At 34.6% G+C, this 144,179-nt stretch overlaps 1 protein-coding gene and 1 non-coding gene across 2 annotated transcripts; both read left to right on the plus strand.

The window, feature by feature from the left end:
- The first annotated feature begins 14,158 nt into the window (after window positions 1-14,158).
- Window positions 14,159-14,270, plus strand: LOC114086658 (U6 spliceosomal RNA). The gene has a single exon (XR_003581658.2). It is a non-coding gene; the product is annotated as a U6 spliceosomal RNA (small nuclear RNA).
- Window positions 14,271-23,458: 9,188 nt separating this feature from the next.
- On the plus strand, window positions 23,459-79,375 carry Slco4c1 (solute carrier organic anion transporter family member 4C1). Its single transcript, XM_027927859.2, has 13 exons — window positions 23,459-23,798; window positions 27,334-27,597; window positions 53,297-53,479; window positions 55,743-55,839; window positions 58,252-58,373; window positions 60,010-60,128; window positions 61,504-61,648; window positions 62,201-62,396; window positions 68,604-68,757; window positions 71,436-71,626; window positions 75,500-75,564; window positions 77,413-77,550; window positions 78,971-79,375. The coding sequence occupies exons 1-13, from the start codon at window positions 23,459-23,461 to the stop codon at window positions 79,129-79,131; spliced, it is 2,175 nt and encodes a 724-aa protein (XP_027783660.1). The 3' UTR covers window positions 79,132-79,375.
- The last annotated feature ends 64,804 nt before the right edge of the window (window positions 79,376-144,179 follow it).

Genomic DNA, 144,179 nt, shown 5'->3' on the forward strand with positions numbered 1-144,179 from the left:
AGACTGGAAACTGACCAAAGACAGATAACAAATAGATAAATTTATTCAAGAAAATGTGAAACTTGACAAGAATAGTGGAAGTCTGTGTGATTTTATTCAAGGGGTGATTCCATGCTACCTCCAGATTATGTTGTAGAATTTCAACCTAAGCAGAGCAGGAGTTCAATGAAGACTAACATCTCTTCTATCTTACTGGTAGATTAATTGAAGATCACAGAAAAAATAATAATTTTCAGAGGCATTGTCAAAAGCAGTTGTGAGCCAGATACCATTGTACAGTCCTGTAATCCCAGCGGCTTTGGGGGCTGGGGCAGGAAGATTCCAAGTTCAAAGTCAGACTCAGCAATTTAGCAAGGCCCTAAGCAATTTAGTGAAATCCTGTCTCTAAATAAAACATAAAATGATCTGGGGATGTAGCTCAGTCGATAAGTGCCCCTGAGCTCAATCCCTGCTACAATAAATAAATAAACAAACAAACAAACAAACAAACAGGAAGAAAAGAAAAGAAAAAAACAGCAAAGCAGTTGTGATCTCAGGGAAGGATAATATTAGAAATAATCTAAAGTTGCAGTTATGGTTGGGGCCAGCAACAAAACAATACATCCTCCAGAAAATTAAAAGGAGTTTCTAGAGAATGAGGTAGTTAAAGAGGGTCTTACTAATATGCTTTCTCTGGTTGTTTGGGAGTCTGCTCTAATATACAAGGCTCATTAGAAAACAAAAGCCTTCCTGAACACGAAGCCTCGTGGCTGCAGACAGGTAATTACTGTCACAGATTTATAAACTTATAAACTCCCTGAACTTTGAAAGCACTCCCAATCCACACACAGATCCATCAGCAAAGTGTGGAAACATTAGTGCCTCCAGAGGTAAAAGCACAATATTCCATCAATCACTGACTGATCATTAAGCTATACTAAGGAGAATCTTTAGAAAGGGAGGCTTAAAAATAAAGACAAGTGTGGTCATCAGACGCCACACAGTGCAAAGCATACAGAGTCCAAAGGTTTAAGGCAAATTCCTAAACAAATAGCAACAATAAAAGAGTGGGGGAATCAGAATCCAGATTTGCTACAGTGTATTTTCTATTATTTCATTTTTAATTTTAGGCAGCTTTTCTTTAGCATTTTATTAGAGGGAATGTTAGCATACAAAAAATGTACAGATTATAATGTTTTTATATGCCTTTGTGTCACTTGCCAAAATCAATTTGTGACCAATCCTGCCCTATCTACATTTGCATCTGTTCTCCCACATTATCATATCATATATCCTACATAAATGTTTTTTCATATATATCTAATATGGAGAGGATTCACTTTTTGGTGTAAGCACATTCAGCAACTTTAAAAAAGTAATGATGACTTAATATATTCTAATACTCAGTTAATGTTCAAATTTAAAATGATTTTTATAGGATTATTGGTTTTCCTTTTTGTGCTATTCATTTTTTATTGGTGCATTATAGTTATACATAATGGTGGGGTTTGTTGTTACATATTCATACATGCATACAATATAACAATATAATTTGGTCAATCTCATTCCCCATGTCATTTCATTTTTAAGCAGAAAGAAAAACTGCCATTCAAGACATTTATTTCCAAAAAAGCTATTATGTGAATAGATTCAGAGGCTAGGAATGAAAGCAAAATAATGACATTTTCAAAAACAAGGACTGGAATAACTTACTGCATCAGACAAATCTTATGAGAAATACTGATGGGAGTTCTTTAATTTGAAAGCAAGTGACAGTAGGCAGTAACTTTAGTTCACTTGAAGAAAGAGAATAATGGTAAATTTGTAATTATATAGATAGTTATTAAAGACAGTGGCCATGTTTTGGACATGCTTTAGTGTTTTCCCCAATTATTCATGTACTGGAGGCTTGATACTCAATAACGTGAAGTGGCAGGTGATAGAATCTTCAGGAGGTATGACCTAGTGAGAGGTTGATCAGTCACTGTGGGTGCTGCCCTCAGAAGGGAATGCTGATCTTTTGAGGTAAGTTCTTTCCAGAGCAAGTTCTTATAAAACCCTGATTCCTAAATCTCTCTGACTTTTTATTACAAGATGTGCCCCATCTACCATGAAGTCCTCTTTAAAAGCTGAGCTAATATTGACATCACTTCCTTGAGCCACTAAAGCCATGAGCTAAATAAAACCTCTTTACTTTTTGAAGTTTGCTGACCTCAAGAATTTTGCTAGAGTAATAAAAAACTGATTGAGAAAATATCTTAATAGATTAAAAGACAGGAGAAATCTGCTTTTCCCACACCAGATGTGGTATGCAAACCAGAAGAGTTGCAGACAAGGATTTAGTCTGGCACCCAGCTAGCCCTGACTCTTATGCATACTTGCATTCCTAGTCCAAATACTTTACTCTGGATGCCTTCGTATCAGAGGCCTTAGTACCAGAGGTCCAAAGGCCTCTCTCAGGTGCCTCTGCTGAAATTGCATTATCAGAAGATATTTTTTTCTTGAAGATATTTTTCTCTCTTCCAGCTCAGTATTCAGAACTTTACTGATCCTTTCTATATCTTCTTTACCTTCATCCAATCCATAACATGGCAGGGATCTTGGAGCAGTGAGACAATTCCCAAATCTGCACTGATCTAACCTGATCCTTTGAAGATGAGAACATCCACCACTTTCTCCTCTTTAGCTTATACTATCATAGTAATTGATTCAAATCTTGACAGTTACTTCAATTTAACTTGTCTCAACTGATCAGCCCAACTCCTAGAAGTTCAACTCTCTCCACAGAACTTGACAAGTATTTTCTTCTCTTACTGTCATCCACTCATGAGAAACTGAATTGATTCTCATCCTTTACATTAATAAGTACATATGTTCAAATGGAGTTTTCAAATACTCAGTCTGATTAGAGAATAAACACAGTAAATAATTCAATATTCTGCAATCCACAGGACAATTATGTCATGCACCACGAACAAAAACTGAAGTTCAAATGGAACTACAAATGTCCAAGGAACAAACAGGAATCAGAATTTGGTGGTCAATTCAAGATGTCTTTTTTTTTTTTTTTTTTGGAGGGGGACACCAGGGATTGAACTCTGGAGCACTCAACCACTGAGCCAAATTCCCAGCCCTATTTTGTATTTTATTTATATACAGGGTCTCACTGAGTTGCTTAGTCTCTTGCTTTTGCTGAGGCTGGTTTTGAACTCATAATCTTCTTGCCACAGCTTCCCCAGCTGCTGGGATTTCAGCCCTGAGCCACCATGTCCAACAAGATGTCATTATATTAACTACAACTTAATCTCCACATATCTGAATTAAGAGGGGAAGGAGAGGGTTCTAACTGGAAAAGAGTAGGTATGAGAATGGGCAGCAGTCTACTACAGGGTTCCTAAATCCTCTCACCTTCTCTTAAGCATTATGAATGTCCTTGGTATATCAGTCTAAGACAAGAATTTGTGAACTGTGACTCTTAGAACAGCTGCTAAACACAAACTGGCTATTCTATAAACTAATTGACCCAGCTGGGAGCTAAGGCAGGAGTCAATTTTGTATAAATGCAATTTCACTAAAGATAAATAGATTGTATATGATCATAGAACAAAAATGTCCGAGAGGAACAATGTAAAATGGGATTAATTTTCCTCACAAGCAGAATGTGTTGAGTAGACAGCTTTGGGTGAGCATAAAGACTCACAGAAATAAGTACGCAGTTTCCTTCTATCTTCCTGCCCTGCCATCCCAAATATTTCACTCCCTTGTCATGGCCTAAAGATAAACACTCCAGCCAGTGTGTTCTCATACCCGGCAGAAAAAAAAGGGAGAAAAGAGAAGAGCCAAAGACAAACATGAGAAATAAATCACCTGACATGTGGGAGGCACTGGGTTAGATCCTCAGCATCACATAAAAATAAATAAAATGAAGTTAAAAAAAAAAAAAAAACAACCACCCAATGACTTTGTTTACCTGCTTAAACTTGTAATCCAGAACAGTCAATTGAACATCCCGTTATAAGGATACTGAGGAGGTATCTTTTAAGTGCACACATTGCCATCATAAATATTGAGGTTAGCAGGATCAAATGATGGTTCCACTCCCAGTTTTCCAAGGAATCTCTAAACTGCTTTCCATATTGGCTGCACCAATTTGCAGTCCCACTGTACCTTTTTCCCCACATCCTCACCAACACTTACTGTTGTTTTTTATTCATAATAGCTGCCATTCTGACTGGAGTGACATGAAATCTTAGAGTAGTTTTGATTTGTATTTCTCTAATTGCTAGAGATGGTGAACATTTTTTCATATATTTGTTTTTTCATCATATATTGTCTTCTGAGAAGTGTCTGTTCAGGTCCTTGGCCCATGTATTGATTGGGTTATTTATTTATTTATTTTTGGTGTTTAGCTTCTTGAGTTCTTTATATATCCTAGAAATTAGTGCTCTATTTGATGCGTGAGGGGTAAAGATTTGCTCCCAAGAAGTAGGCTGTCTATTCACCTCAGAGACACAGCCACATCAAAGTTTATAGGAGCACAATTCACAATAGCTAAACTATGGAACCAACCTAGATGCCCTTCATTAGATGAATGGATAACAAAAAAAATATGGTATATATACACAATGGAATATTACTCAGCAATAAAAGAGAATAAAATCATGGCATTTGCAAGTAAATGAATAGAGTTGCAGAAGATAATGCTAAGTGAAGTTAGCCAATCCTAAAAAACCAAATGCCGAATGTTTTCTCTGATAGTGGGGTAGGGAGGGGGAACAAGGGAGAAATAGATGACATCTAGATAGTGTAGAGGCTTGAGAAACTTGATATTTTAATTTGGCTTCCCCAATTGTAAAGGATCAATAACTCAAGTGAGTACAATTTTGATTAATCAAATAAAGAATATTTTTAAACGTTGAATTAATTCAGGTCCATATTGACTATGAATTTTCTCCATAAATATCAATAGCAGAATCTATTATAATAGTTCTCATGTAAAAAAGTTCAGGATCAGCTGGGTGTGGTTGTGTACTCCTGTAATCCCAGAGGCTCAGGAGGCTGAGACAGGAGGATCCAAAGTTCAAAGCCAGCCTCAGCAAGGCGAGGCGCTAAGCAGCCCAGTGAGACCCTGTCTCTAAATAAAATACAAAATAGGGACAGGGATGTGGCTCAGTGGTTGAGTGCTCCTGAGTTCAATTTCTGGTGCCAAACAAGCAAAAAAAAATGTTCAGGATCTATGAATATTAATATCTAAATTTCAATCAAGTTTACAGTTTTGGGAGTCCCTATATAGTCAGGATACTAAAAATAACAATTCATTTTCCAAAATTTAAAACATAAAAATCTTTAAAAATTAAGTCCACACAAAGTAACCATTTATTCACCAGTTTAAGAAATTATAGTTTACTGACACTCTTTCTCCCCAGATCAGAATTACCTGCTGCTTTGAATTTGTTGAGAATACTGTCTGGTTTATGGCTTTAAATTTTTACCACATACGTCTGTACCCCCAAGTAGCGTGTGGAATGTTACATATTCTTAAATATTTCATAGGTGATATCAGAGCAGTTGTATTTTGGGAATTTTCCAGTGAACATTTCTTTAAGTATAGCTCTAGTTTATTAATTTTGAGTACTGTATAGTATTCCATTTTGTAAATTTATCATATTTTGTTTTATGCATTTTTTGTTGTACTTTTAAATGGTTTAAAAAATTCTTGATGTAGCAAATAATCATGCTATAATTTTCTTCTGTAACACTTTTTATAGTGAAACTCTTTCATGGGTGAAAACCAGAAGACAGAAAGAGAGTCAGGGACAAATACAGTTATATATACAGGCATTCCTACCTGTGTTGTAAAACATGCATCTCTTGAGTGTTACCAGCTATTGCCAAAGTGTTATTCAAAACTAAGTTATCAAGTTATCTCCATTGGCAGTACATAATTGATCCAATTGCTTCATTTTGAAGCAGGGTTGCAGTTTCCAATGATATAGATATAATTATCTCTGATTATTTGTAAAGTTGAGAGCCTTTTTTAAAAACTTCTCATTTCTTAAGCTTCTATTTCTGTGAGTTATCTAAACTGTTCATACTCTCTCTTTTATTGGGTCATGCTTCTTTTTTTAAATGACCCGAAATCTTTATGAGCTTATGTACTGCATGCAGTCTCCGTGGAATGTGTATTTTGATTAAGAAAATGTACCAGTTATAACATAAAGCAAAAATATAAATTTTATGGTTCATATTTTATGAATGAATATGATCTAAGAAATCCTTCCTTACCTTTGTGCATGCTTTGCATTATTTCTCTTATTTATCTGTGTGGATGAAAAAATTAGATAATCACTGCTTAAAGATATTTCTAATGTATAATTTAAAGTGGTAAATATCTTCTAGGCATTATATTCATTTATAAATATTAATATGTTTTGTTTTAAGTATCACTCAGCTCACAACATTTACAAAAATCTCTTGTAAATTTATTTTACTTATGAGTTATTTGGACATTTGTTGCTTAACTTTCAAATATCTTAAAATTTTCTTGACTTGTAATATAGATTTCTAATATAAATTCATGATAGTCAGAGAATATATTTTGTTACCATTTCAATCTTTTGAAATGTGTTGGGTCATGTTTTCTGACATAGGATAAAGTGAAACTCAGTGAATGTTTCACAGGCAATTGAAAAGAATGTGTGCTATATAGTCATTGGATGTAGTGTTTCATAAATATCAATTAGAGTAAGTTGACTGTCAGTGTTGATCAAATCTTCAATAACCTTACTGTTTCATAAATTAATTTTTAAATATATCAAAGTCCTCAACTGCAGTTATGGATTTGTTTATTTCTCCCAATATTCCTGTAAATTTTGGCTTTCTGGATTTCTAAGTGGTGATCGATGCATACACGTTGAAATTATTATTTTTTAAAGAACTATCACTTTTGTAATTATGAAAAAGATCCTTACAACTAATAATAATCCTTGTTAAGAAGTCAGCTTTTTCTATTATTAGTACTGATGAGCTTTATCATTAGTATAGCACCCCAACCCTTACCCATGTTTTCACCTTCTACTGTTTTAGTTGCCTGTAACAAATCATGGTTTGTAAATATTCAGAAATAAATAATACATGAATTTGAAATTGTGTGCTGTTTTGAGTAGCACAATACACTTTTCTACCATCATATTCTGTTCCACATGAAATATCCCTTTTACCCATCCATGCTATATTCACTACCTGCCTGTTAGTCACTTAAGATATATCTCAATTATCAGAGTGATGGTCATGTGTTGTAATGCTTGAGTTTTAGTAACTCTTATTTTACTTAATAATGGCCCCAAAGCACAAGAGTAGCAACACGGGCAGTTTTATTCCAGCATAATATTGTAATTGTTCTATTTTATTTTTAGATATCATTATTAATCTCTTAATGATATTTATGAAACACTACATCCAATGACTATATAGCACACATTCTTTTCAATTGTCTGTGAAACATTCACCGAAATTTTGGTACTGTCTGATTTCATACATCTTACAAGAGTTCCCCTGTGGATAAGGTGGCACTACTATGGTATTATATAGTGTTTTAATCAGACTTTTTGCTGTTGTGTCTAAAAAACCCAATCAAAACAATTATAGAGGAGGAAAAGTTTATTTGGGCACTCATGGTTTCAGAGGTCTTGGTCCATAGGCAGCGGGCTCTGTTTCTCAGGGCTTGAGGTTAGACTGAACATCATGGCAGAAGAGTGTGGTGGAGGGAAGCAGCTCAGATGATGATCAGGTACCAGAAAGAGAGACATCTCCACTTGCCAGATACAAATATGTACCCTGAAGACATAGCCCAACACCCCACCTTCACCAGCCACACCCTACCTGCCTTCAGTTGCCACTCATTTAATCCCAACAGGTGATTAATTCAGTGATTGGGCTAAGGCTTTCATAACCCAATTATTTCTCCTCTTAATCTTTTTGCATTGTCTCATACATGAGCTTTTGGGAGACGCCTCACATCTCAAATATAACATATAGCATATATTTTCTTAAACATTTTGAGATAACTGTATCTTAATTGAGTTATGCTTCTCCTTCTACTCTGAAAATCTCTTTTAACTAATTTTTTTTCATTTAAATTCAAAGTAATTTATGTGGTAACCTTTAAATTTACCATCTTGGTTTTGTGTGTTGTTTGTTTGTTTGTCCATTTAATTGTGTTTTTATTTTTGTGGTTACTGGGCATGGAATCCAGGTATTGTGCATGCAAAGCAAGTGTTCTACCACTGAGCTACACCCTTGTTATATTTTTATTTCTGTTTGCTTCTCATCTATATCTTTTTAATGGTATATCTTTTATGTTTGTTTTGTTTTTTAGTTGTTAATCTTGGGATTTCAACACAACTCTTGACATATTAGTTTTCTTTGAATTAATTTTGCACAACTAATATATCTCAGAACTTAACAATGAAACATTTCCATTTATCCTTTGGCATCTCATTTTACATCATCCCCACAAGGTACTGTTATTCTATCTGCTTTTAACAACCACTTGTTTTTGAAGAAAACTCATCATTAAACATGTCTTCTACATGTACCTGCAGATTTACCATTTCAGAATCTCTTCATTCTGTGAGAGATGCGTTTTTAGCTTGGTTTTTTTCCCCCCTTCTATGTGAAAAACAACCTATAATGTTTCTTACAGTGCAGGTGTATTGGTGAAGAATGTCCTTAAATTTCGTTTATACAAACTTGCCTTAGCATTTCCTTTCTTTTTAAAGATTATTTGCACTGGATGTAGAATTCAAAGGAGTAAGCTTCGAAGAAAACCTCTTCATTTTCTTATTGCTTGCATTATTTCTGAAGAAAGTTTAAGGAAATTTTTCTTATTCCATTTTATGATTTTATTCTTTCATTTGAAAGAAATGATTTTATTTATTTATTGTTTTCAGGAATTTCAATATGATGACCTAATTGTGGTTTAATTTTGTTCAGTTTTTGAACTTGGGTCTGTCTACGGGTTATTTTTCCTATTTGTAGATACTCTCAGTTTTTTTATGTGTATAATCATATGTCTGTTAATAATGAGTGTTTAATTTATTTCTTTACAATTTTTGTACCTTTTATTATATTACTAATATATTTTAATGGAATCAGTGATAATGGGGATTCATACTCTGCTTTTGAATATAAAACAAAGTCCTATACAGCTTTCCCCCTAAATCTTATTGCTATAGGTTTTAGGTAGAAATCTATCAGTTCTTGAAACTGCCTTAATCTTTTTAATTTTTTTAAAGTGTTTTTTACTTTAAATATGTGTTAATTATTATTAGAATTTGTAACAACTATTGAGATAAACATTCTATATTTCTCTTTCAATCTATCAATGTGAGCCATATTGATGTTTTTAAAAATTAAGATATTCTTATAATTCTGGAATAAATCCTACTTGGCCATAAAAAAGTTTAATATATTGACAACTTGGCTTACTCATTTTTTTGGAGAATTTTGCATATATACTTTTTTTAAATTAAAAAACTAAAATTTCATTTTATGAATTTTGTGTTTTCTTAACATACTTTGTGCTTAAACATGACTTTGCTTGAAAACTCAATCCATTGAATTTATTTTTACCAGATGCATAATTCTGAATTCATTTGAAATGACAAACATAAAACTGTCTAGTAGCTTTTATTCCATACTCACAAAGATTTACATTTTCTCTTCTAATTGTGGATTTTTTTTTTAATTTTTATATAACAGCAGAATGCATTACAACTCTTATTACATATATAGAGCTCAATTTTTCATTTGTCTGGTTGTATACATAGTATACTCACACCAATTTGTGTCCTCATACATGTACATTGGATAATAATGATCATCCCATTCAACCATCATTAATTACCCCATGCCCCCTCCCTTTCCCTCTCACCCCTCTGCCCTATCTAGAGTTCGTGTATTCCTCCCACGCTTCCCCCTATCCCACTATGAATCAGCTTCCTTATATCAAAGAAAACATTTGGCATTTGTTTTTTGGGGATTAGCTAACTTCACTTAGCATTATCTTCTATAACTCCATACCAACAACCATAAGTGTTGATGAAGATGTGGGGAAAAAGGTACACTCAGAGACTGCTGGTGGGATTGCAAATTGGTGCAGCCAATATGGAAAGCAGTATGGAGATTTCTTAGAAAATTGGGAATGGAACCACCATTTGACCCAGCAATCCCTCTCCTCGGTCTATACCCAAAAGATTTAAAAACAGAATACTATAGGGACACAATCACATCAATGTTTATAGCAGCCCAATTCACAATAGCTAAATTATGGAACCAACCTAGATGTCCTTCAATAGATGAATGGATAAAAAAATGTGGCATATATACACAATGGAATATTACTCAGCAATAAAAGAGGATAAAATCATGGCATATATACTTTTAAGTAGAATTGTTCTATAACTTTTATTTTCAGGAAGTAACATTTTTTTTTTTGTTTTGATATCAAGGCTGCATTTACCAAATGAAATAATTCTTCCATGGAGCTGGGTCATGACTCAATGGTAGAGCGCTCACCTTGCACATGGAAGGCCCTGGATTTGATCCTCAGCACCACATATAAATGAATAAAATAAACTTATTGTGTCCAACTACAAAAAAATTCTTCCATCATAAAATTTATTAAAAGAATAAATCATCTGACACAAACACTTCTGTTGCTTTTTAATTAAAAATATTTCTGACATTGATTCTTGGCCCATTAGACTATACATACTACTGATCATTCTTCCTCCTGATTTAACTCAGCATTTTTCATAAGCCACAGTCTGTTTATCTCCTGCTGGACATACTCGTGTCTTCATATACATTGTTTTGTCATTCCAAATAAATGTTATGCTCCTGAGGGAAGGGACACTATTTTATTGTTTCGAATATTCTTTCCTGCTGTGCTTTCTACACGATTGTACATAATATACAAAATAAGTTTGTTCTACAGAATGGTGGCAAATATTTATTTTTTCTTTCATTTTGCATCCAATATTCTATAATTTTTATTGATTGAGCAAAGCTAACATTATTTTGTTTTTCTATAAATGCACTTAATAAAACAGTTTTGCTTCTAAAATCATTGGAAGTAGCAGGGAACATTTTTTAAAGGAAAAAAATTATAAGACAACCCAGGAAAACAGGACATATTTATTCCAGAAACTGATGTTGTAAAATGCCTATAGCAGGGACTGGGGCTATAGCTCAGTGGTAGAGTGCTTGCCGAGCACATGTGAGAACCTGGGTTTGATCCTCAACACCACATAAAGATAAATAAATAAAATAAAGGTATTGCGTCCATCTGCAACTACAAATTTTCTTTTTCTTTAAAAAATAAATGCCTGGGCTGGGGATGTGGCTCAAGCGGTAGCACGCTCCCCTGGCATGTGTGTGGCCCGGGTTTGATCCTCAGCACCACATACAAAGATGTTGTGTCAGCCGAAAACTAAAAAATAAATATTAAAAAAAAAAATTCTCTCTCTCTCTCTCTCTCTTTCTTAAAAAAAAAAATGCCTATGGCAAGTATTACCAAATTCATTTATTCTTCCTTGCCTCTAAGACAAAAAGAAAATGTATTATGTATTGAATTACTTCATTCCTATAAACTGATACAAGGAAGTCTATCAGTCCATACTTACAGTTTTTAAATGTGAATTTTATGTAAAGGCATTGCACAAAATACTAAGTATTATTAGCAGGTATGAAGAAACTGTAGGAATGTTTTTAATATATTATTGGGGTTGGCAGAAAAATGGCCACCCAAAGATGTTCCTGTTCTAATACCCAGAGCTATAAATCAGGTATGTTATAGGACAAAGTAGAAGTAAGATAACAGATGGAATTAAAGTTCGAATCACCTGACCCTTAAAACTGGGAAAGTGTCCTGCATTATCCAGGTTGAATGTAATCACAAGGGTTTTTAAATGTCAGAGAGGAACCAGAGAGCCAATGTCAGTGACAGGATGTGAGAAAGACTACCTTGAATATTTTTGGGTTTTTTTTACATGTACAAATTTTTTATTCTAATTTGTTGTATATGACAGCAGACTACATTACAATTCATATTACACATATGGAGCACAATTTTTCATATCTCTGGTTGTATATAAAGTATATTCACACCACTCATCTCTTCATACGTGAACTTAGGGTAATGATATCCATCTCATTCCACTGTCTTTTCTACCCCCATGCCTCTTCCCTTCCTCTCCCATCTCTTTGCCCTATCTAGAGTTCCTCTAATCCTCCCATGCTCCCCCTCCCAACCCCACAATGAATCAGCCTGAAATGAATCAGTCTAGAAATACCATCACATGAAATCCATTTTGCATTCTCCAGAACCATAAGATCACAATTTTCTTTAAGTGACTATTTTTTGGTCATTTGTGAAAAAAGCAATAGGGAACTAGTGTAGCTATCATACTGGTTTCCCAAAACTTGTAGGAGTGGCACTGTCCCAAAGATAATATTCATCCAATATTCTATTCACATCTCCCACTTACATTTTTTTTGGTCTCCTTTAAATTTTGCTGTTACTAATTCTGTTCAGTGAAATGTGAACAGAAATGAAATGGATCACTTCTGAGATTCTCTTTTGGGCTACTGTGTCTATAATGGTTCAGATAGTACATCTGCAGGATGGTAGATCCTCAGTTAACCTGGGCTTCTGAGTGAATGTATATCATATAGCAAACATCCCCCAAATGCTTGTTAAACATGTATGGAGCTAGAAATAAAGTCTTTAATATGTTAACATGCCACAATTTGAAGAGTGACTTTTTTATTGCAATATGTCTTGACATAGTTTATACTAAAAATACATTTACCAAATTATAGCTCTGTGTAGATATTTCTATAAGGCACAAATTTTTTTCTTATTCGTAGAGTTCTGGTTTGACACTAGAGCTTTAAAATTTTATACCTCATAATTAATATTACCCTTCAACCCTTGTATTCCATCTGCCCTCTGGCACACAGATTTGCAATTCTAAATTGTGGTTAGTGACTGCAGTGAAGAATGTGTATCTCATTTAAAAGTCATCTTTTTAAAAAATACAAGATAGTAAAAAACCAGAGTAAGATGTAACTATACATTAAAAATCTTGTTTTGTTTTGCCTAGAGTTAGCCCCAGTTCCTCCTGTAAGTGCCAGGGCGAGAATACATCAATGCCCGGGGAGAGGCCAATATTTTTCTCAAAGTGTTTTGAGGCTCTCATATGCACAAACAAACACTTCTTTGACACTTCACATTTGCCTGCCAAGTAACAAAAGTTATGATCTTATTTTAGCCTAAAGGTTTTTAAAGCAAGTTGTTGCTTGTTGGGTCAAGTCAATTTGTAGAACTCTAGTGTGGATCTGTTATATGAATGAACCAGAGATGACCCCTGGGTTGTTTATTTATTCCTGGTAGTCTGCAACTCCTGAGCTTAACTCTTTACGCTTACTAGTGCCAAATTCAAATTTTTACACTTCCGGTGTTTCCAAGATAGCCCAGATAAACAGATTCTTATACATTTATAGCCTATGTGCTTTCCATATTATGGGGAATTGCTCAACAGGCATTAACCACAGATCAGATAAGCCCTACACACTGCTGCCTCCTTTTGCAGCTATCTGATCCTGATTCTTGGCTGGAGTGCTCGGAACATCAAGTAGTCATGAAAGTCTCCTCCGTGTTCCTCTTTTCCCCTCTGAGTTCTCTTGCCCTCCTTCCTTTCTGGATACTGCCTACCCAAGAGCTGTAGCCTCTACATGGTATGCTGTGAGAGACTTTCTTCACATGCAATCCTGTTCAAGTGTTTCCCAAATAAAGCTAATTTCATATATTTATCCTTGAGCAGTTCTGAAATCCCTCAATGTAACTATAAAGAATCTTTTGGAATTCTGATATTTTCTGTTATTATTGGGCTACTGATTGTTTTGAGAGTACCTCCAAGTAACTAAGAGAATTTGCTAGTTCAGTGTTATTGCTTGTTATCATCCATTTGGAGTGTGATGATAATAACGCCACCCTGTCGAAGGAAAAAAACAGTTTTACTTGAACAGAATTACATGTTAAAGAGTATTATGTTCATAAATTTATTTGAAAATAGATTCCAACGTTTTGTAAAAAATTCTGGCTTAAAACAATTTCATTAGCAAAAATGTAAGTACTGTGCTCACTTAGGCAGCACATATAGAGAAAATTAGCATGGCCCCTGTGCAGGGATGACACTCAAATTCGTGAAGCATTCCATATTTTTAGATTGACTTGGTGATTTATTGCAATCTGGCCATAACATGATCATTTTTGTTTCACACACACACACACACATATATATATACATATATATATTTATATATATAAATCTACTATCATACAGGACCTTTTGTCACATTATAATTCAATGATTAAGACAATAGATTTTTGTCTCTGAAAAAAATAAGATTTGAATTTCAGTTTTGTCACTTAATTGTATGCCTTTCGGCAAGTTATATAACATTTTTAAAATATCTTTATTTTATTTATGTATCTTTATGTGGTGCTGAGGGTCGAGCCCAGTGCCTCACACATGCTAGGCAAGTGCTCTACCACTGAGCCATAATTCCAGCCTCTAGTTACAAACATTTTAAAGCCACTCTCCTCATTGTCAAAATAGGCGTAATTGTACAGAATAATGTATCTAGGTTACTAAGTAACCAAGACAGTATGTAACTCAGTAATTTTTTATCAAATAACAAATTAATCCAGAATGTAGTGGCTTAATACAGTGAATACTTATCATACCAGTTTCTGTGGGCCTGGAATCTGGATGAAGTTTACCTGGGTTCTGTGGCTTAGCATCTCAAGGGGCTGGAATCAGTGTTGGCTGCAGTCATCTCCATGTTTCTGCTTCTGATTCTGAGCTCACTACTATAGTTGTAGTAGTATTCAGTTCCTAAAGGACTGTTGGACCAAGGGCCTCAGCCCCTCCTGGAAATTGACCAGAGACCACTTACAGTTCCTGGCTATGCAGACTTCTTTATAGGTCAGCTCCTCTGCAAGTTACTTCATTAGAGGCAGAATGAGAGACTTGGTGATTTATTGCAATCTGACTGTTGTGGAGTGACTGTTGTTGACAGCCTACTCTCAGAACAAACATTCCATTACTTTTGTTAAGCTAAATTACAACTTCATTCATATGCCACCAGCATTTTAACCAATATTTTTTCTTCCATTTCAGGATCTCATCTAGGACATGACAGTGTCTTCTGTTGTCATAGCTCTTTATCCTCTTTGATCTGGGATTGTTCCTCAGGTTTTTATTTTATCTCATAATCTACAAACTTTTATGACTAGTAGTCACTTTGTAAATTACTCTTCAATTTGGATTTGCTTTACATTTTTTTCATGAATAGATTGAGATTTTGCATTATAAGAATGCAGGAGTGATTAGCCCTTTCCATTGCATCCCGTAGGGTACTTGATGTCAATATGTATTACTAATATTATTTAACTTTGATAATGTAACCAAGGTCATATCTACCAAATTTCACTTTAGTATGTTTGCTATTTTTTTGTCATCTCACAACTTTTGCCATATTTGATTTGTAAGAAACAAGTTAATAGTTCTAGCCAGCACTTACAAAAGAAGGGAATGACCAAGAGTTATGAGAACCACAAGGTTGGGGTCATTGGAAGTCCTTGCAGAAGCTGCCTATCACACCAAGTAAGATTGGGAAGGTTAACATACTAATTGTACCCATAAAGAATTTAGCATGTTACTGTCAATATAAATGACAGGTATCATGATGGTTATTATAATGTTTACAATTTTGTGGATTACTTTCAGATTGATTCATTACATTCAATAAGTGTTTGTCATGCTAGGAGTAGGATTTCATAAATAAATGTTTATCATGCTAAAATTAGAAATACAAACCTATTTTGGTTTTGGAAAGATGATAATACAGGGGAGCAAAATATCTGTGAATTGTGACAAAAGATATAAGGAAAGTAAACAGGACAAGGTGATATAATATAGAGAATATGTTTCTCTCTCTCTCTCTCTCTGTGTGTGTGTGTGTGTGTGTGTGTGTGTGTGTGTGTGTGACTATTTCAATCAAACCAGAGAAAGCCTCCTTAAGATGACATTTATGCTGAGATTGAATTTGAGAAAATGTCAGCTTTACAAGATCCTAAAGAACAATATTCTGGGTAGAGAGAATAGCAAGTTTAAAGGATTCGAGGCTGAGAAGATTTGTCGTATTGATGGAAAAAGAAAGAGATCCTAATGATAAATGTATTGAGCAAGGAGTAAAAGCAGTATGCCATAGGGACTGAGATATAACCAAGGGCTAAAATATACAAGACCCTGTAGGTCATGAAATGGCATTTTATTGTATTCTGAGTATAATTGGAAACTTTTAAAGGGTTTTATGAAAGATATTTGTTTTTCAAACCTTACATCTCAAATTTTGTGCTAATTGTAAAATTACCAAAAAAAAATTATAGGAGTAGCAATATTATTAAATATACTCCTTTAAAGATATTTTTGTAGTTGTAGATGGACAAGGATGCCTTCATTTTATTTCTTTATTTTATTTTATTTTGCTTTATTTTTTGCTGTGCTGAGGATAGAACCCAATGCCTCACACATGCTAGGCAAGCATTCTACCACTAAGCTTAAGCCCTAGCCCAGTACATATACTCTTTACTCAGACTTTTCAATGACTTATGTTTTGCCATATTCACAACTTCATATTCTTTAAAATTATATTGAGAGTCAGTAGGAGAATATGAGTATTCTCTTATATGATTATAGTGTAATTACTGTTATGGTTTTGTTATGGGTGTCCCCCAAAAGCTCCTGTTAAGGCAGGAATATTCAGAGGTAAAGTGATTAGATTAGAGAGTTGTGACTTAATCATTTCATCCTATTTTGAATACACTGACTGAGAAGTCAAATACTCACAATAGCTTCCATTTTTGTTTTCCTAATCTTTATACTAATATTGTCATACTTTTCACCTTCCCATATCTTATGAACCCCACATTGTTATTTTTCTTTAAACACTAACTTATTTTTTACAGAGATCAAAATAATAAGAAAATTTTATATATCATCATTTTTTTTTTCTTTTTCTGAAGGGCTTCTTTCAACATTTCTTATATGCAGGTGTCTGGGTGATGGATTTATTTATTTATTTGTTTGTTTATTTATTTATGATTTTTATGCCTGAAAACTTTATTTCACCTTTATTTGGCCCTGTGTGACTACTGGCTCATCTCTCTGACCCTTCAGATGATTCTTTCCTGTCACTAGAATAGTTTCTTCTCACCTATGTGCTATGCACACTTTGCTGCGTAGAGCATACTCTGCACCTCTCCTCCATGTGGCTTTTCCCTCTCTGGTACTATGCTCTATGTATTCTAACCACAGGTCTCCTCAGACATCAGATCTGTCTCCTTGGCTGCATACTTGACAGAGCTGTGTCCTTTCCCACCTCCCACCCTCCCCTCAGTCACGTGAAAACATTCTCAAGATATAAACTGCTTGCCTTCCTTCTTGTCTCTTAAGGGTTACTTTTTATCAGCATCTTATATCCAGTGTGTTCTTTTTCTTCTTTTACATATTTCAGGCTAAATCTGGTCCCTGTTACTTCATTTCTGATGGAAGCAAAGTCCTTCCATTGGCTATACATTTTTTTAAATATTTATTTCTTTTAGTTATACACAATGCCTTTATTTTTATTTATTTATTTTTATGTGGTGCTGAGGATCGAACCCAGGGCCTCACACGCACCAGGCAAGTGCTCTATGCTGAGCCACAACCCCAGCCCTGGCTATACATTTTTTAAAATTTCTTCTTATTAGATAAACATGACAGTAGAGTGTGTTGGCTATACTTTTGATATCAATATCAAATTTTTTAAAAAAATTTGTCTTGATTTCACTTTGCCTTAGAAGAGCTTAGGTTCTGTAATCCTTTGGTCTAGTAAATTCTCATGTGTTCTGATAAAATGGAATACAGAGATCTTTTGTAACAGGGGTTCACTTGATGCTTTGACTATATACATTGTGGCCTTGAAACTTAAAGTTTTTTTTTTTTTTTTCTTTTTCCCCAAACTTCTCCCTGATCTTCTTTTCCCTGATCTTCTCTGATCTTCTTTTCCCTAAACTTCTCCTCCCTGATCTTCTCCTTCCTGATCTCTCCTCCTTAATCTCCTTTTCTCTGAATCTCCTCTCTAAAAGTACCTGTTGCTCCTGGGCAAAATCACAGCATTTGGGACAGGAGTCCCCTGTGTTTCTTCCTTGCTAGCAAAGCAATAAACTTTTTTCCTTTTTCTCAAAACCATGTACTTCTTATTGGGTTGGAATTAGGGTTAAAGACCAAGCTTTTGGCAACATTTCTACCTAACCTCAGAGAATAGATGTTTGATTCTGTGCATTTTCTGGTGTTCACTGAAGCCATTCTCTGTTCTCATACTTCTTTTGTGAGATCTGATATCTTCATGCTTGTACTTTAAGAGTATGCTCTAAGAATTTCCACAGCTAATTGTTAATTATTAAGTAGAAATATAAAGGGTTTTATTTTATTTTATTTTGTTGTTGTTTTTGTTTTGTTTTGTTTTTAGAAAAAGAAAAAAAAAGTGTATTGCTTTGTTAGCAAAGGAGAAACACAGGGGACTCCTGTCCCAGAGGCTATGATTCTGCCCATCAGCAGGAACATGAGGCTTTTAAAGAAGTGATTCAAAGGCTGCTTTCCACATGTTCTCTGTTGGAGTTGTAATTCACTTGTTAATTTGGGAGAGTCATTTCTGAGATCTTCTGGTATCATCCCCAAAGTCTGGATTACTTCATTCCTGTGGTGGGTGGGTTTTCAAGGACAGATACATCTGCCTAAAATGGGGAAGAAAGGTAATCATTTCCCCCCTGACATCAGGAAGTGGGAGAGATTAGGTAGAGCAGGGAGAGAGGAAGAGAAAGAAACATGTCCATTTAAAAATAAGTTGCAGAGACAGAGCAGCAAGGGCTGTATTCAAAGCCTAAAGGGCATGGTTACATTTCCTCACTGTCAATTTCTACATTCCATTTCTAGGGAAAAATGGGCGATGATATCTCCAAGATGCTTCCTACTGAAACAGGGCAAAGTTGGGGAAGTAACCCAAAGTCCTTATTTTCTATCAGGTGGAGTCTGGACATTTAAGGGTTTTGAGTATTAGAGCAGTCCAGAGGTCCACAGTGACAGGTGGCAGGTGAGTAGACAAGGCAGACCTAGGGCAGGGGATTATGAAGGTGGCTAGTGTTGCAGCGACTTTCCTGAGTTTAATTTCCTTTTTCTCAAAGTTGACTATGATGGAGCAACCTGTACCATTCAGGGAACGAAATGTAAATTAAAAAAAAAAAAAAAAAGTTTGTCCACTACCTTGAACACAGTTCACTAGAGTTCTTACTTTTATTTGTGTTTTGTTTTGCTTTTAAATAATACCTTTCTAGCTCCCTCAACCTCACACTATTTCCAACTCCCAGTAAATTAAGAAAAGATTCATATGAAAGAATATATGAAAATCCCTTAGTCACCTCTCTCTCTTTACTTATAATTGGTCTCATTTTTGGTTCTGAGTGCATTGAGCTTGTGGGTACATTTGACTTTAAAATTCCTGGAGGTAGGCTTCTGGAACAAATGGTATCTTAATGTTCTTTGTGGTTCTACAAATCTAAATTTTAACAACTTTTATCATTGTACTAGTTCCTTTTGCTAAGAGAAAAGTAATGACTAAATTAAATTACAGAACTATCAAGGGCTGAAGTTTGGCTGTTTTTCTAATCAATGATGATGACATTTTGTCATGATTATGCTATTGTGATTACATATCTTCCATATCTTCCTAGCATATTGAAGGTTCTATTAGGCATCGAAATCAGATGTTGAGTAGCAAAAAAATACATTTTAGGTATAATATCCTCATTATTAATTTACAATGAATTCTTTTAGTTAAAAACACCTCTTGGTATGTATAAATTCACTATGTTTTTTTTGCAATAATATTATATTTGTATCATAAGTATACTTTAGGAAGCTCAATGGTGTTTTGAGTAAATTGTAATAATATATCAATAAAAAGTTTAAATTGACATTGTATATTAATTTTTACATTGTAGGGAATTTTTTGTATCAACAAGGTTAGCTTTCTTAAGAGATTATTGCATTAACTGTTGACACAAGTACTTTTCAAAAATTGTGATCTGTCATGTTTATACTATATATCTCAATAATTTATGATTGGTATAAAAGGAAAGTATAGCTGCATTTCATTTCAAAATCAATATGTTTATGTGCAATTGTATTTCAAAACAGCATTAAAATACATAATTTAGCCTTAAATTTTTGTTATTTTTCATTATATATTCTGTGAAACATTTAAATGGGAAAAATAAAGAATACTAAATTATTTAGATGGATTTATTGCTTTGAATTAGTTAAAGAAGATCCTCTGTATTAGTAAAATGTTTACACTGGGATTTTTAAGGCTTCATTAATATCAGTATTTGGTCATGTTTGTATTGAGGTACTGTCAAGATCCTCAAGGTTAGTATTCTATGAGCCTTTTAGTATTATAATGCTAAAAAAAATTTACATTTGGTCTGCCACTGGAAGGGAATTAATAGAGTACACAGAAGGGGAAATTATAGTACTCAAAATAGGCATATCAGTACATTTTTTTATCCAGTAGACCAATCAACCTGAAAAGCCAAAATGTAATCATAAAGGCTCTCAATCATGGAATCAGAGAAAAGGGAGTTAGGTGACTAATGTCAATGGCTTCTCTCATTATGCCGCTTTACCTTAGTTAATTCAATTACTGATAGGGAAGATGTATTGCACAATGCAGAGAATAGAAGAGATATCTGCTTATATGTACAGTGTTGTAGCTTACTATAAAATTTAGACACTGTTTTCGCCCCCATTCTCTCTCCCTTAAAATATAGCAAATGAGATCTACTTCAAAAATATAGCAATTTGTCAAGTACATTTACATTTCTCATTAGAGACATATTTATCATAAATTAATCAATATATTAACTTAAAATGTGACAATTTTCCACTGAATTATCAGATGTGAAAACTGGCAAGTGTTTGAAAATCTTTGTTGTAAACTTGAGTCCCTTTACTTCTATCATTGCAGCATCAAGAATGTAAGGTAATAGGAAAGTGGTGTTGGTAATACTTTCAGTAAGAGCAAGAGGTGCTTAGTATGAAGCAATAGAACTTTTGCCAGTGTTTCAACAAAATCCTACACTCTAACACTGTAAAAGTGATTTCTTGGTAGTGTGAATTTAAGTGTATGATGATTTTAATACTCTGATTTTGATTGGATAGTTTGGATTTGTTAATTAAAAGCTGCAGAATAGTCTTAAGCTATATTTTCAGGTCCACATTTCCTCAAATAAAACTATGAATGAATTATTTATATTCTATAGCTAAAATGGTGATCTCTCCTTATACTTATAGATGCCAAATTTAAATTCATTTCTGTCAAAAGGAAGGCTAAGCAGGCAGAGTGGTGAGTGCCAAAGTTCCAGATATTTGGGAGGGGAGGCAAGATTATCACAAATTCATGGCCAGCCTGGGCCAGATCCTGTCTTAAAATAAAAATAAAAACAGGTTAGGGATATAGCTCAGGGTAGAATGCCCTGGGTTCAATCCCGGTACAATGAAAAAAAGAAAACAGAAAAAAAAAAAAAAAAGATGGAGTGGGGAAATTAAGAGGGTTACATACTACATTTCATTTGGACACCTCCAAAATTGAAGTATTCAATGCAGCATAAGTTTCCCAAACCTCACAAATATAGGTGAAATATGAGTTCTGATATCTCAGAATGTGATAATTCTGACTGTGGTTATTTAAAAACAGAAAATAATAATGTCCAGGCTGAGAGAACTGAGAACAAATCCTTAACAAGTGGCAGAACACTTATTGCTGTGAGAGTTACTGATCCTTGCTGGTATATGATTTCTTCAATGTGTAAAATGTAGGTAATAATAGTTATGATCATGCAAAGATTAATAATGTGGCATATAGTAGACATTTAAAAATGTTAGTTTTTATTGCTACTCCTTCCCCATATTCTAGGCTAGACTTTTTTTTTTTTTTTTTTTAACTGTTAGGAAACAGGGAACAGAATGTCTTTTCAAAGTAAATGTATATTTTATAACTCAATCCCTCAACTCAGAAACTACAATATAAGTAATTGATAGAAATATTTTACAAATCATTTATCATATTATGTATCTCCCACTATGTATTATTATTTACTGGCTCTCTCCTATTGGGATGTTAAGTACATAAGGGTCTGAATACTTCTCAGTTTTTTTTAATACTTTATTTTACTTATTTATTTTTATGTGGTGCTGAGGATCAAACTCAGGGCCTCACACGTGCTAGGCGAGTGCTTTACCGCTGAGACACAACCCCAGCCCTATTTCTCAGGTTTTGTTTGCTGGTATACCCTAAGAGTGTCTACAACCTAGGATTTTTTTTTTTTTTTTTTATTTTAGTGATTAAAGAATGAACAAATTGCAACTCCTATCACACATAGTGTTAAGGTCTTTAAAGTTTCTGCTTATAATTTCATGGGTAAAAATTATATACAGGATTATTTGATACATGATAATTATTCACACGATTATCAGCATTGTTGATCTTAGACATGCAACATACTGTCCAGAGAAGGTTAAATATAAGTTTTCAGTTTCATGATGTCTACTCTTTGAGTTTGGAGGAAATAAAAACTAAGAAGTGGTTATGTTGCCAATAAAGTGGTTGTTATGGGAAGCTAGTATGCTTTCTGAGGAAGATGACAGGTAAAAGTTGTATCACGATGTTCATGGAATCCAAAATTATACGTGTGGCTGTTTGATTCTTGGAGTCCAGGATTCTTGCTTTGGTAAGTAGCAAAGGAAGAAAACCGCAATATATTTTCTTGAAAGATCTCCTGATGCAACTCTGTTTACAGCTTTCATATCAGCACCCAGGGGGAGTTTTTGGCCACAGACTCCCAGAACCCCTATTTGTTCCCTGTCCCTGGGCTCCAAGAAAGAACCCCAAGGGCCTGGGACTGAGGGTAGGGCGGCTCGCACTTCTCACCTGGAGCGGGCGGGCTCGCGTGCCTACGCTGCTGTTTCCTATAAGCCCTATCCTGACACCAGAGGTGACAGGTATGGCGCAGCCTAGCGCCACCCACTTATCATGCAGTCTGGTGACTGCCTTCCAAGCTCCAGGCAGCGGTGAGCTTCTGGGGGAGGGTCCGGATGACTGTGGCGGCGAGACTGCCAGAGGTGGGAGGGCCGGGAGGTGGGACGCTTTTCCGCACGGGGGCGCTGTCACCTGTCCAGGGGAGGAGCCAGAAAGGAACCTAGCGTTTTGCTGCTCCGAGGCACTGGAGTCGGGAGAACAGTTCACGACAATGAAGGGAACCAAAGGCATTGAGAACCCGGCTTTCATTCCCTCCAGCCCAGACACCCCGCACCGCTTGTCTGCGTCGCCCTCCCAGGTGGAAGTCTCTGCTTTATCCTCCGACACCCAGAGGGAGAGTTCTCAGCCACAGGAGTCTCCGGAGTCCCACAAGTCATGGGGACCTCCTCTGCCTTCATCAACTGCCCCGGCTTCCGAAGAGCGCCCCGGACCACAGTCGGAGTTTGAGGAGGGGCCTTGCGGATGGAGCAACTTGCATCCCCAGTGTCTCCAGCGCTGCAACACGCCACAAGGGTTTCTGATTCACTACTGCCTGTTGGCCCTCACTCAAGGTAAAGTCAAGAGTTCTCTCAAGGGGGCGTCAGCCGGGTGGAGAGCTAGCGAGGCGCGGCGAGGTTTCAGGGAGAAGGGGGCAGGTGCAGGGATCCCCGCGCCGCTGACGCGCTGTGCGAGGCGAGGTGGGCTTGGAATTTGTTGGAACCATCACCCACGACAGCCTACCAGGTTCAGCCTTCCACGTTTTAGCTTCTTCTTTATTGCAACATATAAAAACTTGCTATACAAGCTTTTACTATTTTGTGCTTTTCCTTGGTTAAGCTGATTGGATTCCTCCAGGAAAGATTAGAAGAACCTCTGGGAATGGTATAGCCCCGGGGGGTAATCCATTCTACTTTTAAAAGCCTATTTTTTCAGAGTTCTTTATTAAAGGGATTATTTTCCATTATTTCTCCATCTGGATTAATAAATTTGTAAATGAAAATAGGTCCCTTCGGAAAGGAAATAAATTTAAAATCTGTAGTATAGATTAGATATAAGCATTCACATTTTGTGAGTATATTTAGATAGGGGCTTTGGACACCATTGCATTCCAGTGAGTACATTAGCAAAGGCTTCAGGCCTTGTGGAAGGGTGAAGCTTTCCTAGCCATTCAGGCTCAGGAATTATCCAGGATCTGTTTTGTTCCAGGAATTTCATTTTGGTTTTCTTGGGAGTTACAGATTAAGTCCAGATTTAGGTCCTCAGGAATATGCAATCTCAACGAGTTTAGAAGAGAAGAGAGAGAGAGATGGCGGAAGGTGAATGACTTCCTTGAAAGAAAGCATAGTGAAGGTGAGAGGAGTAGGTGTAGCTTATAATGCAAGGAATGAACTAAGTGGGACATTATCCTAAGGTGACTCCTGGGGAGCAGTGTATGGGTGTGTAAAGTGGAGTAGACTGAAGGACACATTGAAGCTTAGTTTCTTGTCCTCCCCTCAGGTCTCCTTCTCAACTTACTTGTCAAGAGTCAGTGATTGTGAAATGTCTTAGTGTCAAAGGAATGTAAAATTCAAAAACTCGAAATTTACCTTGTTTTTTTTTCCTTAAAATTTATTGTGAAATTTCTAAATTATTTTAGAATGTCATTTAAACTTAATATATAATCTTGTTTTAAATTATTATAAAATATAATTGGTGCACTTAGAAAAATGTTTGTTTTAGCCTGAAACTTCATGTACCGAGAAATCACCAATTTAAGAAGCATAATCTGGGATGAATGTGATCCAATAAATTAATTCATGTTTCAGTTTAAGTTTCAATGACAGAAAACATCATTGCCATAATCCTTGGGAAGACCATTTCCATCATATATTAATAGATGTTTAATTGGGAAGGAAAGCAAAATTTGAAGAAATTATTTAACTCTGCATTTCTCAAAGACAAACAGGATTTCTCTTAGCACTTAACTTCCTAATGTGCTTCCTATCTCCATGCATTTACAATAGCAAGAAATGTGTGTGTTATTTCATGGAAGTGTTTTTAAAAGCAGTGTTCTTGGAATTTGTATAGCATAGAGTTCACTTAGGGATTCATAGGATTAAAGTGTAGTCCTTCCAGAGGAAATTCCAATTTATTTTCAAAGAGAAGTTGTTCCCTAATGATTTCTAATGACAGATATTTAATCAGTATGAGAGGTGTGGGAAGTTGATTTTTAGGTGGGGGGATTTTCAAATTATCAGATATTTTCTTTTTTTTTTTTTTATTGGTTGTTCAAAACATTGCAAAGCTCATGACATATCATCTTTCATACATTTGACTCAATTGGGTTATGAACTCCCATTTTTACCCCAAATACAAATTGCAGAATCACATCAGTTACACACTCACATTTTTACATAATGGCATATTAGTGACTGTTGTATTCTGCTACCTTTCCTATCCCCTACTATCCCCCCCTCCCCTCCCTTCCCATCTTCCCTCTCTACCTCATCTGCTGTTGTTCAGTTCTCTCCCTTGTCCCCCCCCCTTTCCCCTCACAACCTCTTATATGTAATTTTGTGTAACATTGAGGGTCTCCTACCATTTCCATATGCTTTCCCTTCTCTCTCCCTTTCTCTCCCCCCACTCATCTCTGTTTAATGTTAATCTTTTCCTCATGCTCTTCCTCCCTGTTCTGTTCTTAGTTGCTCTCTTCATATCAAAGAAGACATTTGGCATTTGTTTTTTAAGGATTGGCTAGCTTCCCTTAACATAATCTGCTCTAATGCCATCCATTTCCCTGCAAATTCTATGATTTTGTCATTTTTTAGTGCTGCGTAATACTCCATTGTGTATAGATGCCACATTTTTTTTTTTTTTTATCCATTCATCTATTGAAGGGCATCTAGGTTGGTTCCACAGTCTAGCTATTGTGAATTGTGCCACTATGATCATTGATGTGGCAGTATCCCTATAGTAAGCTCTTTTAAGATCCTCAGGGAATAGTCCAAGAAGGGCGATAGCTGGGTCAAATGGTGGATCCATTCCCAGCTTTCCCAGGAATCTCCATACTGCTTTCCAAATTGTCCTTTCCTAGGTACTTCAGATATTTTATCTTGAAATCTCAGAAATTGTTAAAGTCTTATTAAACTGGCATAAGAGTAAAAACCATATTAACACATTTGAAAGCTGCAATTTCAATTTTCTTGAAATAATTTTTAATTAAAGTCTTGATACAGCAACATTTAAAGAGATGTTAAAGATTTTGCCATGTGTAAACTCATTGTATTAATTAATAATGAAAACAGTTCTTGATACTTAACTAAAATACATAACTAGTTAAAATTTGAACAGGCGCTTTTAATTTTCAATTTATGCTAATGTTTAAACTCTTGTAAATTTCATCTATACCTGGGCAGGACACTTAAATCAGTCAAAGTTGGGTTTTCCAATCTTTGTTTATCTTGTAGTCCTTCATTATATTTATAATAAGCAGAGGAAATTCTTTTTTTCTTTTTCTACATTGCATATGATTTAGAATGCTAGTGGTTGAAATAAAACTCAACTCATTTTTTTTTTCGCTATAACCTTTTAAATGATATATTCAATATCCATATAAGTTTTAGAAAAAAATAAAAAGAGGTTTGAGAGCTTAATTTCCTCTTCTTAAAACTCAAGGTGAGCTGTTGTGATAGATAAGTATGTTAGGTCTCAGGAAGCAATTGAGCATTACTTTAAGGCCTTTAGGGTCACTTGTACACTCTGTACTCTTAGGTCTTTTTAAGTACAGAACACTTGACAACTGGCAAACCGACTTCATGGGACTCTATCAGTCTGACTTTTATTTATCACTTAAAGGAAAATGAATTAAGGCCAATTAACTGCAGTTTAGTATGTGGCAAGCATCAGTTTTGTTGGGCACCTGAAAATTCGCAAGTATACAATTTAAAAGGCAAACTGATTTTCGAGGAAGTATGTTCAGGTTGCCTATCTTTGAAACTTTGAGAACTTTAAAATTGACACTTTTAAAAACAACAAAAAAGCCAAACTTTTTAGTAGATTGTGTTAATAATCATATCCTATGTAGTAAACTTAGCGTAATCCATTTAAATTTCCTTTTCTCTTTTTTAGGTGTTGTTGTAAATGGCCTAGTAAATATCAGCATATCCACTATTGAGAAGCGCTATGAGATGAAGAGTTCCCTGACTGGCCTGATATCATCAAGCTACGATATTGCCTTCTGTTTATTGTCATTATTTGTATCATTCTTTGGTGAAAGAGGACACAAGCCCAGATGGCTTGCATTTGCATCCTTTATGATAGGACTGGGGGCACTTGTATTTTCCTTGCCACAGTTTTTTAGTGGTCGATATCAACTGGGGTCCATTTATGAAGGTAAGTTTCTGTTGTGTTTTTGTTTGTTTTGATTTCAGAAAGTAGTACAACACCAGATCATTGACTCTTGTAATTTACTTCTACGGAGGGGAAAAGGTTAAATCTTTTCCAGAGCTTACTGCATACTTCATCATGTGAATTTGTATAAGGTAGAAAATTACAGAGACAGACTGTACATTACTTGTCATTTCAGTAGTTCTCTGAGTTTTTAATCCTTTGATTCTCATTACCTATATACATGCAATCCTCCTCAAAACAAGTGTTCTGTTTGTCTGCAGGTGTTGTGATCTCACTGGGGTTCTGTAATCTCTAGTTTTTCCTTCTCTGCTGTTATATGCAGTGCTTACAGCTCTGTGCCTGGAACATGTTGATTCCTGATTTGAGACAAAGAGAGGTAACATTAACAAGAGCAGGACTTTTCCTAAGAACTGAAACTAGCTCTTTGTTCTCCAGTTTAGAGACATAACTTCCGGGCAACCTACAGGGTTGCTTCAGTTAGGTGATATACATTCTTCACAGGCACAGAAAGGAAATTTAATTATTTCAATTTTTTTTCCCAAAGAATCATTTTTTTTAATGGAAAAACAATTATGGTAGAACTGGAGGAATGTGCTAATGAAAGTTCAAGTTAGCATTTTTATGTCCTTTCTGGGACATTTAATAGCAAACATTAAAATTATGAGGAATAAAATCAGATGGTTACAAATTTAGAGACCTTCAGGGATTAGGTAAGTGAGGACAAGTCTCAGAATACAAGGAGAATTGGAAACTGCTGAACTATAGGTGTTATTTTTGAAAGTTAAAATATTTATATTTGCTTGTTAGAATTAAAAAATTAAAAATGTTAATTGCTCCCAAGACACATTTCCCAATTATGATAACAAATAGCAACATGTTCTCAATAACAAAGTATAAAATATGCTATGATTTAAAAAGTGCACTTAATAGGTAAGTAGACTTCATTTTAAAGTAAAAATAGAATATACAAGCAGATGAATAGGGAGTGTTTTAAAATGAATAAGAAAGATAAGGAGAATGTGTTATCAGTGGAAAAAGATTCTAGTCATTATCTAAGATGGGACCAAATTTCATTAGGCAAATTTGACATAATTTCACTGGGGGCAGTTTCAGGAACTAGGCCCGCATTGTAGCATGGGCTGTAGTATAACACCTTTCAAAATCTCAATGGTAAGGAGATATCTAAAGCTTGATCTGCCACACAGGAACACATGGTACTGATTGCATGATAGCAAAGTGTTTTTGTGTTTATGGCATTTAGGTGGTTACCTCTGTGTTGCCTCTAGGTCTTTACTCTTCTAGTTAATCAGCTCCCTTCTAGTTCTTAAAATAAACTTTGCACAAGTCTCTGATTTTCTAAACTAAACATAAAAACTTCTTCCCATAGAAAGCTTGATCTGTCTTCAGCAGTCTCAGTATTGTCTCTTGCCACACACACTGGAATTACAGCCAATCTGGACAATTTATGTTTCCTGAAGGGAAATGGCAACAAGTTAAGGTGTGGGGTGGGGGTGGGGTGGGGTTGGGAGATGAAGCTAAGAAGATTACTGAAGCCAGATCATAAATTTTTAGTACATTATTGTGTACTAATCAGGTTTTCACCAAATTCTTGTTGACCACGTCGGCATTTTTCATTATCATAGTAGGTCAGATTTAATAGATCATTGAAATAGAAAAACTCAGGTTGGCCTTATGTTGTTCTGCCATCATACAACACATTTGTTGGTATGGGCTGTACATGGTGCTGAGATAACAGCAGTAAAACAGTTCCATGCCATCTGGATTTTATGTACTAGTGGGAAGAAATATACAATGAATAAGCAAGGTAACTGGAGACTGAAGTTAGAGACAGAGAGGACACACGGTATGAAGTCATAGTGTACAAACAGGTAAATGGGTGGGCAGAGAAGGCTATTGTAATAATAACTGGATAAGGAGGGCCAGCTTGAAAAATGCTTTCCATATTGGAGAAAAGCTCTAAGACTGGCTGATTTTAGGAATTGTCAGTTTGGGCTGACCTGAGAGCAGCAGGGAAGAATGTAGCATGAGATGAACTTGAAGAGGCAGATAGATACCAGGGTGGCGTTTAAATTTTTCTTGAAATGGTGAGGTTTACACAGGGAAGCACATTGATCTTCTTTGAAATCACTTTGAGAGTTTTTTCTGCAGTTCTGGTGACAGAAACAGTGGGGGCCAGGGGTGGTAGTGGTAGAGATCTACTGGATGACTGACAGTATATTTTAGAGGAAAAGGATTTATTATGAAGGAGGAATGAATACTGACTCCTTTATATTTGGCGTGACCAACTGGGACAAAATAGCAGAATGTTGAAGACTAGGGACAACAGAGTGGGGAGTGGAAATAAAGAATCTGGGTTTGGCCAACTGGGGATATAGCTCAGTTGGTAGAGTGCTTGCCTTGCATGCACAAGGCCCTCTGTTCAATCCCTAGCATTGCACAAAAACAAAATAAAAAGAATTTGGGTCTGGACTTGTTAAGTATGAACTGTATATTATATATCCAGTGTTGTAATACATTTTCTCAACATATTAATCTAAATATGCAAGTTATTCATTAGGCTTAGTTCCTAGAAGTGCAAACATTGAATCTGAAGGGCTTCTTCATTCTAATTTTTGATAGATGATGTTTGGGAAGGGATGTCAGTTCCTTTTTTCAACTATCAATATATGAATATGCCTATCTGCTATTTTTTTTTTTTTTCTGGTATCAGAGAGGGATTGAACTCAGAGGCACTCAACCACTAAGTCACATCTCCAGCCCCATTTTGTATTTTATTTAGACACAGGGTCTCAATGAGTTGCCTAGTGCCTTGCTGTTGCTGAGGGTGGCTTTGAATTTTCGATCCTCCTGTCTCAGCCTCCCCAGGTGCTGGGATTACAGGCTTGCACCACTGCACCCACTTTAATTTTTTTTCTTGAAGTTTCTCCTTAACACAAATATTATCATGGTGGGTGTGTATGTGTGTGTTTGTAGGTGTAGGTGTAGGTGTTTACACTATAGTAGATATAGAATTCAGGACTAAGATTACATTGCACATCTAAAAGAACCCAGATATTTAGAAATGGAAGGAATATTAAAAATAATAAATCTCTTTTTTTTTACAATGTAGAAATGTAGGACATATTTTAGGACTTTCATGAAAAAGTTACTTCATAGTGATTTTATGCCTGGTTAATACCAGATAAAACTAATTCTAGTACTTATGTTTTTTGTTTTTCGTTTTTCTCTCCAGCACTGTAGATGGAACCCAGAGGCTTGCACATACTAGACAAGCACTCTAATTATGTTTTGTTTAATATTTTTCAAATTTTTGTACTTATTACTATTGTTGGTTATTAGCTATATTGAATGAACTCAATATTTTCATGAATTTAAATAATTTAGTGTCTAAATTCAAGTATGATGGTCTACATTTTTTTAAAGCATCATAACTTGTCTTCTCAAGTAAATTAATATACTTTCGCAACTATGGGAAGCTGTAACCAAAAATCTGAATTATTTTTGTAACTGTAAGGAGAGTAGAGTAGAAAACTGGGTACTTAAGTGTGAAGAGGAAAACAAGTGAATTGAAAGCTTCCTGTAAATGAATTAGAAGGAAGGGAATGTACAACCTTTTTAAGTAGCATAACAAAACATAATTACCTATAATATAAAAAAGAGCATACTATTAAGAAATAAATTTTTCAATTGAAATCATATATGTAGTTTAATTAGAAACAAACCCTGAGGAAATTAACATATGCTTGTGTGCATTTTTTTGTAGCTAATGTTTTTTTGAACTTGAGGGAAATAAAAGTCAGGGTTCGCTTTGGACAAGATGATCTCTATAAGAGGAGATTAAAGTAATGCACTGTAGTTAGAGGAAGAAAACAAAGTATGAAATTTGATAAGCATGTATAATTTCTACAGGTGTGAAAATAACAAAAGGAGGTTAAGAGTTAGCAAAAGGTAGAAAGGTGTATTTGAAAACAGCTTCAATGTTTTATTGTTTTGTAAAAAAATAAAGTGGGTTTGGGGGAAAGTTTTTTAAGGGAAGCTTTTATGGAGACATAAGGGTTAGAGATAATTGTCTAACTTTGAGTCGAGATGATAAAATTTATCAAAGGGAAGTTTTGGTTGTTATTGGATACAAAAAGAGGAAGTATTAAAATTAAAAGGAACAAATATTTCTAGGGCTAACTTTTGTACATGTTAACCTGAAAATAAGTAGTGTCAAAACATTTTCACATGTCATATTTGATGCTTTTTTAAAAAAATCTTTTTACTTCCAATGGGTATTGACATTCACTTTTAAAATAACAGTATTATAATTTTTACATATTTAACATGCAATAAATAAATCTTTGTTACATAACATTTTTTTTCATCGAAGTACACTTTAATTCCTTTTGGATCAGTGTTTTTATAATGCTAAGAAAAATAATCTTTTTTGTCTCTTTGCAACTCAGGGAGGGAGGTCATTTTTCAATAGCAAGGAATTGGTGAAAAGTGATTACTAAACCCAACAAAGTACTTCTTCTTGATCATTTTTTTTTCCTAAGTTGTATTGTTTCTATTTTCCATCCCCTCCCTTCTCTCCCTGCAAAATGTAAGCTTCAATGATAAAAGTTTCAATTTGTTACAGAAGTAAAATGCTAAATCGTTATAACTGGCATTTTTTGAGAGAGTTCTGTATAAAGGACTTTGGTTATGCTGAATAACTACTTCAAAAGTTGTGCTAGAAAAATTTTTATTCAAGTGAGACTCAGAATTGAACTTAATTTCTACATACTTTCTCTTTTGTCTTGTATTCTCAAAAGTTTTTTTTTTTTTTTTTTTTTTTTTTCCTATTTGTTTATATTTAAATACGGAATGCCTGCCCAGATTGGAGAAGACCTAGAGCAAAGAACCTTAGAATTTCTCAACCACTAATTCAATACAGGATGCTTTAATTTTGGTTGGTCTTGGAGTATTCTTCCCTCTTTTACTATTTCTTCCTTTATGGAAATCACTTTTATTTTTCTTATATTTCAATTGTATTATAATGAAAATGAATAAAGGAAAAAGGAGAAGTGATTTCTTAATAAAACAAATCATTCAAATTTAACTTTAATACATAAAATAAAAGGATTAAAGTAACTTTTTTAGAGATAGTTGATGTTCAGGATGCAGCTACCATGATTTTTCATAGAAGAGCATCTCCAGTCTTCCCCTAACTTCTCAGATGATCTGAATTACCCTAGATGATTTCTATGCATGCTTAATGCTGCCTTTTGGAGATCCTGATTCAGTAAGTCTATAGTAAGACTCAGGACTTGATCTTAAAAAAAAAAATACCCAGTTTATCTTAGTTCAATGTGGGAAATACATTCCAATTTAGGTCTGAATATTTTATGACACTTTCAATTGTAGACACAGAGAGAAAGGTTTCTTTTCATCTCAAGATTATTGCTTTATATCTTCCTTTAAAATAGGAGTTTCATAACCATCATGAAATACTAGGTGCTCTAACATTGCCAGTTTTGTTGAAATTCAAATGACCAAACTTCTGAAGGAGAAGAAGCCTGCAGAGAAAAATAAGTCTGACATGTCATTGAGATGTTAATATAAACTCAGAACTACTTCTGCTCATAAACTATAATTTGCTGGCAGGTAGAGGTTTAAAAAATGCATGGCCTTCAACAAGAGAAAAAAGTTCCAGTGTTTCCCAAGCTATGATGTGCACAGTAGTTTCTAGAAATATTAAATGTGTGTTGAAAATATGTTCCATGGTTGAAGAGTTTGGGAAGAAAAGAAAGTTATTCAGGTGTCTTTGCTGCATCACTGTATAATGCAGTTTGCTATGTAGAGTTCAGAACTTACTGAGCAAGGGACTCTATTACAATGATTGCCCCCTGTGTCCTGCTTTCTATCCCTCATTGTTAACTTTCCTCTTCCAGGTGTTTCAGTGAACATGCTTTGGGAAAATCTGCTCTATGCTGTTTTAGGTCAAGTATGTGTTTGTGAAAGTTGCCCTGTTGAATTTAGAATCTTCTTCACAGCCAGCATCTAGAACAGCATGTGAGGTAGAGTAGGTGTTCAAGAAATGTTTGTTGAGATGGGTGTGGTGGTGCATACCTCCCAGTGACTCGGGAGGCTGAGGCAGGAGGATCTCAGTGAGACCCTGTCTCTAAATAAAAATAAAAATAAAATACAAAAATGGTCTGGGATGTGGCCAAGTGGTCTAGTTCCTTGAGTTCAATCTCTGGTAACCCCCCCCCCCGCCCCCCAAAAAAGAAAATGTTTGTTGAGTTATCAAATATAAAATAAATGAATGGATCCCTTCGATGGAGACATATTAGGAGCTTAATGACTTGCTCTTCCACAGAAGACAAGAATATACTTAATACAAATATATATTCTTGTATATAAGAATATACAAGAAGAATACAATGTCAGGGAAAGACAGTTTTGATAGCGGCCCACATTTTCTAAAACTTGGCCAAAGAATAATGGGACATTTCTTTGTTTTCTCTCTCTGACTGTCTGTCTGTCTCTCTCTCTCACCATTGAATTACAATTTGTGTTTAGTGATCAAAGAGGCAAGAATTAGTGGCTAAAAATGACCATTATTGGTGAGATTTGGGATCTGAAAAATTTGCAATGTGTAAAAAAACCTAAAATTAGAAGCATATTTTGAAAGAGCAAAGCACTTTGATTTTCTGCTTTTGGTTTTTGTCATAATTACTTGCTAAAAAATTGATTTCTCTAAAGGTGCTTATAAGGTAATGCAAAAATGTGGGATTTTTGATGGCCCATAATTATCTTCACATATAAACTAAAACTTTCTGACAGAATATTTAAATGGGCCATAGGCATAGTTGTGTCAGTTAGAAAAAATGTATAGGAGAATGATGAAGCATTTTTTTTTTTTTTGTAGCTTCCTCAGAAAGATTGGTAAAAATGTGGTTTGTGGCAAAAAAAAAAAAATAAGGAAATTCTATTTTCTTAGTCATTGTTCTTAAAAAATACACAAATTAGCCATTGCAAGTTTTAATGTATTTTTTCTATTTTATTTTAATGCTAGTATTACACATTATATTTAATGAAAATAAACAATATAGCACTTATATTAGGGTCAGGTAGAAATGAGTTTGTGTGATAGAACTATGTGATCCTGCCTTATAGAAATTAGACATATGTTTTGTTAAGGACATGCCCATTGTCTGGAAAGTTCTCAGTAAATTGTAGCAATGAATAATAATGATGATCCTGATAATTACATTTTTTTGTTTCCTTTTCAGTAACTATCAGTGGTAGTTTCAAAGTAATATAAATAAGCAAATCTTTCCATAGAGTATATTTGTTTTTTTGTAGGTGCCACTTGGTCTTGATATATTTTCAAAGTCTAGCCAAACACTTTCAAAGTAAGCCAGGAGAAAGGATTTTAATTATATTTATTTCCAGGATTTTATTCTTATGAGATACGAAGCTATAAATATCTTTTTTAAATTTTATTTTTATTTTTTATTTTAATCATGATACATACCTTGTAAAATACTCAGAAGATAGCTGGGCTTGGTGGCGCATGCCTGTAATCCCAGCAGCTCAGGAGGCTGAGGCAGGATGATGGCTACTTTAAAGCCAGGCTCAGCAATTTTAGGGAGGCCCTAAGCAACTCAGTGACATCTGTCTCTAAATAAAATACAAAAAGGGCTGGGGATGTGGCTCAGCGCTTAAGTGCCCCTGAGTTCAATCCCTGGTACAAAAAAAAAAAAAAAGAAAGAAAGAAAAAAAAAAACTCAGAAAATAGAAAAACACAAACAAAAATATAGTAAGAAAGGGAATAAGTGTTTCTCAGATAATACAACCTGGATTACCCACTGTTAACACTGTTCCTTTTTAAAATGCATACATGTATACATGTATTTTCGCTAATAGTCACAATGAAATTTAATTGCATAATAATTAACAAACATGCATACCCTCACATCCACACAGTTTAATATTTATGCATATTAAAATATCTTTACATCACATTTACACATACATTTAAAATTTGTTTTTAAGGAAGCAAGTTAGAACCTATGGAAATCTACTTTTTTGTTTCTAGTATGTTAGACATCATTTTGTATTAAGATGGAGATAAGGTTCTTCATGCTTTTATATTATTTCATTTTTAGATACTTTATTTAGTTGAATCTACTTTTTTTAAGTACATTCTGTATTTGTGGTTAAAGATGTTCTATGGGTCATTGATGATAATTTGAATAATATTAAGAAGTAGAAAGAGAAAAAATCTATACATTGTTATTCTTTTCTCAGGAAAAACTACTTGGGGATTAGGTTAATATAATATTTAGCAAATTGTTAGCATTTTTATTCCTATAAGCATTTTGTTTTGCTTTTTAAGTATTCTTGAATATTTACATTTAACACTTTTTATTAATAGTATGTGATAAACATGATACATACTTGATTAAACATTTTATGTTTAAAGATTTTTTTTTTCCATTTTGTAATTGAACAGTATGCAGCCTTTTAGAGTTTGACTTTTCTGTTCAGAATAATTCTCTGAATATTTATTGGGTTGCTGTGTTTATCAAGTGTTCATTCTTTTCTATTTTTGATTAGTGTTATAGGGCATGGATATTCCATGCTTTGTCTAACCACTTGTTATCTGAACCGTTTCCAGATTTTAGTTATTACAAATAAAGTCATGGACATTTGTGTACAAACTTTTGTATGAACATAGTTTTCATTTTTCTGGAATAGAAAACCAGAAGTAAAATTGCTGGGTTGTATGATAGTTATGTGCTTAGTTTTTTGGAAAATTGCCAAACTGATTTCCAGAATGGCTGTACCATTTTATGTTTCTCTCAGCAACATGTGTGAGTGGTCAGGTTTATCTGCATCCTTGCCGCCCTTTTTTGGTGTTGTCATTATTTTGTTTTTATTTTAGCTGTTTTGATAGGTGTATACTGAAATCTCTTGTGTTTTAATTTACATTTTCCTAGTGGCTAAGGATACTGAGCATTTTTTGCCTGTGTGAATTTGCCATCTGTATATGCTTCTTGGTGAAATATCTGTTCATATTTTTTTTCCATTTTCTAACAAGATTTTTCTTCTTCTTTTTTTCCTGTTTAGTTTTGAGTGTTATGTATGTATTCTAAGTACTAGATCTTTGCAAATATTTTCATCAATTTTATGGCCTGTCATTTAATTCCCATAAAAGGGTCTTTCACAGAGCAGAGTTTTAATTCTGAATACATCCTCTTTATCTATTTTTCCTTTTATGGGTTATGCTTTGTTGTCAAGCCCAAGAGCCATTTGCCTAGCCCTAGATTCCAAAGATTATGTCCTACTGCTTTAAAATTTTTTTTTCCTAGTCTATTTTACTTTTATGTTAATTCTATGAAACATTTTGAGCTAATTTGTATAGAAGATGTGAGGTTTAGATCAAGTTTCATTTTTTTGGCCTATAGGTGTCTCAATTGCTCCAGTACCATATTTAAAATATGAAATTCTTCTAATGTTGAATTGATTTTGTAGTTTTTTTAAAAATTTTTATTGTTGGTTGTTCAAAACATTACATAGTTCTTGATATATCATATTTCACACTTTGATTCAAGTGGGTTATGAGCTCCCATTTTTACCCCGTATACAGATTGCAGAATCACATCAGTTACACATCCATTGATTTACATATTGCCATACTAGTGTCTGTTGTATTCTGCTGCCTTTCCTATCCTCTACTATCCCCCCTCCCCTCCTCTCCCCTCCCCCTTCTCTCTCTACCCCCTCTACTGTCATTCATTTCTCCCCCTTGTATTATTTTTCCCTTTCCCCTCACTTCCTCTTGTATGTAATTTTGTATAAACCTGAGGGTGATTTTGTAGTTTTACAAAAAATCAGTTGGGCCTATTTCTATGAATCTATTTCTAGGATCTCTATATGCCGTTCTGTTGATCTGTGTTCCACCAGTATCACAGTCTTTATTGACGTGGCCATATAATAATTCTCAAAATGAATTTGTTCTTCTAAATTTATTCATGTTTTTCAAAGTTATTTCACTACTTAATTTTTTTTATTTCCAGGCAAATTTTAAAATAATATTGAGCATATCATGTTTTCTGCAAACTGGAAATTTTATTTCTTCCTTTACATTCTGTATACCATTAATTTTATTTTTTTTCTTCATTAAACACAATAGAACTTCCAGTATTATTTTGAATAAGGGTTGCAAAATTGGACATTCTTACCTTGTTCTTTATCTTAGGGGGAAAAACTTTTCACTTTTGCTGCACTTCTTTTAATAAATGAATTTTATCAAGCTGATATAATTACATTCTATTATTTTTCCCCAGAGAATTGTTAATCACAAATCATTGTTGAATTTTACAAATTCTTTGGCATCAACTGATATGAGCACATGATTATTACTTTTTTATCTTCGGAGGTAATGGAGTACATTTTTTTTTGTGTGTGTATGTGTGTGTGAAATTTTGGATTATCGAGGCAGTCCTGCATTCCAGAATAAACCTCATTTTTCAATGGTTTATACTTCTGACATTAGTTCATTTTATTTGGTGATATTTTGTTAAGAATTTTTGTATTTGCACTCGTAAATTATATTAGTATGTCTTTTTAGTCCTGTCATTATTTGATTTTTTTTCGGGGAATTACTGGCTTCATATGATGAATTGAGAAGTGTCATTTATATTTGGGAATAAATTATCTAGAATTAACTTTAATTATTCTGTATATGTTTGTTAGAATTCCCCAAGTGAAACCATTTGGGCCATCAATTTCAGTTTTGGAAGTTTTTCAATTAAAATTACAATCCCCTCTGACATAAATTTTCAGTTTCCCTAATGGTTATGGGGATATTCAAATATAGCTCTTCCTAGCATCCCCTTTTTTGGCTGTAGTGTCTATTGTGAATCCATTGGGTTTTTTCTTTCTCATCCTGGTATTGATAATATTTGTCTACTCAGTTTTATTCTTTGTCAGTCTCTTCTTAGATGTACTCAATTTAATTCAGTTTTTCAAAGAACAAATTTAGTTTTCATTACTATTTTCAATTCATTGATTTGCTATTTTTTTTTTTTCTTCTACTTGTTTTAGGCTCCCCCGCCACACACACACACACTTTTTTTTCCTTGAAACTTGTTTAGGTGGCTGATATGGAAGCTTTGACTATCAATTTGAGAATTTTCCTTTTTTCTAATACACACATTTATTTTAATTTATTTTTTGTACTGGGGATGGAACCCAGGGGCACGTTAACACTCAGCTCAGGCCTCATCACTTTTTATTTTTTATTTTGAGACAGTATTTTGCTAAGTTGCTTAGGATGTTATAAGTTGCTGAGACTGGCCTTGAATTTGCTATCTCCTGCCTCAGCCTCCCAAGTCTCTGGGATTGCAAGTGTGCACAACTGTACTTGCCTTAACGTGTGCATTCTATTACTATGAATATTCCTCTAAGCATTGCTTTAGCTTTTTCTTATCATTGTGATGTATTACATTTTCATTTTCATCCTATTTAATGTACTTAATGGTGTATACTCCCTCTTTGGTTCATGGATTATTTGAAAGTTTGTTGTTTAATAGTTTTCAAAATTTGGAGATTTTTCTATCTTCTTTGAATTGGTATTTGTTGAAGTCAGAAAGCATATTACCTAAGATAATAGTTCTTTTAATTTTAGTGAGGTTTGCCTTATGGTCCAAAGTATGGTTTATCTTGCTGTGTGTTCTCTAGGCACTACATGAGAAAATGTATTCTGTCTTTGTTTGGTGGAATATTTTATAAATGTCAATTAGATGCTTTTGGTAATTGAAGTCGTTAAGTCATCCTATATCCTTGCTAATTTTCCAAATAGTTGTTCTATGAATTGTTTTTAGAGGTGTTGAAATAATTAATAAGTATAATGATTAATAAGTATATAATAATAATTAATTAGTATATTATATTAGTATATATACTGATATAATATTATATTATATAATGAATATTATAATTACAATATATCTTTATTAATATCAGTATTAATATAAACTAATTAATATTAACATTAATAAGGTTATTAATATTAATTTTATTAATAATATGAAAGTTATTATTATAATATATAATATATGATATAATATTATATTAGTATATTATATTAATATATAACATAATAATAATTAATAAGTATGCAATATAATTAATAAGTATAATAATTAATAAGTATAATTGTGGGTTTTGCTTTTTATCCTTTTATTTCATCTGTTTACGCTTCATGTTTTATAGCTCTTTTGTTGGTGAATATGTATTCAGGATTCGTATGTCTTCCTGGTAGATTGACTGTTTTCTCATTCAGTTTTTCTGTATGTCTGGTAAATTTCTTTGCTTTGAAGTCAGTTTTGTTCTAATATTAATATAGCTATTCTGAATTTATTTTGATTAATGTTTTAATAACATTTGGATAAATTTGAACCACCCCTTGAAGTGAAATTCTTGGAGATAGCACCTGTTTGGGTTATTTTTTTCTGCTACCCTGCCAAAGTCTGCCTTTCAATTATATTCAGACCAGTTAGGTGCAATATAAGTATTAACATTTAAGTCTACACTTTTATATTTCACTTTGTAAACACAAAGTGTGTGGTTCCTGTCTTCTTTATTTATCTATTTTATGCTTCCTGCCTTCCTGTGGGATACTTGAACAATTTTTAGAATTCTATTTTGTTTATCTATGTTTTAAGTACCTTTCTTTGTTTAGCTTCTTGAGTGTTTGCTCTAGGTATGGATTCTATGTACATAAGTTATCATAGCCTTACTTGACATTATTCAGCTCAGGACCTTATTTAAAACTTCTGCATTAGCTGTGCTCCCTAATGGCCTGGAGGTGGAGGTGGGTGAGCCCAGATTACAAAGAAGTCAAGGTTCTACTGTTAGCCTCAAGTAGTACCCAAGATGGAAACAGCCTCCTTGTTGTTGTCGAGTAGTAGTGGCAGTTCTGGATCTCCACCAGAACATCAATGACTCCATTCTGTCTGAGAGGGAGATGAGTGACTCCCTATACTTGTCCTCATGATGTCTTTGACACCACAGAGGAGACATATGGCCTAATTCCCATTGGGCTCTTCTGAAAGTCCTGGCTTCACTAGCCTTCCTCTTACATCACCTAATTAGAAAGGGAAAGGAGTGCCTTATTGATACATGAAGAAGGAAATGCAGGCTACTGCTGAAGACTCACTGGCCAGGGTGGGGCTTATTACCTCTCAGTGGAGATCAAACCCTATATCTGTTCTCAGCTTTCTGGCACCAGCCTGGAGGGGTGATCTGGGCACCTTGTTGTAGCTTCTTTTTGTGTATTGCCGGTGTGGGTGTGCATGCAACTATAGCTTTTTTGCTGTGGTATTTGACTAGAGTGGTTATTGTCCAGAGATTTCTTCCATGGCAGGCTATGCCTTTCCTTATCTTTTGTTAGAATAATCAGGTATTTTTGTGGCCTTTTTTTTTTTTTCCTGTCTTCACCTTTTGACATTTAGCTCCAACAGTGGCATAGATAAGGCAAAAATAAAACCTCAGGAACTCACTATAGTGTTGTTTCTTGAGTAACCAATTATCACAAGCTGGTCTGTCTTCTCTTCAGCTTCAGTCACATATAAACACATAAACACACACACAAACACACACACATGCACACACATATACCGACACAAGTGCATATTGTTCTGGACTTTTAGTTGTACTTAGAGAAGGAATAAAGAAAAACACATCTATGCCCTCTTTTCAGAGAAATCCTCTCTGTCTGTTCTATTTATCATTGCATTGCTAGCATTCTGCATAATTTTGGGGAAAATATCCTCACTCAGAATATACTTGTTGAGTGGCTAAGTGAGGGACATTTGACCTATAGTCTAGATAGATTTGGTTATGTGTTAGTAACAAATAACACCAAGATCTCAAGAGCTTACAGAAGTCTTGTGGATCTTGCATTAACCGTGTTTTTTACAAGTCAGCCACAGCTAATCTCTAAGCCATCTTCTGAAGATTCAGGTAAATTGAGCAGCCACTATTTACATTCTGCAGGTTGTGGGGGAAAAAAGATGACTAAACAGTTTCAGGTTGTCGAAGCAATTGTCTTGGTTTGAAGTACTTTCCTGGCACTCACCTGTCGGTGGGTAAAGCAACTCATATTTTAAATGCTAGCTAGGTGAAGGAATCCTAATGCCTGTGGGGCAGCAGAGTCTAATCTTTTTCCGAGACGAACAGAAAACAACTTTTGGATAATAATGCAGCCTATCACATAATAAAATTTTAAGGGTGAATAATATGATGTTTAAGTTTATTGCAAAATTACATAACAACAAGTAAGGAAATGAAATTGGGGCAAAAGATTAAAAAAAAAGATGGATCATGGATTGATAGTTGATGAAGTTGATGGCTGGCTTCAAGGGAGTTCATTATATTCTTCTCCATTGTATTTGTTTTAGTCTTTATACAGTAAAAAAAAAAAATTAGTACATATGGAGACTGAGGAGTAAAACAAAGAATTTTATGAAAAAATTGATAATATCTGAACAATTATATTGTAGTCTAACAGATCAGAAAAAATTTCTGTAAAGTGCAAGGTAGTAAATATTTTTGGTTTACAATGATGCGGTCTCATTGCAATTTACTGTTTTATGGTATGAAAGCAGACATAGCAACCCAGAAATAAATGGGCACAGTTGTGTTTCAATTAATTCTTATTTACAAAAGATTCAGTGAGCTGGAATAGATCCATGGGTCATAGTTTGCATTCTCTGGTCTAAGTGCCTGCTGTTTTTTGGAGCTGTGCAGTGCTACTTTCCTATGTTAGAAAACAAATATAGTGTCTCTGGAGTATGCCATCTGCCTAAAATTTAAACTATCTTTATGAAACAATGAGTTCAGTGGGACCAGAAAGTAGATTGGTCTCTTGTTCATTGCTATATTTCCCATGCATTAGGATAGTATATAAAGTAGGTGCTAAATAAATATATTAAAATGAATGAATAATTCTTGGTTCAAAAAATACTTAGATACCCTTTAGATAAAAACTGTGAACTTTTCATTATTAGAGAAAATCCATAATTTCTCTTGAAACCTTTTGCTTCCCCCTCCACTAGACTGGAAGAAAGAGTAATCGCTTTGTTTATTTTCTATCTAATATAGTAAGTATAGCTATAAATGGAATAAAGTAGGTATCAATATTTGATCACTCTAAAATAAATTGTAGTTGATATTTTAAAAGAAGACAGTTATGTATTGCTAAAAAATGGAATGGGTTTTCAGATTTTGACACCTTTCATGAATGCATCAGTGAATGTTCACAGGAAAGCTACATAGTTCAAGAAGGTTATTGAGCAAATTGATGAGATAATAATGGCCATTGGACATAAAACTCTTGGATTTTACTCTCTTCATCCTTGTTTCTTTATCTCATGTAACAAAACAATGGACATTTTTAGCATTTTCCCATTGTATGCTACCACTTTCTTTATTCCAGGTTGGATTTGGTGTACACTTCAACTACTGTCTCTCACGTATCTTTAACCCACTTTTCTCCTAGCTATATTCCTTTAGCAATACACATTAAAAAGAAAAGAGAACATCCTTTTTGACTCTTTTTTATTTACAATTAGCATTCTGTTTCCTTCTGGTAGTTGAAAGAAGAAGAAAAACCAGAGTCACTGTTTTGTAGAAATTGTGAATTCAGGGTGTTATGAGTATTCCTCCAGTAAACGGCTTCATCATTCTTCTCTGGGTCTTTTTTTTTTTTTTCTTTACCATCTTTGGCTACATTTGAGGAGAGCACATGGAGATTATCAGTCTTGAATGCCAAGGAGGAGTCCTTTCAGACTGTTTCCTGCCTGTATAGAGTTGGGAACTCAGGGTCATGTAAACACTTATCAATCATAATTTCTCTTAGATGTTGGGGGTAATTTGGGCACTACAATTTTTTAAGAAAACATTTCTTACTTAACTGATTTCTAATATCAATGCCACACTTACTGGGGGGTTTTGTTTGGTTGGTCTCTTAATCATATTCCTTTTAGATTTAGTATATGCCTTAACTTTTTTGTGGGAAGGGAGGATGGTGGTACTAGAGATTGAATCCAGGGGCAATACCACTTTGCCACTGAGATGCATTCCCAGTCCTTTTAATTTTTTATTTTGAGACAGGTTCTTGCTAAGTTTTTTAGAGGCTTGCTAAGTTCTGAGACTGGCCTCAAACTTGTAATCCTCCTGCCTTAACTGGTATCTCAGGTGTGTGCTGTTGTGCCCAGATAGTTCACCTTTCTTATCTTTCCGAACATCATATCTTTCTCTAGAGTTTAGTAATCCTGTCAGTCTCACTGAAAGCATATTTTTACTTTGACCCATATTTTCCAATTAAAATTATTTTCTTGGTTTCACTTTAATACTTTCAGTCCTATAGGTAATGAGTAGGACCATCTTTGATCTTTTATAGGATCAAGATGAGAGAAGCAGTTGGTCTTCTCTACTCCTAAGTCTTAGTCTTTCTATTTCCTTTCATTTTTACCTAGAATATTTGGCAAAGATCCAATGTCTACCACAAATTTTGTTGTTGCTTGTTATTTGTTATAGGATGGGGTCAGAAAAGAAATGTACCACAAGTTTGTGTAGAATGTTAAAATATATAACTCGTAAAAGGGTTCCAGCACACCAGATTTCACCATTTTCCAGCACATTATCCCATATATTATGGAGAACAGGTATTTGTTGATTAAAGGAATGGAGGAAAGAAGAAATAAAGGAGTGTTTCAAAAACGTAAGGAACAAAGTTAAATCACATATTTATTGAAAGAAGTCCAAGGATACTTAATATTACTAAAATGCTTGTGGAGTCACTAGGAATAATATGTGGAGGATTTTTATTTTGAATAAGTAGGAAAATTATCTATATCAATGCCACTTTATTTTTGTAGATGATATTTCCTATCATTTCAATGTTATTATCAATCTAGTCAGTTTTCCAAGTTGAATTTCATACAAACAATACAACTGTAACAGAAGTATTTTAGAGTTTTCTGATGTTTTATGGACTTGGTGTTACTAAAATATTATGTAACAATATGATTGGACATTTCTAAATTTTTGTTTTATGGGTGTAATTAAGTGCTATAATATTGTGATCTGAAACACCATAAAATACTATTGCTTTTGTTTTTGCTAAATGCACCTATATTCACGATATATTTTTTTGTGATAAATCTCTAGTTCAAAATGAAGTTTATTCTCTAGATCTAATGTATCACTTTAATTTCATTAGTACATTGTTTAGTTTATGATTTCTACATATTTGTTTTCAGTTTGATCTGTTGTATTCTGACAATTTCAATTTTATTTTGCATTTCTGTATAATTTTAAAAATGTTACTGTAGTATTTAGATCATATAAATTCTGAAAATTTCAGGCGTTAATTTATATATTATAAACTACCACTGCTACTATACAAACTTAGTTTTTTGGGAGTATAGGAGTCATAGTTTGTTCATCTTTCCAGTAACTGAAATAGCTGTGGCTCATATTAGCTATTCTGTAAGTGTTTAATAATTAGAATTAGCACCCAGGGCTTTTTTGCTATGAAATCCAAATTAATCTTATATTTTCATAGTAACCCTTCCTTTTCAAAAATTAATTTAAGACCTATAGAATGGACCTTGTAATGCATATTCTTCTTTTGCTCATTCAGAGCCTGGAGAGAGAGAAACTAAATGACCACACTATGCGTTAGAGGCAAAGTTGGTCCAATTATTCAAATATAAATATAATAATTCTAAGTCCTATGAACAAAAACCTGATCTAAATCTACATAATGGAGTTTCACAACCCTCTGTCAGATTCCCAAGTCTAAGTCAGTCCATGGACTCAGAATTCATTATTCATGGGAAAACAGATCTGTTTGGAGGACTTTACAACAGGGCCAGGAGTATGTAATATGTCTGTTCTAAATCCGTCTTGGATGGGCTAGAAGCCTTACAGCAGAATGTTGACAGGGAAGGGAAGTACTGATCCACCAGCTGGCAGAATTTGTGAACTAAGAGCTGTTATGGTTAGAAGGGCTAAGTACCAGTCCCCAAATAAGATGTTTAGCCTGAAGTAGTACTTTATCCTTAAGGGAATTAAAGAGTTTTGTGACACCATCAAAGATCTGAAACAGTGGTAGAGAGCTCGCCTAGCATGTGCAAGACGCTGGGTTCCATCCTCAGCACCACATAAAAACCAACAAACAAATAAATAAATAAATAAAATGAAGGTTTAAAAAAAAAAAAAAAGATCTGAAAGACTTAGAAGTAGTTATTCCTAACAATATTCCCCTTTTTTTTCTACACAATTTTCTAGTGCAAATGAAAGGTAAAGTAATGGAGCATGACATAGATCATTGTAAACATAGTCTGGTGGTGACACTAACCACAGTTGGTGCTATCTCTGAAGGAAACCAAAACAGTTTTAGATACTTAATATGTAGCTATTTACATTATAGATGTTTTCTTTGACTACTGCAAAGAATATTAGGGTGGCTCACTTTCACTCAAAGAGTTAGATTATATTATTATTATCTTATCTCAGTACTATAAGAATCATCTTGATCTCTGTCTGGAGAAGTGGTTCTCAACTGGGGCAATTTTCCATGTCAGGAAACATTTTTGATTATTATAGCTGAGAAGGAGGATGCTTCTGGCATTTGGTAGGAAGAGACCAGAGACATTCATAAACCCCATACCACAGGAGAATTCTCCACCACAAAGAATAAGGTGGTCTCAAATGGCAGTAGTGCTAAGGCTATAACTATGGTCTAGAGGTACCATGATCATTTTATCATTCCACAGAACACCATGCTGGGTTTTACATTGATGGAATGAAGTTTGTTAGGTATGAAGAAATGAAAAGTATTTTAGATGCCTTAGAAAAACATATGCATGCCAGAGGAAAGGAGATAAACCACAAATCCTTTAGAGGCCTACCATAGCAGTAGTAGTTTGGCAGCCTGGGCCATGTCATATTACCTGTTGTGCTTCTTGCACATAAGGAAACATAGTACTTGGTCCACCTTTTGGAGTATTGGAGGCATCCATGACCTCGTTTGTGCACATACATCTGCCCATTTACTAGATAATGCATGAAGCTGCCAAAGTTTAGTTGGAAGTGAAGCAAAAGCAAGTTCTGCACCAGGTACAGGCAGTGTTTATAGCAGAGAGGATGTAGGAAGCTTCTGGAGAGTCTCCATAGGGAAATCATAGGGATATCAAGATTTTATAGTAAGACTATAGTGTCTCCTGCCTACAACTGTTCTTCATTTGAAAAGCAGATCTTGAATTCTGCCTAGATACTAGTAGGTCAGACTTAAATATGCTTACCTTCACCATGTGACCTGTACTTCCCATTATGAAGTATGTGCTTTCTGTCAAACAAAGCATAAAATTAGATGCACAACATAGCATTCATTGTTAAATGAAATGACAGAAGTAGTTATGGAAATCATAAGCATCTATGTGAGCAAGCAGCTCACATAAAACTATCCTATTTGCTTTTAGTGTCTTGCATTTCCCATTTGAAAATGGAGAAAGGTCATCATTACAGAAATTAACCAAGCCTTACTACGAAAACTTAGGTGTCCTCACTGTAAAGACCTCACAGAGATTTCCCCATGACTGGCAGGCAGAGGAGGAAGTGTAGCTTGCTTTACAGAGTTTGCAAGCTTTCTGGCACCCAACAAAAGTAGCTGTGAATAACAGCCCAGTCATGTTCTACAAAGCAATGATAAACACAAATTCACTTAGATAAAGGGAAAGAAGGCCTTACCTTTAAGATTATTTTAGTAATTTACAAATAATTGAAAACTATAACTTAAAAAATCTGGCTTTCACATAGTGACTGCTACTGCTCACCAAGCAGTGCTTATAAGCTCCCTTGGGCACCAAAAGTACCCATAAATTTCATACTAACTTCAGAAGATTTCTCTGTCTTTGTAAAACCCCCAATCTTTCCTTTCTTCCTTGGACATACCAGAGGCTACCCTGGCCTGTGCATGTGTGTCATGCAAGAAAAAGGAAGGGGTGTGTGTATGTGCTTGATAGTTACTTAAATAACTTGAGATGGAAATTGAAAACATTTCTATAATAATTTCTATCAAGATAAAATGACAAACATTTTTGAGATAATTATTAACAGTCAATCTGCTTATCTAAAATACAGAACCTTAGGCTAACTGGATATTAAAAGAACAACAAAAAAATGCTGAAAAAAAAGGGCAAGAAATATAATACCGTCTATTCAAACTCTTAGGTCATGGATTCATTCATCTGTACTCATTGATTGTTTCGATGCACGCTATATCCCTTATTAGTTTCTAGGAGGGAGCACACAAATTACTCATTCACCATTGTCAACTCTGAAATCATTTAGAAGTGCTTCTAATGTGTGACATACTGTGTACTGCTGATATTATCTGCAAAGTATCTCAAGCCCCAGTGCCTATGGTTTGGAGTCTCTTCAAAGTCTTGACTATGCTGTATCTTGGGGATGACTCATTAGGTCATATTTCCTTGGTACCCAGTTATGAAAAATTAATTTACATTCATATTTTTAGATTTTACTATCATTTCCTAAATCTTATATTTGCATATTTTGTTCCACAGCTTTAGTTCTCTTTCTCAGATACTTCAATTATATGTATACATGATCCCCATTGGCTAGCTTATGTATTAATTTTTTAATCACTCTTTTAATTACTTTTCTCATTTCTATTCAGTGTGTCCATTGCTCTATTTTCTTAGTCCCTTTACATTGGATCTCTTTACATTGTATCTTCATTTCTATGGAGTTTTATTTTTTTTTTCTTTTAGATTTCCTGCCAATGCATATTTCATCTTTTTTTAAAAAAATTTGTTTCTGCTTCGCTTTCTTCTTTCACATAAACAATTGCTTTGTTTCAATATGAAATTTATGTTTAAACATTTTCCTTTGCTCCATGAAAATATTTTGGGGCTAATGCCCTAACATTAATTTAATTTAGTTTTAATTCTTCTATTTATTTTTCTTCTCAGATGTTTCTTTCTAATGAATTGGTCATTACATTTGCAAAGTTTTGAAATGGCTAACGGAACGTAGAAAGACATTTCTTTTGGCCTAATGTTAATTTAATATAATTATGCTGCTGGTTTTTCTTATAACATCTTTCTAAGAGGCTGCAGTAGCTGTTTTTTGAAAATTATTTCATTGACTCAGTTCCTGTTAGGCCCCCAGAGATGGTGAGTAATCAGGCTGTCATCCCAGGCAGGTGGGCTGTGCTGGTAAAGGCTACCTGCTTTTCAATTCCCACAAAGAGGGCAGAGCTGCCTGTGAGAGTCTTTGTGTAAACTCCTCCCACTCACACTCCTTAAAGAATCAAAACTGCTTTGCTGCTCCCTGGCTCATTTCCTGTTACAGACAAAGGATATGAGTTTAGACTTGGGAGTATTGCTGATCCTCACCTGCAGGAAGAACATTTTCCTTTCTGCTGTTTTAGATGCCACCAGACATCTTTGTCCTGTGGAAGAAGGACCCTTCCCTGAGCCCAGTGCTCAAGAGGGCCCCACACCTTGCAAACATTGACATTCAAAGATCTTTTATTTTTCAAATTTTATAAGAAAGGTTTGAAAGACTGGTAACAGGGTTAGTGAAAAAGGCTGTAAAGGAGATGCAGAAATGAGCTGAGCTCCCCAGGAAGGAAGGTGCTCTTGTGACTGGGGGGGAGGGGGTGACCAAATATAACAATCCAGCAGGTTTTTCTACCCTGTAGGGCCTTGTCTGGGAAATAGAGAGTGGGGACAGGGGAAGAAAATTACACTTTCCTGGAAGAGAGAAAGTGAGGCCGCAGGAAAGTTTGCCAGCTCAATCTACCTGATGCAGGTAATTAAAGTGAGTGAGTTCTCTGTAAAACTTTGCCTCTTCAATCCAACCTGGGAGACTCAGGCAGCTCCTAGAAATTCTCTCAGAAAAGGGACTGGGGGAGTGGAATTCCACTGCCCTGACGCAGCATCCATCCTTCCCTACCCCTGGCTACAGGATGGGCCAAAGGGAAAGAGATTTCTTCAGCTTCCAGGTGTTTAGGGCAAATGCTTGGGAACAAGGCTGTGGGTTTCTGGGTCTATGTGGGATTAAGGGTTGGGCTGAGCTTGATATTTAACTTATAAATATTCTGACATATGGTATATGGATTTTGTTCTTTTGCTGCAGACTCTGCAAATATTATAGGAAGGACCTGCCACTGGATTCTCTATTAAGTGAAATTCTAATCTGTGATTTTAATGGCAACCCTATTCGGAATTCATAAACAACATAGGGGCTCCACCTTGTGGTGTGTTGTCAAATAACATGCCTTTTTTTTTTTGTTTGTTTCAATTTAGATTTTTAAAAATTTACATAGTACTTTACATAAGTATGGGGGACAGTGTTATAATTCACATGCAAACAGTGTGTCATGATAAAGTCAGTACATTAGTATTTCTATGTTCTGTTAGCCATTTCAAAATTTTGCGATTAGTATTTCTATGCTCTTCCACATTTGTCATTTCTTTTTATTTGGAGCCTTTAAACTCCTTTCTTGAGGGTCTTTATAATCTTTATAGTAGGTTGTTGTCGTAAACTAATAATCTTCCTAATGTAACCGAAAGCTTAGTTCTTGGTCCTGATGTCAATCCAATGAGAACACAGCTTTGAGAAAAAGGAAAAGGAAGTTTATTGCTTTGGTATCAAAGGAGAAACACACGGGGACACCTGTCGCAGAGGCTGTGATTCTTCTGCAGGAACTGAGGTGATTCAAAGGCTACATTCCAAGTGTTCTCTGTTGGAGCTGTGATTGACTTGTTAATTTGGGTGATAGTCATTTCTGAGATCTTCTGGTTCCATCCTCAGTCTGGTTTACTTTGTTCCTTGGGTAGGTGTGTGGTCAAGGGCAGGTAAATCTGCCTAAGATGGGGAAGAAGAGTAATCCTATTTCTCCTGAGGTTAGGAAGGAAGAGAGACTGAAGAGGGGCAGAGAAAAAAAAAAGAGAGAGAAAGAAAAATGCCCATGTAAAAAAAATAAGTTGCAGTGGAAGAGCAGTAAAGGCTATATTCAAAACATAAAGTGGTCCTTTGTTATACTACTGCTCTGTGAAACACCAGAATTGGTTCTTCTATCTACCTGTATTTCGGTAGCTATTATCCAATTCCTCCCTATTAAGCAATGTTGAGAGTGTTTTCAAAACTGATTTTCCATTGAAAGTCAAAATCGTAGGTTCAAATAGTTTCCTCAACAGTATACAAAGAGTAGTTGAATCCATTTTATAAAATGATATTATAACAGTCCAATTTAATAAAGTATTTTGTATTTGCTTCTGAAGTTCTTCAGGTCCACATTCAACTCTGAATGGAGGATTCCTTGGAAGATTGACTGTACTCTAGCAATTTTTTTTTTTTTCAAACAAGATTTATTCTATGAGGTTTAAGATGTTTAAGGTTTAAAACACTTGTTTTTGTCTTTATATCTGAAAGAGTTTGAGTATAAAGTTTGTGCATCATGTTATCTTTTATTTAATACATTTTTGGCATTCCTTCGTTCTTTTGTTGGATTAAGTACACACTTACTGGGTTTTTATTTGTTTTGATATAGTGGCACTTTACCACTGAGCCACATACCCAATCCTTTTTATTTTGTGACAGGTCTCACTGAGTTCTTGAGGCTAGCCTGAGGCTAGCCTCAGCCTTCCAAATTTCTGGGATTTTTAGGCATACACCATCATGCCTGCCAAACATACTGATTTTTATCTCCCTCTGCATAAATAACTTTAACTTTGTGTCTTGTTTTTCAAAATGCTATTTCTTTACCTTCTAAAATCCAGTGAATTTGCAAGGGAATATCTTGGTTTCAAAAATCCTGCATCACATTTCACTCAGACATTCTATGTCTTTTTAAATTATAGATTAGTCTTCATTTATTTCAGGGAAGTTTCCTTATTTTACCCTGGAAGATGTATACATGTATATGTATGTGTATGTATATATATATATATATATATATATATATATATATATATATTTCTAGATGATTAGGTATTTCTTTGCATTTTTTGAATCCTTATATATAATATTCTCTCACATTTATAAATTGTGGTATTTTAATTTTTCTTTAATATTCTTCATGTTTGCATCTTCTCTCCTTATAATTCTCTTAATCTTTATTTCCTTTTGATCATTCCAGTGTGATCCTCATTTCTGATTGTTTTATTTTCATGTCTTTTCTCAATTTTATCAGCCCATATATATTCTTTCCATATCAGCATGCTTCCATGAATTTGTAAGCTCTGTTTGAATTCTCAACATTAAGAGGTGATTTTCATTATTACTTTTTAAGTATCATAATGTGATTTTATTTTATTTTTATTTTTTTTAAAAATTTATTTATTATTCTAAATTGTTATACATGAGAGCAGAATACATTTTGATTCATAGTACACAAATGGAGCACAATTTTTCTTTTCTCTGGTTGTACACAAACTAGACTTCATATATGTACCTAGGGTAATGATGTCCATTTCATTCCACCATCTTTCCTTCCCCATCCCCCCTTCCTTCCCTTTCCTACCCTTTGCACTATTCAAAGTTCCTCCATTCCTCCCATGTTCTCTCTCCCTACCCCCCTTATGGATCAACATCCATTTATCAGAGAAAACATTCAGTCTTTGGTTTTTTTTGGAATTGGCTTATTTCACTTAGCATGATATTCTCTAGTTCCATTCATTTACCTGCAGATGCCACGATTTTATTCTCTTTTAATGATGAGTTATATTTCATTGTGTATATATGCCACAGTTTCTTTATCCATTCATCTACTGAAGGGCATCTATGTAGGTTCCACAATTTAGCTATTATAAATTGTGCTGCTATAAACATTGATGTGGCTGCATCATTGTAGTATGATGTTTTAAAATCCTTTTGATATAAACCGACGCGTAGGATAGCTGGGTCAAAGAAACAAATAACCAAGTAACCAAAAAAACAAATAACCCAGTCAATAAATGGGCTAAGGAACTGAAAAGACACTTCTCAGAAGAAGATACATGATCAGGCAGCAAATATAGGAAAAAATGTTCAACATCTCTAACAATTAGATAAATGGAAATCAAAACTGCTCAAAATTTCATCTTGCTCCAGTCAAAATATCAGTTATTAAGAATACAAGCAACAATAAATGTTGGTGAGGATGTTGGATAAAAGGCACACTTTTACATTTCTGGTAGGACTTCAAATTGGTGCAACCAATCTGGAAAGCAGTATGGAGGTTCATGATGTGATAATTTAGAAACTATATTCTTATGATATTTTTATGGAGAATTCTGTCATACAATTTGCTTTTCTTTTTTTGGTTGTTATTTATCTTTCAGTGAGGTGAATTAGCTCTTTGTAAGATGTTTGCAGTAGGTTTCATTACTTAACAGAAACTTTCATTTGGGGCTGTAAAATGGGTTGCAACCAGCAGAGAGACTGATACCATCCAACTTTAGAAAGTAAAAATATAATCAAAGTGAAGTGATTGAAAAAAAAAGTAAGGACTATGCTAAGCAAAAATCATTTGTATGCTAGATATTTACTTGATGAATTTCTGTAAATTCACTTTTTTTTTTTTTTTTTACTAAAGATACTTGCTCAACAACAAGGAATAGCACCAGTTGTACCTCATCCAACTCTTCGCTTTCTAACTACTTGTATGTCTTCATCTTGGGGCAACTGTTGCTGGGGACTGGAGGGACCCCTCTCTACACCCTGGGAACAGCCTTTATTGATGATTCTGTGCCCACTCACAAGTCTTCTCTCTATATAGGTAAGTTTAACCTCTAATATAATCATCCCCTGATCATTTTGTCCTATTGTTTACTTTATGAGTATTCTTGATCTTTGTCAAAAGGCAAAGAAACGGTTCTCATTTTATAACTAAAGCATAACAGGCTTGGTAAAAAGTTATTTGTAATGTGATAGGCATTTCCATTAGGTAAATGTACTATTTCCTTTATTTAACTATTTACTGCTACAACCAGATGATTAATAAAATGCATAATGATTTTTGGTTATATCCTCCTCTGGGCATGCTAACCTTCCTGGATGGAAAGAACCACTGGAGAAGCCTTTTGTCTGGGTTGCCTAAATCCTGGGGAACTTACACAGGGTGTGGCAATTGTGACTGGTTATATCAACGTTAACTTGAATAGACTCCACAAAAAACAAAAAAACAAAAACCAGAGGGTGTATAGAAACTCTTAAATTTTCATTTTAGATTAACACTTTTATATGAGTCCTTTTTTTCCCCTTTGTGAACTAATTCTAGGTAAAATTCCTTCCCTAAAGTCTAGAGCTAACCAGACTATGCAAGGTGCTTCATCTAATTATTGCCTGATTAATTTTTTAAAAATATTTATATTTTAGGTGTAGATGGACACAACATAATGCCTTTATTTTTTTATGTGGTGCTGAGGATCTAAGCCGGGTCCCGCTCATGCTAGGCGAGCACTCTACCTCTTAGCCACAATCCCAGCCCCAACCTGATTAATTTTTATATGAGTTTTTCTCTTTATTGTTTTTTATTCTATCATAGGAAACTCATTGCTGTAGTACTGAAAGTCAGTATGTACGGAGTGGCCCTGACAGACTACTAACTCTACCTGGGCACATCCTTTAATTTTTTTTTCCTTTTTTTTTTTTGCCTCCAGTGCTGGCAGTTGAACCTGGGGGCTTTGTACAGTTAGATAACCATTTTACCACTGATCCATATGCCCAGATCTGGGTACATCTGTAATATGGAAACTTCTATAGCAACTGTATGCTTTACAAAAGTTTTAAGATGTCCTTACAAAATTGTTGGTTTAACTGAATTGGAAATCGTTTCTTTAAAAGATCACCACTAAGCTAGGCATAGTGGTGCATGCCTGTAATCTCAGCAGCTCTGGAGGCTGAGACAGGAGGATCATGAGTTCAAAGCCAGCCTCAGCAAAGGTGAGGCGCTAAGCAACTCAGTGAGACCCTGTCTCTAAATAAAATACAAAATAGGGCTGGGGATGTGAGTTAGTGGTTGAGCGCCTCTGAGTTCAATCCCTAGTACCAAAACAAACAAACAAGATCACCACCAAAAAGAATTTATAAATTACCGATTTCTAGCATTTTTAAGCATGCCCTTTTATTCATAAAGTATTTTTGAGTATGAATTCTTTATATGTGCACAACTACTTATGAATTATATAGTTTAATTTTTCTACTAAAGTATTTTTTACTTTTTAAAACACAGCTATATTATAAATTAAGAAAGTTGACAGATAGATAAAAATTATGTTTTCAGATCATCTTCCATGAGCTTCATTTTGGAGACTTGATTTAGTACATTAGTCATTTTTGCCATTGAGATGTACTTAGTTTAGGTAAAAACTAAGTTTCCTGTTCTTTTTTTTTGTATAAGAATGAAAAACCCAGCAGTCGTCTGTACGTTTGTAATACAGTTAATTTTTTTTATACACAGGAAAATGTTAAATATATAATAGACACAAATAAGTTCAATTAAATCTTGCCTATAGTTAAAATGGAAAGTGTCTAAAAACAAGAGGTTTAAATGAATATCTATTAAGAAATGTAATTAACGGCAGATAGAAGTTTCAAAATCTTTTGTATGGCAAGTTAAATACTCTCCAAGTGGGTGCAAAGTGAGGAGACTTCTTGTTTCACATTGTTTTATTTCCTGAGATTGTAAACACTAATTATCATTCTTAGTACAGAATAATAGTAGATGTGCTACTCATGCTAACCAGTGAACATAATCTAACTTTCCATGGAGTTGCAATTGTTTTGCCTTGTTGTAATTATTACAGTTAGACAGATTTTCTACTGACATACATTTTAGATTCCTTAACATAATTATTGATAAAATGATACCATCAAATAGTATATTTATTGATTTTTTTTTTTTGTAATTTTGAAGTAGACCTCCTTACTTATATTTTTCTATAGCAAAATATTTGTCTTTTTTCACTGTTGTTAGAGATGTAAACAAAGTTGTACATTTGGCTATTTCCAATGTCTGTTTTTTTTTTTTTTCTTTCTAGGAATCGGCTATTCTATGTCAATCTTAGGCCCAGCCATTGGCTATGTTTTGGGAGGACAGCTGTTAACCATGTACATTGATGTTGCTATGGGAGAAAGGCAAGGCAATATCTATTTTTCTTTCATTTGAGTCTATTTGATTTCAATATACTAACATCATAGATAATTTTCACAGTACTTATTCAATATGTCATGGGATTTTTAAGCCACAAAACTGACCATATACAACTTTTATATGATATCTTATTCTGGCTACATTGCTTCATGAATAAATACCATACCATCTCTTAGTGTAATAATGTATTTATTCATAAATAAGGATATTTAATAGGGTTATGTGGTTAAATGTTTAGAAATACATTTTTTTCTAAGATTTCATGCATTGTTAAAAATCAACAATTCAATATAAAGTAGTCATGTTTTCTGTAGATTTAGTTGGGGACAGCTAGCCTGAAGTGTCTGATGGGGCTTTGATTCTCAGAATAAATTTTCTGGTAGCTCTGATAATGTCATACAGATTACAATTATAATTATAATGTCAGAGAGATCACTATTTTAATAACGTGGCAATATAGTAATAATGATATATAATATTTATCCTATACTATATTCCAGAGAGCAAATGTTTCCAATAAACATAACTTACATGTTTTCTTACTTAATTTTCCCAATAATCCTTTAAAGCAGCTGATACTTACAGGTTGGTAAGTAGCCACAACATTAATTGAAGTAGATCTTTTGATTGCAAAATCCACATTACCTGCCTTTACCTTTTCCTGAATAGACAAATTAATGACCTTTGCTGAGAATCTGTTTTTTCATTTTACCATTGGGAATCATAACTGCACAATCCTTTGCTTGATTATAAGCAATGAATAAGGAAATGTGGTCCTTCGTATGTGATTTTTTCCCCCTAGAGCTTTTAGTCTTAGTATGACCTTTTAGAGACTGTGACAAGATAAGTTAAAACAGAACAAAGAAAAAAATCCTCAAAATGGTTTAAAGATTTTGATGCAATACCTAGAATTCTGAAACTACTAGTGGAAATATAGGGAGAGTACTTCAGGATACAGAATAAGAAATGATTTTTTGGGTAGGACCCCAAAATTTCAGGAACAAAAGCAAACATTGACAAATTGGATTACATCAAATGAAAAAGCTTCTACACAGAAGAGGAAACAACAAAGAGACAACTCTACAGAATGGGAGAAAATGTTTGCTAGTTACCATTTGATTTAGGATTGTTAATATCCAGATTTTTTTTTTTAGAACACACAAATTTAACACAAGTTATTCAATTAAAGAATGGCAAGTGATCTGAGTTAGAATTGCTGTTATACAAATAATTTGGCAAGAATGTGGAGAAAAAAGGAAACTCTTATACACTGTGGTGAGAATTTAAATTTGTATAGCCACTATGGAAAATAGTATGGAGGTTCCTCAAAAATGAAAAATGGAACTTCAAATGATCCAGCTATGCTACTTTGGGTGTACATAGAAAGGAAGTGAATAGAATAAATAAGAGATTTCTGCATACCCGCGTTTGTTACTGCACTCTTCTCAATAGCCAAGATAGGGAATCAATCTAGGTACAGATGAGTGGACATCTGAAAATATTATACACACACACACACATGTGTGTGTGTGTGTATATATATATATATATATATATGACAGGATTAAATAAGAAAACATATATACACATATATATTTATATGTGTTTATATATACATATATGTATTACATATATCAGAAATATATATATATTATTCAACCATGAAGAAAAATAAAATTCTGTCACTTATAGCAAAATGAAAGGTATTGGTAATCCTTTGACAGATACTGGAAGAAAATTATCACATGCTCTCTCTTATATGAGGAAACTGAAAAAAAAAATCAACTTGAAAGTAGAACAGTGATTGTGAGGGACTTGAGATGAGTGCCAGAGGACAAGGGGAGTAAGTGTAAAGATGGGTGGGTGGATAGGATCAAGGTACACAGTATGCATGTGTGGAAATATTAGTGACTCCAAATCATTTTAGACGAGTTTATACTTAAGTAAATGCCAAATGTGAAGCCCTGAATGTGGGCTTTCAACATAGGTCAGTGATTTTTTTTTTGTGAGATATATTTAATTAATTTTAAATAATTATAATAATTTTAAGTAATTTTAACACAGTAGAGGGTAAAAACAGCCATGGTTTAATAAAGAATCCTCAGAAAATTCTATATATGTTTTCAAATATCCATCATACTTATTAACTGTTAAATATTTTAAAATTTTATGTCACATTTACTGTTTTAAAAAACTTTGTAAATAATTATTCTTTTAACTTATTAATGTCTGCTACCATTGTCTGATTATCAAAAAGGCATCAATAAAAATTTGGTTATTATGATAATATCATACTTGATTATCTTTAATTTTCGAGTCTATGATTATAACTGAGTTTTAATTAACAACACTGACTTGGCTTTTACCTCCTTTTTTTTTTTTTTTTTTTTGTTTAGCTCTGGTATCACTGAGGATGATCCACGATGGTTGGGGGCTTGGTGGATCGGATTTCTCATATCTTGCTTCATTGCTTGGTCTTTGATAGTACCTTTCTCTTGCTTCCCAAAACATTTACCAGGTAAAAAAGTTCTCTTTAAAACCAGAGTGTTTTTATCCAATTCTAGCAATAATGTAGTTTTTCTTTTTTTGGTACAGGAGATTGAAGCAGGGCCCTGTCCATTGAGCTAAACCCCCAGTCCTTTTCTTTTGTGTATTGAGGCAGGATCTCACTAAGTTTCTTAGGGTCTCGCTAAATTGCTGAGGCTAGCTTTGAACTTGCCATCCTCCTACCTCTACTTCTAGTGAAAGTCACTGGGCCCAGCCAGATGTTGTTTTCTATATGACTAATAAGACTGTACATTTGTCCTCTTTACTTTTGTATAGAATCTCAGTTGTGTGCATATGCAAACTTTTGAATACCTAACTTTATTTTAGACAATGTTTACTTGCAATTTTAATATGCATGTATTTCTCATTAAAAAATATATGTATATATATGTGTGTGTGTGTGTGTGTGTGTGTATATATATTCATCTCCTTACTACTTACTAAATTTGTTTTTTATCTTTTATCTGGAGTCCTGCTTTATTATATGTAAGACACAATATCTTTAAAATTCTTAGTTTGCATTTTGTTAATGACTAATTTCAAGGAAACTTCTGCCTCAAATCCTTCATGTTAGTTATTTGTGGTTGAAAGTACAAGTGCTTATTTTTTCAATTATCATTGAAGTCATATTGCCATACATTAATTTTTATCATATCTTAATACTAGACATGTATCCAAAAGGAAAACTTTAATAGAAAATAATGTTCATTGTCCTCTCTGAGATCTTGCCTCTGTATCTGAAATAGGTATATATAGAAGTACTCTTCTCTAGGTTGGGGATATTTAGTGATTCCCATTGTCATTTGCAATAAAATAGATGATTAATTTTTGGAAATGGGCAAAAGAGAACTTGACAGATTAAAAGTAGATGAACTCATTGATTTCTTTTTATTGCAGGTCCTCCAATTTATGATTCCATATGTTGACTATTTTCTCAGATTTATTCACATAGTACTATTGAAAAATGAAGCTAGGCCTGGTAATACCAGCTACTTTGGTAGGCTGGGAATTTGCAGGAGGATTGCAAATTCAAGACCAGCCACACCAATGTAGACGTTCAGCAACTTAGTGAGACTTTTACTTAAAAAAAAAAAAAAAAAAAAAAAAAAAAAAAGACTGGGGGATATAACTTAGTGGTAAAGTGCACTTAGGTTCAATCTCCAGTACAAAATTAAATAATAAAATTAAAAATAAAAGGGACATTGTGATAGTAAATATTATTTTTCATCTGCCAAGCATCTTAGAAGAAAAGAGAAAATAGCTACAATGTACTTTAATATATAAAGGATGAGAAAGAGAAACATTTGAAATGTAGACAACATGTTAAGGGACTTGAAATGAAGAAAGTTTATAGGAGATGAGCAAAATTGTCTCATTTTAATGGTTAGACTGGTTGGAACTTCCTTAGGCAGTGTAATGAAAGTTAGCTCTTGGGCCGGCCTCATCGCAGACATAAATATTTGTACTATTTTGTTGACAGAGAGGAACTGACCTCTTTTGTTATGGAATTTACATAGCTGTGGAAGTTTGTGTCAATTAAAAAGTAAGCATTTTTTTAAATGGTGAGTGAAATGATAGAGCAAGTACGTTTACTATTTTTTCCCCAGGTACAGCAAAAATTCAAGCTGGAAAAATTTCCCAGACTCATCAGAATAAGAGTAGTTCCTTGCAACACACAGATGAGAATTTTGGAAAAAGTTTTAAAGATTTCCCAGCTGCTCTGAAGGTGAAATAAACTGTTTTCACTTTCACTTTTTTCCCCTTACTTTCCTTCCATCCCTCATCTGCATGTACATAATGCATATGTAAAACACACATACAAACCTTTTTGTAGTATATTTTTGTTTGCTCATTTACTGAAATTCTACATTTTATCAACATCTCTTCAGATTTAGTTTTTTTCCCCTTGAGAACAACTATTCCAGAGTAGAATAGCTGAAAAAGCATGAGTTATTTTATTGGTGATATCAATAATCTGTGGTCCCTCTTGGGCACGCTAGCCCATTTTCCTCTCTTATTTCCCTTATGCAGTGCCTGATCACTTATCACTGAAGCCTTTTACTTCTTCCCTCAGCCACCTTTCCTCTCCTCTACACATGTGCACATCTTGTAAGCTTGTTCATAACTTAATTCCAACTACTATTATTTTCTCCTACAGTAAGTCTGTTCTGTTTCATATATTTTCCTTAACTTATTTTATAAATTATAATTTACAAAAATACTTTCAAGAATTATTGGTTTCCATTTTTTTTATCCTTATACCTTCTGTGTAGAAATTCCTATACTGATTCAGTTCTCTATGAGTACGGAGTTTTATTGCTGCTTTTCCTTAGATGGGATATCACCTAATATCCTTGGATGTCTGAATAATATTTCTGACTAAATGAATATTTTGAGGGTCATCCCACTTTAATTCCAGGAGTTTTTGGGTACTGTTTGTTCTTTTCTATGTAAATGTGTTGCAGTTGAAATTCTAGGTTAGTATGATATTGATTTTCCATGTGTCAACTTGCAAAAATTTTCATGTATCTGATTTCTAGTTAATGCTTAAGCATAAAGATTAGAAGCATTCCAGTAAAAAGACACCTATTTATTTGCTCAACTTTATTCTAAATTTCAGACTCCTTTTAATCATGAAATGATTCTATGAGTGTCATTATGATCCTTAGAGACCAATCTCATCTGTGCTCATAGTCTCAAGGTTTTTGTTTAGTGGACATAAGAATTCAAAACACAATTAAAAATCAAATAAGTGGATATATAGTACATGCATCTATAATAATAAGTGTGGGTAAGGAAACCTCTCCAAGTGAGCTTCTACCTTCTGTCTCTAGCCTGTTGAGTGTAATAAAGGCATGATCATGGCATTGATGAAGTCTCTATTCTCTAGATGCTTCACCTACCCATTTTCTCATTGATACATATGTAAATCTATTAATTATCCTTAGTTATATTTTGATGCTGGAGAGAATGCTGTAATTTTAAAGGCTAATATTGTGTTTATTAAAAGTTTTGATATTTCCACAATGCTACCATTTTAATGCTGCACTTCGCAGTATAATCTTAGTTATTCATTTGGTGAACTGTATTTTTTTCTTTAGAATTTGATGAGGAATACTGTCTTTATGTGTTTAGTTTTATCAACTTCTTCAGAAGCCTTAGTTACTACTGGATTTGCAACATTTTTACCTAAATTTATAGAAAATCAATTTGGACTGTCATCCAGCTTTGCAGCTACCCTTGGAGGTAAAACTTTTTCTTTGTCCTAACTTAATCTAATAATTTTACTTTACCACAACAACACATTTTCAGTAGGATAATATATAATTTTGAATATCTTGCACCTTGAAATATACACTTTATACTTAAAAAAAACATTTTCAATTTCTTTTTCTTCTTTTTAGTTGTAAATGAACACAATACTTTTATTTTGTTTATTTTTATGTCGTGCTGAAGATCGAACTGAGTGCCTCACATGTGTGAGACAAGTGCTCTACCACAACCCCAGCCTCTACACTTTATACTTGTTTGGATAAAAGTTTCTGATTTTATGAAAATTTATTGTATGAATCTGAGATAGACAATTCTATCAGGCTAAAGAGAATATCTTCATGTTCAATAGTTAATTTTACTAAACCCTTACTTAATAAAACTACTTTCATTTATGCAGTATTTTAATGTTGGCTGAAAACTTCTGTATGTTAAACCATATTGTTGCTTGCTTTTTACGTTTTCCCAGTTGTCAGTCTGATTTACTCAGTATTCCTGTGTTTTCTCTCTCGCCTTTTTTCTCCTTAGGAGCTGTTTTGATTCCTGGAGCTGCTCTTGGTCAGATTTTAGGAGGTGTTCTTGTTTCAAAGTTCAAAATGACATGTAAAAATACAATGAAATTTGCATTGTTCACATCTGGAGTTGCACTTATGCTGAGTCTTATATTTATTTATGCCAAATGTGAAAATGAGCCATTTGCTGGTGTGTCTGAATCATATAATGGGTAAATATATTTCAATGCTTTTTTATATTACTATCAGAATAGCAAACTATGTATGCATTTACAAGTATATGCATTCTTAAATTATGATTAATTGACTTTTTTTTACTTAGAAGGCTTTTTATTTCTATGAAAGAGCATGTAGAATTTTTTGTTTTGTTTTGCTTTTAGTCTGAATAATTGATATTTTCTTTAAAAAAATTGCGTTTGTTCAAAGAGCTTTTAAGAAGCAAATACCACATACTGGGTGGGCACTATACCTGCCTCAGGGTTACTAAGACTAATACAACACAATATTTGCTTAAGAGATTCACACCTACCATGTGAATGTGTTCCCCAAATGTATATGTGTTGAAATAATTTCCATCTTTATAGGGCAATAGTATTTTTTTTTTTTTTTTTGTGGTGCTGGAGATCGAACCCAGGGCCTTATGCACACAAAGCAAACACTTTACCAACTGAGCTATATCCCCAGGCCAGTCAATAGTATTTGGAGGTAAGGTCTTTAGAAGATACTTAGAATAAGAGGAAATATCTAGAGTACAACCTCCCTGATGATGTTAATGGCTTTATAAGAAGAGGAAGAGAGACCTCAAGCCAGCTTTCTTTCTCTGTCTTGCTTTATGATATCCTCTACCATGCTCTGATGTAGCAAGAAGGCCCTTACCAAATACTGAGCAGATACTGGCACTGTGTCCTTGGACTTCTCCTGGCCTCCAGAACTATAAGCCAAATAAATTTATATTCTTTGTAAATTACCCAGACTAAAGTATTTTGTCATAGCAACAAGAAAACAAACTAAGAAAACAGTGTGGGTAGAATTTCACATTTTATTTTCCCATTAATTTTTTAAAATTAAGATTATTCCATAATATTAAATTTTCTTAATAGTTGGGTTGAAAATAAAATAAAAGATTAAAATGAGGCTAGTCCCAGGTATACCATTGTTGTATTTACTTAGAAATTTATGTGTGTTGGAGAGAAATATGTAATTTGCTAATCTGTGCTATAAATGTGTTTCTACCTCTAACCAGTTTGACTATTTGCCTTTCTTTCTTTGCCTTATTTATTTTGCTTTGAAATCCTAAGACACGAGAGGGAGATCAGGCAGGGGGCATTACACAGCAGTGCATTTTCTAGTTCACAGTAGTGCTTTAATTATTTCATTAGATATGCATGAGGCTGTTGAGGGAGGTGGTACTCCAGGTCCAGGACACCATAATTCTGTGTTATTCAGCATTTCAGATGGTAAAATGAATTGTAATTTGTTTGGAAAGTTTGCCAATACCAATAATCATGATTTGTAGTTGTTATTCACATGTCTGTCATTCCTTCACATCAGTGTGATGCCCAGTGTTCTAAAGTAGTGTTTGGTTAAGCTCCATAACATGTATTCAACACTTGTTGAATGCTTGCTCTGCAAAATCCTTATTCTAAAGGAGAGGTTTGAAAGCACAATAGTGAATGAACAATGACTTAAGTCATTGAGGATGTACAAAGTGCTGTGTAAATCAAAAGGAGAGCTTTCTATTTGATTTGATTAGATTCAGAATGAATTCATGGCCATATAAAAAATTGAGTTTAAATCAGTTAGAGATACAAGAATTTTGAGATTGATAGGTTAGAGAAGAGGGGAAGATAGAGGAGAGGAACCATGTTAAGCCAAAGGTGTAAATGCTTTAAAAAGTGAAGGCTAGATTCAAGGATCAGTTTGAATGGGGCTTCTTATGTTATATGTCTAGAAATATTAGAAAAATATCTAGGAATGTTGAAAAGTAGATAGAAGTAAGTTGTGTAGACCTGACTTTCATCCTTATAAACTTTACACGAACTTATCACAACAAAGCACTTTTTTTTCTATATTCTTTTTAGAAAAACAAAATTTTAAATAGTTTATTATTCCAAGTAACAAGATAGATATGAATTCACTTGATATTTTTCTGTTCTCCACAAGTGTTACTACCAGGTGAGCTTTCCTTAGCATAATCAGTTAAAAAGTCAAGGTGTGTTATTTGAGTTTGAGGAGGATATAGGGATTGATTATCAAGGTATGTCAAAATCTGGAACACAAATATAGTGATTAATATATATGCACATCTCTTGGTGGTGCAAAAAAACCCTGAAAGTTAGTGTCATACACAAACCCACATTCACCCATGTTTATGTATGTGTGTATAGAGAGCTATAAATAGAGATAGGGCTTGATGTCACAAAGTAGGTGTGACAATGTCTGATTATTTTTCCCTGTGCCCCCCCCCCCCCCCGATTCTTAATTTTAGCCTCTATACCTGCACATTAAAATGTTTATGTCATGACCACTTAGTCAAAATAGCTTCATCCAAGAAACATGAGTATAAGAAAAAGGAAAGAGCAAATCAAGAAGCTCAAGAAGGGCCACTTCAGGGAGGAAGAGAAAGGTTGTGAGGATGCAGTTTCTAGTATAGAGGTGCAGAGAATCTTTACTCTGCCACATACAATTTTCTAACATTTTTATATTGCCTTGACATTTGATAAAATCCTTGTGTTTTAATTTGGTAATTAGTGCTGGTGATGGTGATTTGTGTTTCATTTTGTATTTAAAACCTTATAAAATATGATATTCCATAGTAAGTACATACAATATTTTTTTTCTGAATTTATCCATAGCTACATTTTCTTTGCTTATGAAATAGCTCTTGAAAAAGGCATAACTATTATTGCTATAGTTTCAGGGAATTACTTGCCTATTGTAGAGGCATAATTTTAGAGTGATAGTTTGAATTTAAATAAAAACTTAGTGTTTAAATTCTACTACTTGTGATAAACATGCCTATTTTTAAAACATTAAAATATTTAAAGTAAAATATTTAAAAGTAATTCTAAAGGTACGTACATATAAACCATATACTTGGCAAACTCTTACTATTTTTCTACTAATAGTTTCTCCTTTGCCTTACAAAATAAATCTTTATAAAATAGGTAGGCTAAAGTGACCTACTCTTCATAATAAAATGTACATTATATGCACTGTAGTTTTCACAGTTCTATCTTATACTTTGTGTATTCTCAGTAATTATTTATAAATAACATGAGAATTATATATTAGAAAATTTAAATTTGAAAATTATTGTATTAAGGCTATTTCTAAAGGTGAAGGGTTAGTTTCTCTCTAGTCCTCTCTCTATATTTGTGCTGGAAATTTTTTGTGGGTTGAGGTGGTAATGTTTGTGTTTGTCAATAAAATCATAAACCTGGCAACAGCCTGTAGAATAGGTTAGACTAAGGAGAGACTCCAGGCAGAGTGACAGATAACTTATAATAATCTACTCTTTTGACAACACTTTCCTTCACACTTCCCATGCACTTGTTTCTACCTTTCTCTTTAATCTATCTCCTTCACGAACCTCTCATTCTCTACCTACTAAAATGCCATTTTTCAGTTTAGCAATATTATCAGCTAGTACTTGGATATGCTAATTCATTTACTGTTTGATTTCCAGTGTGAAAGAGTTAGCTTAGCTTCAAGGTGGCATGGATTTATCATTCTCTCTTTCTGTTTTTCTCCCTTTCACCTCTGGCCCTGGTTTTTTGGTTAGATATCTGGTAAGTGCATTTTAGAAACACTTTTAGATGTATTGCTACCACTTTGGTAGTTTAGTGCAAAGTTGGAGCTCACTGCAGGTGGGCCCCCTACACCTTAAGCTCTTCTCACAAGGCTCTACTTGGCTGGTTTTATAAGGCTCCTGGTTTTAGCTATATTTGTATGCAAATAGATTTTTAAGATTTCTAGCTTCAGGCTAGTGTTCTTTACCAAATTTGAGACTCTTAATCTCTGTACATATATAACCATACTTGTTACCTATTTTTCAAAACTGATTCTCCTTCTCTATTGCACCACTGGGAGTTGCCTTTGACTTTTCCATCCTTCAGTCTTCAATCAGTTAGCAAATCATCAGATATTACTGACTGCACAACCAAAATTTTTCTCCAACCTATTTCCTGCACATTTTCTTGTATTTTAAAATACAATAGAATCACAGTTATAATTGCATTCCGAGGGGCTGTTTCCCAGTTTTCCTGTACTGTAAATAAAACAAAAGATCAAATTATCTATGTTCTTTAAAAGTTATGATTTTTTTTTTCATAATTTTGGTTGATTTAAAAGTTATAAACTTTTAATGAACAGGTCAGAGCATTGCCATATCTTGCCATTTATTTATTTTTTTCATTCAACATATGACCACTGAATGAAAAAAATGAAATATCTGTCTTTGCACATAGGCTTATCTCTTTGTGGGGGGAAGACAGTCAAAATAATAGTTACATGTAATCATGTTTTTTATCTTAAAATAACAGTTCTACTTTGTATAGTCATCACCTGTTGTCTGGGGTCTTCTAGATGGTCTCCTTTCTTCAAGTCCATACTCTGCACAACCTCTAGGATTACTTTTTGAAAATGAACTTCTGCAATGTCGTTTTTGTTATAAAAATACTTATTATTGGCTGGTGTGGTGGCACATGCCTGTAATCCCAGCAGCTTGGGAGGATGAGGCAGGAGGATTGTGAGTTCAAAGCCAGCCTTAGCAAAAATGAGGCGCTAAGCAACTTAGTGAGACCCTGTCTCTAAAGAAAACACAAAATAGGACTGGAGATGTGGTTCAGTGATTGAGTGTTCCTAAGTTCAATCCCCAGTACTCCCACCCCCCCAAAAAAATACTTATTATATTTTGCCCGTAGGTTAAAGTTTATTATTTGTAACAAGGACCTCGAAGAGCCTACTTAATCTGGTCCCTAATTCCTCTCCAAGTACATTTCCTCTCACTCTTGACTTCAGACACCATTTATATTTTTCCACATCCACAGGATGCTGTTTCTCACTACTATACCTTTGTGCCAGCTTTTTCTGAACCCCGCTCCACCTCATTGCCCAGCCATATCTTACTCATCCTTTAAGACTCATCTCAGGCAGTAGCTCCTCCAGTATCTCTCCTCCAAACTCTGGCTAGTGTTAGGTGACTGTCTCTGGTTCTTCTAGAATGCACTTTGGAAATATCTAACCATACTCATGTTACATGTTACTATGCAATTGTCTATGTATTACTGTATTCCTAGACCCTGAAGTCTCTGAGGGCAGGGACTATCGTATGCTGCTTTGTATTCCCATTACCTAGCATAGGTCCTAACACTTGTTCAGTATGTATGGTTGAATGAATGAATGATGCATTGAGGAAGCATCTTTGATTAAAGTAACTCATTATATCATGAAAGATATTGCTTTCTGTTAAGCAGTTTTAAAATGACCCTAGGCCTGGGGATCAGGAAAAGTATATTTGGCAAATACAGAAGAGTAACCTAATCTTTCAAGGCCTCAGTTTTCCCATTGGTAAATTGAATATATTGAATGACATGATTTTATTCATCCTTTTTTGGATAAAAATTCTGGGAACATAATACCTGGGGACATTTGGCAAATGTCTGGAGACTTTTTGGCTTTCAAAACCAAGGAAAACACTATTGACAGACATCTGGTGGCTGGAGTTTGGGGATGCTGCTTAACATCCCACAATTCACAGAACCAGTCTACACAATCATTGTCTATCACCAGAACGAAAATCTGCCTTCTTTGCTTATTCTGATTTTCTTCCTCCTCTTCCTCCTCCTCCTCCTCCTCCTCCTCCTCCTCCTCCTCCTCCTCCTCCTCCTCCTCCTTCATCACTGGCAGGCATTATAAAACTATTATTTTTACTGCTTCTCATCACAAGAAAGTAAGCGTATGTGCAAAGGTGGAAATTTTGTGTTATATGGTCAGTAATCTGTGCTCAGTGAATGAATAAATGACTGAATGTGAAGATATGACAATACTCTGAACTTGTCTTTAAAAGTTAAGACCTAGAGCTGAGTGTGGTAGTGCACAACTGAAATCCCAGTGACCTTAAAGGCCAAGACCAACCTGGGCAACTTAGGGAAACTGTGTCTCAAAAAAAAAAAAAAATAATAATAATAAAGGAGGGTGGTGCTGAGAATGTACCTCAGTGATAGAGTGCCCTGGGTTCAAACCTTAGTATCACAAAAAAGTTATGACATACTCAGAAAAATGAGAAATTATACCCCATCTGATTCAAATGTATGATATGTCAAGATCATTGTACTGTCATGTGTAACTAAAATAAAACAAATTTTAAAAAAGTTATGTCATAGAGAATTTGATCTTCTGTCTTTTCTTATTTACAGAACAGGAGAACTGGGAAAATTGACAGCCCCTTGTAATAGCAATTGTAGCTGTTCACGATCCTATTATTATCCACTCTGTGGAATAGATGGAGTCCAGTATTTTTCTCCATGCTTTGCAGGTTGTTCAAATTCTGTTTCAGATAAGAAAACAAAGGTAAGTGTGTCTGCTACTTTACCTTTAATGAGGCAATGTGTGTATTTATGATAGTTCTTTTGATCCTATAGTGGAGTTACTTTATCTTCCTGTCCCTCCTCCATTAAGAAACCCCAAACCTGCTGATGATAAACACCTTTCTTCCTTTATGACTCAAGTGGTTCTTGTTGAAATATCAATTTGGCAATTATTCACATATTTTTTGTAACATCACTTATGTTATTAGAAAGACTTCCAATTTCTTCCCAAACCAACATGTGTGAGTGTATGTGTGTGAATTATGTACACTATATGTTCATTTGTATATATATAAACACATACACACAAACACACACACACATATCCTTAATGGTTTTATGTGTAATAAATACATTCAATGTGTATCTCAACATGTGAGCATCCTGCCTGGGGTAAAACAAAATATGAAACAGTGAACATTTTTTGTATTTTCTATCCTATATACTTTTAAATTACTATCAAACAACATTTAATAATCTGTCATATAAATGTTAGTGGCAACTCATAATATACCTGATAAAATATTTTGATGATATTGTATGGAGGTTTAATCTTTAGAATTATATTTTTGATAATTAGATCATTATCAAGAAGTAGCTATAGAAAATTTAAAAAACTTCAGAAGAAGTTTAAAGAATTTAATCCCCAGAGGTTTATTTTCCTTCAAATCAAGTAGATATCTGGAACTGCTTTAGCTTCAAAACACCTAAAGAAAACCAGGTGTTTGTATCAGTTAAAAAGAATCAAATTCCACAAGTGACCTTGGTGGATACCTTAGAATCAGAACTACTTAGCAGGTAGCTATTCCTTTGAGAGGTGGATAAGTAGGTAGCATTTTCTTACATATAAATATTAAAGAGTTAAATTATTAGAAAGATTTTAAATGCATAACTAAAAATGTACAGACACAAATACCATCCTGCTTAAGGAAATGCTGATGAAAAATCTAACACCCAGAGCACACTTGGAGTACCTTTGATGATTTTGATATGGTTAATTTGCATTTGTATTTTTGACCAAGTAATAAGATGATTACCTCCTTACACAGAAAATTGCCATCTGGATATTGTATAGTAAGAACAAGTTATTTTGACTTCCAAATATTGTCTTTGTCTTGGATTTTTATGTTCAGCAAGTCCACATCACTAACCATTGATTCACAAGACATTTGTTCTTATGGAATAGTTTAAATAGGCAAAATGCAAAAAAGACAAAATAAAAAAAATAAATATATGAAAAATGCATAAAAAGTAATAAATACATATGCACATTTTCTCACAACAATATTCATCTTATATTTTATACCTGTGCCCTCAACTACAAAAACAGACTTCATGGGCAAATGTGTATTTTATGTAAGAGAGCTGTGAAGTTTTTATCATAATAAAAAATCCTGTTTTCAGTTTACCCTCTTACAATTTTAAATGAATTACTTTATTATTTGATACATCTAATTGCTTAGTATGTATTAGTTTTGGAGGTCTCATCTTCATATTTGGTTTCCTGTATCCATGCCAGTGGTCTTAAAACTGCTTTCTTAGCACTGAAGAAAGGTCTCTGGTTATTGGAACTATAAAACATCAACTTTCTTTGACTTTCCTGACTTTTTTTTGATGGTGGCTGTGATTTAAAATGTGTTAAAAGATTTATAGTAGGAATGCAGTTCAGATTTAAAATGCTTTTAAGAAAAAATTGTGGCTAACCAACTTTTTATTTTTTATTTTATTTGTTTATCTATTTCTTAAGTTGCCTTTTGTGGTCCTGGGGATTATAGCTGGTGATGCTTTATCTCTGAGCTATATCCCCAGCCCTTTTTATTATGAGACAGCATCTTGGTTAATTGTTGAGGCTGGCCTCAGACTTGTGATCCTTCTACTTGTGATCCTTCTACAGATGGTCCCGAGCACCATCATGCATAGCCTAACCAACTTTTTACTTATCTGAATTATTTTTTCTACAAAGGAAAACCATGTGATTTTTTTGATCATGCTAGCTTTTACTATTTCATATTATCATTATATGCATAAGTATATTTCTATACATACTAAGTATATATGTAAAATAGTCTGTAGGATGATGATATTGTCATGTCTATTGTTTTGTTGTCATCAACCTACTGTGTTAGGAAGGATAGTTTTACTTGCACTAAAGTAATTCCAATAAGTTCAAAAAATTACAGTTAGAAGGTTATAATTAAAAGAAGCAAGTTGTTTTTTCCAAATCCTTAGGATGTGTTAGTTATGACACTTGTCACAATTCTAGTGTTTGCTGTTAAACTATTGCAGATAATAAGATTGTTACTATAGTCTTCGCTTTCTGTAGTGGAAAAGAATAAAGTTATTTAAACAATTATGGTCTAATGAAAACCTAAAGTGTGTGAGATCACATAACTGCTATCAATTTGTTTTGTAAGTTATGAGACAGTAGTAAGTTACATATTGAAGTAATGACACAAGTCAAACTACAGATGATTCTACTGCAAATGTATGGTTTGTTTCTACTTAATTTTTTAGGGTTAATTACTCTTTCTCATCATTATTTATTGTATATGGATTAAGACAGTATGCAAAGTTTTGCCAAGTCTAAAGAGATCAGCTTATTTACAATGATAACAATCTATTTTCAGAATAAATACAGTGTTTTATATCTAACTTTTCCAGGTATATTACAACTGTTCCTGTATTGAAAGGAAAGCAGAAATAACACCTATGGCAGATAATTTTGGTTTTGAAGCTAAAGCAGGAAAATGTGAAACTCACTGTGCGAACTTGCCCATATTTCTTGGCATTTTCTTTGTTGCAATTATTTTTACCTTTATGGCTGGTACTCCAATAACTGTGTCCATATTAAGGTATGTATCAGTTGTGAATCTGCATTTTCTGAGGCAACATGTTGAGTTAAAAGAAAAATAGACTCCGTGGCAACTTCAGCCCTTGCAAACTCATTAATTCTGTGGCATTGGAAAAGTAACCTAACAGATCCCCAGATATATGGAGTTTAAATCAGATTGTGTGAAAGCATCTTAACTTTGACTACCTGGGATGTACTTGGTTTTTCTCTGCCTGTTTTTATAAAGCTTCTTTTTGTGTGAGCTGAAGATACATTCAATTCAATTTGGGCATCATGGAAATGAAGAGCACTCCCTGTAAGCCAGAATTAGAAATGACATGCATTCTGCCTTAAACATGAGGTGCTCTGAAAGTAAATTCTCCTGGAGACAGGGCTTCAATAAGGAGCTGGCTGTCACCTGGATGTTTGCTTTTTATGCTTTCAATTGTTCCTTTTTTTTTTTCCATATTGAGCTTTACAAAACTATTTGCTAGCTGCCCTACCTTGGACTCACCAGCCTTTCTGTATTTTTCCTAGCAAGCTGTAGATTTTCTTGTTTCAACATTTTGTTTCATAATAGTCACTTGCTACCTTTTCATGTATTTTTAAAAATATTTTTTTTAGTTGTCAGTGGATCTTTTATTTATTTATATGCAGTGCTGAGGGTCGAAATCAGGGCCTCACACCTGCCAGGCAAGTGCTCTACCACTGAGCCACAATTCCAGCTCCCTCATGTATTTTTTGATGAAAAAATGTTTCTGGATTCTATTCTGAAAACATTAAGTAGTTAACACTACACAACATGAAAATTGGAAGTATTTAAAGAAGAGGAAAATGCTTTTAATTTTTTTTGAAAAATTATAGAAATTACTTTCAACTACTTGTTTTAAAAGACTGGTGGTTGTCTTTTATCTTTCATATGATTTTCTTCTTGTGATCAACATTGTGTCTCTTTAATGTTTGACACTTATGACTTGAAGAATTATTGTTGAGTCAAATGGAGCTTCAGATTCATCCCTGAATCTGTCTCAGATATATACCCTATTCCATAGGTATGATTTCTGTATCAAAGTTAGAAAGGGAATAAGAATTATGTGCTTGCAACTTAAAAATGATAGTAAAAACTCAGCATTTTTTTTTATAAATTTTAGTTTATTTTTTTAAAATTCCAGATTTATTTGATTTAATTGGCAAATGAAATTTGAATATATTTAAGGTGTGTAATACAATATTTTAAAATATATATACACTGAAATGATTATCACAATCAAACACACACACACACACACACACACACACACACATATATATATATATATATATATATATATATATATATATTTATATCATCTTACATAATTATCATTTGTGTGTGTGGTGAGAATGTTTGCCATCTACTTTAATTTTTTTTTCTGTAGATGGACACAATATCTATCTATCTATTTATTTTTATGTGCTGCGGAGGATTGAACCTAGTGGCTCACGATTGCCTTACTGAGGCAAGTCCTCTACCACTGAGCTACAATCCCAGCCCTCCCATCTACTCTTAACATATTTCAAGCATACAATACAGTATTATTAAGTGCAGTCCCCATGCTGTGCATCCCATCTCCAGAACCTGCCCTGAGTAATTGAAACATTTTACCCTTTGACTAACATCACCCCCTTTCCTCACCCTCAGCTTCTGCCAATCATTAATTGTTCCCTATACTTATGTGAAGTTGTTGTTTTTTAAAGTATCCACATATGAATGAGATCATGTAGTATTTTGTCTTTATCTTATTTATTTCCATTAGCATATCTTCAAGTTTCTTCATATTGTAACAAATAGCAAGATTTCCTTTGCTTTATAAGGCTGAATAGTATCATCTGTCACATTTTATTTATCCATTCACTTAGGTTGAATCCATATCTTAGCTATTGGGAATACTTCAATGAACACTGTTGGACATACTTATTTCATTCCCTTTCATATGCAATCAGATGTTAGATTGCTGAATCACATGCTAATTTTAATTTTTGAGGACCCTCTGTATACTACCTTTCATAATGACCATACCAGTGTTCATTCTTTCTAATATATGCTATGTTTCCCTTTTCTCTAAATCTTTGCCAACATTTGTTATCCATTATATATTTTTTATAATATTTACACCAATAGGTGTGAGTTTATTTAATTTATTTAGTTTATTCTGATTTTGATCTACATTTCCCTGATGATTTCTTATGTTGAGACTTTTTTTCATATTCTTGTTGACCATTAGTATATATTCCTTGCAAAATTATATTTTGGTTATTTTTTGAATTGGATTCTCTTTCTAGCTATTTTCTTGTTTTAGTATCTGATTTCCTTTGGATGTTAACCCCTCATGTAATGTATGGTTTGCAGATATTTTTTCAATTCTATAGGTTATCTTTTCACTTTGATTGTGTCCTTTGCAGTGTAGAAACATTTTAGTTTGATATAATCTCATTTATCTATTTTTGCTTTTGTGCCTATGCTTTTGGTTTCATACATTTAAAAATTCACTGACCAGACTAATGCTAAGTAACTGTACTGTTATATGCTATTTTTTTGCTTAAGTTTTAAATATTCAAGTCTTGTGGTTAAGTCTTTAATCCATTTTGAATTGATCTTACTCATGTTACGAGTTAAGGATCCAATTTCATTCTTATTCATGTGAATATTTAGTTTTCACAATGCAATTTATTGAAGAAAATCTTAATTGCCCATAGTATGTTCTTGATACCTCCATCAAAGGTCAATTATATAGATTTACTTTGTGGCTTCCTATTCTGTTCAATTGGTGGGTGGTGTGTGTGTGTGTGTGTGTGTGTGTGTGTATCTTGTATGCCAGAATCATATTTTTTCCTTTGTATATCTTTGTACTATACTCTGAAATTGGTTGGTATGATGCCTTAAGCTTTGTTCTTTTTGTTCAAGATTGATTTAACTATTCTGAATCTTTCTATATGAATATTAGTATTATATTTTCTATTTTTTGTAAATGATGCTATTGGCATTTTGATAGGAATTATATTGAAACTGTAGAATACTTTGAGTAGTAGATATATTTTAACTATTAATTTTTCTAATCCATGAGCATAGGATACCTTTCCATTTATTTGTGTCTTCCTCAATTTCTTTCATTATTTTTTTTATATTTTTAGTGCACAAACTATACTCTTTTGATTACTATTATTCCTACATATTTTTATGCAATTGTAAATGGGATTGATTACTTAGATTTACCTAATTTTTGAATAGTTTATTGTTATTGTATCAGTCCCAGAATTTTACTAAATTCATTTGTTAATTCTAATATTTTTGGTGGAGTCATATATATATATTTTTTTTCACACACATATAAATAATTAATATAAATCATCTGTAAAAAGACAGTTTTAATTCTTTATTCCCAATTTTTATGCCTTTTATTTCTTTTTCTTACCTAAGAACTTTGGTCAGGAATTCAAATACTGTGATAAACAGAAATTGTGATATTATATTCCTATCTCAAAGGAAAGGCTTCCAGTTTCTCACCATTAATTATGATGCTAGCTATAGGTTTTTCATATATGAAAATGTTCCCTCTATACCTAATATTTGAGAGATTAGGTGTAGAGGGAACATTTAAACGTGACTGTTCTCCTTTACCTTTGTTAAAATTCATAGGGTCTGGTGATGTTTTTTAGTGTTATTTAATTCTGATGAAACTTTTCTTCTTTTATAATCCCCGAATGAATAAACTATAAGATCTTTTAAATAACCTGTTTATTTATATGCACATTTACTTTTATATCAAAATGCTAAACTGATATAGATATGAACTTGTTCGAAGAGTGATTATTCTATATAACCTTTTTTGGTCTCACTTGCATTTAATATTTCCAGGTGTGTTAATCAAAATCAACGATCTCTAGCATTAGGAATACAGTTCATGTTACTTCGATTATTAGGTATGTCATTTCATTGGTAATTGTTGGCTATTTTGGTTCATTGATTTTATGAATCTATTTCTATATGGTATATGCCAAGAAAATAATTAAAATAAAGAGGAAAACTATGTAATTGTCATTTAAGAAAGCTATTTTCTAATACTCAGGATGTAACATTAATTATATACCACATGATAGCATGATGACAACTTTTCACAACCCAGGGTTGTTTCCAACCCTGTTGCAAATATAACTTTATAAGATGTATCAAATTTACTTAGAATATAAAATAAAATCTTTAATACATAATTTAATTTATCCCTGTTTTTATCTTTATTTGTGACACTGTTATGATGCATTAACAGTAAAAATTAATGAGTTAAAATATGTCAGTAGCAACAGTGGTGTAGACATTTTTACAAACTAAGAACCGATGGGAGAAATAATATAGTCTAGAGAATTTTCTAAGTTTTTAGATATGGGAATTTGCAGATGTAGGAAGAATAAAAAAGAAATATAATAAACATAATATTGTGATAATTTATTAAAATAAAAATAAAAAGAACATTAGAGATTACCTAAAACAAATTTCTTATTTTTCTGATGAGTAAATTAAGTTTCTGAAGGATTCAGGGTTTTGTCCATAGTTACACAATTAATAATGGAAATGAGACCAGGAAAATGGTCCTTTTTCAGTCAATTGCACTAATATATAAAATTTCAGTTGTTGATAGACTTTTTTTATTTTTTATTTTTTTATATGTGGTGCTGAGAATTGAACCCAGTGCTTCACACATGCTAGGAATGCACTCTACCATTGAGCTACAACCCCAGCCCCAATCAAGTTATTTTTGACTCTATCATGCTACATGTCATGAAAGCACAGAGCAGATATAGCCTGTTTTTTTTCTCAGAAGTACTACTGGAAATCTGACATTTGACTTGTAACTGTTGGAAGTGTCTTGACTACAGTCATCTCTGAGTGTCACTGGAGGATTTGTTCCAAACCCCTGCAGATACCAAAATCACTGGATGCTCAAGTCCCTAATGTAAAATGGCTTAGTATTTTTATATAATTTAGGCATATCCTGTTCTTCCATATAGGTCAATCTGGGCTGCGGCTATAGCTCAGTGGCAAAGCAGTTGCCTAGCATGTGTGAGGCACTGGCTTAGATGCTTAGCACCACATAAAAATATACAAATACATATAGGTCAATCATCTCTAAATTACTTATAATACATAAACAATGTAAATGCTATGTAACAATACGGCTGTTATACTATATTGTTTAAGGAATAGTGACAAAGAAAAACAGTCTGCACGTGTTCAGTATAGATGAATATTTTAAAAAGCATTTTCAACCTATTGTTGGTTGGCTCCAATAATGTGTGTATGTGTGTGTGTGTGTGTGTGTGTAAGAAATACTCATGTTTATTAACATGTTACATATATGAGTGTACTCATACAAATTCATATTAATTTGTATACACAACACATGTATTATAGTTCAACAGACTTACTTTTATATTATGAATAAGCATTTTAATTTTAAAATCTATAATAGCTAATTTCAAATGCATATTCATTAAATTATAAAAACAATGAATTATTAAGTTAAATTTTAATATAATATATGCTTAAGATTTCTGTTAGTATTTTTGAACTGATTACAAATATATAATTAAATATATTTATTTTAAAGTATTTTATCTGTCTTTTTGCCTTGTACATGAAATGATTAACTTTCTCATGGACAATCTAGTGCCCATTTTTATGTATATAAATACACATATAGCTATGTATATTAAAAACTTGTGATTGCTAACTGTAACCTTTACCCTTTTGTATTTTGCCTATAATTCTTCTAGGCACAATACCTGGACCAATTATATTTGGTGTCACGATCGACAGCACATGTATTCTCTGGGATATTAATCAATGTGGAATTAAAGGTGCTTGCTGGATTTATGATAACATAAAGATGGCTCATATGCTAGTAGGTATAGGTAAGTGACTTCTTGAAAACTTTAGAGTAAATATGAAGTAAAAAAAATCTCATTTTTGGTACCGTAAGTCATAGGAGTTATGGAAAGTTCAATGCAAACTGATGGACAATCCTGGAGTCCTGAGCAGAAATCATTTGCTATACTATGTAATGAGAGTCTTTGAAGACAGTCTTCAAGGCTCAGTCTTTTTTTTTTTTTTGAGAGAGAGAGAGAACTTTTAATATTTTATTTTTTTAGTTTTCGGCAGACACAACATCTTTTTTTGTATGTGGTGCTGAGGATCGAACCCAGGCTGCACGCATGCCAGGCGAGCGCGCTACCGCTTGAGCCACATCCCCAGCCCACAAGGCTTAGTCTTAACTAGAAAGTATAATTTTAACTTTCATTACTTCACACATCGTATAATTTTCTTTTTAAATTTTTTTTCACACTTTTTATGGGAGTTTACCCAAAAGATAAAGATAAATTCTGAGAATGATGGTCATCTAGGTGTTCAGCCTTTGGAAAACATAGACCTGCTGTAGGGAAGTGTCCTTTGATTCTGAGACATGTTGTAAGAAATTTTTTATAGTTTATAAGGTTAGCCTTGATGCTTAACCCTATTCACCTTTTATGGTCTGTGATATTTTGGTTAAATAGCAAATGAAAGTTAAGATTAAGGAAGTAGAGTAGCACATGTAATGTGTAGTAGTATGATAAATTTAAAATTTAAATTTCAAAAATAACTCAAGGAATTAGAATATTTAAAAATAGAGAAGTCTAATATATTTGTATATCTATGTAGCTCCTCTTTCTACAAATATAGTAATGGTTGTATCAATGAGCATTCTTGATTTACAAATATACATTTTTAAATAAAATAGTAATGATTAGTAAAAAGAAATCAGCTTCTAGAAAAACTACATGGCAAGATCACATTTAATTTATTCTACTGGCACTTATTAAATGCTTAGTATTATGGTTGGAGCTAGTTTTTCTTTGCCTCATTGATTTCAAAACCAGAGTTCTTTGAAAACAGATCAAAGTTTGTGAAGTAAATCTTAATGTTTCATATTTTTAGGTAATACAGCAGGGTAAATTTGGTTAAGTAGTAAATGTGATATATTTCTGTAGAAGATTTCTCCTAAGAACTCCAAAGGGTTTTTTTTTTTTTTTTTTTTTCCCATTTGAACACGAAAACCCTGCAACTTATTCAAGTTTAAGGATGATATAGGCTATTTTATTTTATCACAGACACTTGGTTACTTATGAATTTCTTAAGATATGATAGTGTGTTGAAGTTGTAAATGGAAAGTGGATTTACTTAATCCTACACAACAATTACTTGACAAGAATGTGCAATCATGACCATGGATACAATAATTACTGTACATTTAAGTAAAGGGCCAAATACATAATTAATTTTTATTTTTCTATTTAGCTGTTACTTGTAAAGTTATCACCATTTTCTTCAATGGATTTGCAATCTTTTTGTATAAACCACCACCACTGAACACAGATGTGTCATTTCAAAATCAGAATGCAGTTGTGACAACGGTTGCAGTAGAAAGGGATCTCAACAAAGCAGGAAATGAAGGGTGAAGAGAAAAAGATTATTTGACAGTTGGAAAATTGACCTCCATTTCTAAGAACACAGTGCCACAGCAGCATTATCTACCGAGTATAGTCAATGGTATTTTAAACACTGATGGTTTATAATCACATGTGTTTGTTGCATATGTATGGACTCTTGATTTTCATACAAGAAACAGACCTGTGCCTTCAAAGCCAACCAAAGCCTCAAAACACACACAGGCTCACTTATTTTTCACTGTCTAGGTATGAAATCTCCAACCAATAGCAAGAAAAATAGCTAAAAATTAGTTTAAAATCCATATTTAAAAAACACCATGATGAAAAGTTTTTATTTTGTTTACAACTTGTTGCATTTTAATTTTTGTCTCTAATAATCTAAGCGTATTTGGAAAACTTGTAATGTAAAAATTTAAACTAATCACTGTTATGTCATTGTTTCTTGGAATTGTGAAAGCCCATGAATTTAAAGGCAGCTTTACAATGTTTGTTTTTAAATTACATATATTAATCTGATCTTTATTTTACTAAAGTTAAGTTGTTGAACTATTTAGAATATAAGTTAGTTACCTTCTTTGTGTCCCAGTATATGAAAAATTTCAACATCAAATATACAAGTTCATTTCAACATAAGATTTCCAGTAGCTGATTTTTTATGTTGCTGATTTTTAATACTTATTTTTTTGTTCTGTGATAGTATTATTCAATTATATATATTTCAGAAGAAAGAACCAGCTTCCACAATGAAAAGTGCCAATTAGACATAAAAAGATTCCTTAATGTGGTATTACTTGTATACAGAATAATTTTTCTTAATTTTAAACCTGATAACCTAGCACATTACTTAGACTACCTACAATATGGCTTTGCACATAGAAGGCATCTATTATTGTTATTTGATTAAAACATTAAACCCTGTTCTTTGCTGCATTTAGTATAAAGGTGAAGTATTTCATAAACCTGATAAAATTATAAATAAACTTCATTTATGTAGGTCATATTTATGTCAAATTTACTCAGAATATAGAAGAACTAGTTCAAATCAACCAAAGCAACTTCTACTATTGTTAAAAATTTTACTGACTAGAAAAGTGTTATCAGATTTCCCCCATCAGAGCCTTCCCCTAGGTTTTTTTTTTTTTTTTTTTTCTCCAAGCAGGGTTTTAGTAGACTGTGATGAGGTTATCACAGAGAGAGTAAAGACCTAGTGGGAAGCCAAGATCAGAAGGACTAGACATTTGCAGAATTTAAGAGATTGGTTGGTGGAAATCTGTGATAGATGAGTATTCAGGATCCTAGGAGCATTCATAAGCTGAAATTCAAGGAGAAGGATGGAGGTGTTATGAAGCAAGCATACCTGGCTATTAGATGGGAGGAGCAGAAGGTCAGGAAGCAGAGGGATAGATAGAGCTGCTTAAACTGGAACATTTAAGCACCCAAAATTAAACCTGGAAAGCCAAAAATTCAGGTATTTGGGAAGTGGGAAATTTCGGCAATCAAATGTGAGAGTTAGGGGAACAAATATGTCATTACCTCATGTGAGACTCTTCCTCTCACCCAGCCAGACACATTCAGATGCTGCTACCTGTTGGGACTAAGGCTAAAATAGAATTTAGGCTGAAGGGTGCTAGTGTGGACACAAAGAACTGCAAGGGAAAATTTCATAGCAAGTAAACTAATGGTAAATCTGAGACACTTACTGATAGAAATGTGAAATGAGAATAAGAAAGTAAACTATAGAAAGTAATTATACAAACATGTGAGTCTAGGACCAATTAATTTAGGGAGAAGAACAAAAAAATCACCCCATGCATAGAAACAGTTTGAACAAGTCATCAAATAATTGGCATTTGTACTCAAGGGCTACATTGTATTCAGTATACTCTGTTTTATAAGATGATAACATTTTTAACAAACATTTTAATGAAAATAGAATAAACCAATAATTTTAGCCTTTAAAAGGATTCATTATTTATGATATACATATTTAGAAAGAATACCTCCTTTGACAATAGGTGATACAGACACTACTATAATTTATAATCATCATTTTTACTTTTGTATCTGCCTAGGTTATATGGGTTTTTACTTTTGTATCCACCTAGGTTATATGCTACTTCTAGGACAAATTTTTTCAGAATATGTGTTTCTCACAATTTGTAATGATTTTAAAGTAAGGTTGAACTTATATGTTGACATATGGGATTTTGTACATAATTGGATATATATCTTAAAACTTTTAAGACATTTTTGTCTTAATTGTAGAAAATGCAAATGTAAAACTGTTATATATAGAAAAACTGAATATATTTGACTTTACCATGTAAATTGGAGGAATATATAGGTATAAATTTCTTTCAGGATTTTTATTGTAAACAATTATACAAAATAAATGTACATATATTTCATTGAATCAGAATGTTTGTATTAGATTATTTTAAGCATTTGATCTTATTAAATAACACAGTTTTGGAAATTTTGGCTTGTCTCTGTTTGTGAATATAAACACGTTTATGGATGGGAAAGGGACCTTGGTGCACATTTGAACTTGGTGAATAAAATTTAACGAATTCAATGATTTTTGGTAACTCAACAGATGTATTTAATAGAAAACATTTGTTATTAGATATATACTAGAAACATTCTTGCACATGATAGTTTCTGTGTGACAGAGTGACATAAGATTTATATGAGTAGGCTACATGTTGCAGATAGTTTATTGTAAAATATCTGAAACTTAGAGAAGTAATATGGTTTATAAGGGACATATTTAGTTCATCTTGGTTATCAAAATGCTCAGTAAAATACTTGTGAAGAAATCACATGGGACTCTAATAGTTTTTACCTAGTCTGGCTCTTTCCTTAAATCCCACATTAAATTTATTTCTCATGGTTTCTTAGTCTTTTCCAATCTGAAATAGTTCTTCAGTCTTTCTTTCTTATTGTGCTTCTTTTCCATTGCTGAATATTTATTAACTCCAAACTTCAGTGACTTAAAATATTTATTTTCTTATGGTGTCTGTGGGTCAGCAATTCAGGAGCAGTTCCGCTGGGTTTTCAGTAAAGAAGTTACTTAGGACTATAATCCTAGAAAGACTTGCCTGGGATGGGATCATCTGCTTGTAAGAAGGGGTGTTCATGTGGCTGTGAAAGAGCTCCATTCCCCAACATGTGGTCCCCTTCATAGGGCCTGAAGACATGGCAGGGGTGAAGGATAGAAAGGAGAGTGGTAGAACAACCAACACTCAAACTATAGTATCTAGTGGGACCTAGTATTAGTGACATATCCCTTCTAAAAGCTGCATTCTGTTGTCATTCAGAGAACCATGGCAAGCCTAATCACTTATGCAAAGATGCTTCACCACAGCACCTAAATTCATAGGTTGAAACAACCAGGGAGGGGGAGACATCTTTAGAAGTCTGCCTATCACGTCTGATACAATGTGGGAGGAAACCACAGAAATGAAAAGGCTGGGTCACTGGAGTAATCCTAGAAGCTGGCTACTACACAAGATCCTGATGTTTTGGAAAAGGATTGTCCAATGATTTTGTAAAATATCCTTTAATTTGGGTTTGTCTGATGTTTCCTAATGATTAATACTGATATATATTTTTTGGCAAAAATTCTAAAAATGGTGCCCCTGATCTTCCAGCACATTGTATCAATATGATGACTGTATATGGTAGATTTTTGATCATTTTGATAAGTTTTGTGTTCGCCAGCAATGACTGGTCTAACTTTATTTCCTTCTTTGTTTTTAAGAAATATCTCTTGTGTAGATACTTGGAGACCATGCAAATATTTATTTCTCAGCAAGCTTTCACCCAAGTCTGACATTTATTGATGACTCTTACATGCACTCTAATCTGTTTTTTGCCAACAATGATTTTCTATTTCCATCACTTCTTTAAGTTTATATTAATTAGGATTCTACTCTAAGAAAGAGCTATCCCAGATAAGTTTGCTCAATTGTGTAAGTATACATTGATTTTTTTTTTTATTCTGTGGAATATTATTTTTATTCATTAAATTGTCTTACGTTCGGTAGTTGGGAACACTATCATGTTGGTAATTGTTTCTTTGTTTGTTTCATATGCACATCATTATTGAGCATATTTGTACAGCTCAGCACCATAAAATGTTCCTGGTTAGCTGAGCACAGTGTTGCCTGCAATCTCAGTGACTCGGGAGGCTGAGTTAGGAGGATTGCAAATTCCATGCCAGGCGCAGCAATTTAGTGAGAACGCTGAAACTCAGCAAGAAGCTGTCTTAACATTAAAAAAGCCAAATGCATGCCTGTAATCCCAGTGACGTGGGAGGTTGAGACAGGAGGATCTCAAGTTCAAAGTCAACCTTGGCAACTTAGAGAGGCCCTAAGCAACTTAGCAAGACCCTGTCTCAAAATAAAACACAAAAGAGCTGGGGATGTGGCTCAGTAGTAAAGGCCCCCTGGCTTCAATCCTTGGTACCAAAAAAAAAAAAAAAAAAAAAAAAAAATACTAGGGGTATAGCTCAATGGTAAATTACTCCTGGATTCAATCCCCAGTACCATAAATAAATAAATAAATAAATGTTCCTGGTTGTTCTGCTCCTGTACTTTACCTTCTACCAGAATTCCTAGTTCCTTGTATTATAAGATGGCTTTTAAAAACCAAGATTTTCATGTCAACACAAATCTCAACATCTATTTCTTTTTTTTTCATATGTGAATATGCACATGAATACCTCCAATTGAGATCTAGTGCCACTGAGTTCATTTCAGTTTCCCTTATTTTTACCTGTAAACCCTTTCTCTGAGAGTGAGAAACCTGGCTCTCATTATCTACAAATCATTTGTCCTATATTGAAGCATTGATTTTCTATTGCTAATATGACAGATTATTGCAAATTTAGTGTCATAAAACAATATTCATTAGTAAGTTTCCTTTGTGCTGGTTGGAAGTCCAGGCACACTGGTTTAGCTTGTTTTCAATCCTGTTCTTCTCAAGTTGAAGCCAAAGTAAGGTTGTGTGTTTGTGGAAGGTCTGGGTAAGGATACACTTGCAAGCTCATTCAGGCTGTTGGGTAAATTCAGCTTCAGACCATTTTATCAGTAAGGTCTCTGTTTCCTTGAGGGCTAATATCTGGAAGCTACTGTTCTTGGGTCCTGGAGATCATCCACATGTCTTGATTCCTGCACCTGCCCTCACTTCCTCATCTACAAACAAGCAAGGACATGCCAGTCCTTAAGATTTGAATCTCTGACTTCCCTCTCTCTCACACCTTTCCTGCTCTCTGTATTGCTGCATTTTTCTCCACTTAGCATGATAAAATTATCTGCTTTTAAAGGGCTCATATATTTAGATTGGGCCAATTCAGACAATCCAGTATAAAAGCTCTATTTTAAGGGCCTGCAAATTTCATCTGCAAATTCTCTTTACCACACCATTTGCATGAGTGTTTCATTGAACAGGCCAAGGGAAGGGAATCTTTAGAATTTAATCTGCCATACCTGATACACACATAAGTAAGTCTATCACTGCCGCATATGCTGTAAAGATCTGATTTACTGAGAAAAACATTTGGGATGGTGGCAGGAGAAGCTTATCAGATGCTTTCCTAAAATTTGGTGACGTAACATAATTAGGAAGAATTATTTAACTATTTCATGTCTCAGGAACTCAAAGGCATATAATAAATTAGGATATATGTATTCACCAATAAACCACTAAATTTCTGATAAGAACAATGGGAATGCCTGGGTGTGGTAGCTGGGGTTACTCCCATTCTCTTATCTTTATAGTTACTATGCGTTGGAGGCAGAGTAAAAACTAGCAGTTTTGGTGGTGGAGGAGGCTAACTTGATTTGGAGTGGAACACAGTAATACCAAAGGCCACCGGGCATTTCCCCAGATACTATCAATGTAAATGGCCAGTCTTGCAGCCTGCCTGAGGCCAAGATGCTGGGAGAAACAAACAGACCTTCCTTTCTGAAAAACACTTTTATAAAAGAACTGGAAATCTCTGGAGAGACAGTTATTGCTGTACTGAAAAATATCTATCCCATCTGCAAAAGGACTCAACAATAATGACTGTTAATGTCTTTTTAAAAATAATTAAACTTAAAAATGATATTTTACTCTATATAATTTTACCCCCATAAAATTTGTTAAAATACTTTATTTTTTTAAGGAAACAGCTATTGATGGTTTCCCTCAAGTCAAAGGAGAGAAGGCCCTAAGAGAATCATACTAGTGATGAAAATTGAAAATGTGTGTAGAATTGAGGCTAATATTTCTTCCCTAGTTTAATATTTGCTGAGTTGCTATGCCACCAGAAGAATGGAGTTTGTGCCCTAATACGTTGAAAGGGTAAAGGAACACAGAAAAGCCTTTCTAGACCATAATACAAAGAGGAATAGATACATTTGCAACTTCTGGGGATCAGAACTTCCCATGTGTTAAGATGCTTTGATGTGTTACTGTGTATGTAACTTGTGCAGTTTTCCTGGAACTTGTCCCTAACCATTCTCTGCTAAGAGCTCATATCAGAAGCTAGAACAAAAATGGGTAATGTCTGTAAGAAGTCAGGTCAATTGAGCATCAACATACCTGGGACCCTCAGTTCAGCCTGGACCTACAATTGCATTCCATAAATGAACCAGCCTTTGAAGGCCTGCCACAATGGAGGACACAGTGGTCTGTCAGTGATATCCAAGAGCAGACTAAGTAGGCCTGACAGTGTCATATTTTTGCCTTTCTTCCTCTTTTTCTGTAGCAGTGGTCCCTTCATGCTTTGAATATAGCCCTTGCTTCTCTGCCACTGAAACTTATTTTTTAAACAGACATGTTTCTTTCCCTTCCTCTCTCCCTGCTCCTTTCTAGTTTCTCCCTCTCCCTAATCCCAGGGGAAACAGTTTACCTTTCTTCACCATCCTAGGCAGTGTTATCAGTCCTGGAACACACACTGGCTTTAAGAATGAAGTAATTCAGACTTTGGGGATGGTACTAGAAAATCTCAGAAATGACTCTCCCAAATTAAAAAAGTGCATTACAACTCTGACGGAGAACATGGTAGAATGTAGCCTTTGAATCACCTCTTTAAAAGTCCCTGCTCCCCTTGATGGGCAGAATCACAGCCTCTGGGACAGGAGTTTCCTGTGTTTCTCTCTTACTAGTAAAACAAACTTCTTTTTCCTTTTTCTCAAAACTGAGTCCTCATAATTGGGTTGGCATCAGGGACAAGGACAAAGCTTTTGGTAACATTTCTTCCATGCATTTCTGGATGCAGAAGAACACAGTCAGTTCTAATTTGGGGGAAATAAGAGACATGAGACCTTAATTTCTAAAATGGCTCCATAGCTATGGAATCTAAGAATATTGCCATGAGGGTGTGGAAAGTAAGTCATACATGATGAATTTGAAGGCAGCAGTGGGATAGAAATAAGGCCCTTACAGTTTACATCCTGCAGGTTTCACCTTTATTAGTTACTTTGGTATATGAGTACCCTATTATACGTATTCAGAGGAAATAAACATTAAGATTTTCTTACATTTCTTCCTCTCAGACCAATACAAAAATCTGTTTCTTACTTTTAACGTTAATTAAGCAGAGATTAAGTGGAGTGGATGGCAATAATGATGACAGTTTAGGTACTTTATAGAACTTTTAGAACTAAGAGTACTCAAGTTCTACCCAGGACTAATTACATTTGCCTGTTAGACATTTCCCAGGTGGGGCTGGGTTTGCGGCTCAGTGGTGGAGCGCTTGCCTAATATGTGAGACACTACACTGGATCCTCAACACCACATAATAAATAAATAAATAAAATAAGTTGCTAAAAATATTTCCAGGAGATTCTGAGATGAATCCAGGTTGGAAACTACTAAATATAAACTAACGCATTGTAGAAGATTGTGGGTAGGCATGCTCACATTGTGTGGTCAATGGTTTAATCATGTTCTCTTATTTCTAATTTTGATCATTGTGAGACTATAAATATACTTTAAAAGTAAAAGAGAGGGAAGAAATAGGGGTAATTTTGAGGTAACTGGAGCTTGTGAAAATACAGAAGCTCTGGGTGGTGGGGCGAGGAGTTAGGTAAAAAATGTGCTAGAAAGTTAGAAAGCATTGGAGAGAGACGGACACTTTGTAAAATTTTGCCTAAGGCTCATCCATTCAGAGACAATAAAAATTAGTGAACCCTGCTTGGTAAACTCCTTCTTTTCAAGAACAGGTGAGCAACTTCCTTAACATGGGCATAACTCTACAGGATCTTCCATGGAGAGCTCCAAGAGTGGTTGGATTAAGCACCAGGAACCATGTGATGCTAATGTTATTATCCCATAAGAATAATAGGGACAGGTTTTGGATAAATAAGTTGGAGGTGAGAAAGGCATTGACAGACTTAAAACATCCAGGCAATGTGCTCTGCGGCTCTGGATTCCTGAGCTCTTTCAAACAACACAGAACCAACCAGTCAACACACTTGTTTACCAAATGACAATTTGTCATTTGGTTGTTAGAGAACCCAAAGCTTACTTAAGGACAGGAAGAGCAAATCACTATCACATGTGTCCGAATTTGTTTTCCTTTTCAACTCTCTACTCCTTGTCCTTTATACATCTCCTGTGCACGTGTGTGGGGGGAGGTGTGTAAGGTGTGTGGGGTGTGTGTGGGGTGTGGGATGTGTGGAGGATGTGGTGTGTGTGTGGGGTGGGGAGTGTATGGATGGGGGGATGGGGGGATGGGGGGTGGTATGTGGTGTATGTGTGTGTGGCTGGATGATGTCAATCTAATGGATATGGTTTTTCTTGAGTAAATGATACACTGATAATCACAAAATGTCTTTGAGAGGTGATTCAAAAGTCTGAAAATTATAAGCAGAAAAAACTTGTTGTACAACATTTTCCATGAAAATACTTTCAACAGAAGTTTAGCAAATTTCAGATAATTCAGGTGAAAATAAGGTAGTTATCAGTTATTGTTTATTTACCATGTATAAGGAAACGTGCAGATGAATTACACCTTTGGCACTCACATGTGAGACTATTAAAACTCAAGGAAATTAATCTGCCAAGGCCATAAAGGTAATGTAAGATATCCAGATATCTGTGGTTACCCAGCTGTGGCTTTTGTTTTTCGCTAGAGTAAATTAACTTCACAGGTTAAAACAAAACAAAACAAAAACAAAAACGCGTAACTCTTATAGGTATTAATCTAAATGTTTTTTTTTAATTCTATGTTTATATTTTACTAAATAAGAAAATTTGAGGCAGTAGGCATAAAAATGTGGATTGTTTCAAGGACAGAAATTGTTAAATTTATATTTTCTTCTTTCCAGGATGCAATTTATCTTTTGGCCACAAGGTGGTAGTGTTGCTTTTACTACTTCAACAAAGGATTTTTTTTTTTTTTTTTTTTTTCCTGAACCTGTTTCTGTTCCTGATGTAGTATTTCTGGCCCTTCTATAAAATTATATTTGCATTCAGTAGAGGGGGCAGAGAGAGAAGAGGGGAGGGGAGGGGAGGGGAGGGGGGATAGTAGAGGATAGGAAAGGCAGCAGAATACAACAGACACTAGTATGGCAATATGTAAATCAATGGATGTGTAACTGATGTGATTCTGCAATCTGTATATGGGGTAAAAATGGGAGCTCATAACCCACTTGAATCAAATTGTGAAATATGATATATCAAGTACTATGTAATGTTTTGAACAGCCAACAATAAAAAATTTTAAAAAAAATTATATTTGCATTTTCTCAGCAGCATTATTCTCATTCTACTACTTTCTCATTGCAGATCCTTTGAAATATTGCCAGTTAGAAGATAAACTAGTAGCTAACAACAATTTTTTTTATAGGTGCAAGTTTCATTATTTTAAATTATTTTGGATAGCCATGCAATCTATACATTATGTAATGTGATTTTCATATAAAATAGCCTTTACCAAAGTTTTTTCCAAGTTATCTGAAGCTTTAATATGCAACATTGTGACTAGAATTACTTTCTCATAAACCTAAAATCTAACTGGTAATATGAAGTGTGTGTATGTATGTGGAAAATTAATAATTGAAACAATCAAAGATTTAAACAAAAAATCAAGGACAATACATTCAGATTCTAGAAACATTTACATGCCCTTTTCTTAATTCCAGGAATGTTTTAAGCTTCAAAAACTTGTGAGAGAGAGAAAGAGAGAAAGAAGAACTCTGCTCATATTATTAATAGGCTCTTGGATTTTTGTAAATAGAAATATATATATATATAACATATATTATAAAATATAAATATATTAAAATTGTTTTGGGGTAGGTACCAAGGATTGAACTCAGGGACACTCAATCACATCTCCAGCCCTATTTTCCTATTTTGTATTTTATTTAGAGACAGGGTCTCACTGAGTTGCTTAGTGCCTCGCCTTTGCTGAGGCTGGCTTTGAACTTGTGATCTTCCAGCCTCAGCCTCCTGAGCTGCTGGGATCAAAGGCATGCTCCACTGTGCTGGGCTTAAATAGAAGTATAAATAATCAATTCTATTAAACATTAAAGGCAATTCAATATTTTACCAGGAGTTTTATTATGTAGGCATTCAGAGTCAGACTAGAACAGGTAATACAGATACATACAGATACAGCACCCCTTCCTCATCAGACAGTGTTTATGATAAAACAGTGAAGATGTTATGGAAGTCTTAGGCCAGAGGCCTGATTCTGTGAATCAACAAGTCAATTCCAATTACTCAACCATAATGGTGAGAAGCATATGCAATTGTGCACATTTCAATCAGTGCAGCTACACTGGAAAGACAATGGGACCAATGTCCTTATCCTTGTCTTCCAGGGTCTGAGGATGACTTTGAGGTTTTATAAAAAAGGGAACAAAAACAAGGGCTGGGAGGTTTGCACAGTTAGGGGCTTTTCACAACTGCCAAACTGGTGATCTTGATCAGATGTATTCTGTTGTTTACTATCTCAGGACTGGTCAGGCAGGGTCTTATCCCAGGTAAGAAAATTGCTGTTGCCTAAAGGATAGCTTCCACTAGATCAGATCTTGTTTCTGGAATCCAAGGTGACTGGGAGCAAAGGGGATGGATGCAAAAATGGAGGCAGAGAGGCCAGGTCTTTGATCCTGCTTTTAGCCACATACTGAACGTTTTCAGGCAAAAGTGACAAGTCCAAGTCAACATTTGTTAAGAATGTTCAAATTTTCACCAGAACACAAATGGGAGAGACACCAACCATATCTGAAACTTTTATGCAGGAAAGTGCCAGCTGTGGTAGCGATACAGAAATTGATGGATTAACATAATGTGACAAGGCAATACCTAATCACAAATGACTTCACAGCTCTGTCCCCAAACTGGTTTAGTTAGACCTACTTCTGCCTCTAGAAATATTAATTTCTCCTCTCTCCCATCTCTTGTTCATTTAAAGAATCCAAAGTTCTTCCTTCTATAGAAAATTCTTCCTCTCCTCTCATGCCTTCGAAATGCCCATCTTTATCCTTGCTCTGTCTCCCCACATGCAGGCTTTTGCGGGCATCTCCCTTGGGGTAAATCTTAGGCATCCTAAACTCAATCTATCAGGAACTGCACTTAACAACTACCTCCCTTCTGATGCCATCCATTTCTTCATTTTGATGGATTGTAAACTAGCATCAAACATTGTATATACTGATGATAATTTCAAGGAAACAATGATAAATAAACATTAATGTTTCTATGTTTTACTATGTTAAAACAGAATAAGCTGAATGTCATAGTCATTATATTTTTATCCATTTTCTATATGTATCATTGAGAAACAATTTAATGGAAAAATCAGAATGACACAATAATTTCATTCCTTCATGTACTTTTATTTTAAAATATCATTTCACAAATTTGTTATTATAATTTGATAATATGAAATATGAGTTTTTTGCTGATATAAACTGGACATGTAAATGCTTTATTTATTTATTTTTTTTTTGAATTCTCTTCTGGCTACACAACACCCAGTTGATACACCAGAGCCAGCCCTGGGAAAAAGCTATGAAATGAAACTGATAGTTTTGAATATGTTCTATAATTATTGGACATTGGAGTGTCAAACAAAAAACTGCCTCAGAGTTAAACAGGCAAGTAAACTTTATTCAAAGTTATTACAATAGGGAAGAAAGATCAGAACTCAGTCTGAACTACACCCCAGTGAAACAAAAAGTGGTGGAGTTTCTATGAGATTGGTTGAAGGTGGATCATGGACCATTTGTTTTTGCCACTAGCCTTACCAAAGGAAAAGTAAACTTTCTCACATCTTCAAGACAAGCAGTTGCAGGACTTGAAACAAGGAGCTTGCTATGAGAAGAAGATTACCACTAAACAGGGAAAAGAGGTGGGAGGGAAAAGGAGGGAGAAGGGGAATTGCACGGAAGATGGAAGGAGACCCTCATGGTTATACAGAATACATGTATGATGTTGATAGGAGAAAAAAAAACTGTGTCAGATTAGATTGGGTAGAGAGAAGTGATGGGACGGAAGGGGAGGGGAAGGGGGGATAGGAAGAGCAGCAGAATAAAATACACATTATTATTGCTGTATGTATATACATGACTATATGACCAAAGTGATTCTGTAACCTATACAATCAGAAAAATGAGAAATTATACCCCATTTGATTCTAATGTATGAAATGTTAAGATCATTGTACTGTCATGTGTAACTAATAAAAAAAAAAAAAAGGAGCTTCTGAAGTCAGACTCTTGTCGTCTTAAGGACGTTGGAAGATCCCAGCCCTACCTTCCTGGATGATTAGTTTAAATGGGATATCTTCTGGGTCCTTGAGAAAGACTTTAGCAATAACTCTTGGATATTTACCTCTCAATGAGGCTGATAAAGAACACTTAATTCTGGGATGGGGGTATAACTCACTTGGTTGCATGCTTGCCTTGCATGCACAAGGCCCTGGGTTCAATTCCCAGGTCTCTCTCTCTCTCTCTCTCTCTCTCTCTCTCTCTCTCTCTCATACACACACACACACACACACATACACACACCAAAAAATAAAAAACAATCCCTCTGAGGGAAATGTCAAGGTTGTCTTGGTAAGAGGAATGCAAATTATTTTAATTGGTTTCAAATTGCCCATGGTCTCTCTAAACAAGTTTATACAGCATAACCTGTAGTTGTTTAGTATTTGATTCTGGACTTAGGGACCTGGTAATGCAAAAGCACTTCTTAATTTTTAATCTGACTTACCCTATTGTTTTTTAATTAGACAGCATATCTGTCTGGATTTGTGGCTTTAAGAAAATGAGTATGACAAAGCAATTAGTTACTAGAGACTGAAAAAAGTTAGCCACAGTGTCCTCAACAGACATTGATCCTATTTTTATGCTTTAAATTCTGATATAAGAAGAGTAATCATAAAACACGGCTGCAAACAGCACAGATTGAGATAACAAGGCCCAGGCACATTAAAGCTAATTACCGACAGTAAGTGGCTTGCATGTAGGCCAATAAGAGATTGGGGAGTAAGTTTATTAAGGTCAAAATAATAGAAGACATGAAATGAGACAAAAGAAATGAGGGATGGAAATGTAATGCATGGAAGGAAATTCTTATGGGAGATTAATAAATTCACATTGCTATTGTGTTTTACTCCAGTTAAAGTGAATAACCTTCACTGGCAATGGTTCATGAATCCAGTGATGATAACATACAGATTACCTCTTTTTGTGTTTTTTTTTCCTGTGTCTTTTCTGTTCTATCTCCTTTATTATGACTTGGGTAATTATCTACATTGAAGATATGCAATTGTGCACATGAAGTCTCAAAGGGTGGAGGTTGAACAGGCTGTGCTTACCTACCTGAAGAATTTTCCAATGTCATATCCTCTTTGCCAGTCACAAAACTGCCAGATTTATACATCAATAGCTGTGTAGTTAATGGAGTGCTGCATTGTCAGAGCATTTTATCAATTTGCAGTGAATGTTTTGACCCAGGATTTGAGCTCCATGGTTAGGTGTTTCTGTTTGTGTCAAAAGATGCTTATCCATTAACTAATTATCACCATATATAACTATGAATAGTAAGCTTCATTATTCCTATGACAATATAGCAGTGGCCCCTGGAATTGGTAAAAGGAATGAAACCTAAGTTAGGCACCACCTCAGATCTGTGTTCTTTCTGCCTAGATAAAATCATTTTCTAAGAAACCTCCTAATCTAATAAAGTCTCAGAGGATGGAAGGGAAAGATATTTGTTAATGAAATTATGAAGAAAAGAGGCCCAGACTGAGGTGAGTTTACTGTAATTCTTTTACTTGGTATAGTACTTTTGCAGAGATTAGGTATTAGTCTGGGGGATTCCAGATTTTCTCAGTTTTCAGCAAATTTTTTGTCTCATTCATTTTTTCATGAAACATAGACTCAAAGGGATAACAATTATGTTTATTAACCTAATAGGTCAAAATTAATAAATTTATTCCCTGAAGTTTAATGGTTACTTGAAAAAAACATAAATTGAAATTAAAAAAATTTATTCTATTCTTAAGCACAATTACTAATGTTTACACCTGTTAAATACTATATAACTTCTCAAACCTTGGACTCATAGAATGCTGTCACCTTCTTTTCCTATCTCACATTTTTTTTTTTTTTGCAAGTAAATTGCTCTTTATCTTAGCAATTGCTGAAGACCCAGCTTTGGCAGAGAAATGGCATCACCTAAAAGAACTAAGCAATCAAGTCTCTGAATTCCTCAAGCTAGCAGTTTAAACAGAGCCTGGCAGATATCAAGTAATTTAGTGCTTTTCCAAACAATTTTTAATATCTCACAGGTCCCCTGTGAGTTTGTTACTGAACACTGGGGTACATAAGGAAAAATACAAATTTAAAATAGCAGGATTAATTAAAAGTACAAAATAGCATTCTTTCCTGATAAAAATAAGAACTGATTTTTCTCCTTTCCCCTTTCACAAAACATGTAATTGTCTCTTTGAAAGATAAGTAAGTCTTTTCAAAAGCCAAATGGTCCCTTTTCCAGTTAATGACCTATGTATGTCTTTCTCAAAGACCTGGAACCATCCTTTGTAATGAAATGATCAAGAAAGACAGCCTTTACCTCCCAATTTCTAGGAAGGTGGAAGCCTAAAACAGGCAGGTTCCTTGTCTCCAAACTACCTCCTATTATAATGACATGAAATATTTATCTTTTGGATAAAGCCAATTAGCTAATTCAGATGGTCTCTCTGGTTGCCATGTAAACCTAAGAAAGCAAGTCTTCATCCTACATGTGACAAATGACGCTGCCAGGTCTTCTTACCTGAGGATCAGTTATTCTGTATCTTGAGAATATGAACATAACAGGATGCATCTGTTTGGCAACATGGACATGTAGGGATTCCTTCTGTTCTTGCTGCTTCTTTAGTGAATTGTGCTATGACGCACATAAGGCTTGGGTTTTAATGAATATTCAATAATACAATTGTTTTCTTTCCCTTCTCCATTTGTGGTGATATTTCTGGGTTGGGGGAAGATTTTTGTTTTTATTAACATTTCACCAATAGTTGCTTTGAGAAGATGACTGTTTCAGGGATAACAGCTTGAGGTTAAAAAATAAATGAGGTTCAAATTTGAAAAATTGTCAGAAAAACATCACCACAGAGAATGTCAGGAAAAGTAATGGAAATGTAATATATTCCATGGCTTAGAAATATATGATAATACAAATCATAAATAAATGGAGATTGGAAAAGAATTTATTATAGTTGATGGACAAAGTGTAGGGCAAGCTAGATTATAAGAGCCTTAATATTTTCATGTATTACAACAGGGAGTGGAAAGATAATAGCAAATATTTGACAAAAAACTTTATTGAGTAATGGAAAGTAAATATATAAAAAAATGAATAATAGACAGGAAAACAATTACTTCTGGCCTGTAGGCTATTGAGTATGAGGGCTGGGTGAAGAGGCAGGCATTGGTGATACTCTTGTGTTTGCCAAGCTTTTAAAACTATTTATTTTCAACTCTTCAAATATTTTATTTATATAAAGATTAAAGTTAGAAACCTATTGATTCATACAGGAAAATTATTTCTAGGGGGAAACATTTTCAGAGTAATATCTAAAATTTTCTTTCAGTTATGATTTTCCACACTTTGATGTACCTTGCACAAGCGTATCCTCTTTCTTTCTACCTCTTCCATGTACTTATGAAAAGGATGATCAGAAATTGATGGATCTCAAAGTGAAGCACACAATTTAAAAAGACTTTTTCCTAAGTGTCAAGGTGAGATTTACAATTTGTCTGAAATTTTGCAATAGATACTAACAATAACTCTATGTCTACTCTCCACTTGATGCCAAATAATAAGCTCCAAACAGAAGAATCAAAGTCTGCACTCATTGTCAAGTTCTTTCTTCATCTTGTACACCCAAACTTGGTGCATTCCAGCACTAATATGAAAGTTTTTGGAAACAAATTGGTTATGGAAAGGCTAAACATAACTCCCCGCCATGGCTGGGTGTACACATGTGTGCACACACAAGCACACCTATATGTATTTTTTTTCTATAGGCGTAAATTTCTGAGATGTTTAAAAATTTTCTTAACCACAGAAATATAAATTTGTGCAAACAGAATACTTTATTTTTATGCCCAGAAGCACAACTTTAATTTCGTTTTAAAATGCAATACTAGTAGCTTGTGGCAAGGGAATAAACAGAAGTTGGTCAGAAAGACATGTTCTGTGGTTCAATCGTATGGGGAATATTTAGATCCAAGTGTGTCTTAAAGAATTATTTGCTCCACACATTAGTGCTAGAGCACTAATCTCCAGGATATATGAAGAAGTCAAAAACTTAACATCCAAAACAAATAATCCAATCAATAAACGGGCTAAGGAACTGAACAGACACTTCTCAGAAGAAGATATACATTTGATCAATAAATATGTGAAAAAATGTTCAACATCTCTAGCAATTAGAGAAATGCAAATCAAAACTACTCTAAGATTTCATCTCGCTCCAGTCAGAATGGCAGTTATCAAGAATACAAGCAACTAAGTGTTGGTGAGGATGTGGGGGAAAAGCACACATGGTTAAACATGTTGGCAATCATGAATAGTGCTGCAATGAACATGGGGTGCAAATACCTCCTCAGCATACTAATTTTATTTCGTTTGGATATATACAGGAGAGATTAGATTCCTGGATCCGTTGGTAGCTCTAGTTTTGATTTTTGAACTGTTTTCCATAATTGCTGTAACGGTTTCAGATCATTAAGTTTGTTTCTGGGTTCTCTATTCTTTTTTTTTTAATTTTTTATTGTTGGTTATTCAAAACATTACATAGTTCTTGATATATCATATTTCACCCTTTGATTCAAGTGAGTTATGAGCTCCCATTTTTACCCCATATACAGATTGCAGAATCACATCAGTTACACATCCATTGATTTACATATTGCCATACTAGTGTCTGTTGTGTTCTGCTGCCTTTCCTATCCTCTACTTTCCCACCTCCCCTCCCCTCCCCTCTTCTCTCTCTGCCCCCTCTACTGTCATTCATTTGTCCCCCTTGTATTATTTTTTCCTTTCCCCTCACTTCCTCTTGTATGTACTTTTGTATAACGCTGAGGGTCTCCTTCCATTTCCATGCAATTTCCCTTCTCTCTCCCTTTCCCTCCCACCTCTCATCCCTGTTTAATGTTAATCTTCTTCTCATGCTCTTCGAACCTACTCTGTTCTTAGTTACTCTCCTTATATCAAAGAAGACATTTGGCATTTGTTTTTTAGGGATTGGCTAGCTTCACTTAGCATAATCTGCTCTAATGCCATCCATTTCCCTGCAAATTCTATGATTTTGTCATTTTTTAATGCAGAGTAATACTCCATTGTGTATAAATGCCACATTTTTTTTTTTATCCATTCATCTATTGAAGGGCATCTAGGTTGGTTCCACAGTCTTGCTATTGTGAATTGTGCTGCTATGAACATCGATGTAGCAGTTTCCCTGTAGCATGCTCTTTTTAGGTCTTTAGGGAATAGACCAAGAAGGGGAATAGCTGGGTCAAATGGTGGCTCCATTCCCAGCTTTCCAAGAAATCTCCATACTTCTTTCCAAATTGGCTGCACCAATTTGCAGTCCCACCAGCAATGTACAAGTGTACCCTTTTCCCCGCATCCTCGCCAGCACTTGTTGTTGTTTGACTTCATAATGGCTGCCAATCTTACTGGAGTGAGATGGTATCTTAGGGTGGTTTTGATTTGCATTTCTCTGACTGCTAGAGATGGTGAGCATTTTTTCATGTACTTGTTGATTGATTGTATGTCCTCCTCTAAGAAGTGTCTGTTCAGGTCCTTGGCCCATTTGTTGATTGGGTTGTTTGTTATTTTATTGTCTAATTTTTTGAGTTCTTTGTATACTCTGGATATTAGGGCTCTATCTGAAGTGTGAGGAGTAAAGATTTGTTCCCAGGATGTAGGCTCCCTATTTACCTCTCTTATTGTTTCTTTTGCTGAGAAAAAACTTTTTAGTTTGAGTAAGTCCCATTTGTTGATTCTAGTTATTAACTTTTGTGCTATGGGTGTCCTATTGAGGAATTTGGAGCCCGACCCCACAGTATGTAGATCGTAGCCAACTTTTTCTTCTATCAGACAGCGTGTCTCTGATTTGATATCAAGCTCCTTGATCCATTTTGAATTAACTTTTGTGCATGGCGAGAGAAAGGGATTCAGTTTCATTTTGTTGCATATGGATTTCCAGTTTTCCCAGCACCATTTGTTGAAGATGCTATCCTTCCTCCATTGCATGCTTTTAGCCCCTTTATCAAATATAAGATAGTTGTAGTTTTGTGGATTGGTTTCTGTGTCCTCTATTCTGTACCATTGGTCCACCCGCCTGTTTTGGTACCAGTACCATGCTGTTTTTGTTACTATTGCTCTGTAATATAGTTTGAAGTCTGGTATCGCTATACCGCCTGATTCACACTTCCTGCTTAGCATTGTTTTTGCTATTCTGGGTCTTTTATTTTTCCATATGAATTTCATGATTGCTTTCTCTATTTCTACAAGAAATGCCGTTGGGATTTTGATTGGCATTGCATTAAACCTATAGAGAACTTTTGGTAATATCGCCATTTTGATGATGTTAGTTCTGCCTATCCATGAACAGGGTATATTTTTCCATCTTCTAAGATCTTCTTCTATTTCTCTCTTTAGGGTTCTGTAGTTTTCATTGTATAAGTCTTTCACCTCTTTTGTTAGGTTGATTCCCAAGTATTTTATTTTTTTTGAAGATATTGTGAATGGAGTGGTTGTCCTCATTTCCATTTCAGAGGATTTGTCGCTGATATACAGGAATGCCTTTGATTTATGCATGTTGATTTTATATTCTGCCACTTTGCTGAATTCATTTATTAGCTCTAATAGTTTCTTTGTAGACCCTTTTGGGTCTGCTAGGTATAGAATCATGTCATCGGCAAATAGTGATAATTTAAGTTCTTCTTTTCCTATTTTTATGCCTTTAATTGCTTTCGTCTGTCTAATTGCTCTGGCCAGTGTTTCGAGAACTATGTTGAACAGAAGTGGTGAGAGAGGGCATCCCTGTCTTGTTCCAGATTTTAGAGGGAATGCCTTCAATTTTTCTCCATTCAGAATGATGCTAGCCTGAGGCTTAGCATAGATTGCTTTTACAATATTGAGGTATGTTCCTGTTATCCCTAGTTTTTCTAGAGTTTTGAACATAAAGGGATGCTGTACTTTGTCGAATGCTTTTTCCGCATCTATCGAGATGATCATATGGTTCTTATTTTTAAGTCTATTGATGTGGTGAATAACATTTATTGATTTCCGTATATTGAACCAGCCTTGCATCCCAGGGATGAATCCTACTTGATCATGGTGCACAATTTTTTTGATATGTTTTTGTATCCGAGTGGCCAGAATTTTATTGAGGATTTTTGCATCTAGGTTCATTAGAGATATTGGTCTGTAGTTTTCTTTCTTTGAAGTGTCTTTGTCTGGTTTAGGTATCAGGGTGATGTTGGCCTCGTAGAATGAATTTGGAAGTTCTCCCTCTTTTTCTATTTCCTGAAGTAGCTTGAAAAGTATTGGTATTAGTTCCTCTTTAAAGGTTTTGTAAAACTCTGCTGTATACCCATCCGGTCCTGGGATTTTCTTAGTTGGTAGTCTTTTGATGGTTTCTTCTATTTCCTCAATTGATATTGGTCTGTTTAGGTTGTCTATATCTTCCTGACTCAATCTGGGCAGATCATATGACTTAAGAAATTTATCGATGCCTTCACTATCTTCTAATTTATTGGAGTATAAGGATTCAAAATAATTTTTAATTATCTTCTGTATTTCTGAAGTGTCTGTTGTGATATTGCCTTTTTCATCCCGTATGCTAGTAATTTGAGTTCTCTGTCTTCTTCTCTTTGCTAGCATGGCTAAGGGTCTGTCGATTTTGTTTATTTTTTCAAAGAACCAACTTTTAGTTTTGTCAATTTTTTCAATTGTTTCGATTTCATTAATTTCAGCTCTGATTTTCATTATTTCTTGCCTTCTACTTCTTTTGCTGTTGTTTTGCTCTTCTTTTTCTAGGATTTTGAGATGAAGTATGAGATCATTTATTTGTTGGTTCTTTCTTTTTTTAAGGAATGAACTCCACGCAATGAATTTTCCTCTTAGAACTGCTTTCAATGTGTCCCATAGATTCCGATATGTTGTGTCTGTGTTTTCATTTATCTCTAAGAATTTTTTAATTTCCTCCTTGATGTCTTCTATAACCCATTGATCATTCAGTAACCTATTGTTCATTCTCCAAGTGATGTATGCTTTTTCCTTCCTTCTTTTATCGTTGATTTTCAGTTTCATTCCATTATGATCAGATAAGATGCATGGTATTATCTCTACTCCTTTATATTGTCTAAGAGTTGCCCTGTGACATAATATGTGATCTATTTTTGAGAAGGATCCATGTGCTGCTGAGAAAAAAGTGTAACTGCTTGATGTTGGGTAGTATATTCTATATATGTCAATTAAGTCTAGGTTATTAATTGTGTTATTGAGTTCTATAGTTTCCTTATTCAACTTTTGTTTGGAAGATCTGTCCATTGGTGAGAGAGGTGTGTTGAAGTCTCCCATGATTATTGTATGGTGGTCTATTAGACTCTTGAACTTGAGAAGAGTTTGTTTGATGAACATAGCTGCACCATTGTTAGGGGCATATATATGTATGATTGTTATGTCTTGTTGGTGTATGGTTCCCTTGAGCAGTATGTAGTGTCCCTCTTTATCCCTTTTGATTAACTTGGGATTGAAATCTATTTTATTTGATATGAGTATGGACACACCTGCTTGTTTCCAAAGTCCATATGAGTGATATGATTTTTCCCAACCTTTCACCTTCAGCCTATGTATGTCTTTTCCTATCAAATGCGTCTCCTGTAGGCAGCATATTGTTGGGTCTTGTTTTGTGATCCATTCTACTAGCCTGTGTCTCTTAATTGGTGAGTTTAAGCCATTAACATTTAGGGTTATTATTGAGATATGGGTTGTTCTTCCAGCCATATTTGTTTATTTCTGTTACTAAACATGGTTTGTTTTCCTCTTTGATTATTTTCCCCCCTTTACTGTCCTACCTCCCACTGTTGGTTTTCATTGTTATTTTCCATTTCCTCTTCCTGTAATGTTTTGCCGAGGATGTTTTGAAGAGATGGTTTTCTAGCTGCAAATTCTTTTAACTTTTGTTTATCGTGGAAGGTTTTAATTTCATCTTCCATCCTGAAGCTTAATTTCGCTGGATACACAATTCTTGGTTGGAACCCATTTTCTTTCAGTGTTTGAAATATGTTATTCCAGGATCTTCTAGCTTTCAGAGTCTGTGTTGAAAGATCAGCTGTTATCCTGATTGGCTTACCCCTAAATGTGATCTGCTTCCTTTCTCTTGTGGCTTTTAAAATTCTCTCCTTATCCTGTATGTTGGGCATCTTCATTATAATGTGTCTAGGTGTGGGTCTCTTATGATTTTGCACATTCGGCGTCCTGTAGGCTTCTAGGATTTGGGATTCTGTCTCATTCTTCAAGTCTGGGAAGTTTTCTCGTATTATTTCATTGAATAGATTGCTCATTCCTTTGGTTTGAAACTCTGTCCCTTCCTGTATCCCAATGACTCTTAAATTTGGTCTCTTGATGTTATCCCATATTTCTTGGATGTTCTGCTCATGGTTTCTTAACAGTCTTGCTGAGCTGTCTATGTTCTTTTCAAGTTGAAATACTTTATCTTCATTGTCTGATGTTCTATCTTCTAAGTGTTCAACTCTGCTGGTAGTATTCTCAATTGAGTTTTTAAGTTGGTTTATTGCTTCCTGCATTTCTAGGATTTCTGTTTGTTTGTTTTTTATAACCTCTATCTCCCTGTATAGTTGGTCTTTTGCTTCTTGGATTTGTTTATGTAATTCATTGTTGAAGTGATCTTTCATTGTCTGATTTTGCTGTCTGATGTCTTCCTTGAGACTCCAAATCATCTGAAGCATGTATATCCTGAATTCTTTATCTGACATTCCATCTGCTGCAGCTATTACCTCTTCTAACGTTGAGTTGACCTGCATTGCTTGTGGTCCTTTCTTTCCTTGTCTCTTCATACTGTTCGCGTTTCTTTCTGCTTGGTGAAACTTTGTGCTGTTGAATTTCCCCCCTATATATTTATATTGGTCTTGTATAGTTGCAAAGTCTCCCTTGCAGGCACGGGCGGCGGCTCTGCCCCTCCTCCAATTGGGGCAATATGCCTACCACGCCGGCAGGCCGCTGGGCCTGTTCTGCTGGTCGGTAGCAGGTCCGCCTACCTTGCAGGCGCGGGCGGCGGCTCTGTCCCTCTGCGGGCCGCTAGGCTTGTTCTGTCGGTGGTTGCAGTTCTGCCTACTTTGCAGGCGCAGGCAGCAGCACTGCCCCTCTGCAGCCCTCTGGGGCTGTTCTGCCGGTGGGTCGCAGGTCCGCCTACCTTGCAGGCGCGGGGTGGGGGCGGCTCTACCCTTCCGCAGGCCACTGGGCCTGTCCTGTTTGTCGGTTGCAGGTCTGGCCTGTTCTGTTGGTGGTCACAGTTCCGCCTACCTTGCAGGCGCGGGGGGGGGGGGCGGCTGTGCCTCTCAGCAGGCTGCTGCGCCTATTCTGCCAGTGGGTTGCAGGCCCGCCTACCTTGCAGGAGTGATTGGCGGCTCTGCCCCTCCGCGGGCCACTGGGCCTTTTCTGTCGGTGGTCACAGTTCTGCCTACCTGGCATGCGCGGGGGTGGGGTGGGGTAGGGGGCGGCTCTGTCCCTCAGCATGCCGCTGGGCCTGTTCTGTGGGTGGTCGCAGTTCCGTCTACCTTGCTGGCGCGGGGGGAGGGGGCAGCTCTGCCTCTCAGCAGGCCGCTGCTCCTGTTCTGCCGGTGGGTCGCAGGCCCGCCTACCTTGCTGGAGTGGTTGGCAGCTCTGCCCCTCCGCGGGCCACTGGGCCTTTTCCGTTGGTGGTCACAGTTCTGCCTACCTGGTAGGCGCAGGGGCTGGGGGGCGGCTCTGCCCCTCAGCATGCCGCTGGGCCTGTTCTGTGGGTGGTCACAGTTCCGTCTACCTTGCCAGCGCAGGGGGAGGGGGCGGCTCTGCCTCTCAGCAGGCCGCTGCTCCTGTTCTGCCGGTGGGTCGCAGGCCCGCCTACCTTGCTGGAGTGGTTGGCAGCTCTGCCCCTCCGCGGGCCACTGGGCCTGTTCTGTGGGTGGTCACAGTTCCGCCTACCTTGCAGGCGTGGGGGGTGGGGGGCGGCTCTGCTCCTCAGTAGGCCACTGGGCCTGTTCTGTGGGTGGTCACAGTTCCATCTACCTTGCCGGCGCGGGGGGCGGGGGCGGCTCTCCTGGGTTCTCTATTCTGTTTCATTTGTCTATATGTCTATTTTTAAGTCATTACCATACAGTTTTTATTACTGTAGTTTTGTAATACATTTTAAATCAAAAAATGTGATACCTCTGATTTATATAGATTCAAATAATATCAAATCCTTTTGACTCTTTAGCATTCCAGCCATAGCAAGATGTTGTCAATTCCCAGTCATACCACTCAGTCCCTCCCAGGAACATATGCACATGTAATTACCATACTCGTTGACATGCCAAGGGAATTCCCTGTTCATAGGAGCATGCTTTACTCAGAATGGAAATGCAAGGAGGTTAATTGCTTAAAATTAAAACTAACATTTCAAACTAACATCTTTAGCATATTAAAATAGGTAGTATTAAAGTTAATCACCTAGAGAAGGTTATTTTTGTGATTTTACAAAGACATAGAATCATAATTTTATATCATAAGTTAATGACTTATGGTAACATCAGAGAGAAATTTATAAAACACCTGTCAGAAAAGAAAAAAAATCTCAAGTTGTTCTCACAGTGTAAGCATAACACATATATTTATTTATTTTATTACCCATTCTATTAAAGAAGATGTGGAAATCTATATGATTAAATGAATCATAAAATTTATATTCTTTGTCACACAAATACAGCACATGAGTGCCCTATCTGTCAGGCTCCTAAGGTAATGTATCTGTTGATCATTTGTTCCATAGCATATTTATTACGATCTTGCTATTCTTCATGTGTCTTATCTGTGACTGTTAACAATTTTGCCAAGTGATAAGGCAAGATTACAACTGAAGAAATACTGAAGCACCCTGACTTGGGGAGTGGTTTAGTCTATTTTTTGTTTGTTTGTTTATTTTTATTTTTGCAAGACTAAAAGACCTAACAGAGAAAACATAAAAGAGGAAAAGTTTGTTTTGGCTCATGGCTTCAGAGTTTCAGTTCATGGCCAACTCCAGAGCTCTGGGCCTGAGGTGAGGTAGTTAGAAGGGCATGGAAGAGGAAATCAACTCAAGCAGCCAGGAAGCAGAGAGCAAGCTCTACTCACCAGGGACAAAATATAAACCTCAAAGTCACACTCCCAGTGACCTACTTCCTCCAGACATACCCAATCTGCCTACAGTTACCACCCAGTTGGTCCATATCATGGATTGATCCTCCAATTTGGCTAAAGTTCTCATAATCTGATCATTTCACTCCTCAGCATTCTTGCATCGTCTCACAGATAAGCTTTTGGGGGACACCTCTTATCTAAGCCACAACAGGGAAAGAACCATGGTAGAGAAAGCCCAAGTAAATTTGAGATTTTGTATAGTGTAAAACATGCTGGTGTATCTGACCGAAGTGCTTATCAGTTCCAAGTTCCTACTATAAGGTCCCCCAGGCTGAGGCAGGAATTATGTAAGGAACTACCTGCAAACCCTTGTCAGGGAGAGAATTCTAATATTTAACAAGTTTATTGTGTCATGCTTCAAATTTTGCTATTGATCTAATCTCAAATGTGCCTTAGAAAACGACCATATGGAATATGCAATTTACAATCTTGTCACAGAAAAGCAGGCATCTGAAACTCTAAACCTTGGTTGTTGTGTTCCAATGCAAGAAAATTAAAAGACACCAAAAGTCAGGCAAGAGAACTTTATTATAAGTGAAAATGAGGTGAAAGTAAAGTAAAAGCAAAGTGAGACTCAAGCAGAGAACATTCTCAAGAGAGAAAGTGGGCCATCTCCAAGCTAAGAATGACAAAGGAAACAACTCTGCCTCCAAATTTATTAGTGTTTGATGTTTACCAGGAGAACTAGGAATCACCTTCTGTCCTCTTTGCCAATCAGGGGTTTAACTCCTCCTTTACGTCAGGTGGCAGAGTTTTTGACTTTAGTTGATCCTCTCTGGAACTGTCATGTTGGCCATCATATTTAGGAGGGGGGTTTCATGTACAAGTCAATTCCATGTTAATGTGGGCACTAGAGTCGGTAACTGGTCAGAAATTACCTTAGTTCACCTGTGCTACTGAAGGAATCTTCCTTCAGTAAGGAAGGAAGATTTTAGCCATAATTCCTAACTTCACATCAACCTCAGTTGACCCTGGTAAGAGTTAGTCCTATTAATTCTTTTCTCTTGATGTGATTTCCCACTAGCTCCCCTGCTTCTGTGTATGTTCTACAAGTTAACTACCACTCTTTGTTTTCTTGTCTACTTTAGAAGTAGATTAAAGAATACCCTAAAGTAATTTAAAGAACATTTGTGACCTTGCCTGCATTTCATTGCTCATTGCTAGCTACTATCTAACACTCTTTGCTGGGAGCCATTAGCCAAGTAGGTATGACAATTTCCTTGCCAGCGTACCCCATGTTGCTTAGTGGAAGGACTCGTGGAAATAGGACATTTTGCAGTGACATTGAATGTAGGTGACCTTGCTCAAGGACCAGGGCGGATTAGGGTGTTCCCGGTTTAGGATAATCGGGTTTAGGGCGTTCCCAGTTTAGGTTCCAGGTTTAAGGTTTAAGATTATTCCTGCTGGGAATAGGGCGTATCCTGCTGCCTGAGTTCCCCTTGAGTTCTCACAGGATTCAGACAGTATATTTTTGGGAGATAGAAGCCCAGTGGAGGTGGATTTGGGCAGAGAACGTGGATTTCCCCAGAACGTGATTGTAGATGGCTGGTGTGAGTTCGGGAATAAAGAGTTGCTGTTTGAATCTACAAGCTGTGTGGTGGCTCGTGATTGTGTGCCCAGCCAGACTGCGGCATTTGTGCCCAGCCAGACTGTGGCAACTCTTGTATATATTCAAATCATCTCCTTCATATGGGGCAATTAATGAATCAACAAAGATCACATAGATTCAGAACCTACTTTTCCTGAAATCGATACAAGTGTCTTCATGTATGCCAACTACGTTAATCTGCATAACCTTATCTCTTCTTTTCTTCCTTCCTTTACTTCTTTCTGGACACAAGGGATTGAACCCAGAAGTGCTTAAACACTGAGCCATATCCCCAGGCTTTTATATTTTTTATTTTGTGTCAGGGTCTCACTAAGTTGCTTAGGACCTCACTAAGTTGCTGAGGCTGGTTTTGAACTCACAATCCTCCTGCCTGCCTCTGGAGCCACTAGGATTACAGGCATGTACCACCATACCTGGCTAGTCTACATAATCTTTTGTGGTGTATTGATAGATGAGGAAATGATGGTTTAAGAAGGTTAAATTACTGTTTGGTATTCAAGCTGATTCCTATAAAATGAATGAAAGAATTTGCAGCTGTGTTGGCACAGTTACATCATGACCTCATTTCCTCTTCCCCGATGCTAACACGCATAAAAGGTGTCTTTAGGTCTGTCTTGAATCCAGAAAGTAGTTGTTTTCAGTAACTCTATGAGGATATTTGGGGGAAATTATTTTAGTACTCAGAAATAATAGCATTTGTGACAAATTTTCTGTAAGCTGATGGATACCTTTGGTATGTAGAAAACCATAAGAAATCATCTGGAATATTTGAAAACAGTTTTTGACTTTTACTTTGGTTGGATAAATATACTGAAAGAAGCAACAGTATGAAATACATCAATTGTCATCACTCTTCACTTTTTATTACTTTAACTTCTCTTCACAAAATAAGTCAGAAATGAACTGGTGTTAGCATCAAAGATGTGTAGTCCAGCAATGCCACTGTTGAGCCATTCAGAGTGGAAATGGCAATGCTACTTTCCCTTCCAGATGCCTCTCCACCTTTCTGTAACTCAAAAATTGGTTTTCCCCACCCTCCCAATCCATCCTTTTGGCTTTTCATCAAGCTGCCAAATTTGAAGAGTTGGGGAATTTTAAAAAATGCTAGTGCCACTTTGCAAGGGTTGTTAGCTTCACAGAGAAAAGAATTTCATTATTCACACTGCGCCCATGCTCCCCACCCCGTATGCCCCACCTCCGTTCAGTTCACTTTCCAATAGTTTACTACCTAATAGCAAGGGTTAAAATCTTCAGAAACATTTGCCTATTTCTCTTTCCTCTCATCTCACTTCAAATAATGTCCTCATTATACTTCACTTTTCAAAGGGCAGAAAAAGATTCAAGGAGCTTTTGTTTTTCTTCCCTAAAAAACTCTCCTAGCAAGGAAGTACTAAATATCTGGTTATCACTATGAAACTAGAAAAGGTTACACTATTGATCCATCTTTTCTTATCTCAGAATAAAAGTTGCCTGAAAATTCCAAATTAAAAACGTAAAATGAGATGTCTGATGATTTATCTTTATTTTGTCATGATTAAACTTGGTTAAACTATTTTAACCAAGTCAAACTTTCTCAGTTTGACATATCATCTAGACACTATATTCAGCAGTGTTATGGGCCAGACTATCTGGGCAATGACCAAACAGACTCCATTTTGCCCTGGGACTCCATGTCATGTAAGAAATGCTTCCCCCCCCATGGGAACAGTTAGAGAAAGTTTGCCTTTGAAATAATTTGGATTGCCTCCACTTACTCTGGAGGCTGGGGCAGGAGGATCCAAGTTCAAAGCCATTGTAGGCAACTTGGTGAGACCCTGTCTCAAAATTAAAAATAAAAAGGACCAGGGATGTGGCTCAGTGGTAGAGTGTCCCTGGGCTCATATATATAAATATATCTCACCACCACCATATTACAAAGATGGCATAGGTGCTCATCAAAACTTTTTAGTCTAAGGCAAGGACAAATCTACTGAAGATGGAAAAAACTACTTTAACCAAGTCAAACTTTTTGTCTCAGTTTGACGTATCATCTATGTTTGACAGAAGTCACATTCTAAAACCCCTTTTAGCCTTTCCAAAATTGTCATAATTTCATAATCTAAAATTTTTGAGGTTGAAGAAGGTCATATTAAAAGTGAAGCAAATTTCTACTTTTCATAAAAATCATTTAATTTTTTTTTTTCTTTTCAGTAGGAGTGCATTATCCCACTGACTTGACTTGAAACCTATAGATGTTAGTTGTGATTCCTTTTGGTGTTTAATCTTCTTGTGTGAATCTAAGCCTTAATCTAAAGGTGAAAAATTGCATTGAGATTTTTTTTTCTATCTCAATATGTAGAAAGGATGCAGAATTGTGATGATTGCCACTGGACTAACATCCTTTCTTCACAAAATGAATTTTCTAGGAATAAGTATTCCTAGAAAATAAATAAAATGAACATGTTTCTCTCTATCCTATGATTTATCTGTTCTTCCTTACAATGCTTCAACTCTGTAAGGTAGAATAAAGCTCCCTATTGTCCTACTTCTACCTCAATACATTAATTTAAAATACTGTAAATGAATTCATATTCAGAAATTTAAGCAGTTTCTCTGGGTAACTTGTTAACTTGTTCTATTTGGGATGATTTGAATTCTCAAGATTGTGTCTCTCATTCTCAGCTTTTTGCCAATATCTTTTCTGATAATATGATCTGGGGCTCACAGGGATCTTATGGTAGTGTCAAGAGGCAAAGTCTGTGGAATCAAGTGATTTTCTCTAGTCAATGCTGTAGAATGAGTCATCCCATGCATTTCTTGAGTTAGTGATCACATTGATCAATGGATGTTTGGCCATTACACATCATGACATCTATTAATGGAAAGCATGGTTCTCATCTTTGATCACTAGTCATAAGGTCCCTACACAGAGCATTCTCTTTATCATAGTCCTTTGTGTTTCTTAAGTTTCATTGCATTATCTTTATAAAGGAACTTGAAAACCATTGACTCCCCTGTATGGTCCCTACAATTGGAGAGGAAGCAAGGGGAAAGTATCACCTTAGTGCTGGCAAAGGAAAGCAGGTAGAAATACCCTATGTGATTCCTGACATGCTATATTGAACAAGGCCACCGGCATGGCTTCCCTTAGGCCAGTGGATGCAAACAGCAATTTGTAAGCAAAATCCACTTGCCACCTGATGTTCTAAGAATGTTTCATTGGAATACAGCCCCATTTATCAACTTGTTTCTGGCTGTCTTCATGTTCTTGAGGGCAGAATAGAGTAGATGTGATAGAAACTGCATGGGCTACAAAACCTAAAATATTTATTACCAAGACCTTTATAGATGACATTTACTGACTGTACCTATGCTCAAGACTTGCAGCCTTCGTGGTGTATCCTGGGTAAATGTAACTACCTTTTGTCTCCCACACCTCTTCTCAAGATCCACCATTCCCAGTAGGATTTTTCTTTTTCCCCCAAGGGAAAAAATGTGGATGTGGCAAACCTTTCTCATCACCTTCCTTACTCTTTTCCTCAACATCTATGAGGCCTCAAATGTATCTGGCCACTCTCTTATTGTCTGCCTGCCATTCCCTTTAATCAGTGTCTTTTTTGTAGAATGGTATTCACCCTGTGTCCTTTCTTGAGATCCTAATGACAGGTGGGGAGTATGGAGGGAGAAACAAGTTTATAAAAACACTAGAATACAAACAGAAATATTTTTTAACACATGTACTAGTTTCATATGGCCTATTTTTAATTTCCTACTAGTGTGATTGAATGCCAATATATAACTTCGTGAAAGGGAGTATATTATTATTTTGTTTTGTCAAGTAATACTAAATATCCAGATAAAATCTTTCTCTTTTTCTGAAATAAAATAAGTAAAAAATTATGATTATGAATATCTAGGTAAATGAAGACCAAATCAAAAAGAATAACATTGTGGGGCCAAGGTTGTGGCTCAGTGGTAGAGTGCCTGCCTAGCATGTGTGAGGCACTGGGTTCAATCCCTCGTACCACATACAAATAAACCAATAACATAAAGAATAGCATTGTGACACAGCAACTATGTGGGATGTTCTGCTTGTAAATCACACATGGCACATCAGCTTCTTTCTTTCATACCTGGTCAGGTGTATCTAGATACATATTTATTCTATCTTTATTTCTATTAGTTCTAAATTGTATAGTGTCATGTGGCTTGGGAATGGACATTCAATTGCATTTAGGTATTTTGCAATGCTGTATTAGATCTCATTACTGAGAGGATAGTAAACATTTTTATTCATATTGTTTGAATCTGAACATCTATGAAACACCTGAATGAGGTTCTTCTAGTAGCTACAATAATGCACTAAATTTTCACTATAAATTTATGGCACAGTAAGCATCACAACTAACATCTATAGGTTTTCAGTCCAAGTCAGAGTTTTCTAAATTAACCTCTTCAGCTAATCACTATGAACCATAAGAATGGGACTCTTAGGAGTCTCATGTAGAATCAACACTTTAAAAATTTACAATTTAGCCAGGTGCAGTAGTACACACCTGTAATCCCAGTGGCTTGGGAACCTGAAAGCCAGCCTTAGCAATTTAGCCAGGCCCTAAACAACTCAGCACCACCCTGTCTTTAAATAAAATATAAAAAAGGGCTGGAGATGTGGCTTAGTGGTTAAGTGCCCCTGGATTCAATCCCCAGTACCAAATAATAAAAATAAATACAACTTTTTTTTAACTTTTTAAAACTTTTATTTATTATTTTTTATTTTTAGTTATACATGGCAGTAGAATATATTTTGACCCATCATACATACACGGAGTATAACCTCCCATTCTTGTGTTTGTGCATGATGTGGGATTATATTGGTCATGTATTCATATATGAACATAAGAAATTTATGTCCGATTCATTCTACTGTCTTTTCCATTTCCCCTTCCCTCATTCCCCTCTGTATAATCTGGTGAACCTACACCTGTGTCCCTACCCCCAGGTCAGCATCTGCATATCAGAAAGAAAACATTCATTAGGCCTTTGTTTTGGGGGGTATTGGCTTATTTTACTTACTATGGTTGCCTCCAGTTCTATTCATTTACCTGCAAATGCCATAATTTTATTATTCCTTGTAGCTGAGTAATATTCTATTGTGTATATGTACCACTAGAGACTTATTTTTAATTTGTAATTCTTCTGCCTCAGCCTCCTGAGCTAGGATTACAGGTGTGCACCACTGCATGCAGTCTGTGATGAAGTTTCAGATTAGTGAGGTGAATCTGAAGTCTGGCCCTAGGCAATGGTGGCAAAGTCAATGAAGGAGAGCTTCTGAAAATGTCCTGACTGCTTTCAGATCCTTCTAGGTGTGTGCTCTGCTAGGAGAGCCCCACATAGATAACTATGACCTCCTTTCTTAACTTATTTCCTCCTGTAATCTTAAATGATGTATCACATTTAAAACTGCTTCATTTCTCATGTGTTTCTACTTGACTTCTTAAACTAAAAAGTGAGGTACAAGCAATAATAAAAGAAACAAAACTGAGAAATCAATTATGAGATAAAATTGGAATTTCAGGTAGCATAACCATGTCTCTAATATAGTGAAAAACAATGACATATTTTAATATAAAAACTGGAATTTTTTAAAATTTTATTGAAATAGTTCATGTCAACAGTCATTATTATCTCTGCTATGAGAAGAAACTAAATCTTTACCCTTATCTATTAATATTATTTCCCATTAAGAAACAATTTATGGGCTGGGGATATAGCTCAGTTGGTAGAGTGCTTGCCTTGCTAGAGCAAGGCCCTGGGTTCAGTCACCACCAAGAAAGAAAGAAAGGAAGGAAGAAAGGAAGAAAAGAAAAAAATTATTTTGTCTCACTTAAATATATTCCTCATTGGAATACTTATCATTTATCATCATTCAACATAAGAAAATTTAATTATCCTAATAATGGTATCTATCTTGAAAAGTCTTTAGAAAGTATTTAGAAAATATAAATGAGTTTATTTGAAAAATTCAGATTTTATCATTTGGATTTCAATATATTTGTAAAGACCATGAAAGGATATCAATTATTAAATCATCTGTAAAATGAAAGTATATAATGTTAATTTTTGTATAGTTATCTTTTTCTTTATTTTATTGAAGGTTTTCATGGTTTTTATCAATTAACTCATATGGGCCACTCTCAATTTCTTTTGTAGTTTTTCAGTCTTAACATTTCTCTGTTTGCATTGTGTAAGATCAAGGCCTCATTGAGAATTATGAAGAGCATCATAACCACATATATGATATTTCAATTTGTACACAACTCAAAAAACAAAATGATAAAAAAATGAAAAAACCTGCAATTGTTCACTATTGTTTAACATTTTTAAAATGGTCAATTTTTAAACAAAATGATGAAAAAAATACAAAAACCTGCGGTTGTTCACTATTCTTCAACATTTAAAAAATGGTCATTATGCTTTTAATGACCTGAACAGCTGTCTATTTTAGAATGAGTTTTAGCAGTTTATTTTTATGCCCCATCCCTAAAAGCACACAATGATTTTTTTTTCTTCAAGTTCCTTGAAACTCCCTCCAGTAGCAGTTAGTAATGACATTCAGCTGCCAGAAGAAGAAATCAGCTGAAGTGGATTAAGCAAAAGAGAGATATATTTCTTTTTCTTTCTTTTTTTTTTTTTTGTCTATAGGAAACTTGTATGGTCTTGGTGTGACCTTCAGTTGTCCTGACTCCCTCTATCTTCTTGTCTTCCATCCTTAGCATAGGTTGAAATCCTAACCCCAAGGTCAGGTTATTAGGAGGTAGGACATTTGGGAGGGGATAAGATCAATGGAGTATGAAAAACATATTTTGTTGTTGTTGACACTATGTGTTCCTTACATATTTTGGATACTAATCCTTTATTGGGCATAAGGTTTTCAGTCATATTCTTCTATTCCATAGATTCCTTTCATGTTTGAAAGGAATTCTTCTTTCCTGTAAAGAAGAATTTTAGTTTGATGCTATATCTCATTTGTTTGTTTTTGTTTTGAATGTCACTGCTTTTGATATCTTATTCCAAAGAAATCATTCTTCACACCAATAATAAACAACAGGGGTTTCCCTATGTTTTCTTTGAGGAGTTTAATATTTCAGGTTTTATATTTAAATAAGTATTTAGTCCATTATTAGTTGATTTTTGTGCATGGTATGACAAGGATTCAATTTTATTCTTTTGCCTTTGAATATCAAGTTTATCCAACACCTCTCATATATTTATCTGTTCCTATGCCAATGCCACTGTTTTTATTACTGTAACTTTGCAATAAATTTTGAAAATTAGGAAGTATAACAGCTCCAGCTTTGTTCTTCTTGGTCAAAACCTCTCTTTTCAGGGTATCTGTGGTTACATATAAATTTTAGAATTATTTTTCTATGTCTGTTAATAATTCCATTGGATCTTTAATGTTGAACTCAATGAATCTGTGGATCTGTTTGGTAACATGAACATTTTAACAAGTTAATGACTCTAGCCTATTAATATGAATAATTTCCACTTGGGTCTTAATTTTTTTGCATCAATTTTTTTGTGTGTGTCATACAGGTCTCTTATCTCTTTAATTAATTTATTTCTACTATTTTGGATATTATTCCACATCACTTTATATATGCTATACATTATGCTTTTAAATATTGTGCTATTTTCCACACTAATGATATACGAGGTCATACAATCCATTCTTGTACCAATATTTCAGTTTGATTAGGCCATTTTAATATTTCACTATGTATAAATAATATTGTGTTATTCCAGCTCAGAGTGTATATATCTTTAGGAGGAATTACTAAAAGTGGAATTTCCAAGTCAAAGATTGGGGATGGTTTGCATTCTATGAATATTGACAGATTGTTCCCTAAAAGCCTTGTCAAGGAATGAGATTGAAGAAAAATTAATTAGGACTTACTTTCAAGTAACTGAAACATAGTATGATCTCTAACAAACACACCACAATATTCAAGTCAATAAAAGAAAAAAAAATTGTTTGAAAAGTGTGGAGAGGGCTTGAAGGCATGAATGTGGAGTAGAGGGAAGCCTTGTCTTCAGAGAGTCGACTTGGGCAATTTATGTAGCAAAGATTTGCTCAGCCTCTCATTTTTGCCTCTCAGAGGGTCACCTTCAGCTTTGTCTCTGGATAAGGGGCATGGTTCTGAGCATTCCTGAAAACATGTCTTTTAGAACACATCCTGAGAGAGAAGACCATCTTTTATTTCTTTCTTTTTTTTTCATATGGTAATTCTATTTTAAATATTTTTTTATTGGTTATTCAAAACATTACAAAACTCTTGACATATCATATTTCATACATTCGATTCAAGTGGGTTATGAACTCCCATTTTTACCCCAAATACTGATTGCAGAATCACATCGATTACATATCCACATTTAAACAAGGGAAACAAGACCATCTTTTCTATCAATAGCAATAGAAAATTCACCAGAGAAGGATTCTATATAGCCTGATACATTCAGTTGGCAAGTACATTGGACTGAAATATGAGGTGCTGCTATTGGTCAGCTAACTATCACAGATTGCCTGATTAATAGGAACTGCTGCCTCCACGGGGGGTCATTATTTGTTCATGAGTAGTTTCCACCTACCTCCTGAATTCATACCATGTGGCTGATGCAAAAACTTAAAATTTGGTTCTAGAGAGGGGAAGACAAATTGCTTGTTGTCATGTGTGAAAAAACGCAGGAAGAAGAAAGAAACAAAAGGAGAAAACATGAGAGAGAAAAGACAGTCTACACCAATTAATGAAGGAGAGAGAAAAAGAAACTGGACAAAGTAAAGCAATGCAAAGGGAGGAGTCAGACTAAATGAGGGTCTTGATGGCAGCAAAGAAAGAAAGAGAATAAGAATGGTTAACAAATGGAGGGTATAATCCTGCCTCAGAGCTCTGCACTTTGGCAAAATCTTATATGTCCATGGAACATTTTGACTATGCTTTTAAAACCATGTCTTTGGATTCCTATTTGGGAGAATAGGAATAAGATTTTACTAAAATCACTTTTGAGTGTTGCTGCCTGACTGGATATAATTGAAAATGGTTATTATCTTATCAGTGTTTTACAATGTGTAGTAAAATGAGCTCCGAACTCAATCCTGTCAGCATAGTCTGTGCATCTCTTAGTTCTGAAGAGCAAAGCAGCAAGTACATTTTATACACTGATTTAAAACTAAATAGGAAGGGGAGAAACTGTCTTGAAGATCTGAATTCTTTGCCTAAGGCCATGAGGACATATGACAACACATAAACCATTCATCTTTCTTACTTAAATCAATTATGAAATCAACGGAACTACCCAAAGGGGTTGAGATCAGACATCATGTAATTGACTTCATTATCACCTGTCAGTGGGTTCCCTTAAGAAGTGAGTAGACACATGCTTATTTGGTGATTAATGTAAACTCAGTTTCTATAAATATAAATGTATCATCTTATAGAAGATTGGGAATTCATGTGGCATTTGGCTTTATTGATATAATGTGACATGAAATATTTATGCACAAATGTACTTTGAAACACATAATGCATAAGACTTTCCTTTCTGAATATCAAATTTATCTTAAAACAAGGTGTGTATCACAATAATCTGCAGCCAAACATAGGTATTGTTTCCCTAAGGCTGATTGTATCATTTAAATCTGACCATCTGTGCCCATTATTATAATACTACTCTGTGATGGGTGTAGTCTTCTCTCTCTCAACAAGTGATTGTATATTTTTTGAGATCAGGGAGAATAGTTTATGTTCCATATTCTTTTAAAATGTCTTGCAGAGCCAGGTGGGGTGGTACAACCCTATAATTCCAGCAGCTCTGGAGGCTGAGGCAGGAGGGTTGCAAGTTCAAAGATAGACTCAACAATTTAGTGAGGCCCTCTGCAACTTAGTTATGTCTTGTCTCAAAATTTACAAATAAATAAATAAATAAGTAAATAAAGGGCTCCTGGGAATGTGGCTCAGTGGTTAAGTACCCCTGGGTTCAATTCCTAGTACCCCCCCCCCAAAAAAAATAAATTCTTGCAGAGTTCTAAGTATACGATGCATACTTGATACATATTTATTATTTATTTTTTAACATGGCTGAATACAAGATGGGATAGGTTGGCCTACAATGTGATTTCTTTCTAAATTTTTAGATTCCTAAGATCCTCTGTCTTTGGCTTTCTTTCAAACTATCCAACATACTGTTCCTGACCCCAATCTGAGCCAGACTAAAGGAGAGTGAAAGAATATGTGTGTCACTTTCTGTTCTGTTTTTTTTTTTTTTTTTTTTTTTTTTTTTTTTAATGCAATGGGGCCTTATTTTGTGATATTTGTTTTTTCTATAACTGTCTGTATCACTGAATCTTCTCATCATATTCTTGGAAAGATGGGACCATGGCTTGATACATCCTTATTGTTGTCTCTTTAATCCTGAATCTAGGTTATGGCTCTGCTTTATGTTATCTCATATTCAATTTAGCAAAACTAATCACATGGTTGGGCCTAAAACCAGAATGGGTGAAACTGTAGACTGAGCTGTGCCTCCCTCTCTAAATCCATATCTTGAAGTCCTGATCTTTAGTGTGATCATATTTGGAGATGGGCACTTTAAGAAGATATTTATACTTAAATGAAGTCATAAGGGTGGACCCCTTATGTAGTATGGCCAGGATGAAAGACACCAAAAAAAGAGAGGCAGAAAACAGATTTAATGAGAACACAGTGATAATATGATTATTTGTATGTCAGAGAGAGAGGCCTCAGGAGACCTTGCTGACACCTTGATTTGGGGCTTCTGGCCCCCATAATCATAAGAAATACATTTCTGTTACTTCAGCCCCTCAGCCTCTAACACTTGGCTATGGCAGCCCTAACAGACTATAGGGGGTCTCAGAAAAGTTCTGAGCAAAAGGTATGGGTATAGACAGGACATTAGTGCCACTGATCTACAGAAGAAATCTGCAAGGTTCTTTTAGAATATATTTTAGTGTATTTTATAATTTAACACTAAATATATACTACATAATATATAGTATTTGCTATTTAAATATTTATGTAAAGATTTACATATTTACATAATGTATATGCAGGAAAGAATGTCAAGTATGAATTTTTCCCCAAGCTGAACATACAGGTAGTCACCATGAAGATAGAAACATAAAACAGTATTCATATATGTGAGGCAGCAATCAATTAGTTATTTTTAACCTAATCCAATAAATCTTGTCATGCCAAATAGAAAGATGTGTGTTTTTTACAGCTACCCATATCAACTATGCCACAAATTGGGTTCTATCATTGGTTGTTTCTCACACTATATTCTGTTCTATTGCTGTGTGTGAACTGGTACCACTTACCATATTCCCATTAATATATTCTATCCTAGCTTTTTTGTAGAAAATTTTCAATGATCATGTCAATTTTCATGAAAAGATCTACTTGGATATTGATTGAGTGGCATTGAGTCAATTCGATTAAGAGAGACATGCTATGTTTATAGTATGGAGTGATTGCATCTTACTTTTACTTGGGGTTTTATACATTTTATATGATGCCTAATATTAGATATTTTATATTTTGATTAACATGTTGTTATATCATTTATATTTAATTATAGAGTCTTGGATACTCTAGGTGTATACAATCAATGACAATGTATTGTTTGTTTGGTTTCTACATTATTATATAGGTTATGTCATTCAGCATAATGTTGAGTTGAGCTAAAGGGGTAATGATGCTCTTAGCTGTCTCATTCACAATTTCAAGAAGCAAGCTCTTAAATTTCATCATTAAATCAGCAAATATGAAGTAACTGCTAGGATTTAATAGATATTTCCTATCATATAAAGGAGTATATTCCTGTCTGTATTTTTGTTAATAATTTGAAAACATGAATGGATATTGAATTTTATACAATATTTTTACATTGTTTGTGTTAGGGTTTAGATATTAGATACCTCTCAAAAGCTTGTGTTGAGACAATGCAAGAAGGCTTAGAGGTGAAACGGTTAGGTTAAAAGAGCCTTAACCCAGTCAATCCCCTTATAGGATTAACTGGTTGATAACTGCAGGCAGGTAGGGTGTGGCTGTGGGAGGTGGCTCCCTTGAGTCATGCCTTTGGGATATGTATTTTCTTGTTGAGTGGAGCTCCCTCTCTTCTCCCTGATGCCATGTCCCCAGCTGCTTTCCTTCACCCCACACTCCCACTATGTTCTTTTTCATCTCAGGCCCTGAGGTTTGGAACTGGTCATCTATGACTGCATTCTCTGAAACCATGAGCCCCGCCCCCCCCCCCCCCGCCCCCAAATAGACTTTTTCTCCTCTAACTATTCTTGTTAGGTCTTTTGGTTGCAGTGGCAAAAAAGCTGACTCAAACAGTTTGTGAAATTATTTTTGTATACTTTAAAAAGTGGTAAATCAAATTGTCAGTATAATTATGAACTACTCAACACTGGAATAATATTCAGTACAAGGTGAGATATTCATTAGTTTCGCTCTGTTAACCTTTCATGTATTTATTTATTTTAATTAACACATAAAAATTATACATATTTATGAAGTACCATGTGATATTTTGATACGTGTGCATGCTTTGCAAGAATTAAATCAGGTTCTCCTTCAACATTTATCATTCTTTTGTGGTGAAAATATTCAAAATGCTTTTTTTCTAGTTTTATTCAAATATAATTACTTATAGTTATGCTAATGTACATTTAGATACTACAACTTATTTCTCTTATCTAATTATAACTTAGTACCTGTTGATCAACCCCATCCTATCCCTCTCCTACATCTACTCTTCCTAGACTTTGATAACCACTATTCTAGTGCCAGTTGTCAAGAGATTAACTTTTCAAGATTCCGTATATGTATGAAATCATGCAGTATTTGTCTTTCCTTTTGTGGATTACTTCATTATAATGTAATTTACTCTAGGTTAGTTCATGTTGTCATAAATGACAATATTTTACCTTTTTATGGCTAAGTAGTCTTCCATTATATGTACTCACTATTTTCTCTATCCATTCATCAGTTGATACACTAATTTCAAAGCTATTGTGACTAGTACTCCAATAAACATTGGAGTGATCTATGTGGTGTGCATGCCTGCAATGCTAGCAATTAGGGAGATTGACGCAGGAGGATTGCAAGTTTGAGGCCTGCCTCAGCCAGCCCCTATTTAAATAAAAAAAATACATAAATAAAATAAATAAAAATAAAAAAGGCTGAAGATGTAACACAGTGGTAAATATGCCTCTGAAGCCCTTCCCCAGTTCCATAAAACAAACAAGAAAAAAACACACGTATGAATGCAGATGTTTCTTTGACATATGAACTCATTTCCTTTGGATATATATCGAGGAGTAAAATTGCTGGATCAGTGCTTTCCTAACATTTTTTTCTGGAGCAGGGGGATACTGGAGATTGAACTCAGGGGCACTCAACCACAGAACCACACCCCCAGCCCTATTTTGTATTTTATTTAGAGACAGGGTCTCACTGAGCCCCTTAGCACGTTGCCTTCGCTGAGGCTGGCTTTGAACTCGAGATCCTCCTGGCTCATCCTCCTGGCTCAGCCTCCTGAGTTGCTGGAATTACAGGTGTGTGCCACCACACCTGGCTTTTCCTAACATATTTTTATAGATCTTTTTAGTTGTATTTGTGAGAGAGATGATAACATTGTTCCATGTTGTATATCGTAGCTGATTTTTGTTTTAATTTTCTGGTTATATCAAAGCTGTTGAGAAAGCTGCATTAAAATTTCTTAGTATGATTAAAGATTTATATCTATCTCCATTTATTTCTTTTCCGTTTGCTTTGAATGTCTTGAAGCAAGAAAGAAGGTATATATACACTTTGAAATGTTATATTATCCTACTGGGAACAATCTTTTGTCATTGTCCACAGAATATATCTTTTTAAAAAAATTATTTATTTAGTTTTAGGTGGACACAATATCTTTATTTTTATGTTGTGCTGAGGATCAAACCCAGTGCCTCACACATGCTAGGCAAGCACTCTACCACTTGAGCCACAACCCCAGCCCTTAGAATATATCTTTTAAAAAGTCTCCTTTGACGTCGCGTGACCACAACAGTTTTTAGTAATGCAATTCAAATAGTATATTTCCCTCTTTTAATTACTTTTTTTGGTGGCAGGGTATACTGAAGATTGACCACTGACCTAAATCCCTAGCCTTATTGTGTATTTTATTTTGAGATAGGGTCTCACTGAGTTGCTTAGTGCCTCAACTTTCCTGAGGATGGCTTTGAACTCCATATCCTCTTGCCTCAGCCTTCTGAACTGCTGGGATTACAGGTGTGTGCCACTGCGCTCTTTCATTTACTTTTAATCTTAATATGCTACTTAAAAAACCATGGAATTTCGTCATGTTTTTAATGCAATATAACAATACTTTTCTTCTATAGGAACATTTAGTCTAATCACACTAAGTACAATGCTACTTAAGAATGGTATAGAATTTGGTTGAATACTTGGGAATTTTTTTTTTTTTTTTGAGAGGGAGGGAGGGACGAAGTGGGAGGGGAGAGAGAGAGAGAGAGAGAGAGAGAGAGAGAGAGAGAGAGAGAGAGAGAGAATATCTTTTTTGTAGATGGACACAACACAATGCCTTTATTTTTATGTGGTGCTGAGAATGGAACCTGGTCACGCCTGTGCTAGGGGAGCGCTCTACCGCTGAGCCACAATCCCAGCCCCTGGGAAATTTGTTTTATATGTATAACATTTGTTTTTTGCTTGTTGATGTCACCTTTATTTAGTTTTTTTCTTTTTTGACTGATCAGATTTTTTTACCCCCTTATTTGTTCTATTAGTTTTTTATTTTTGGGGAACCAGGGATTGAACCCAGGGATGCTTAACCACTAAGATACATTCTCAGCTCTTCTTTATTTTTACTTTGAGACAAAACAGAGGACCTAAATCAGGGCGTTGCGCAATTTAGGCAAGCTCTCTGCCACTGAGCTAAATCATTAACCCTTCTTTTATTAGGGTTTTAAGTGTTTGTTTTATGGATTAAAATATGTAGCCCTCATTTATTAAAATCTTTTCATATTAGCAATTTGTTTATTTAATATTGTATAGGTTTAAGATATTTATTTTGATATCTATATTAACAGCAAAATGTTTACTACAGGGAAACAAATTAACATATTCATTTTCTTCTATAGTTCTCTATTTTTGTGTCTATGTGGTAAGAGTACATAAAATCTACTCTCAGCAAATTTTCAGTGTACAATAATATTAGCTATTGTTCTGTTGTATATTAGATCTCTAGACTTATTCATTCTATATAATTGCAATTTTTTCTCCTTAGCCTACACTTGTGCATTTTCTCCTCTTCTCAGAAGTAAACCCACGGGATTTATACTTAATTTATATATACACAGTGAGCTAATTCTCTCCAAGATCTCCAAGAAGAAATAATGGTGAAAGGACAGTCTCCTCATTAAATGGTACTAGGAAAACTGTATATCATTTAAAGAGTCTTATGCAAATGGAATCATGCAGTATGTGGCCTTTTGAGATTGACTTTTTCCATTCAGCCAATTGCCTTGATATTCATACAAGTTGTTGGGCACATTAATAGTTCACTACATTTTACTGCTGAACAACGTTCCATGTGTAGTATTCTGCAATCCTTTATTTAAACATTCACTAATCATAGGACTTTTAGGTTGTTTTCAGTTGTGACTATTACACATAAAACTGCTGTGTATCTTTTAGTTGCAAGACCTACAAAACTGCATTGCAATGGCAGTGGATACAAAAGACCAAGGTGGGCAACTGGTGACATTCAAAAATTTGTCTGTAAGTTCTTAAATTTTCAATTGTGCCTGTCTTTGTATTCCATTTGTATTGTCAAGGATATTTTACAAATATTTTGTTCATATTTATATCCTTTTTTTTCCTAATGGGAAGTTATGTCAGATGCAATTTATTTACTTATTTTTAAATTTTTATTTTTCTTTTTAGTTAAATGTAACAGTAGAATGTATTTTTAATTTTTTTTTTAGTTGTCAATGGACTTTTTATTTTATTTATTTATATGTGGTGCAGAGAATCAAACCCAGTGTCTCAGATATGCCAGGCAAGCACTCTACCACTGAGCTACAACCCTAGCCCAGTAGAATATTTTCATATATGAGTATAATATCCCATCCTTGTGGTTGTGCATGATGTGGAGTTACACTGGTCATGTATTTGTGTATGAACACAGGAAAGTAATGTCCAATTCATTCTTCTGTCTTTCCTATTCCCATCCTCTGTCAGATGCAATTTAATCCTATAAAACTAGAGGTGAAACCCCAATGATAATATTTTTAAAACACAAATTTTGGAAGAGTAAAAGATTATTTGTATTTTTGGAAAAGGTAGGGATCTAAATCATAAAACTAAAAATGGTATAAACTGTTTGAAAAAGTCTCAAAGCACGTTTGATTTCCTTTGTGTATGATGAATGTAAGAATTAAATAATTTAGCAACAGCTGCCTAATCAAGATAGAGATAGAGCAATAAAGGGAACATGACACTCTTTGTTACAAGAGAGAAACAGAATGTAAATGGGGAATCAAGATGAAGCAATAGATCTGTGTCCAACATCATGGCTTCATGAATGAACTTGCACATCAGAGCCAAGGTAGACACAAGAAAAGAAACAAGATGGATTTCTTTACAATGGCTAATGCTCATACTCTTTTATCGCAATGAAATTATTTTTTAAGGATAAAGACCAACTGCACAATCTTAAATTTACATTGAATTCCACATGGTATTTCTCATGGTATCTTTTTTTTTTTTTTTGTAATATGTGATGGAATGATTTAATTCATTGTGACAATACTCAATAGAAGGATTAAGTATCTTTCTACTAAGTAAATTAATTTTTTTGTCTTGTTTAGATAATCACAAATACAGAATTTATTAAGGATATCTATGAATTGTGTTTTATTATAATTTCTGGTTAAAAATTTCAGGATGCTTGCTTTCTAAATAATAATAAAACAAATACAAATATAGTGCATACATTGAGGATAATTTTTATTTATTCATTTACTTATTTGTTTATCTATTTATTTATTGTTACTGGGGATATAACCAGGGGGTGCTTAACCACTGAGACACATCCCCAGATTTTCTTTTCTTTTTTCTTTTTTTTTTTTTTTTTTGAGACAGCACCTTGCTAAGTTGCTTGGAGACTCTCTAAATGTCCTCAAACTTGGTGTCCTCCTGTCTCAGCCTCCTAAGCTGCTGGGATTACAGGCTGCACCATCACACCTGGCATTAAGAATATTTTTTAAAAAAATGTGTCAAGGGAACATGGAAGTGAAAGCATTAAATAGGAAAACTGAAATTAAACCTACAATAATAATTATAGCAATGAGAGTAGTTGTACAAATTTTGTTGTTTAATTATAAGGAAGTCTTCGATTTGATTGTTAAAAATCAACCCAATATCAGAAACAAATCATTTTCAAGCTAGAGTTCTCATGGCTTAAAAGAGCATTACATCTTACTACCAAGGTTCTGAGTGGAGCCAGAACACCAGCAGCCTCATGCCCACTGTTGCCAGGGCAGCAGATATATATATATATATATATATATATATATATATATATATATATATATATACTCCTGTTCTTCTAGGATTTATTCAGATTGGTAGTCATCTTTTCTATTTTGATAAAATGGTAATTAAAAATAAAAAGGGATATGTGATAATGGTGAAACTAATTGAAGAAAAGCCATGAAAGTAATCAGCATAATGAATGTTATCCAAGTGTTCTATACTCATTAACCAATGATGATTTTCATATCAGTTACATTATCAGACCAAATTCATAATTTTTCAGAGCCAGCACTGTGAACTCAACTGATCATCATAAAATTAAGCTACCTTTTTTCAAATTAATGCATATCACCAACAATAAAAATCCTGAAATCTGAAGTTTGCAATTATCTCGATACATGAGGAAAATTAAAAAACAAAACAAAACAAAAAAATTAGTCTTGCTTTGCAATACCAACTCTTTTTTTTGGAAAGGCAGGTGAGTAACCTGCACCCATGCTGCTCTTCACCTTTGTGCTGTTTTATCTCAGCAGTCTTGCTTTTCATTGTGCTGTTCATGTTAATCTGAAAGAAGAGAAGTGGACAAAAGAAGTAAAAAGGCTAGTTCCTTTCCAGCTACCCTATGAATACCTACTACATCCTTTCTCTGTAGCTCCAGACCTCCCCAGGATGGCTTGGGTGGGAAAACCATGGATATATGTCTGTCATGACTGTTGATGATTAATTTGGCAATGCCACTCTCAGTGTCTGAACCAGGATTCTAGCACTCATAAAGCTGAGATTCAAAGTGGCTAATTGGACAGTCCTCAGAGTTTTGCTGTGTATTTAGTAGAATTGGAGACAATGTTGCTTTTCTGACTTGAGCTTATATCTTTTTGCCAAGGACTAGAACTAAGTCTAATATGTCATAAATACAGTTCAATTACATTTGCCTGCAGCCACCCTTACCACTGGGTTCAACTTCCATTCTGGGAACAGACTGAGACTTCAATCATCCACCTCCTCTCATGAAGATCAGTTCAGGCCACAAAAAACCACCTTCTTGTTCATCTCCTCCAGCAGATATCAGACATGCCTGACTAATTTTAATTTTCAGTAAGAATGCAAGGTGAGTGCAAGCTGGGACCTCGGACACACAATAACAGATATAAGCACAAGTACATCTCCAAGTTTAGCTCAAGCTGGTACTTTATAAAGGTTTCAATGGAAGTATGCACTGTTCTTATTTTCCAGTTTGTTCCTTTGGCAAACTACTGTACTCAAATAAAGATGTCAATTATGATTGAAGTGAGTGGAGCCAGAACACTAGCTTATTATTATTGATTATTTTCCTTTTCCTTAAGTCAGAAATTCCTGTAATGATACTTTATAAGAATTATCTAGTACAAATGTTCTTTAAAGGATTCATATTTGAGATGAGAATTCTTATTTCTATTAAAATTATTTCTTTTCATTGCTTCCTTTAATATCAAAAGCATGATAATTTTGTAATTTTATTCCTAAATGCTTCCAGTGACTACTACTATATTGACCCTTGTTAAGAAATTGCCATTGCCATCAAACTGTAAGTCATTATCTGAAGTGGAATGTTAGGTCTGTTAACTTCTGAAGTGAATATCCTTGTGTACGAGTACCGTGAGGTTCCTCAAAGTATAGTTTTAACTGCGTGTCTATTAACAGCAGGGCACAAATACAGGGAATATAAAACATTTTGTGAAATGGAGATAGAGATATGTTTCTGATGTTTATAAAAATCCACATAACTACTAACATAAAACATTTTAAGATTAATGGAAATTCAGGGATTTAAAAGAAATGGAAAATGGTACTTTAAACATAATAAGCAGTTTAAGTCTTTTCCACAGCTTCAAGACTAGATGGGATAAGTTGAAGAGTAGAAAGAACTATTTCTTGAGGTTATTATTCAGTTGGAAGCACCCACAATGAACAGGGTTTTTGAAATAAATATAATGAATGTGGACATGTCTATTTGTTGGAGAACTCACAGCAGTGCTCCACGAAATAACCTGGAGGTACTTGTGTCTCTTCAGCCTTTTGGGCTGTTGAGGTTTTCGTTAGAAACTGCCGCTTGCTGTTACAACCCTCTTTTCTCTGAGTATCATAGAGCCAGTATGGGTAATAGATTGTAAATCAGTCTCAAATTAAAGCACTAAGATGCAGTCTTCCAAACTTTGTAACTATTCCTTAAGTGCCTTTCTCTCCCAGTTGTTCCCTCTTTCTTCCTCCTGGGTTCCCTGAATTGTTAACTACCCTTTCTTCCTCCCCAGCTAACCTAACAGGAGTTACTTACTTTCTTTGTAACTATACCATCTTTCTCTTGAAAATTGTCCTGCTCTGCAATATTCTGGAACACCAACTCACTTCCACTTTACAAAATTCATTCTTTCATGATTAGATCTCAATACTAAAACTGACAATTTTGATGAATTGTTGATTCCATAGACAAATATAATTTGATGTTAGTATGAAGCTATACTAAGGCATGCTATTTATGCTTCAGATGAAGATTTCATAGAAATAATATCTTAAAATGACATAGGGCTTGGAATTTAAAGCAACAAAGTGGGCATGACAATTATACTGGTCTCGAGGCAGGTCTTTGTGGACCCCTGTAATAGACAAGTAAGGAGAGTTTGCCTTATTTAGAGTGGCCAGAGCTTTCAGCTTGATATGTAGTTACCTGAGCTGGAGGTCAGAAAAATTTATGATGCTGCTGGAAACCTTCATTCTGCCCGTGTTGGAGTTAGAGAAAATGGTAAAGGCCCATAAGCAAATTTTGGCCTCATGGTTCTTCCTTAGAGTTCCGTGTAATGCTTCATAAAATGATGTTCTGAGATTTCAGCTTAGTTTCTTACTTTATACTTTATTGAGAAGATATCTTTGCCTGCACAATGATCACACTCCTATAATCTATAGAAGTTCTACTTGCATGAGATCCCATAGCTGCCTATGAGAACAGCAGAGCATTTTTAGCCTCCTGTGAGTTAGTCAGGGAGTTGAGATGACATCATGGAGGGCAGGAAGAGAATGTGTGTGGGCCTCACAATGATTATTGGTTTCCTCTCCTACCAAATGCAGCCACAAGATGGCAATGTGACAATTTGAATAAAATCAGTGGTTAGAAAGCTTTGTTTTATTTAGTTAAGAGGACTTATAGAAGGAACAATGCACTTTAGGCAAATACTTTACCTGAACAAGGAACTGTATCCCACAATGTATTAATATTTGTGTTGTGGTTCAGGAGATGGGTGACCTCCCGTCAGAGTGATTCAGACTGGGGCAAAATATAACCTCACATCTTGCCTTCTTTTCTCCTCTGAAGTGCTCCAGTACAGTGGTTGATGCAGGTCTCTGGATTTTGCCTTTGCACAGTAATGAGAAGGTTTCAAATGACATTGACTGGCACTAGAGGACAAAGGCAGACACTTTGATTTTATTTTTCTTCCTGTGACATACAGATAGGCTGAGTAAATTCCTACCAAGAAGTTAGGAATTTTAAAGGGCAATAAATCCTATTCATTTACAGATAAGTCATTTAACAATTCCTTCAAAGTTTATTGTTTCACTCAGTGGGTGAATGTATGATTAACTTTACATTATAAACATTTTATTACTTAGTACTTGCATCAGTGTTGTAGAATATAGAATAATTCATTATACAGAAATGTTTAGCCTGTTTCGGGACCATGCAGTTTGAAATATGCAGGTGTATGCTTATTTTTTTAATAAGTCTAGGGCATGATTGCTTCCTTATTATCTAGAATTTATGTTTATAAAGCAACTAGTGAAGAGAAAGTTTGAAAAGATGAAGAAAATTATTTGTGTAAAACATTTAGTATAGTCCTTGGCCCATAGACACCAATAACAAATGCCATTGTAAATATTGTTATTGTTGTTTGTGTCATGCTCATAGTTGGTACTGCGTTGACAATTTTTATGGGAACAAATTATCTTAGCTCTGTCGTAAAGCCACAGATAAAATTTTTTTTTACCCAAAGTTCTGTTTTGGAAATGCAAAGACAATGCTAATCCTTGTTAGCTAAAACTTCAGAGTGGGTATTTTATATGAATAGTCTTGCTTAATTCTCACAATACTATGAGTAACTATGATGTAAGTGAAATACACTTATGCTGTGGATGTATTTTTATAATGATATCCATAACACTTATATATGTGAGAAGAGTAAGAATTTTTATTTTTCTCACATGTTGAAGCCTCTGCGTCAGCCCTTTAGAGGGACAGCAATGGGCATCCACCTAACCATAGCTGTAGCAAAGTTCTATTGGAGTTTATCTTTCACCACTCTATACACAAAGCGAAATCTTTTGTGGATCTCAGATCCAGTTGCCAGCCTCCACTCAGTGGCAGCACCTCACTCTGTTTTTGACAATGCTCCAGACATTAATTGCTCCAGAGTCATTTGGGTTCCTTTACAGGGGTAATTTTTGAGGACTCTTATGAAATTTTAAGGTTTGGTATAACACTTTGAGGGCTCTTCTTAGCTGTCTCTTTACCCAGTTCTCTCCAGTAAACTTGCTTCCTGGAGTTCATATTTTTTAAAAAATATATATTTTTTTTAGTTGTAGATGGACACAATACCTTTATTTTGTTTATTTATTTTTATGTGGTGCTGAGGATTGAACTCAGTGCCTCACAGTGGTAGAGGCAACCGCTTTACCACTGAGTCACAACCCCAGCCCCTCATATTGTTTTTAAGGAGTTAACATTCATCTCTTAATGCCTTTACAGTCAAATCTTCTTTCTTTGAAAGCATTTTTAATTTATTAATTCTTTTTAGTTATATAAAACATTAAGATTCATTTTGATATAATCATAAAAGCATGAAATATAATTTGCTCTAATTCAGTCCCCAGCACTTACTTTCTCTCTACTCCCCTCTCTTTACTGATCTTTCTGCAGTTTATTTATAGTTTTTTTTTTTAAATAGTGTCTTGTGGATATACTTTATGTTGGAATTCAGTGTGCTATATTCTTTATTTTTATTTTTTAAGTTATAGATGAACACAATAGCTTATTTTTATGTGGTTCTAAAGCTTGAGCCCAGTGCCTCTAACATGCTAGGCAAGTGCTCTACCACTGAGCCACAATCTCAGCTCTATAATCTTGGATGTCCTAGCCTTCAGAATTGTGAAAATAAATGTTTATAGTTTAAACCACCAATCTATTGCCATTCCTGTATGAATTAGGACCGGGTGGAGGAAGGGGGCCCTTGCCTCTTTGCTATAATCACCAACAATGTGGGCTTTGCAACTTGGAGCTGAGGCAACAGGAAGTGTTCGTGGTTCACACAAACCCACAAGATGTGGTATTCCTTGGCTGTGAGTTTAGGAGAGAAGAGGTCCCATTTTCTTGGCCATACTACCTTGATTTGAGCTTCTATTACACAGAGCTTAGGTATGCGAAAGGGAGGGAATGCATTGTGACTTAAGTGTCACAGATTCTTGGATGTCTGTCCCAGATTTAGTAAATTTCCTTGAAGCAATGTGTCTTCTTTTCTGTATGTGTTTAGAAAAAATAACAAATTTTAAATGATTATTTTAAAATAATTTGGGGCAGTTATGATTCTTTTTCCGGATAACATGTCCATAGAGCTCCCCACATTGCCATTCTGGAAGTGTAACTCCTGTAATAAGCATTTACTGAATGACTTTTAAGTGCCACCCAGGAATAAATATTTAAGAGCTATCTCATTTTATCCTCACAAGAACACTTCGAGCTGTATACTATCATTAGCCTTATTTATGGATGATATCACTGAGACTTGGATTACATGGCTTGTACAAGGTTGCACAGCTAGTAAATAATGAAGCCTGTATTTCAACCAAGGTCTTTCTGACTGCAGAACCTACTTGATTGTGGCTTAAGGGATGGTCAGTGTAGGACTCAACAGCCAGCTGGCCTTGGGCTAAATCCTGCCTGTCACTTAATAGGCAAGGGACCTGGAGCAAGTGGCTTAATCTCTTTTTGTCTCCCAGTATCTGCATAAAAAATAAATGCTTTCCTTGTGGGATTGTGGTGATTCTTGAGAGAGAAAGAACATGAAAAATTTTATGATAGTTCTTGACCCCAGTAAGTGGGTTTGATAGTTACTAGCATTTTTGTTAGTTTTTAATTCCTATTAAAATCTCATTCTATTTACAAAAAGGAATTCTTTGGATATAAAGAAAAGAATTCTGTCACTGGAATGTTTATTGTTATCTTAAGTGAATCTCTAGTATATTTTACACTTAATTATTTGAAGAAAGGGAGGAAAAGTATATTTTAGTCCCATAGCTAATAATTTTTGGTGGATTTTGAATCATTAGCTTTTCAAAATCTATGGGTTTCTTTATTATTTTTCAAAGTAAACTTTTAATTGATATATCAAAAGAGTATGTATTTATTTGTGTACAATATGGTCCAGCTAAGTATATACATTGTGCAAAGGTCAAATCTAGCTAATTTATAGTTACAATTTTTAATATGGAGTTACTTTTATTGTCAATATTTTATTTGAAAACAAAAGTACTTCTTTATTTTTCATTGATAAAATGTCAATTGTCTCACCCTCCCCTTTTAGAAACATGTATAATTTTCAATATATGATAATGATATATACCCCTCCTCTCAGAAGAGACTAGTTATAACTATAAGGTTAAGTCATTTTACAATGTAGCTGGTGAAATGTTGAGCCTGGTAAAAGAAGAAAGGAATTTTTAATGTTAGGTTTCTATAGTTTCTATTACAAATTACCATAAACTTTATATTTTAAAACAACATTTTTTTTTCTCTTCAAAGTTCTGGAGAAAAAAGTTCAAAATAAGTAACAATGGATCAAAATCTAGGGCTTTGCTTCCCCTTTAGTCACTAGGAGAATCAATTCTTTGCACTAGTAGGTTCTGGTGGCCACCAACATTCCCTGGTTTGTGGACACATCACTCCAATCTCTGCCTATTTGCTCACATTGCCTCTTCCTCTCTTGTTCTCATGAAATCTCCTTTATCTTCCCTCATAAAAAAATAGTTGTGATGATATTTGGGGACCTCCCATATAAGCTAGGATTATCTGTCCATATCCAGATATTTAATAATATGTGCAAATATCTTGTTTCCTTACAAAGTAACATTTATAAATTCTAGAAATTAAAGAACCCTAATCTAATAATATCAGTGTTCTTAGAGAAGGGAGAAACAATTTCCGAGCTTGCTCTTTACACAGCATGTGCACAGAGGAAATGCCACATAATGATAGACAGAAAGTGACCATTTGAAAGCCAGGAGGAGAGCCCTCACCATAAACCAATCCTGCCAGGCTTGATCTTGAACTGCCAGCCTTTGATGCTGAGAGAAAATGAAACTCTATTATGCTTTTGTTCCTCATATTTTCTAGAATGAGTAATTATAGTAACTCCTGCCTGAAACAGTAAGATGACTTGGGGTCCATTTCCCACTGGGATAAAAATTTTGGTAATACCACCATATAATCATTTGAGACCAGAAGAGGTGGTAGCTGAGGATCAGGGGACTACAGTGTTGGTATGGAGAAAGGTGAAAGTCACCATCACTGATGGACCAAGCAGCAGTTTCTATCTTCTAATCTTCTTCTATATTTTTCCCAGGATGTGAGACTATCATCCTGATTCTGTTTCCTGAACATATGTGCAGAGATGGATCTCAGTAGTGCTAAGGTCTGAATGCATGGTACATTTGGAGAAATGAAGAAGTTATGCAACTGGAATAGGGTTTGAGGATTGATATTAAGGATTTAAAAGGTAAGTCTGAAGACAATGGTAATTGCCACCAAAATTTTAGCAAATACTAAGTGTTACTTTCAGAAGTTTGGATTTAATGAATGGATAAGACTGAAATCCTTCACATAGGACTTGTTGCTTCACGTCCAGCAGCAGCAAATATTCTTCAGCTATTTGGTGATGGTGTCTATACTGTGTCACTATCTCAGCTAAAGCCATGGCCTCCAGCTGTTTTTATTTTGAGACAGTGTTTTTCCAAGTTGCTTAGGGCCTCACTAAGTTGCTGAGGTTGACTTTGAACTTTTGATCCTCATGACGTGGACTCTCAAAATGCTGGAATTGCTGGGATTACAGGTATGTGCCACTGCGCCTTGCAAGCCCCTGTTTTTTATTTGGGGTCATTGGCACCAATCTCATGCCAAAATGCAAAGTAACACTCAGTGTTTTGTAGCATTAAACAAATGCCTTTGGCATAACTTTGCTTACAATCAAAGCATCGTAAAGGTAGGGAGCACACTTGTAAAAATATGTACTTATGTTTTATTGTAGTCTGTGCTGACAGGACCTAATCACTTTGACGTATCCTTTCCTTAGAGGAGACAATAGTTATTGCTGTAACTATTGAAGGCAGATGGGGAAAGGGTAGTATAATAAAGCTGAGAAATATCGAATTTTCCTTGCATGGGTAACATGTAACGAGGTCTAACCTTTGAATCTCTGTGCTAAAATTGTGCCTAACCAATAGCCATTGTAATTGATACAAATTGGGACCAAAAAAAACAGAACAAACTTTTTTTGATCTTTTTATTTTGAGATTAAGCATCCACCCTGGGTAGACAACATATAATTCTATAATTATGTTCTGAAAGCTACTGGAAACAGGAACAAACACAAAAATCACAGTGTTCAGTGTGCACATCATGGAAAGAACAACACAAATGTATCCTATTTTATTGATTAAATGCTTTCTACACTGTTTCTACAATGTAATTTTTTTTTTTTTTGGTATATCAATTCTTTTTATTCCAAAAAGCTTCCCTCTTGATTAGAAGTGTTCCTCCACTGAAAGTGCTTCCTATAGAGGAAAAATTAAAATAATCTTTAAATCTTTCAATGAAAAATTATTTAAAACATTTAACTATTTTATGTTATGAATGAATAAATAATAAATTTAAATATTAAAGGGAGTTTTTACTTTTGGTTTTGTTATGGTAACTTATGTTGAGGTTAATGGGATTTGGGGGATCTGAAGCACACATTATAATAATACCCTTTGAAAATATCTGAGAGTAAATTTTAAAAGTTCTTACCATACACCTTAAAAATGATTATGTGAGATAATACATGTCAATTAGATTGGTTTAGTCTTTCCACAATGTATGCCTGAGTCAAACCATTATGTTATATACTATAAATATCTAAAATTTCTGTCTATTAAAAGTAATAATATGGGGCTGGGGATGTGGCTCAAGTGGTAGCGCACTCTCCTGGCATGTGTGCGGCCGGGGTTCGATCCTCAGCACCACATACAAACAAAGATGTTGTGTCCGCCAAGAACTAAAAAATAAATATTAAAAAATTCTCTCTCTCTCTCTCTCTCTTAAAAAAAATGAGCCTGTATATAAACTTTAAAAAAAAAAGTAATAATATGCCCTTTTGGCTTTTATGCACTTATTTTATTTCTATGTTCTATATTTTAAAGTTCTTATTACCTCTGTTATTTACTAATGTAGGTACTGTTCATTTTCCAAGTTAAAAAAAAATAATTAAATCTAATTTTGGTGGATGTTTGCTGCTTCACATAATGGCTTCGTTTCCTTAACTCAGAGTTTAGTCTCTATTTTGTTGGTAATGGTATTGGATTTCTTTTTAAGGAATTGTGCTTCTCCCGTTGTCAAAACTGTAGTGAGAGGTTATATCCAGATGCCCTGCACAAGATTAATGGACAGAGCAAAGAAAAATAATTGGAGTTCATGCATTGCAGTGGTTGGTGGCTTCCATGAGAATGTTCTGTAGCAGCAACAGCAGCCGTGACCTTCAGAACATCTCTGCCTCTCTCCTGTTAACTGGATTTGAATCTCTGGTTATTACCACTGAATTTCAGAGTTCCCTGGCAACTTTCTAATAAATTTCTTTTTCAGTCATGTTAGACAGTCACTTGATATTGACAGCAATGAAAACAAAATCTCTGACTCTTCCAAAACTTTAAGAGTACACAAAATAATTTTAAGTATAAGTTCCATTGACAGACTTTATTTGCTCATTCAAATATCAGATTTCTGTAGAGATTATGAAATAAGTAGCTAATAGATTTAAAGTATAGAAATCAAAGCTGCCGCAGTCCGGCTGCAGCAAACTAACGGTGTGTGTGGGGGTGTGTGTGACAAGGAACTTGTGTAGATTGATAACAGCAGGAGTGGGAGCCATTTATTGTAGGACAACAGAGGTATTTATACATTCCACACAGCTTATATTAATTAGCATAAACTAGATACAGCAGTCAACCAATAAGGAATCTCCACACTTAATGGCTCCCTGGCGTTACTTAACAAACCACTCCCTCTGGCAAAATGCCAGGAGCCATCCAGACTGGTTTACAGACCTTAACACAAAGCATTTTAATTTTTGTCATTTGATAACTATTACTCATTTAAGTCTACTCTACACTTAAGATATTTTCTCTTTTATACTTCTAGAATGTATTTGACTGATGGACATCTACTCTAACAAAAGTTTTTGTTGTTGTTGTGTGTTCTTTTTCTTTTAATTTTTTATTATATGTTTTTCTTGAGACACATGCCAGAGAATTGTCAGAGTAAAAAATCTTCAGGATGTTCGGGTTATCAGGGTTGGGAATAGGATTCAAATCAAGAAGCAACTATGTTCACATTGATCTTATTGATTAACTTACTCATCCATCCATTATACAGGTATTTATTGTGAGCTTTAAGTGTGCCAGGAATATCTTATAAATTAAAATCAGAGAGTGAAATAAACAGCACATTTTAATTCATGATGAGCTGTGCCCTGCAAAGTGAATGCATCAGTGGTGCCCTGGGAGCTCAGGAGGCTTCTGCAAATGCCATAGAATTCTTAAAGTGAGAAGGTGCTCATTTTTGGTCCTGAAGAATGTGTAGGTAGTATTCAGGCAAGGAACAAGCAAAAGGAAAAAAAGAACAGAAAACATAAGGTCAACACAACAGGAAGGAATGCATGGTACATTTGGAGAAGTGAAGAAGTTTTGCAACTGGAATAGGATTTGAGGGTTGATATTAAGGATTTAATAGATAAGTCTGAAGACAATGGTGATTGCCACCAAAATTTTAGCAAATACTAAGTGTTACTTTCAGGAGTTTGGATTTAATCTCAAAGTTTGGAAGCTACAGAGTTAAGATATACACTTTTGAAGAAACTGTCCTGGATGCTACACAGGGAATAAACAGTAGGAGATCTAAAATAAAAACAGAAACCAAAGCTATTTTAAGAGTCCCAGTGAGATGTTGGAGAGAAGACCTAAGGTAGAGAGATCCACTATCATCAGTCTAAATCCTGCCCTGCCCCATAATCACCAAAGGAGAAAACACAAAAGCAAACATGAATTTTTAGTATTAATTTTAAGTATAAGTTCCACTGACAGACTTTATTTGCTCATTCATAAATTAAATATTTATTCTGTGCCCTTCTCTAGCATTATTTTATCCATTTAGTATATAAGGGTAATGAAGCAGGAATATTATCTATCATCAAGTCTTTCAGCCAGGATTCCAGCAAGAATTGCTGATATATTCCAAATTGCATACTTTAAAAAATGTTTACTAAAAAGAATATTTTCCCAAGAACCACAAAAATAAAGAATATTTTTTTCAAGTGTGTATGAAAATAACAGAAAAGAAGGTTGTTTTCTTGGGATAGAAAGAGACATTTTAACCCTTTACAAGAGAAGGATGTGTCTTCTATAACCCAGAAAAAGGAAGGAGAGAGTCCACCTTGAGAGAAGTTATGATTACGGAGGACACTGCTCATCTAAGGTGGCTTCTCACAGAAGGAACTGGAGAATAAACACCCCTATCACCTCTCCACCACTCTTCTTTCTTCTCATACCCTGCTGGGGAATCTGAATGGCTCAACCAAACAAGACAAAAGCAGGTGTTTCTGTGATGTTTTCTGTGCAGGTCTGCATCCTGCAGCAAATAGACATGTAGAAAGTTGGAGAGTTGACTGGGAAAAGCAAAATAAAGGTGTAAAGTTTTGTAAATTGGATGAAACCCCCATGTATTTTTTTTGTATGTATATGCATGTATTCATTCTTTCAAAACTATGTCTATTATTTGTTTCAACTTGGCTTCACCCATGTGGAACATTGGAGGAAGGAGAGAGAGAGATTAGCATACTACGATTTTTCCTATGTTGGCTCTGCTTTAGAGGTAGCCCAGGACTTCATCCTTTTCTACCAGGCAGCCTTCCCTTTGAAGTAGGCAGGTAATTTTACAAACAGGGTGTGTAGAACTTTTTATTTAAAAGTGTATGTAAATTAGCCTGCAAATGACACTCATATTTATTTGCCTGATTTCTTAGAATCTTGCAATTTGGGCAAACTTCAGCATGTGAAAAAAAGGAGGTATTTTTTGTTTGTTTGATTTTTTAAACAGTCTGCATAGACTTTGTGTTTTGTGTCCTTTTCTTGTGACCTCTGTTTGTCTATTTGTGGATTACTTGGTCTTTTTGCTTTTTGCAATGTTTTGGGTTTGCAATGATGAAAAGCTTCAGAGTAAGGTCTATAAAATCCAGTGCCCTCTATTAGTTTTTCTTATATAAATAGAAGGTGACAATAGCATCTTTTGTCATTGGCAATTCTGAATTTATTATTCTGAATAAAACTGACATTCAGGTTCTTAGCTGGTCAGTAACAAAATAAAAGATGTAAAACTGACAGGCAGAGTAAATTTACATAGGTAGGGTGAATTTGTCATTGTGTAGTTATATTTGATATTATCAAAAAAAGAAACTTCATGACATTCTCAGGATTGTAGAGAGAAAGATTTAGATTGTAAGGAGTTGATGACTTTACTTGTATTTTCAAGATGTCTTGTAAATGAACATTAAAAATGCTCTTAAAATAAAGGAAGAAGGCTGAGTCTGATCATCTATGCATATATTTACTGAAATGGTATGTGTGAGAGTCACAAATTTTCACTTCTTTAGAATATGCCAGTGCTTTGAAGATATATTACTTTATCTTCAATACATTGCATTTGCAAGTAGAATCGAAAACATTAACAAATATAGAACTACCATGAGTTTTAAAAATAATAAAGGTACTGAAATCAGACAACATGATAGAAAGGAACGGCTTCTGCTCTCTACTCTTGGTCTCACTGACAAAAATAGTAAATTAATATCACAGTATGTTGGGCAAATAGAATCCAAAAGTAAAAATCTGCATTAAATCCTCTAGGGAGTATGTACCAAGCGGTGATGGGTTAAAAATCTGCAGGCCAAAAATACATATCCTTTATCTGGGGAATACCAAAGGCAAAAGTTCTCACAGGGTCTGCAAAAAATGCTACCCATTTTGCACAAAAAACGCCTACATTTATATGCACTATGCAGAGGTTTTTTTTTTATCCAAATATAAAATTTCACATTGTTTCTCTAAACTTCTAACAGGCTCTAGAAAAAAGTCAAGTAGAAGTAAAAGATGAGGTTTTACCTCTCCCATTATAGATCCTGAACAGTGGTTCAGTCTGTACCGAATGAGGAACATTTTGTATTGAAAATGTGATTAAATATTAATTTAGGATGGATGAAATTTTTTAGTACTTGAAGGTATATCTGACTTACTGAATATAAATATTAGTCCCTGAAAGTGACTCAAAAGTCGTCACCTGATACTTATAAAATGTGGCTGGAATAATGGGAATAGAGGTTGAAAAGTGTTTGTTTGAAGGCAAACTTTATAGAATAATGAAGCTACATGCTGGTTTCAATAAGTCAGTAATAACAGTATTATGGAAATTTCTGCATGTTGAATTAGAAGCCACAATAACATAATTAGTTAATTCTTCCAATTTTGTACTTTCTGAAAAATTTTATTTCATTAACAGTGCAAAAATAAAAGAGGGGGTGTGGACATATTCAGTCTGTGCAAAATATGTGTAGTAAAATTTGATCACCCAGAATAAGCTGAGTCATTGAGTCTTGGTCTCCATACCTGCTTCTTTTTTCTTCTTTTTTTCCTATCTATTTAATTTCTAGAAAGGTTTACATTAAGACTGACTCATCAGTGAGACAGGAAACATTTAATTCTAGATTCAAACATCAGCGACTTTGGGTAAGTATGCAAGAGAAGCAAACAATCGATAATCTATGGAGGAAAGATTATTTATTTATACATGTAAAGAGGGTTGACAAGTGTGGAAAGTTTGGAAAAGATGAGGAGGTGAGGGTGAAACTCAGGACTGATAGAAACTTAAGTAAAAAACAAGTAAGAAAGGACACATTATGAAATTCTGCAGGCTGGGGATGTAGTTTAAGGTTAGAGTACTTCCCTGAATATGTGAAACCCTGAGTTTGATTCCTAGCACCATGGAAAAAATTGTTTTGCTTTGTGAATTTGGTGACAAATTGTTTTGCTTTGTGAATTTGGTGAGTTTTGATCTATCATGCTGGATAAATTTCTACACAATCTTAATCAGTCAAAATACTTCCAATGCTTTTTAAGTTTAATTATGCAGGGGGTAGGAAAGATTGTGGAATGAGATGGACATCATTACCCTAGGTACATGTAGGATTGCACAAATTGTGCAACTCTACATGTGTACAACCAGAGAAATGAAAAATTGTGCTCCATTTGTGTACAATGAATTGAAATGCATTCTACTGTCAGGTATAACTAATTAGAACAAATAAAAAATGTTTAAGCATGTATTTTAAATTTACAATACCTTTTCCATGAAATTTAAATTCTTGGTGACTAGGCAGGATGTTCATTTCTCTCTGATGATTCAAATGAAGTATGTCCTTCTAAATCTGGGAGAGTTCACAGTGAAGAGTTGTGAATTCCCAGAGTAGATCTGATAAAATGCTTATTTTAGCCAGAGGAATGTATCACACCAGTTCTCACTTGCAGTGTGGCTTGAATCCTGCTCAGGAGGGATGCATGATTCAAGACACATGGCATGTCTTCCCATGCTGTATTCTTCTCACACCACTTGTGACCTTTTCCCTTCCCTCTTTCCTGACAGATCAATCTTTCACTTCCTCAGCAGGCTTTCAACAGTGGGAAGTCATGTTGCTGGACTGCTCTCCACAGCCAATGCTATGTTGATGCTAACAGTTGGCTTGTCTTTTGAGGGACAAGGACACCATCGTTTTAATGATTCCTTTTATTTTTTTTATTTTTTAAAAAAGGATGTTTCTGGAAGGGAACACTATTTCTTTCAGTAGTTAGCTTGGAAAAAAACTATATAATTTATTCCATCAGGCAAAATACCAAAAGCCCTCAATTATTTCAGGAGCAAGATTCATGAAAGACCGATATTTGTTCATTTAGCATACACAATAAAACTACATTTATTACAGCAGAAATGGTGTCCTTAGAATACATTTTTATCACTTTATGCTTGCAAACGTTGATCTTTAATAATTTAGTATAGAGGACAAGTAATCAGTAATTTCCTTGAACAGTAACTTAAGTTTTATATATATTCCTGTCCTCTTAACAAGCTTCATGTAGTCTTATAATTTTATATCTCATTATGCTCACTGGCATCTAATAGAAAATGCCACTGTATAAATCAATTATGAAATTAACCTAAATTGTGTAATAAATTGTATGACAATTTAGAATTTTGAAAATCTTCATTAATCTCATTGTACCTTTACTTATTTGAATAAAAACGAAACGTGTCTTTTTGTTCTTTTTTTCTTGTATATGTATCTACACACAAAACATATACATATAAAGTTTGTTTAATCCTTTGAGGAATTTGCAGAGTTTTTAATTCAAAAACAATTTAAAAGATTATTCAAGGATATGCTTCTGCCTGGGATATGGAAAGCTGGAAAAAAGTCTGTCACTCTAACCACAGGAAGAAGTTAAGTAAACTTTAAAAATCATATATTTTTTATACCTATTAGAGAACTGAAGTCACAGGACCAACAAGTTACCAGATATTTTATAAAAACACATCTCTTCACTGGTAAACGGCCCAATATTTTCAACTGTATATCGTAGGGGAGACTGAGTTCTTGGAATATGCATGTAAGATATAGGCAAATTTTGGAACAAATTGATATGGGATGAGTATGGACTACAGTGAGAGGATGCCCTTTACCTGTTATGCCACCAATAAAGAGGGAATTTACACTCACTCTCAGGCTCTTTCCCATGAAAATTCAACAGGTATTCACTAGAAATTTTGGGTGAGTGGAAAGACTGAGGAGTCTCTCTCCAAGGTGTAGCTCTGAAGTGCAGCCAATGTTTTGCAAAATGTTTTAAGGGTCAATTTAAGGTAAATTAAAGCCTTCGACTCTGAGAGAGAGAGGCAAAGTTGGAGTCCCCTATGGCATAAGTAAAGATTTCTTTTGGACACAGAATCAAAATGTGTTATTACTGAGAGAGGAAAAAAGGTAAATTGGACTTTATCAAAATAAAATTTTATCTAAAATGATACTATAAAGGAAATGAAGTGATAAACAAGAGACTATGCAAAAATATTTGCAAATCAACTGTTTGATAAAGGACACATAACCAGAATATATAAAGGACTCTTAATTAAAACTTAAAAAAAATAAGCAAGGCAATGGAAAAGAAGTAACAAAATATTGAACACATTCTTCATAGAAGATACATGTATATCAAATATGCAAATTTCAAATGCTCAAAATCATTTTTCATTAGAGAGACTCAAATTTAAAGAATAGTGACATGATTATTACATACTTATTTGTATAGCAAAAATTCAAAACTTTGACAATACTTTCTGCTGGTCAGATGCAGAACAAGAATGACTTTATCCATTGTTTCAGGAAATGCAAATTGTATATTTATGGCTATGCAGCTTAGAAGAAGTTTTGAGGTGTTATGTGGGGTTAAATATAGACTTGCATGTCTGACTTTCAGTTTCACATACAAGGAGCTTGGATCACCACTTTCTCCTAACTCACCACTCTCTCCTAATAACAGGTAAAAAGGTAGAAAAATTGACAACTCTTCTTGGGTTTCTAATAGAGACGAGGACATGAGGCAAACTGCCATACTAAAATTTTAATTGTAGACAGACAATTTTATTTACAGGAAGCCATGTCCAACAATAGCAGAAACTTATGAATGGGAAACTACTGAAGCAACCAGTTCTGGAGCAGAAAAGCCTGAACCACATTTGGTGAATTGCTGACCCTCAGAGTGAACAATTCTGAGAGTAAAAAGAGAGGCCTCCAAGGGGCTGGGGTTGTGGCTCAGGGGTAGAGCCCTTGCCTAGCATGTGAGAGGCCCCAGGTTTGATCCTCAGCACCACATAAAAATAGATAAATAAAATGAAGGTGTTGTGTCCAACTATAACTAAAAAGAATTTTAAAAAGAGGCCTCCAAAATGTGAGATTGACCTTTAGGAGCTTGATTCACACCATATAGATGGAGAAACATCTCCTCAACGTACCAGCAGAAGGGAGGAGGAAGACCCCTTTTAAAGTATTCCAGAACACTCTGTAGTTTGTTTAGCAAGATCTTCCCTCAGAATCAGAGTCTAACCTACAGGAGTGTTATCAGAGCATATCTAATCTGAGAGAAGATAAATACCCAACTCCAGTCACTCTAGGCTGTGAAGAAGGGATGGATGCCAATCTATATCACTGAAGAGAGGACAAGATCTTATTATAAAATATTTGCATTATACCTGAAGCAAAATATTATTATTCAAAAGTGGACTTAAAATTAATTGCGAATATGAATTACAAAGTTTAAGAAAATTAAAACTTTTTTTTTTAAAAAGCATAATTGATATGCTTAGAAAGGGGAGAAATGAAAAGACATAAAATGGTGAATTGAGAAACAGAAAGTGAAAAAAGTGAAATAAAAAAATTAGGGACAAAGAGCAAAGGGCAAGAAATAAAATATATGAACAAACATGGTCCATATTAATTGAACTGTATCATTAATCAATTTGAATCTTGATAATCTAAATGCAACAATTAAAAGTCATAGATTTCTCAAGTGGTTTAAAAAACAAAACATACTACATTTTATGTGTAAGAAAGCAACTTTAAATATAAAGACACATATAAATTAGAAATAAACAGATGAATATAAGATATTCTAATACTGTTAGCACCTTAAAGCTAATCAAAAAAAAAAAAAAAAAAAAAAAAAGAATCAGACAGAACCAACTTCAAAGTGAGGAAAGTTAACAGGGATAAAGAAGTGTATTACAATATGATAAAAGGGACAATTCTCCAATAAGACATAACAGTCTTTCATGTGTATGTACTGAACAAAAGTATTAAACTACTTGAAGCATAACATGATAAAATTGCAAGAAAAAATAAATGAATTCACTGTCATGGTTGGAGAGTTCAATACCGTTTATCAGAAATGAATAGATTCGTCAATCAAAAAAATCAGCACAGGGCTGGGGATGTGGCTCAAGCCGTAGCGCGTTCGCCTGGCTTGCGTGCGGCCCGGGTTTGATCCTCAGCACCACATGCAAACAAAGATGTTGTGTCTGCCGATAACTAAAAAATCAATATTAAAATTCTCTCTCTCTCTCTCTCTCTCTCTCTCTCTCTCTCTCTCTCTCTCCCTTCTTTCAAAATTCTTAAAAAAAAAATCAGCACATAATTGAACTCAACAACACATTAATCATGTAATATGGTGAATAACTATAGGCTGTGCCATCCAATGAGAGCAGCATATTTCAAGATTGCATAGAATATTCACCAACAGAGTCCATATTCTGGGCTATAAAACATACCATATCACATTTAAAATAATAGAAATACATAATGTTCGTTTTCTGATCAAAATGGAACTAGATGGAAACCAATAATAGATAATGAGATAATCCCAATATGGGAAAATACATAAAACTTCTAAGTAACACACAGGTCTAATTAAACATTTTCAGAATTCATGGATACCTTGAGCTTAAGTAAAAATGAAAACACAAATTATCATAATTTGTAGAATGCAGCAGATGCAAAACTTAAGAGAGAAATCTATAGCTTTGAATGCATATATTAGAAAAAAGAAAGATCTAAAATAAATAATCTATATTTACATGTTAGGAAACAAGAAACAAAAAAGTAAATTAAGTACAAAAAAGCAGAAGAAAAGAAATCATAGAAATTAGAGTAGAAATCAGTAAATTGAAAATGGAAAATTATTAGGAAAAAATCAATGAAACCAAGAGCTAATTTTTTCAAAAGATCAATAAAATTAATCAATAAAATTCTAGCCAGGTTAACTAAGAAAAAAGAGCACATGAATTATTAATATCAGAAATGAAGAGGGGCCATCATTACAGATCTGTGGACAATGAAGGCATAATAAAGGAATACAATGAAGAACTTTATGCCAATAAATCTGACAATTAAGAAGAAATAATTTCTTGAAAAACAAAATTTACCAAAACTTATGCAATAAGAAATAGATGATTTGAATGAATTTACATCTATTAAAGAAATTGAAACTATAATAAAAAATTTTCCAAAACAGAAAGAATCAGGGCCAGATGAGTTCACAGGTGAATTCTATTTCACATAAGGAAGAACTTATACCAACTCTGCAAACTCTTCTGGAAGATAGAAGTAGAAAGAATGCTTCCAAAATCATTCTGTGTCCAGGATTACCTTAATAATAAAACCAGGGACAACACAATAAAAATATTCATTGATATCACTCATTAACATAATGTAAAATACCTAACAAAATATTAGCAAATCTAATACAACAAAATATAAAAGAAATTATACAAATGACCAAGTGCAATTTATTCCAGATATGCAAAACTGGTCCAACATTCAGAAATCTCAAAGTAATCTATCACATCAACAAGATTAAAAAAAATTATATGACCATATCAATAGATGAAGAAAAAACATTCAACAAAATTCAACATTCATTCATGATAATTTCCTTAATTTAATAAAGAATATCTGCAGAAATCCTATACTAACATCTTGACTTAAATTGAGAAAATTGAAATTTTCCCACTAAGATCAGGAACATGAAATGAACTCTCTGGCCATCACTCTTTTGCATAATCATAGTGGAAGTTCTAGCAAATGTATTAAAATAAGATGTGAAAATACAAGGTATATAGAAAAATAAAAATAAAAAGTGTCACTGTTTGTGTGACATGATTATGTGAAAAATATTAAAGAATCTACAAAAAGGACCCTGGAACTGAGAAGTGATTATAGCAGGGTTCTAGGACACAATGTAAACATACAAGTCAATAGTTTTTCTATATGCAAGCAATGAACAATTTGAAATTTAAAATTAAAATCATAATTTTATTTAAATAAGTATGCCAAAATGAAGTAGTTAGGTGTAAATCTATCAAAATATGCACAAGTTCAATATGAGGAAAATCACAAAACTCTAATGAATGAAATCAAAGAAGTAAATAAAAGGTATACATCATTACAGAGGTTCAGTATTATCAAATTATCACTTCTTCCTAGCTCCATGTACTCAGTGAAGTCCCAATTAAAATTTCATTAACTTATTTTCTGAATATAGACAAACTTATTCTAAAGTTTATATAAAGAGGAAAAAACACACAACCACAAACAAAACAGAATAACCAAGACAATTTTTAAAAAGAACAAAACTTACTATTAAGTTTCAGTAGTTAATATTGCTTAGTTTTTTTAAATAAACAAGTGCCAATGAAACAGAATAGAGAACCTAGAAATTGAGCCATAGAAATATAAATAACTAATTTTGAGAGAGGAGCAAAAGAAACACAATCAAGCAAAGATAATCTTCTCAACCAATGGTGCTATAAAAACGGAGCAACACATGCAAAAAAAAAAATCAAAATGGATTTAAGCACCGATTTTATAAACTTCACAAAAACTAATTCAAGGTTGACTATA

This window comes from Marmota flaviventris, chromosome 5 (assembly GCF_047511675.1).
Source record: "Marmota flaviventris isolate mMarFla1 chromosome 5, mMarFla1.hap1, whole genome shotgun sequence".
Classification (NCBI taxonomy): Eukaryota; Metazoa; Chordata; class Mammalia; order Rodentia; family Sciuridae; genus Marmota; species Marmota flaviventris.

What these genes read in the sequence shown, in the direction of transcription:
- Slco4c1 (XM_027927859.2), top strand. Translation starts at nt 23,459, where the DNA reads ATGAAGGGAACCAAAGGCATTGAGAACCCGGCTTTCATTCCCTCCAGC. An exon ending in CAAGTCTTCTCTCTATATAG is followed by an intron (nt 53,480 to 55,742) that starts GTAAGTTTAACC and finishes TTTTCTTTCTAG; the next exon opens with GAATCGGCTATTCTATGTCA. An exon ending in ATAACTGTGTCCATATTAAG is followed by an intron (nt 71,627 to 75,499) that starts GTATGTATCAGT and finishes TAATATTTCCAG; the next exon opens with GTGTGTTAATCAAAATCAAC.